The sequence below is a fragment of the Globicephala melas genome, chromosome 12, assembly GCF_963455315.2.
Source record: "Globicephala melas chromosome 12, mGloMel1.2, whole genome shotgun sequence".
In the NCBI taxonomy this organism is placed as follows: domain Eukaryota; kingdom Metazoa; phylum Chordata; class Mammalia; order Artiodactyla; family Delphinidae; genus Globicephala; species Globicephala melas.
In genome coordinates, this window is record NC_083325.1 from 25,704,465 (window position 1) to 25,848,643 (window position 144,179).

At 43.4% G+C, this 144,179-nt stretch overlaps 1 protein-coding gene across 2 annotated transcripts; it reads right to left on the reverse strand.

Moving 5' to 3' along the window:
• Window positions 1-2,638: 2,638 nt before the first annotated feature.
• On the reverse strand, window positions 2,639-64,095 carry HK2 (hexokinase 2). 2 transcript variants are annotated; one of them, XM_060309550.1, is made up of 19 exons: window positions 63,932-64,095; window positions 63,601-63,840; window positions 44,327-44,489; window positions 28,668-28,816; window positions 23,458-23,577; window positions 22,753-22,848; window positions 21,870-21,969; window positions 21,361-21,544; window positions 18,555-18,710; window positions 16,963-17,196; window positions 15,513-15,817; window positions 14,037-14,185; window positions 13,671-13,790; window positions 10,495-10,590; window positions 9,947-10,046; window positions 9,680-9,863; window positions 8,205-8,360; window positions 6,761-6,994; window positions 2,639-4,889 (listed from the first exon to the last, which is right to left on the reverse strand). In XM_060309550.1, the coding sequence occupies exons 2-19, from the start codon at window positions 63,661-63,663 to the stop codon at window positions 4,745-4,747; spliced, it is 2,754 nt and encodes a 917-aa protein (XP_060165533.1). In that variant the 5' UTR covers window positions 63,664-63,840; window positions 63,932-64,095; the 3' UTR covers window positions 2,639-4,744. The 2 variants fall into 2 exon arrangements, with proteins under 2 accessions (XP_060165533.1, XP_030733540.1); XM_030877680.2 differs by having other exon boundaries at window positions 63,601-64,095.
• Window positions 64,096-144,179: the final 80,084 nt, after the last annotated feature.

Here is a 144,179-nt window from a genome sequence, read left to right on the forward strand (position 1 = left end):
TGCAATAACTGCAAGTAAAGAGTCAGATATGCCCAAAGCGGCATCCATGAGTCTTTAAAAAAAAAAAGGCAAAAAGCAATTTTTAGCCATAGCATTTTGTAAATTTAAAAAAGCATCAACAGAGGAAAGGATAAAGAAGATGTGGTACATAATACAATGGAATATTACTCACACATAAAAAGGAACGAAGGGCTTCCCTGGTGGCACAGTGGTTGAGAGTCCGCCTCCCGATGCAGGGGACACGGGTTCGTGCCCCGGTCTGGGAAGATCCCACATGCCGCGGAGTGGCTGGGCCCATGAGCCATGGCCGCTGAGCCTGCGCGGCTGGAGCCTGTGCTCCGCAACGGGAGAGGCCACAACAGTGAGAGGCCCGCGTACCGCAAAAAAAAAAAAAAAAAAAAGGAAAGAAATTGGGTCATCTGTAGAGACGTGAGGAAAGGTGGGGGGGTGGGATGAATTGGGAGATTGGGATTGACATATACACTACTGATACTATGTATAAAATAGATAACTAATGAGAACCTACTGTATAACTCAGGGAACCCTACTCAGTGCTCTGTGGTGACCTAAAAGGGAAGGAAATCCAAAAGAGAGGGGATATATGTATACGTATAACTGATTCACTTTGCTGTACAGTAGAAATTAACACAACATTGTAAAGCAACTATACTCCAATAAAAATTAATTTTAAAAAAGCATGCACAAAAGACACACAAATAAACTGCACATCAATACAATAACATGGTTGCCACTTGTGAGTGGAGAATGGACAAGAGGATAAAAGGCAATAAGAAAATAAAAAAGTGAGAAAGCTCCTTGCAAAGACTAGAAAATGCCTTGAATTGAGGGGGGGCGGGGTGTGAGTAATCTAGCCTTCTGCCCCTGGTGCCCCCCAAAAATGAAAACAAAGCAACAAAGAAGGGAGTGAAAGGTAAGACAGGCTGGCAGAGGCTGGAAAAGCTATTTCCAAGCTGGAAGCAACCTGGGTGCAGGAAATAGATTTCCCAGTGGTGAGGAGCCCTACAGAGGAGGTGGGAGTTTGGTAGGGAGAAGACTGTGGGAAACCCATGAGTACGGGTGACCCAGAGGCTTTCAGGGTCTCTGAGCGCAGAAACCTGAGAAAACTCCCTTCTGAGCATCTTGTCCAGTATTATAATCTATGGGGAAGTAAGGGTCTATGTCCACCCAGGAGCCCCACTGGGAAAAGGGAGGGCTCTTCTCCGAGGCTCTGTGATGGAGCAGCAGCGACCTAAGGAGGGCGGTGCTGCCAAAGTTGCCCTGAGCAGCTGGCAGCTGAAGCTGGCAGGCCCAGCAGAGTGGCCTGCTCCAGAGCCCCACAGGGGTGCCCAAGTCGCAGAGGTGGGGAAATCTGACGGACGGCTGCTGAGGAATGGGGCTAAAGCCCCATAGTGTTTGAAACATACTTTCAGCATACTGTCAACATTTTCTATGATACCAAATATCCTTCAGTAACACGGTAATGGTTTTACAGGGTACATGCACCTCACTTATTATTTAGCTCCAGGTCCCACCCTCCCCTGCCTCACAGGTAGGGTCAGTCAACGGGAGACACTGCAGAAAACTAGAGGGTGGGAGGGAGAAGACAAGGTATTTCTAACCACCTCCCACTCCAGCTCTGTGGTTCCAGCTTTCGGAATCTGGCCCAGCCGTTGGGATAGAAGTGGGTTTTTTTGATGTTGCTAATCTCTGGGTTGCTCCTCTATACTGTGGGACTTCTCAGCTCTCCTATCACCTGCATAACCAAGTCCTTGTGTTAAAATCTGTTCGAAATAACTGGAGTCGATTGTCTTCCTGACCGGACCCTGGTACAAGGTAGGCAGACCCACGGTATGGAGTTCCCCTATTTTGTTATTTTAAGTTATACAGTCGCCAGTACTGTTAAAGCTAAATCTTGATCTCCAACTATGTGTACTTCCTCTGCACAAATGTCTAGAAAATTACACAAAACATGGATATTGACTATTTCCCTCCTAAATAATTATACCTTGCATTTCCACCAATAGTATATGAGAATGCTCCTATAATCTCAGCAATTTGAAGTCATAAAAATAGGGTCTAATTTAAATTTCTTTTCCTTTACCACTAGCTAGGTTGAATTTTGTGTTTTGGCTATCTCTAGCATTCTGTTAGCCTTGATCTGCCTCCCCCTTCAGTTGAAAGACTGTAAGGATAAGACAGAGGCAAGTGCTTTTTAGATGCTCATATAAGTAAGGGCTTTACATCCTGAATGTGAAACACATATGCCTATACGGAGACTACCCAGAGTCTCTGAGGGTTCTGCTACATCTCAGCCAGTAGACTGCTGGGCCAGTCGTGGTTCTTCAGTGGTGCTTGAGATCTAGGGGCTCAAAGACGGCCTAGGAAAAGTCACCTACCTTCCCGTTCCATTGGGACTGTGTTTCTGGAGTGAGAAATATCTGGGGTCAAGGCCAAGAGTTAGCTACATGCCTGTCAAGCACATATAGTCAAAATCAAAACACTCATCAACTACTCAGACGGGCCAGGAAGTACTAATATGCTCAAAAGATGACTGCACTCTTGAAAAATGCTCACGAATCACACACTGAATATTTTGAAAAATGTTAAAATTTATTAATAGTTAACATCACACAGTTAATTCAACTAGCTCTTTATTGTACATGACAACATCTTCACTAGACTGAGGGCTCAAGGATTTGAGATGATCTGCTATTGAGCACATCCCAGTCCAAGACTGAGAGTCAATGTATTTACACGGGCAAAGCAGCGTCAGCAAGGAACTGTCACCTAACTGTGGGAACACAAACATTCAAACTGCATTTTCCAGCTTTCCTTTTTGGAAACCAAGGACACATCTTAAATAGCCACACACACAGCTCTACCTTTTGGAAATGTGCAATTTCATAGATGGTGCCTAATTTTCAAGTTTAAAAGTTAAGGTTCATTTCTATTTCTTGGGCATCCTTTAATGATACACAAATCTAGACACTGTTCCAGTACAAGTTTGATAAATGTGCAAAAATTGGGTGCTGCTGAGTTGCGTCTTTCCATTTTTCTGTTTTGATCCTCGTATCCTACTCAACATTGTTAAAAGGCCATCCCCTCTTTATTATGAAGTATTCAGGTTTAACGTGTGGGGGTGTGATCATTTTAGGGCAGAAGTGGGCTTTCAGATTCAGAATTAACTGCACTCTAAACAGCAGGGTAAGGAAGGTTTTGTCTCCCCTCACCACCACCCCAACCCCGTACCAAGCAGTTTGAAATAAACACTTCTTGTAAAAACAGCTCAGTGTAAGGAAGTCTGTGGACAACACCTCTTGTAGAACATTTACAAAACAAATTGAAGGCGAACTTTGCTAGGAGGGCACAAATCCACCAAAAGTGTTGTCCCTGAAGTTTCGTTGGTTTGATTGTTTGTTTTGGTTCGGTTTGCTATCAACAATTAGACAATTTTTTCAATGTTTTTGGTGGCTTCCTTTGTATTGTTAGAGAGGTTTAAAATACTAATAACTGCCCTAAGGATGAAGATTTCTAAGCAGAGTCTATTTGAAATGATTCCTGTTTCCTTTGTTAGCATCTCATGTAATATGGCTCCAGGAAAGTCCCTAGACTGAGCAGCCAGTTAGCGTGGTTTCTTCAATCCATAGCCCCAGCCTCCTTCACTCTGTCCCCAGCCACCTTCCAAGTTTCTGAGTCTGCAGGGAAAGGAGCTGGCAAGGAGCTGCTTGGCCATTCGCTCACCCTAAAGAGGCTTTCCTTCTTTTCCTGAAGATGAATGAGGTATTTCTAGGAACCAATCAGTATCTTCATCTTCCATCCTTTAACTACACTGATCTACTAATGAGACCCTGTGTATTTACAGACATAACAAATTAACATATAAATACGTTACATACAACCGACCGTTACGTACAGTGTCAAAATGAAGGAGCAGATGTACTTCATGAACTAAATAAATTTCAAATATAAATTAAAATGAAAATACAGTGTTTCCACCTCTGCAGGAAAAAATTTTTAAACAGACCAAAAAGTCTTCCCTCCCCCAAAGGTCCACTGCTTATGGATGACTTGTGAACCCACAAGGAGATGTGACAACAAGCCCACTCACAGGACTCTTAGCTTTGGTTTTGCTTGCTCAGACTCAGGATGCTTTGATTCCAGGAACAGCATCCACTGGAACCCACTAGGCAAACGCTTAAAGATGAGGTTGAAGAGGGGCTGCCACATGGCTATCCATGGGTTTCCCCTACATTACCGCCCCTCCTCCCAGCCTATGGGAGAATCAGGCTCAAGTCAGTGGAGACCTCCCAGATCTCTGAGAGGAGAAATAGCATCAGCTTCCATGCTGGGGGATGCTCTCCACCTAGAAATGTCATGTTCAGGCTCCAAGGTGAAGCAACCGTATTTTTTCATTAGTGTCCCCACCCTGTAGGGTTATACAGGGACATGGAATTTGGCCAGGGGGATTACTAAAGGTTAAATTTTTTTTCAAGTTTTAAAAGAACCCATGGTAATGGTTGTGACAAGTGGGAACAAATCCTTACTTCAAACTGTATTTATCTCAGGAGGGCTAAGCCTTGGGTACCAAACTCTACAGTGAGTAGACAGAGACAAAACCCAGTCCAATAAGGTCCTCTCTGCCAAGGAAAAGCCAAGGGGTCTGTCTCTGACACAAGGGGATCAACTTATAATTTAAAGCAGGAAAGAAGGGAAACCAGAGGAAGTCCTTCCAATGTCAGGGGCTCTACCGCTGTCCAGCCTCTCGGATGCGGCAGGCCACAGCAGTGATGAGAGCCGCCCCCTTCCCGCTGCCATCCTCCGACTCCAGGAAGGACACATCACATTTTGGAGCCAAGTCCTTCACCGTCTCATGCATGACTTTGGCAAAGCTGGAAAAGTTGGGAAGAAGACAGAAAAAATACCTTAGTCACAATTGACTTGTGTCCTCAGAGATGGGACCCTAAGAAGTGATGCTGGAAACCCAGGAATAATTGAGATGGGAAAGAGGATGACAGCTACCATGTATGAAACATTATGTATGGTGTTTCAGAAAACTGAAACTTGGAGAGACCAGCAACATGCCCAAATTCTATGTCACAGTGGGCAAGTGGGAAGCTAAGATTCAACTCTAGGACAAAAGTCTGAGATTCTGGCAAGCTGTGTTCTTAAAACTAAGCAGTGAAAGAGAAGTTCAACAGTCGTGGACGCCACAAGCATACCTTGCAGAAGTGTATATATAACCTGTTCATCAACTCTGGAGGGAAGGATGAAGCGCCACATGTGTGATATTCTATTATTTTCCAGAGGTATTAACTCATATCAGATTCATATCTAACCCAAAATGTCATTAAAGGCAAAAGGAGCAGACTTAGGAGGGTGTGTTGAGAACAGAAATCACAGATTCTTTCTGATATGGGACTAGAGGAAGAAAACGTTCGTCATCATCTCCCCACCAGAGCAGGGACAAGTTGCTCCTCCCCATCTGCAGAGCTGAGAACAGAGGCTCCTAACACCAAGCCCCAGTGCTGGTGGCTAGACTTCTGTCCCCCTTCTGACCCTCACTTGGGACTGAGGTTCCTATTTTCACAATGACACTGATCATCAACAAGAGAAACTTGGAACTTTTCAAGGTCCAGTCTTTTCACTAACTGTGTAGACTCTGGGCAAGTTTCTCATCTCCCTGAAACAATCATGGTGACAGCAGGTGACAATTCAATCGATGAGTCTCTCCATCCTACCTCATGTCCAGGCAAGGGGCACAGCTCTATTCTTTTAACTTTTAGTTGAAGAGCTTCTAGGGGAGAGGGACTGAGGCACTTCCTAATTTTAAAACAATTTATTCAACATATGCAAGTGAGGGAAGAAAGGAGAAGAGAAATAGTGATGAGAGGAGAAAAGGGAGAAGAGATGGAGAAAGACAGGAAAAAGAGTAAAAAGAAAAGGGAATTCAGTACTTCCATACCACGGGTGAGGGTGGAAAACTTCTTCTACAGAGGGCCAGACGATAGGTATTTTGAGCTCTGTAGGTCATATGGTCTGCTGTTATAACCGAAAGCAGCCATAGACAGCACATAAACAAGTGGGTGTGGCTGTATTCCAGTAAAACTTTAGTTACAAAAACACTTGTGGCTATAATCTGCCAACCCCTACCCTAGACTGTAGAAAAAAATCTTGATCCAGAGTTCCGGCATACATTTACTAGAATGTTGACAGGAGCACTGCTTGTAATAGTCAAAACCTAGAAATAACCCAAATATCCACCATTAGAATAAATTATAGTATAGTCATTCAGAGGTATGCTATACAGCCTTGAAAATGAATTAACTATGATTGCAGACTTCAGTGTGGATGCATCTCAAAACCATAAATGTGGTGTGAGAAAAGCCAGTCAACAAAAGAAAAGATGTCATATGGTAAATTCAAAATTAAGTAAAACTAAACAATGTAGATGCATACATAGATATATGGAGGGGGAAAAGAAAGCAATAGACTTAATCACCCCGGCACTCACTCATGGTAGGGGGGAGTGAAGGGTGCAATTGGGAGGGGCTCACAGGGGGCTTCCTAGCTGGGTGGTAAAACACAGACCTACTTCTAGTTATTAATCTTTAAACTATAATATATATATATTATATACACTCTTTGGAACGTCTGATAATTTGCCATAAAATAAAGAGAGAGAGAGAGAAAGGAAAGCAAGGAAAGAATGGTGAGAAAGAGGGAGAAAGATGGGCAGGAAGAGTGGAGATCAGGCACTCACTGAGGATGTAGCTTGTAGAGGGTCCCATCCACGCCCACTGTCACTTTGAGGGTGTCCAGCCCACGGTTCTCTCGTATTTTGTCCACCACGGCGGCCATGCCTGCACCACAGAGTTGGGCTGCCCGCCGCGCCACCACAGTGCACACCTCCTTGACAATGATGCTGTCATCACAGGTGCTCTCAAGCCCTAAGTGGTGCAGGATGGCACGGACCTGCAGCAGGGCCAGGCAGTCACTGGGCCAGGAGGAGACAGTGAGTGGTCAGTCACATACCTAGAGGGCATGGTGGCCTGCCACTCCAGGGCCTGGCTCCTTCATCACAAGTGGTTCTGGGGGACCTGGCCTTCTGAGAGCTGGGGGTAAAAGCCACTGCCCCTGAGAGGTGGTTCCATTCTTAAACTCAGTTCAGGAACTAGTGCTCATCTCACTGACCCTCACAGAGAGAACACGAAGAAACAGCTCCTTATGCCACTTTGCCCAGGCAAGGTAGAGCGCTGCTGCTACAAAACTGACACTCAAAACAAAAGGAAATTCACTGTCCATGCTTTCCACTTATCTGGAAATATTGACAGTAAAGACAGTGATGATGCTCGTATGCGACAGTTTTCAGTTGCAAAGCCCTTTCCTGTCCAACCTCTCATTGTTCACAGGTCAGCAGAACAGGCATCACCCACCAACATTAAATGCCTGTTCTATTTCTACTCCCCCACTCCGGGTTGTCTGAAATCTACCTGTGCCCTATTTATGAAACAAAGATAAATAAAACTATATGGAGAAAATAAACAGACATGCAAACTAGAACAATATTCTATTCACTGGTGCAGATGCCCTAGGGCCCCACTCATGAACGCCAACCAGTTCCTGTTTTCCTATATGCATGAGAGTAATAATGACACAGCATTAATTTTTAAAAGGCTCTGAAATTCAGTATTCTAATTTGGAGCAGACTTCTCCACCATTAGACTGGAGGAAGAAGGCTTTGCTTTAATGAGCCGCCACAAGGCATGTTTCTGCATTGCCTGACATGCCAACCTCACTCAATCCTGGTTGCCTTATTACAGCAGCCAGCAGTTAAGAAGAACCCTTTTGCCAAGCATAAAGTGCTTTAGTGGGTTATCTTCCTCCGTGCGTTCCAATTTACATTCTATGAGCAGCTATATTTCTTTCTACCTTTGAAATTGGTCTAAAACCCAACAATACTTCTTTGCACAGGCTCATCCAGCTTACCATGATTTTTCTTGAGAATATTATATATTTTCCCTTAAAATGCCAACTGTTCATAACGTACTTTAAAACAACACTATATAGATACAAACATGTGAACTACTAAACTGACCTTTATGTAAGCCACACCCTGATCTTACTTGAACTGTGGAAATCCCAGCTTGTCTGTCCATGAAAAGGAGGATATACAGTCTATCCTATTCCAGGCCCTAAATTCTCACCTCTCAATCTGAGACAGGAACTTGGTTTCAAAGATTCCCCGTGTCTTGAGCCGCTCCGAGATGCGGCCACGGAAGAGCAGCCCATGTTTGGTGAAATCGATGAGGATGTTACGAACAATTTCGCCCAAGTACATGCCACTGATCATTTTCTCGAACCTGCAATGCAGGTAATGTTCATGGAGGTTAAGAAGGAAGGTGGTGGGATGTGCTGAGATACACCAGCTCCGTCACCCCCATCGCATTAGAAGGTAGAAGGCATACAAATTCCCCTTTGTGGGAAGGAAATGCTATTTGACTCACTGAGGCAGGATTCCTGGCATCCACACATACTGACTCATAGCCTTCAGTAAAACGTGTCCTGAGGCCCAAGGGGTTCCCTGAGATTGACCCCATTTTGTGGTTTCATTTCCCTTCCAAGGCTTATTCCCAACTCCTCAAGAAGGAACGCACACCCAAACCCCACCACACTTCCAGAAGGGTAAGATGCTGTCTTAATCCCCTGCGTTGCTGAGAATTTAGCACGCTTTCTCTTCAGCCTAATCACTTATTGCTCAAGTAACTAGTGCCAGCTGGAGACCCCTGTTCTGGCCACTAGAACGAAACATGACTACTCAATGGCATGAGGGTCTTCTGGCTCTACCTAGTGCCTTTAAAAAGTCAATGTTCTCAGTTTCAACCAAAACCCCATCATCATTCAATCTTGTCTTACTCCAGCCTGTTTCTTTCATTTATGTTGCCTGCCTGGCTCCTGGAGGCATTTTAGCCTGTGACCTCTACTATAAACAAATATTTTGCAAAGTATATTCTGCAGAAGTATGGTCCCTGATTAATCTAGTTAGGAAACACTACGTGCAACCTCTTCCTAATGAGATCCCACCATACCAGGGGCTTTGTGATGCTGGGGCTACCCCCTTGTCCAGTATGACAGTAAAGGGTGCTATATACTGGATGGATGGAGGAGAAAGAAGTTTGCTTCTATTGCTTCCTATTCCTATCTGCCTCACCCCAGCAATGCTTCTTCACCCTGATGGCAGCAGGTGGTTCAACTGTCTGTTTTTCCTCAAGTTCCAGATCTAGGTTTTAATACTCTCTCCCACCTGTTCTCCTAGTCCTCAGGGTAGGAGCTGATTGCTACATGTACTAACTGCTCCTCAAAAAGCATCCCCTTTTTGTCTTTTCATCCCTCTAAAACCTGTGTGACCAGTTCCCTATATGATATTCTCCTTGCAACATAACTGTTGTGATTTGTTTTCCCAATTGGACTTCAAGAGCATCACAGTCCAGCATGGGGAAAAGGACTTAACCCAGAACTTTCCAGATGTATTTGACAAGAAGCCCTTTCCAAAGAAATCTCTTCTATTAACATCTCAAGAGAATGAGTGTCCCGGGATTTGCTGTTGTGGAGGACCAGATCACTCATCACTGTTCAGCTCTGAGATGAACAGACCAGGGCCTACATGCAGTCGGGTACCTACCTCTGTTTGCCAGGGTTGAGGGAAAGTTCATCCACAGCTGCATCAAATTCTGTGCGGAAGTCATCTAGGCATCCATTGTCCCCGAAGGCCCCCCACTCCATGTTGACACACATCCGCCCCTCTTCCCCTTCCACCAGCTCAACATTCCGCATCTCCTCCATGTAGCAGGCATTGCTGCCCGTGCCTGCCAATCAAGAGATGTCAGTCAGGGCCTCACTCTGCACTTGCCATCCTCCCACCCTGGGTTGTGTGTCCCCGAGTCCTTACCAACAATGAGGCCAACTTCACAGTGAGGGTCTTCATAGCCACAGGTCATCATAGTCCCAACTGTGTCATTCACCACAGCAACCACATCCAGGTCAAACTCCTGAGAGCAACAGCAGATCCCAATCCACAAAGGAACCACAATATTCTCCCTTCAGACCCTTGCAAGGGAGATTTAAATGGATCTAAAGCTTATAAGGCAGGGCTCATTTTCTCTGCTCAAATATCACCTCTTCAGAGACCTTCCCTGGTTATGCTGTTTAAAAGACTGCCCTTCCCCAGCCCACTCACTCTGTCCTCACCCAACTTCATCTTCCTTCATAGCTCAAGAGCACCTGACATTAGCTCATGGGATTGTTTATATAACAAGAGCGTTCTGTGGGCGTTCCTGAATCCCCAGTTGCCAAGAGCAGGGCTTGACACACAGCGTACACTCACCAACTGCTGAAGAACTAGGTTAACTCTCCCTTTGACCAACACAACTGCACTTAACACTTCCCCCAGCTCTGAACACCCAGATCACTTCGGGCCTCATGTCACGCCTCTCCCACCTCTCGCCGGTGGATGGCTTCCTTCAGCAGTGTAACCACGTCCTCACCCTCGCAGCCAGATGCCTTGAAGCCTTTAGTCCACTTGAGGAGGATGCTCTAAAAATCACACATGGGCAGGGATGTGGATATCAGAGAAGGGCTCCTGGGTCATTTTCTAGTTCACAACCTCACAGGTTATACAGATGCCCTTTAAAAACCAATCATCTCACCCACAAATTATTCTAAACCTGTTTCACCTACTAGGAGTGCCTACTATGCAACAGGTACTGGGCTAGGCACAACCCATGTGTTACAACGTTTAATCCTCACAGCACTTTCGTGGAATGTTTATCATTATCATGCCCATTTTACAGGTAACGGTAGCTCTGGAGTAACTTGCCCAAGGCCCACAGCTTGCAAGAGAGGAGGACTCACCCCCAGGCCCAGCAATTCCAATGGATGGGCTCATAAGCACCATACGATGGCCCCTGCCAAGGAACTAAGTTCTAGATGCTTGTTTCTTTCACTGGGAAAAGCAGTCTGCCCTGTACATCGTACAGAGGGGCGGGTTTGTGTCTCTAAATTTTCAAACTCCAGTACGAAGTGAACAAGTACCCTTCGCTGTGTCAAAGGGCCCTCCAGGAGCAGATACATGGCGGCTTTGAATATGGAGGACTGTTTCCTATACTGTTCCCTCATTCCCTCTTTGCTGCCATAGCCTATCAGGGAACAAGCACCAAGGACCCCCAGGCCCCCTTCCTGAGAGATCAGAACCTATAAGTGGGCTGTGTGCTCACTATCCACCCCCTTGTATTGTTTCTCCATGACTTGCTTGGTTGTTTATACCAACCAGCTTGGCATTTCATGGCCCAGGAGTTTGGTCTTACAAGTCCCGCTGTGTTCAGATTCCAGGAAATTTGGAAAAACAAAGTACAATCTCAGCAGTGGCCTGGTTTACACACCCACATCCAAACAACTATGTGCTTCTCTCCACCTGATTTTCTTGTCTACAAATTAGCTTGACGTCTCCGATGAAATTTTGTATTTGGCACTTTCAAGCGTACAGAATGTTCGAATTACATTATTGCAGGTGGTCCTTAATAATAAGACATGGAGAGGCCCCAACAGCTGAGGAGAACTGCCCGTGGCCACCAGCTAACCCAGGCAGCTTGAGGCCTCTGGACCTCAGCACCTGCTGGTTTTCCCATCAACAGGGTGATCTCAGCAGAGCAGAATCCAGCTTACAGACAACAACAGACAAAACCCGGCTTCTGCTTCATTTGTTCTTAGTTTTCACAGTTCTAGACTGAATACATGCTCCTTACAGAAACTTAGAACCTATGGTATAAAGTCCAATACAATGACCTGGAATTTTACAATTCAAGCACTAACAGAAACAGTTAACATGCCTTGGGAGCCACTAGATAAATATATAAACATATATACATGTTGCTATACTTGAAAAGTAAGATAGTGCCTGTTAAAAATATTTCAGTAGGAAAAGTCTGGAAGCATATGCACTGGAATGTTATGTTTTTATCTTCCTATTAATCACGTTTTGTATATTTCTATATTATAGAGATTATACTTCGATTAAAAATATTTTTTTAGTCTTACCACGAGTGTTCTCCCAAATCATTGAAATTCCTTGAAAAAACTAGTTGCTGATATGAGGCAGTGAATGACTCATGATTTAACTATTTCCCACTGTTGGACAACTTGGTTTGTTTCTAATGACTTATAATAAGCAATGTTTCATTAAATATCACATAAATATTTATACACGTTTGATAAGTCCTTTTGGTAAATTGATGCAAATGTGAAGGCTTTAAAACCCAATGCACTGACACTGAAAAAATATATGTTGAGACAAAGAAGTTGGAAAAGCTAAAAGCAATTCTGGACTAGCTAACACTGGACAAATGTTAACAGCTGTTGGGAAATACTGGATTAGGCAGGGTTTTTATTGCGGGACTTCCTAAAACCTTAGGAAGTGCACGTGCTAGTGCACGTGGTGAATTTAACCCTCAGAAGGGAGGAGTAAGAGGCATTTACAAAACTCAGCTGAGCAACGTAAGGCCTCCTGTTCCAGGGACGCTGTTGGAAACGCAGGCCTTTTCCCGCCACTGGGCCAAGCCCACCGTACCTATGACTGTTCCCACCTACATGCCTTTCTCCATACTGCCAGGCCTGCCTGCCTTTCTTCCTCAGCAGCTCATTCTTCTGACCAAGTATTCCTCATGCCCTCCAGGTATGTGCTCAGATTAACATCATCCTCAGGGCTTCATCATTCCACTGCTGCCACATTCCAAAGAGCAGCTCTTGCTTTTCTGAGCTTGCTTCCTCAGTCCAGTTTGTTTGTAGGCACCTATAGCAGGAACCATGCCCTTTGTACCCTGGTAACTCCATCCACAGCATATGTCCACCTGTACCAAGCATGTAAGCTTCTAGAACACCGATCGAGACAGAGAGAAACAACTGCTTAAATAAGAGTATTCTGATATCTAACATACCAATTATCTGCCCTGAGTAAGCCTAGGCGTTGCCTACTCAGCTCTCCTAGGCTTCAACACACCCATGTCCAGAATATGTGGGAGCACCAGCTCTTCAACAACCTGCTTCATTCATCCGAGGCAAGGTGACAGGGAATGAAAAGCAAAGGTGACACTGGAGAAACACCAGGGCAACCAAGGGAGATGGAGTGAAATGTCCTGAGCCCAAAACAGGAGCCTCAGGAGCAGCTGAGCATAACTGACAGCATGGACTCAGCTGTCAGGAAACCGGAATGAAATCATGACTTAGCCACTCCCAAGCTATATGACCTGCAAGATAGTTGGCATCTCCGCAGACATTGTTCTCCTTTCTGCAAAACGGGTATACAAACACCTACCTTATATGGTTGCTCTAAGGGTTAAATGAGATTACGCACACAGGAAGCCTAGGAGTACCTCGCATAAAATGCTTTAAAAATGTCAGTTGTTGATATTATTAGCATCATCATCATTATCCCAAAGATTGTTACCTGCTTGACCTCTATCAGCTCTGACTTGCTCATTCCCATCAACAAGCCCTTCCCCATGATTGGTCACTCATGCCCTTGCTTTCTTCCTCTCAGCTCAGCATTCTCCCCTGCTCGAAACTCTGGCTGGTTGAGTCAGTACAGCCCATAGGAGAGTCCTCCAGGAAGGCACTATTACCTCGTCCAGGCTGTTCTGCTGGCAGGGGAAGGAGAAGGTGAAACCCAGAGGCAGGGACACGCCCTTCATGCCCATGTACTCAAGGAAGTCGGCAATGCACTGGACGATGTGGTCAAAGAGCTGCAAGCAGAAATTGGGCTCTGAGAGGAGGAACCCTGGCCCGGGCGTGCTGCCCCACCAGGGTCTGAGCACCAGCTCGAGGCCTCCACCCAGGAGAAATGCCAGCTCAGGCACGCACCTAAGCAAAGGCCAGCCCAGGGCCCTAGCCCTCCCCAGGACCACGGGTGAGCAGAGAAAGCACTGTCCTCCCAGGTGAGAAGTGGGTGTCTCCTGGGGTCCCCTCCCAGAGGTGCCACCCTGCCTCACCTCATCCCCTGTGCCATGCATGACCTCCCGCGGGATAGAGTAGATCTTGTTGTGCATCTCCACTCCACGTCGCTTCCCATTCCGCACGCGCACCAGCAGGACCCGGAAATTGGTACCCCCAAGGTCCAAGGCCAGGAAGTCACCTTTCTCTGGAAAATAAGCCCAGGAAGATGGTGGGTTGGGGCTGGAGAGAGTGACAGTCTAAACACCTTCCCCTAATGGGGAGCTCTCCCAGGAGGCCCTGGACAACCTCAGGGTGACGGACTGTGAGCTCCACCTAATGATAAAGAAAATAAGATCCCCGGGGCCAGAACCCTGCTGGCTCCTTAGTGGTTCTCAAATGAATTCAAGTTGTGGGGCCCCAGGAGTCACAATGAGCTCCAGAGCTCCAGAACACAGGAAAGAAATGGTGATACAGTATACTCCAGGATATCTAGACACGCCACTTGTACTAAATCAAAGGCCACCTCACGTAAGTCTCTAGAATACAGAAGGAACAACAGAGTCCAACTCTTTAAAGGAAACTGAAGGGAAATATTTCTAGAATGAGAAAACCCTCCTTTTTAGGACAGTCACAACGCACTACGTGTGTCACACACAGTTTCCATGCAACCCTCAGGCAGCCCTAAGAGGGAGGCATTGCATTCCCCTCTATGGAGGAGAGAGATCTGGCTGTGCTCAGGGCCACACAGCCTGAAGATGGTAGAGCTGGGACCGAGTCCCAGTCTCCATCTCTGGAACCTGTACCAGCTGTACCACACTGGACTGGTCAGTGATCATTTTTCTGAATTGGGAAAAGACCTTCATTTCTTAGATTGCAAGACCTAGAGCAGGGCTCAGCAATCTTTTTCTGTAAAGGGCTGAGCAGTAAACATTTTAGGCCTTATGAGCCACAGTCCCTGCTGCAACCATACAACTTGGCCATGATAGCGCAAAGCAGCCATAAACAGCATGTAGGCAAATGGGCATGGTTGTGTACTAATAAAACTTTATTTACAGAAATAGGCACTGGGTCAGATTTAGCCCATGGACCTCAGTTTGCCAACCCCTGGCCTCATAAGAGCTAACCCTGGAACCAAAATTCCCGATTTGAATCCCAGCTCTGCCATTTTTCTAGCTGTGTGAAGTTGGGCAGATTTCTTAATTTCTCTGTGCCTAGGTTTTGTGCAAAACGTAGTAGCTTGTTAACAAACAAAATGAACTACTAATCTCTGTTAACGGTTAAAAATTAAATGAATTAATATGTGTAGAATGCTTAGAGAAGCACTTGACACATAGTAAGCCTTCATTAAGTATTTACTATTATCACCATTCAGTTTTAGCAGAGGAATGCCTTGGTTGGGACCCCTGAACACTAGAATTTCCCAGTACTAGAGCTGAAGAAACATGGTCAACAGTCTGGCCTGAACACCCAATGCTAAGGCTAAGGGAGTCCTCCCACAGCGACTGAACCCTGTGGTGAGCTGGGTGGCATACCTGTGCCATCAGGGGTGGCACACACATAGGTGGGCAGCATCTTGACGGGGGCAATGGTGTGAGTCTCCTTGCTCAGACCTCGCTCCATTTCTACCTTCATCCTCCTCTTGACCTCCAGCAGCTGCTCACGGCTCAGCTTCAGAGACTCCAGGGTCTTCTGGCGGGCTCGGTGTTGATCGGCCAGCCGGTAGGCCACTGCTGTCACCATGGCTGCCCCCTTGCCACTGCCGTCCTCAGAGCGGAGGAACCGGATGTCGCAGTCGGGCACCAGGCGCCGCACGGTCTTGTGAAGACGCTTGGCGAAACTGCAGTCACAGACGTGGGGTAAGAGGTGGGTGTCCACAGTTAGAGTCAATGGTACAAATGGTGGGGGCAGTAGCTCACCACCTCAGCCCAAATGACACCCTAAACATCCTCTCCCTACTCTTTCCCAAGTTAAGGGTCACTGTATAAAAGCTCAGCTATTCAACTGCAACCACCCTGCTAAAAGGAAGGGTGGCCTTCTGGGAAGCCAGTGTCGCCTGCATGCACTCACAGAAGACTCCCTTCCCATAGGCCACAGTTCCTTTGCCCAACTTATCAGCCTCAGGTGATTCTGACACCAACTACTATTCATGTTTCATCCTTCATTTCATTAGATGCTGCTTATGAAAGACCCAAAAAGGAAAAAGTCAAAATGCTCTTCTGGACTTTGGCCTCTCTTTGGTCCATTTCTGCCAACAATCCTAGAGGTGTCTGAACAGCTAAAGATAATAGGTGTGTTCAGCAAGAAATTCTCGTGTGGTGGTTGCTTGGAGCCATGGTCCCCAGGGCCTACTCCAAGTGTGGCCTATAGGCCACCAGCATCTCTGGGGGCTGTTCGAGATACAGGATCTCAGGCTGAACACAGACCTTCTGAATCAGAATCTACCTCTTAACAAGATCCCCAAGTAATTCGTGTACAGCTTAAAGTTTTAGGAGCTTTGGACTAGGAGCCTAGGGAATGGAATGGCTGAGACCTTCCACATCTACCTTCAGTTAATGAAGGCCCACTGACCTGGCACTCATATTAGGTGAAAATGATGGGATAGTAAGTGGGCACAATTGAGAGAAATCCTTCAGGTCCCAACTGAAATTTGAGTATTTCAGCACTTATGACCAAGGGATCAAACCATGGAGGGCAGGGCAGGATCAAATCAATACCCAGGTGAGCCAGAGAAGCTGGAAATAAGAGGGTGCAGAAGAAGAGCCCCTAGAAGCCAGGAGAGCTCTGAGTAAAGCCCTAGTTGGCAGCCTTCAGAAATAGCCTCTACCCATGCCAAGGAAAACACACTCATAGCTCCCGCTTGCCCCACTGGGAGTTTTTATTCTACAAAGAACCTCAACTCTGTGGTCCATCTCCACCACCCCACAGTGCAAAACCGGGTTCCTGTGGAGTCAGGTCTATCAGAGGCCCCGAATGCTGGCTCACTGGGGATGCTTCTTGTAGACAGAACCGTCCACCCCGATGGTGGAGCGCAGCCGCTCCTCGCCCTTGTTCTCCTTGATGCGCCGCAGGACGGCTGCCAGCGTAGCCGCGCACAGGCTGGCTGAGCGTGTGGACACGATCTGGCAGACCCGGTGAGTGGCCACACAGTCCTCCTGTGTCGGGTCCAGGCCCAGCCGCACCAGGATCTCACGGGCCTTCCGGATGCCATCCTTCTCCCTGGGAAACAGAAACAGCGTGTGGGCAGGGGTCCACTCACTGTGGCCAGTGGGCGGGGTATGTGGGCCGACATAGAAAGCCCTCGGCTCCAGCAAACACTATGTCCCAGGGAGGGCAGACACCCACCTCACTGCTCTGTCCACCTATGGGGGCGGCGGTGAGCAGTGAATAAGGAGGAGAGGAAAGCACAAGCTGAGTTCCTCTCCCAGACACACACACACACACACACACACACACACACACACACAGTACTTCAGGTGCCCATTTTTCCCCCAGTGAGAACAATTAATTTTTCTCACACACATCCTACGGGAGGACGAGGCCCTGGTCTTGGGGCTTTACGCACCAAGTTGTGCGTGTGTGAGTTTGCCTTTCTCAGGTTAGTGGGAATGGTTTCCCTCTGACCACAGGAACCCAGCTGTGGAGCCCATCCTATTTTCTCTCTATAAGGCAGTCAGAGTCTATTGCACTTCACAATGGAGTCAGCACTGCTTTACCTTGCATCTAAAGATGGCGATAAAGGGTTGATGCTATGAGATTAGCCCTCTTCTTAGGGGAACTAAGAGCCACACAAATATGAAGACTGTCATCCCCTCCAACTTTAACAAGTAGGTACAGTTCCTTCAAGAATTCCACTTAAAACAAAGTCATTTGAACTGTCTCACTGCTCTCTTTAGCACCAAAATCACCTCCTCTCCACCATCTGGTCCCTGAGACAAGGCCTCATCAAGCGACAAGTGGAAGTCTCAAGGACGGGAAACCAGGCCCAACACTTTGGATATTGTTAACTGAAAAACAAAAATCAGGCCATCCTCACTCCCACTCCTGCCACTCTGTGAAGATGTAGGTAGGCCTCAGCCCTACCTTTTGGAAATAAATGGGTCCATCTCAGGGCCACCCAAGGACCTATTTTTCTGTTATGAAGCAGGGGTCAGGACAGAGCCCTTTTTGAAAATCACCAATAGGGAATGAAATGTCAGAGCTTCAGGAGAAGGGAAAGGAAGTAGATGCAAGTGAGTCATTAAAAGACCCACAGGGAGCCTCCAGCATTAAGCTTAGGTCCCTGGGCCAGGCAGGAACACAAGTGCAAAAGCACGAGTCCCTGCGTGGGGGCCAGCTGTCCCCAGCACCATGAGTCACTTTGGTAGTCAGCACGTTCAAAACAGACAAGAGTGGAGACTATCTGGCTGGTGACATCTAGCCACAGGCCTGCCATGTGAGGCCCAGGCCTCACCACTGGGTGAGACCCTCCTGCCGTCCACATTTGAAGGATCAAGGGTCCATGCGTCTTCCTCATTCCACGGCCACCTGTCCACCCTTCTGGGGTCCCAGTGAACAGAGAAGGACCCGAAGCTTACCCTTCAATATCTGAAACATCTTTGGTCTCAAAGTGGCCCGTGGCGAGGAGTTCAGGGCTGAGCTTCCCCCCGAAAAGCAGCTCCTCCTTGGCCATCTTCACTAGGATAAGCCTCACGAGCTCCCCCATGTACATTCCACTGATCATCTTCTCAAATCTGCAGGGAGAGACACACCAAAAAAATTAAGTCTCTGCTGCCAATGAACTCGCTACTCCCTTGTGAAAGCAACATGCACACACGTGAGGCTGATGCAGGACAAAGCGCTAACTTGTGTGGCACTGACTAGGAGTGAGAGATGTAGAGAAGTGATGGTATTTCCTTCTCTAGCAAGGAAATGCTCTTTTAAAATGAAATCTTATGTAGAACCTCAATATTTATTTACAAGAGGAAAAAAAAAAGGTCCGTCTGATTAAATTTGGGGCACAGGGCCAGCAACTCATCACCTCACACTGTCCCTCCCCTTGCAGGCCATTTGTGGATTCCTGAGAAAACTGTGAAAACAACCTGGGGTGGGAGGACGATGAAAAAGAGTAGAAGGACAGGTTGGGACAGGTGAGAAGGAGTACCAAGTGTCAGGTGGTCTTGGGAATCTGGGAGTGAGACATGTTGGAAGTTTCCGAGGAGGAAGGTGACTGGATAGCTGAGAGGGCAGTTGGGTAATTTATTTTTTCAACACTAGGTGACACTGTTTTCTTTACCAGGTTGTCTTTCTGGCTTAGATATGTGACAGGAGAAACCAAGCCCTTACAATTCTTTCTAGCAAAAAAAGGCCCTTTCTTGGTATCTTAGAAAGGATCTAGGTCCTAGAGAGAGGAGGCACGCAGGGCCTTGGGCCACTAATCTACGCAGGCCTTCAGAGGAGGCCCAGAGCAGGGGTGTGGATGGGATTCCGATGTCACCTGGTGCAAACCAAAGAGAGGAAGCCGGGCCCTCGGGAAGTGACTTGCTCAAGACCCAAAGCCAGGTATGGCAGAACCGGAGCTAAGCGGAGAGCTGGCAAAACTGCCTGAACAGAAGGTATGTTTAAAATGTTTAAGCACCAGCACAGGCACGCTGCCTGAGAGGTAGCCCGGCTTCAACAGTAAGGAACTCACAGGTCTGCTTCTGCACCTTCTCCAAAATAGCTGGTTCTACGACAGATAGGGGAGGGGGCCAGTGGGGCTCTGAAGTGTGAGTGGTAAAAGTTTTTATTTCAGTTTTTAAAAACACTTTGTTTCAGTCAATGTTTGGAAAATAGTTATTTAGAAACATATAAAGAGTGAAAAAAAGTTCCTCCTCAAGCCCAGTAATAACTTCAGGGACAGCTGACACGTTGGTACATGTCCTCCCAGCATTTCTTTTTTTCTTTTTGAGCAGTTTTTTCAGTCCACGAATTTCCCACCAGCCATGGCAGACACAGCCAGTCTATGAAATGGACTCATGTTTCAACATGTGAGAGAAGCTTGTGACTTAAATAGACTGTGCTTTGAGGAAGCAAGGACTCCCCCTGTAAAGAAAAGGACTCTCTTTTATAAAGCTGGTTTATAGGTTGGATTTTCCTCTCCAAGCAGGGATTGGTACTAGAAGATTTCCTACAACAGTCACAACACCAGTAAGACCAGAGTGGGCATGGGAATTCCCTGGTGGTCCAGTTGTTAGGACTCCACGCTTTCACTGCCGAGGGCCCTGTTCAGTCCCTGGTTGGGGAACTAAGATCCCGCAAGCCTCGAAAAAAGACCAGAGAGGGCCTGATTGCTCAAAACGTTTTGTAACTGCCTTCAGAGCTTGCAGCAATCCCTGTTTCAAGATCTTTAATAAGGACATTGGGCAAATGTTTGTGAGAGTGAAATAATGTTTTGTAAGAATCAAAAGTAACTAGAGGGCTTTCCCTGGTGGCGCAGTGGTTGAGAGTCTGCCTGCCGATGCAGGGGACACGGGTTCGTGCCCCGGTCTGGGAAGATCCCACATGCCATGGAGCGGCTAGGCCCATGAGCCATGGCCGCTGAGCCTGCGCGTCCGGAGCCTGTGCTCCACAACAGGAGAGGCCACAACAGTGAGAGGCCCGCGTAACGCAAAAAAAAGAAAAAAAAAAAAGAAAAGTAACTAAAACCCAAGTCTGACCAGGTTGGAGAGACTTCAGGGGTCCAAAATGCTAGAGCCCCTCCTCCAGGCCACTCCAGGATCCTGGCTGGACCACAGGTCCAGGGAAGGTGGCCGAATGGGCTCCTTAACCAACTTTTCTACATGCCTTGGGTCTGGCTACGGCTGGAGCAGGAGGCCCTGGGACTGCTGCGACCCAGCCTAGCTCATAATAGGCAACGCTGCAGGAGTCTGAGTCAGAACCTCAGCCAGTAATTAGGAGCCAACTCTCACAGCTTCATCCCCTGAGCAGTGACAGAGCTGCGAACTACAAAAGGAGCTTTCAGATCCCTAATCTTTGCCATCTCAACATGACTTTTCTTATGTGGTGCACAAACTGTTTCTATGGACAGCTTACAAACCGAAGGTGGAAAGAAAGAGCAGGGCCGCACACTTCGAATACGAAGAATACGACCTTCTAAAATGACTGCTCTGAGAGATCCAGTCAAATCATTACCCATAATCTGTTTTGTCCGCTTGCTCTATCTTTTTTAGAGCGCTCTCAGCAACTGATAGTCACAATGTATTAGGAAGCACAACATTCCCATCAAGCAGTGGGTGTCTTGGCAACTTTTGGGGGCTATGAGGTTGTAAAGTAAAAATGACAGCCACCCCCGGACCTGGCCAGCCCCCACCTCAGCTCTGGAGCCCACCCCCCGAGCCCACCGCACACAGGGCAGCCGCTTACAGTTGCTTCCCGGGGTTCAGAGAGCCCATGTCGATCTCCTGGTCAAACTCCGTGCGGATGTCATCAAGCACGCCATCATCCCCAAAGGCTCCCCACTCCATGTTGATACACATACGGCCCTCATCACCCTCCACCATGTCGATGTGGCGCATCTCTTCCATGTAGCAAGCATTGCTGCCCGTGCCTGGACAAAACAAGGGACTGCTCGGCACCCACCCGCACCATCCTCCCCCCAAACCCCACATCTCTCCTAAACCTCCGTCCTGAGACCACCCCAGGGTGGCTGGGATTCCTCGGTACAGACCCCCAACATCCCAACATGGTCCAACCCACTACCACCCACAACTCCACAAGTCCTGGCTCAGCCCTCCAAAGTGACCGCACCATTATCTTCCAATATGAAGTATTCAATACAAAGGAACATCCAGGCCATGGACCCCTCCTCTCTTTGCAGCCCACCCCCGCAATCCATCGGCCAGCACTGCTCCTCACACCCAGTGCTCACGCACCCACAATGAGACCAATCTCGCAGTTCTGGTCATCATAACCACAGGTCATCATGGTCCCAACTGTGTCATTCACCACTGCCACAATGTCAATATCAAAGTCCTGCAGGGATAAAAGGGGGGCTTCTGACTTTCACTGTCACAGAAAGGTTACAGATGTGAAGATGAAGAGAAAGAGCAGTAAGACCCACAGCTCAAGTGCAAGGCTAGAGCTGGAAACTGGGTCCAGATCCAGTCTAACAGCAGCATCTCACTTCCCACCCTGCTGGTCCTCATCTTGGAGGGCTTCGCTGACAGCAGCCCTGCAGTCTAGTTCACAGCCATCACTGCACTGAGAAGAGCCCATCTTATCATTTTCTTCTCATTCTCTTTTTTCTTTTCTTTCTCTCCCTCCCTCCCAGAAGGTCTTGCCCTTCTGTGACAAGACCTTTATCATGTCCTTTCTCTACCTTGTTCCACCCTGATATCAATATCATCCCAACTTTCTCATTTGAAAATGATATTCGAGTCTTCTTCAGATTAAGAACTAAAGGGTTTTTCTTGTACCAAGGCTAAGATTAGTTGTCCATCACGCTAATATGAAAACCCCAAAGGCATTTGATCATATATAAGATCACTGGCGTGCTAACTCTCTCAATATAGGTATGTCATTATGCAGCACACCTTAAACGTATACAGAGCTGTATCTCAATAAAACTGGAAAAAAATAAAGATTATTGAGTAACACAGCAGAGAAGAAGACAAGAAAACTTCTCATTAAGAACCACAAAAGATTCTCATGCTGATTTGAGGACAGACAGGGAAAGACTTCAGAGTGAACCCAAAAGAAAGTAAAGAGCCTCCAGACCCCAAGCTCCTGCCTCCCCATCTCTGCTGCCCTACTCACCCCTCTCCTCTGGATGGCTTTCCGGATCAGAGTAACCACATCTTTCCCTTCCACACCACTGGACTTGAACCCCTTGGTCCATGAGACCAGGAAACTCTGCAAAAGGACCAAGGAATATTGATTCCCCACAAAACTCAACCACACTCCTCATCATTAGGAGACCTCGTCCATGGGGCTAAACTAAAGTCATGACTGAATTTGTATATTTCTTCCTGACTAGTCTAGGAAGGAGAAACTCTGTCAATGACCAAGAAAGGAGACTAAATGAATGATTTATTGCCCCCAAGAAGTGGAAAGAGCAGGTTGTAGAAATGCCAAAATAAGACACTTGTATCCTAACGTCATTAACTTTCAACGATGTCTATCATAACACTTTAGAACAAAGGAGTCCCAGACTAATATCTCACTCCTGTTTCCCTAAGAGGGATAAGGATAATGTGCAATGTATATGGTCCTGCAAATTGCCATTTGACAGTGATAAAGACCCCCTCTTCTCCGATACCCCTTTACCATCGCTCTCACACACACCTACACAAACTCTCCCAGAAGGACAGAACTCCCAATACTCAAACATTGTCCACTCGATCCATCACAGCAACCTCCTTTACAACCTCCATTGTAAAGGTAGCAGGTGGCTCAGAGTTCTTCCCAGTCCTCCCAGTCCAAAGAATGAAGCAACAAAAGTGTCTGAAGAACTCATCTTACCTCGTCTAGTTTTGTTTGGAGACAGGGGAATGAGAAGGTAAAACCCAACGGGAGCTTCTTGTCTTTGATTTGTAGCTTATCCATGAAGTTGGCCAGGCATTCAGCAATGTGGTCAAACAGCTAAGGGCACACAACACAGGAAGATGAGCAGGGAGGCAGAATAGCTTAGAGATTAAGAGCATGGACTTTGGGCTCAGAAAGGAACTAGTTTAGCTGAATGTGTGCAAGATATGTATCCCCTCTGAAGTTTTAATTTGTTCATCTATAAAATGGGGGTGATAATTGTACCTGCCCATGAGTTACCAAAAGAATTAAGTGAGTCAATACATATAAGGATTTAACACTAGTTAGTGATTATTAAATACTGTCTTCCACTTACACCATTTATCCAAACCACCGTCAAAATAACTGCATTAGGCAGGGTAAATCATAGCCAAAGCTAATCAGAAAGTCATCGCGAGCCCTGGTAACGGAATATCATTTGGTGGCTCTGTCAGAACCTCCCTTGACATGGATGCACAGCTGATTGTCTTACCAGAAAGGGCAGCCCATCTCACTGCCAAGAAGTATTTTAGCATCCCTGTCTCTTGTGATTGGGGGAGGGGATGGGACATTCTCTGTTAGCATTCTATAAATGAACTTAACGAAAATAAGTAACTTTTATATTTTTCCTCCCTCTAGAAAACCAGTTTCCTGGGGGCAATTCCAAGAAGTTAGTTTTGTTTTCTAACTTCAGTATGGAACACCCAAGTGAGTCCACAAAGAGCACTGAAGAATAAATAGGGTTTTATGAGTGGGCAGCCTCACAACCGTGACTATTCTAAGGAGGACCCAAGGCCCCTAAGAAAAATCCTAAGCCTAAGAAATCATCCAGACTTTCAATCTGCCCCAAAGCTCGCAGCCCCATGGCTTCCTTTTTGCCCACTCAGCATCCCCGAAGAGAAATTGGTGACCATTCCAGACACTTAGAGACTGAGGCCAGGAACATTCTGACGCAAAAAGTAAGCAAAGGTCAAAAAGACTGAGGAGCAGACATAGAGAATGGACTTGAGGACATGGGGAGGGGGAAGGGTAAGCTGGGACAAAGTGAGAGAGTGACATGGACTTATATATACTACCAAATGTAAAATAGATAGCTAGTGGGAAGCAGCCGCATAGGACAGGGAGATCAGCTTGGTGCTTTGTGTCCACCTAGAGGGGTGGGATAGGGAGGGTGGGAGGGAGGGAGACACAAGAGGGAGGAGATATGGGGATATATGTATATGTATAGCTGACTCACTTTGTTATAAAGCAGAAACAAACACACCATTGTAAAGCAATTATACTCCAATAAAGATGTTAAAAAAAAAATAAAAAAAGACTGAGCAGAATCCAAGGGCCAGGTTGACCAGATGGCAAAATCTAAAAGCCAAGGGAGGTGAAAGTGGACAACATTCCTTTCCTTCTCCGGGCAGAAGCAAGGAAGATTCCACTAAACCTGGGGTCCCCAAAGTGTGGTCCACAGCAGCATCACCATCATGTTACAAATGCAAATTCTAGGGCCCAAAGCTAAACCTCCTGAATCAGAAGGTGTGGTAGAGCTCCAGGTGATCCTGAAGCAGTGGTTTGAGAACCACTGCACTAAACCAAAAGAGGGTTTGCATTTATAAAGGAACTGAGAGGCTCAGGGTGGCAGGGTAGATTGAGAGATGCACTGGCTCCCCAGATGTCTGGGGTATGCTCCGTAAGAGGCTAGAAAGACAAGCCCCTCCTAGAAGGGGGCCAGCTCTAACTGAACTTCCCACATCGATCCTGTCTCTCTGTCTGATCATGTGCAAAATTAACCTCAGGTGATGCTGAAACTCTCAATTTCCAAACCAAAACATTCTCAAGAGCAAATACTGGGCAATGATGGGGCTCTCTCACTAAGAGGATCCCCAATGCAAAGTGCCAGCTCCCTTGAGCAGAGATCAAGTATTTTAATGTGGAAATAGGGTTTCTAGACAGATACTCAGCGAGTTCTGTTCTGTTGGGAAGTTGATCAGAGACAAAGTTTACAATAGGGTTAAACAAATTCCCAGCACTTTCTTCCTGGTACTCTAGTCAAAATGATCTTTAGTACAATAGTTTTTATCTAAAAAAAGGAAGTTGCAGAAGCTGTGCAAAGAGATAAGGCCAATCATCAGAGATGGGGGAGGGGTTGGAAAAAGTAAAATGGTTTCCCCTCATCCAGCCCTGATTACTGCTCTCTTTCCAATTGCACTACCAACAGGGGAAGGCAGAAAAAAAAAAGAGAGAGACAGTGAAGAGGCATTAAATAATGTGTTGCCCAATACAGTAGCCACTAGTCATCTGTGGCTATTTCAATTAATCAGAATTTTAAAAAGTCCCTTCCTCAGTCACACTAGCCATATTTCAAGTGCTCAATACTACACGTAGCTAGTGGCTGCCTCACTAGACAGGGCAGATATCAAATGGTTCCATCACCATGAACAGTTCTATTGGACAGTTCTGAGTTAGAAGAACCTACAGCTCTTTAAAAGAGGGTAAAAGGAGACCATCTGCTTCCCTTAAAGGAAGACTATATCCTTTTCGGTTAGCTGATGATCTAAGGATAAGATACTGGGAGAAACAGCTAACATCTTCCTGCCATAAAAAGGCTCAAAGAGCATCATTTTATGAAGGTAGAAAGGTTTCCTCTTCCTTATTGGTCTGAGAATGTGTTCACTCCCTTTCCCCCAGGAAACACCTTAAAAAATCTAAAGTGGCTGCTATTACCATTTGTAATTCACTGCTATCATGTGGAAGTTCATGTGGCAGAAGACAGACTCTGTCCAGGGACCCACACTGCCCAGGTTCACAGATCTTCAAAAACTTTTGCAAGTTTTGAGTTTGGTTATTTGGTCTTGGTTTTAACTAAATTTTATTTTTTAAATCGATTTGTTTTCCTATAGTTAATTAAAAGATTGATACCTAATATTTTAAAAAAGAAAGAAAGAGAAAGGAAAAGATAGGAAAAAAAGCATCAGTAATTCCACCACTAAAATAGCAACAATGAATTTCCTTCCAATCTTTTTACCAAGTGTTTTCTGCTGCTTTTAGAACAATAACATTCTTTCCCTTTCTTAGGATGGAATAAGCACCTATATTTTCTAGCTTTCTTTGTTTCATTTTTATATAGCATTTTTTTCCATTTATTTGAAGGATTCTTAATATCACAGTAGATTCATAGTTTCTTCCAGATGGATCTGATAGATTCTTTTGGACTAACACATTTTGTTTCAGTATACTGGAGCCACGTGACAACCTCAGTGCAGCTCAAATCCCACTGTCCCAGAGACTCAGCCTCCCGTGTCCAACCCCAGCATTAAAAGAAGGAAAACAGTTTTACCCTCAGGGCCACCCCCAAGGACATAAAAGGGTCTAAAGATATCTCCCCCATATGTCCTACTCATGGTCCAAAATTCCTTTCCCAGGTGGCCTGCTGTGGTGGGAAGAACAGTGCACTGGAAGTGAGAAGGTTCCACCTCCTCCAAGCTCTAAGGCTCAAGAGATGACCATGCAGGAAGAGCATTTTACTTAGATTTCATTTTCTCCATTTGCTCTTTTATTGAGTACATATTAGGTATAATAAAATACAGCAGGAATAGCCAGCACTCAAGAGTGATCCCTATAGCTATGAATGTCTTTGGTGATTCCTCTCCATGGACTGAGAGCAGCTGTAGTAGGAGTAGAAAGAACATCCCAAGGAAGCTTTTTTAGAGCAGGTGAAAGGGGATACCCAAGAGCAGAGAACAATGGCTGGACCTGTGGCCATCACCCACCAACAAGCCAGATACTTCTGGTGTGGTAGCAATGAGTGCCCCCTCTGTAGGAAGGCTCTCCTGGGAGAACTTTTGAGAGGGAGAGCCCCAGAGGGCCTGCCCTGCAGGATCTCACATCTGCATGAGCACCAGCCCCTTTGGAGAGTGCTTCCTACTCTGGAAGCAGGGGCAGGTAGTAGGGACCCTGGACCACCATGTTGCCTAGTTCCAGGAAGCACCCATGGACTACATAATGTGGCCTAAAAAGTGGAGCCTCCTAGAGTTGGACAAACACAGACTCCTGTCACATGAATCTGACTTTGTGTCTTGCCTCTGGCCCCTCCCACCCCTGTAATCTAAGGCCAAGTCACTCAATCTTTCAAAGCCCAATTCCACATCTAGGAAATGGAGATAGTAGGAGCACCCAGCCTTAGGGCTAGTGTGAGGATAAGATGAGGAAATCTATACAAAGCGCTTTCACTCAGCCTGACTCCCGTCAGCTCTTCCTCTTGGTGGTTGCTCATCCACTTCAACACAACATGTATTACTTTCTGTGGGATGATATGTGTGTCTTGGTGGTCCAGTTGGACTTGAAGCCCTGGAGGGGAAGGACCAGGACTTTGATTCCCAGCAAGGATCAGTGGCCCAGTGTCTAGTAGATGCTCAAAACATGTTTGGACACTATCATGACAGCAGCTCCATCCTTGCTCGTTCTCTTCTAGGTATTACTGAAAGGACTCTTACTTGGATTTCACATTTCTTCTCCATCCACTCTTTTTATTGTATGTGCCGAGTACAAAATGTGATTCTAGAGGTCACAGAGATATGGGGATGACTAAGCATAATTTGGGGCCAGTGTGGAAGCACACGGAGCCCACTGCAGTGCCAGGTAGAACAGACTCCCAGAAGCTGTATTTTAGTGTTTTCTCAACAGGCTGAGAAAGCAAATAACCAAAAAGGCAAAGAGGCAGGTTCCATTTCATGCAATGCTATGCTAACAACTGTGAGTCAGAGGGCTACAGAATGACCACCGTGGCAGGTGGCAGTGTCAAACCACAACTGTGTATTCTTGACACTAACCATAGGTGTCCAGGTATACTGGCCCAGCCTCCTGGCAGCAGGCTTTCCTCAATAACCAGTGCATGCAAGCACACCTCAAATGAGATGGAAAATCAAAATCTCTCCCACTAAAGCACATCCAGACCCTGGGGCCTTGTGCACACACTCCCTGCCCTCTGGCCGTGTGCACCTCTCCTGATGGAGGTCCCCCACCTAGCCTCCAGGCATGGAGGGGGATCACCCAGCAAAGAGAGGACGGGGAATCTGAGCCTCAGTCAAGATCTCCTCCCTCCAGACCACAGAGAAGGAGCAGTATCTGCTCCTGTGGGGTCCAGAGCCCCAGTGGCCACCCCAAGAGATGGGTCATACCTGGGTGCCACTGCCTCGCATGATGTCCTCGGGAATGGCGTAGATCTGGTTCTCCATCTCAACCTTCTGGAGCCCATTGTCTGTTACTTTCACCCAAAGCACACGGAAGTTGGTCCCTCCAAGGTCCAGAGCCAGGAATTCTCCATGTTCTGCAGCGAGAAGGACCACTATTAGTTCGGGAAAGACAAGGTATAACTGTTTCACAGAGACCAAAACTTAAAACCCAAGAATCCTGCCATAAACACTGGTCATCTCTGGGTGATGAGGTGGCCAGCGGGTCTTTTTTCTACACACTTTTATGTATTGTCTGATTCTTTTTCTTAATGCTAAACACTTCTATATTACTTTCAGAATTCACGTAAAGAATCAGACAGTTTCACATCCAGTGATAGGGTGCCCACCCCCTCAGAGCTATTTCCCAAGGGCTTTCAGCCAAGTCCCCATCAAACTCACAGGGCCCATCAAGCCCTGTACCAGGAGAGCAGGTCTCAGGTTTTTGGGGGGGTTTTTTGGGGTTTTTTTAATTAATTAATTCATTTCTGGCTGTGTTGGGTCTTCGTTGCTGCGCACAGGCTTTCTCTAGTTGCATTGAGCGGGGGCTACTCTTTGTCGCGGTGTGCAGGCTTCTCATTGTGGTGGCCTCCCCTGTTGCGGAGCACGGGCTCTAGGCATGCAGGCTCAGTAGTTGTGGCTCTCGGGCTCTAGAGCGCAGGCTCAGTAGTCGTGGTGCACAATCTTAGCTGCTCCGTGATACGTGGGATCTCCCTGGACCAGAGCTCAAACCCACGTCCCCTGCATTGGCAGGTGGATTCTTAACCACTGCGCCACCAGGGAAGTCCCCCAGGCCTCAGTTTTGTTCTTCATAGCCCCAGGACACCCAGCACGCTGCTACAAGCTTGTGGCCCCCTGGGCCTTTTGCCAAATTGTAATCCCTGAACAAAATGTACTCTTTTATGTTTGTATACAGTGACAGCAACATCTCTCGGCAGGATGAGGGTCACATGATGGAGTGGAATGGGATCCAGCTGGCTATAAATTAAGAGGCCTAGCAAATAAGTCAAGTAGGTGTCCCCACCAATAAAAGATCCTAGGTGCTGACTTAAGAGTATATAAGACAAGAGTCAGGCCACTCAGAAAAGCCACAAGGCTGGGGCAGAGTGGGGAGAAGGAGACTCCACAGACACAAGGGGGTCAAGGTCTTCAGGTGTCACCAGGAAGGCACAGTCCAGTCTCCCCAGGAAATAAGCAGTGCAGAACAGGAAACGTCCAGATTCCAGATGATAATACTGGCTACAGGGACACGCGCCATTGTACAGCACAGAATGGAAGTGCTGAAGATGCTCGGAGGCCAGAGCCAGTGCTGGGGCCCAGCGGGGCAGGCAAGGACTGGGGAACAAGGCGGGCTCGTCCCCTCAGCAGCCTCTTCAACCAGTACTGCTCCACCAGTCTTCCAATGTCCTGCCGCACACCTTCTTGAAGGATACATGATTATTTCCGGGGGGATTCACTTGTTGGCATGTTTGTCAACACTCGGCCACTTTCCTGATGGGAGACTTGCCACTGAAGTAAGGGAGAATGGATCGGATGGTCAGGGAAGCGCTCTGACTAAATGAAACAAGGATTTATTCTGACCCACTTCTTCTCAGCGGCAATAACTGTTTGGCCCTGAGAAAAGCTACATCTGCCCAGCTCCTTGACGGCACTTACCCACACAGTCCCTACAGTCCAGAGGGGCAACTTGGGGCGGGCATCATTCACCCGACATTCCGTGGGGACTTGCCTCCACACAACAATGGCTTGCTGGTAACAATATACAGAGACTGGCTCTGGAGCCCACATTACCTGCATCAGAACCCCAGCCACATTTTGGCCGTGGCAAATTCCTGAGCCTCTGAGCCTCAGCTGCCTCATCTCTAGAGGAGGAACATCATACCTCATGTGGTTGAGGTGAGGGGAAGAGCAGATAATGTGCCTCAAGTAACCAGCACAGTGCCAAGAACTCAGGACACACTAAATAAGTACTAGAAACTTTCCATCCAGGCTCTCGGCAAACACTGCCTGACACCCACACTTAAAAGTCTCCCAGGGGGCTTCCCTGGTGGTGCAGTGGTTGAGAGTCCGCCTGCCGATGCAGGGGACACGGGTTCGTGCCCCGGTCTGGGAAGATCCCGCATGCCACGGAGCGGCTGGGCCCGTAAGCCATGGCCGCTGAGCCTGCACATCCGGAGCCTGTGCTCCGCAATGGGAGAGGCCACAACAGTGAGAGGCCCGCGTACCGCAAAAAAAAAAAAAAAAAAAAGTCTCCCAGGCCCAGTATTAGGACTGCCTCTCAGACTGAAAAAAGTAAAAGCAACATTCTGAGGCAAGACTGATGAAACCTGTCCAAGGAAAGCCATTGAAATCTTCTCCAGTGACTTTAGCATTCCTCCTCAGGGGTACTAATTTTCCGTCCCTTCCCTGGCATCTGGAGGTCCCCCCAGCCCTCTAGCTACAGTCGCTAGATAGCTTGGGTAACCTCAGCCCCATCTGGGGAGACTGCCCCTCTTGTGGCCATGGATGACTTTTCCAGGCACTCCAGTTCTGAGCCTCCCCTGGTAGTGGGACGTCAGCCAGTTCGTAGGGAAAACTATGTGTGGTTGTCATGGGGGATGAAAAGGAAAATCAGAGATGAACTGCCTGCATCAGCACTCTGCCCCAGGACACATGAATCTGCTGAATCGGCAACCGTGGGGGACTGAGGCTGCCGAGGCTGCCCCTGGTTGGTCACGATTTAAGGCCAGCCCAGCCGGATTCACTGGAGAGGACAGCTCCGTCAAGAATGGTGGTTTTGCAGTATTTGCTGATGGACTGAAGGGAAACCACAAATAATACAGTGCTGCTGATAATTCCATTCCCAGGAAGGAATGTCATTCTTTTCAGACTCCACCAGGTCAGACATTCCTCTGCATCCCTCCTCCCTGATGCTCCCTCCATAAACACACAGGATCACAACTACCAGAGCCAAAGACTTTATTCCTTCCAGAGTCCAATATCTCTGAGGCAGGCCCAGCATCATGACTCCTAGAGCTAAATCCTAAGGTGACCCCTGGGGACAGTGGATGGACCCCTACCCTAGTGCCTGCCTCTCCACCACCCATGAGAGGCCCTCACACAGAGAAGCAGCAAGCTTTGCTTTGAATTCCAGCTCAGCTGCTTCACTACCTGTGTGGCTTCTCTGAGCATATCACCTCAGCTGCAGAACAGGGCTCATAATGCTGACTTTCCCAGGGGTCATGAGCTTACATGAAATACAGAACACATTATGTGAATATATAGGTATACTGTAAGCCATCAATAAACAGCTGCTGCTGTCACTGTTATTACTCCTTTGATTACGTAGCTCCTCTCGTATCCCTACCTACTCCTATCCTACTCCTGGCCCAGGTCCTACTTACACTGTCAACCTTCCGGGACACCCCAGAAGCCCAGAGCAGAGAGTGTGTGATGTGGTGTGAAGGAGGATGGCATCTATGGGCCTGGGACAGTCAGACTGGATGGGCAGGAGTAAGGCTCTGGGGCAGGAGAACATGTCTACAGCAGGTTTCTTAAGTACACAGCCACAGGGCAGACAACCCAGTAAGGTCCAGCGAGATCATTCTGCTGAATGAGTATACTTGGTATTCGAGGCAATGTATTAAGAAAACATCTCATATTGCATCTGCTTATTGATGGTTCATTTATTAAACAAAATATTTGAGGAGACCATAAGACCAGAGGTAAGATTTCTTTTATTGTTAAGCATGCTGTTATGTCTAGAAAACATTTTTAATATCTGATTTTTAAAATGTTCAAACAGTACAAAAGTGGAAAAAATGAAAAGCAAACATCTCTTCTCTTCCCCATGCCCCAAAAGTAACCATTATTAACATTTCTTGAGTGTCCTTAGATACATTTATATTATAAAAACAGGGAAGACTGTTAACTGACACATTCTAAGAAAAGAGTTTGAATTGCTGGTTCTAAGGATTTATGTGTTTGATTACCAAAGATATTAGCAAATTAACTTCCTAAAAATTCTCTCCAAATTCCACATAAACCAACAGGTGGGTGTCACTGTCACCAGTGTCCTATGTTATGTACAATTAATCTTTGCCAACCTCATAGGTCAAAGTGGCAGCTCATTTTTTAAACTTGGTTTCTTTCCTTTGTGTAGGTTAGACATTTTGAATTATTGACTGGCATTGTGAATTCTTTCTTCTGTGAATTTACTGTTCAAATGTTTTGTCTTTTAAAAATATATATTTATTATTTTCTTAATAATGTAAAAGAGCTCTTTGCATATTAATGAAACTAGTTTTGTTGGTTGTATATCTGCAATTATTTTTCTCCAGTTGGATATTTGTCTTCACTGCCCTTTCTAAATCTCTCCAGTTACTTCTAAATGTTGTCACCAGCACTGCTAAAATAAAAGAAGCAAGATTTCACCATAGGTTTATTTAAAAGATCAAATTCATCTTATACTTTCTTATGTGACTTTTTGAAAAAAATGAAGCCCAGAACCCTGTCTTCATCTCTCTTGTCTCTGGGACACAGTTCAGACTTTTCCACTTGCATCTGGATTATTGTGGCAATAAAACAATGGAAAGACAGAGGCAGGTGTGGAGGAGGTTTAGTTAATTTAAGGCCCACCATGTAGATATTTTTAAAAGGAGAAAAATATGTTGTGTGATATTCATAAACATTATCTCATTAATCCTCAACAACCTTATTGGACATCATGATCCCAATTTCCAGATAAGAAAACTAAGGCTCAGGTCAAGTAACTGAAACCAAGATTTAAATCCAGGTCTAGCTCTCTAGCAAAGTTTTCTACTGCAGTGAGCAAGAAGGCTGCTCATGAGAAAGTTGTAAATCCTCAAATAAGGAATTCTTCATTATCGGGACTTCCCTGGTGGTCCAATGGTTAGGGCTCCGCGTTTTCACTGCTGAGGACCCGGGTTCAGAGCCTGGTTGGGGAACTAAAATCATGCAAGCTGCGTGGTGTGGCCAAAAAAAAAAAGGGGATTCTTCATTATCGATGCCAAGAGCATAAAACCCAAAGGTTGCCACAGGCTCTAAGCCGGCCTGCGTGGCAAAGGAAGTGGCACTGTGGTTCAGAAGCTGAGTCACTTAGTTAAGATCATACAAAGGTAAACAACTGCTGGATTTGACCCCAAGTTCATCTGACCCCAGCACCCGTGCCAGTCCCTATGCACCTCACCCATATCTCTCGTGGTGCTGGTTCCTGGAAGCTGAGGATTACCTGACGCAGAATCCAGGATGGAAGCAAATAAGCCATAAAGTGATGAAAAAGAAAGCAAAACTGCCCTAATCTTTATCAGTAACTTGGCCCATCCCTCTGGGCCAAGTGTTCTCAAACTTGAGTGGGAGGCGGCAGACACACATCCACTGGCAAGAGGTGACACTCCCTTCTCCCCAAAGGAACCCAGGACCTGCTAAGGCTTTTCGAGGCAGGTTTTTTCAGCAGCCGCAAATTGGTGCCGTCTCATACAATTATACCAAACCTCCGTTCGCACCTTACTGGACACTCCCCAATCTCTCTCTGATGAAGGTTCTCCTAATTAAGAACATCCCCCTCCAAAAGCAGACAAAAGAAGAGGTAACAACCCTCTATCGAAAGGTAAGGGGGCTTCCCTGGTGGCGCAGTGGTTAAGAATCCGCCTGCCAATGCTGGGGACACGGCTTCGAGCCCTGGTCCAGGAAGATCCCAAACGCCGCAGAGCAACTAAGCCTGTGCGCCACAACTACTGAGCCCACAAGCCACAACTACTGAAACCCATGCACCTCAACGAACAGTAGCACATGCTCACCCCAACTAGAGAAAGCCCGCACACAGCAACGAAGACCCAACACAGCCAAAAATAAAATAAATAAATTTAAAAAAAAAAAAGGAAATAAGGACTCATAGTTAAGAGGAACTGGCAATAGGAGTATTAGGTCTTGCCATCCTCCATCGAATTACCCAATGGTTAAGATTCAAGTTGCTGGGCTTCCCTGGTGGTGCAGTGGTTGAGAATCCGCGTGCCAGTGCAGGGGACACAGGTTCAAGCCCTGGTCCAGGAAGATCCCACATGCCGCAGAGCAACTAATCCTGTACACCACAACTACTGAGCCCGCACTCTAGAGCCCGCGAGCCACAACTACTGAGCCCGCGCACCACAACTACTGAGCCCGCGCACCACAACTACTGAAGCCCGCGTGCCCAGAGCCCGTGCTCCACAACAAGAGAAGCCACTGCAACGAGAAGCCCACACACCGCAATGAAGAGTAGCCCCCGCTCGCCACAACTAGAGAAAAGTCTGCGCACAGTAAAGAAGACCCAACTGGGGCCATAAATAAATAAATAAATTTATTTATTTTTAAAAAAAATGGATTCAAGTTTTTCCCTCTGGCAGAGTTTGTTTGCTGACTCATTTCCCATCCTGGACTACCACTCTCCCACTCTCAGTGAGGTTCTTATCAAATACATAAGGTCAGCGAGATAAAGGGGTTTCAATTTCTCCTGGGAACTCACCTGTCCCAGGGAAAGGCTAAAGAGGACTAAAATGGCATCTGAGTAAGTAACCACCTGAACATGATAGTCACTGTCATCTCGGTTGATGGGACATCAGTAATGTATTTGAGCAGGCCCTAACTCTAGCATTATTCAAGTCACTCACTCACAATGTCCAAGCAATTTGTGAGGGGTGAGGGCCAGACGAATTTCCCAACAGTCTATTTTCAATCACTAGGTATTTGCCACTAATTAAAATAGATCACCACCTGTTCCTCCCATCAGGAGCTCAGAGCAGTGTGTCAACCAGTGCACAAAGGACGACTTGTGAACAGAACAGGTCTGGTTTTGTTTTGCATTTTTAAGCAGCAGTGCCCTTTTGTCGAAGGCAACTGTGTTCAGAAGTGGCAGAGCACTGCCTTGTTAAGGCTAGAGCCAGAGCCCAGTCCCTCACCCTGGGCAGGGCTTCTTCAGGTGATCAAATGGACTTCTTCGGAAGCCTCCTTTAGACAAGTAGCTTTGATGCAGCGTTCCCAGAGCTCTGAGGATCCTTGAAGTTGCCATAGTGCCTGCTAGCACTCCGCGACAGATGGCTAAGAATGTACGGCATGGACTCCAATTGAGAGGACAACTAAAAGTCTCTAGGTCTTGAGTAGGTAATCCAGCAAAACTAACTTTGCCAGACACAGGTTTCAAGGCACATATTTCCCAAGTACCTGGAAACACCACAGTCACTACCACCTCTGGCAGCCTCTTTTTAAGTTCCAAGATTTCGGATACTCCATTATAGTACAACAAGACACTGAATGCCAAAATGTAGAAACAGAGAAACGTAAAGCTGCTTCAGTTGAAGGGAGGGGCCTGGAGCACATACCATTTGTAAGTGCCCCCCAAACCTCCCAAAACACCATCAGAAAGCACCACCCTGCTGCTTTTATACTCAGGAAATGTTTCTTAAGCTCAAAATACGTGCCACTCACAGAGAAATGTTATACTAGCTCCACAGATGTGAAACTACTCTTCAAAGGATTAAAATATGATTATCTTTCAATACTGTGTAGGCATTGAGTGTGTTAAGATTTTCAGGCAGGCCGACATGGGTTCAAATCCCATTTTAACATGTATTAGCCATATAAATACAGGTAAATTATTAGAAATCTGATACTCAGATTTCATCATCTGTTAAAAGGGGACAGTAATAACCTCCTGTCTAGCCAGCACCTCCCCATCACTCGCCAGGACACAGAGACACAGAGACACAGACACACAGTTTTTGGTCAAGAATCAATGCAATGAATGCGTAAGGTGTTTGGCACAATGCCTGGTGTATGTAAAATGTTTAATAAACTCCAGTTACCACTATATGGAGGCTACTTATCAATACAATCTTCATTTTATATTGTAGGCACCATATAAATCCACTTATTAGTTTGCATGTATGCAAGCTATTAATCTATGTCCCCACGACACAGCTGTTGATACAATGCTGAGCAACCCAGATAAGGGCTCCTTTCAGAGTAAAGGGCTCCTTTACCAGCCTCCATGCACCCTATCACCAGCCTAGTCTCTCTTTATCATGTCATGTACTTGCATTATATGACCTAGTATCATTTCCTTTATGATGATAAATGATATCCTTATGTCCCCAGGATAATGTGCACTCTTCAGAAGTGGGGCACAAGGCTGCTCAGCACATTGCTGCCCCACAGAGGACCAGCCTCAGAGGGGATTCTATTGAACGAACTGAACAGCTAGGCCTGAGTTACAAATAGAAGAATGAATGCATTGCGCTAGCAGTGTTGGGGGCCTCTAGTGATATGCCTAAGGGCCCAGGCTTTGGAACACAGGTGGCTGGGTTCAAATCCCAATGCTTCTACTTGCTCATTATGTGACTTTGGGCCAAGGTGCCTAATCTCTCTAAATCTAGTTTCTTTTTCTCTAAAACAGGGTTTATGGTGTCTACCATTGAATCACTGTGAGAATTAATGAGATAGTTCAAATATAGTGCTTAGCATAGTACCTGGCATTTATAAGCCTACATTTTAAAATTATCATCATCATCATCATCATCATTCCCTGCTCTCGAGGGAATTAAATCTAGCTAGAGGGTAGAGATACATTCACCTGCAAAAAATAATTCACAATTCATGGAAGTGGGGAAGTATCAAAAGATCAATACAGCAAAGGTTTCATCTTACTCTGCCTTAAGACATGCTTATATCTAAACAATTCTGCCAAGACAGTGAGGGCAATAAAGATACTACAAAGATAATTTATTTCTAAATTGGAACGCTGGAAAAAAAATTTGTTAAAAATGTAAATTATTTATTAAATAAATAAACCCATTGGAATGCTGGAATATTTGTAGATTTTTAGTTGGGTCTACTTGAGCTTCTTATTATAATGGTACAAAGTCAATCCATATTTATGGTCAATTTTAAAAGATAATAACCTGATTTGCTCCAGAAACTTTTGTTCAGCAACATGAGCCAATGTAAAGCATGAATCTTATGGCCTTGGAGTCAAGACTACCTATGCTTAAAGTCCAACTGTGCCACTAACTGTACACAGGTGACCTTGGCAATCTCTTTTAGCCTCAGTTGCCTTATTTTTAAATTGGAAATGTCTCCCTTGTAGAGTTTGCATGGAGAGTAAAACAGATTGTTTCCATAAACAGACATCATGGGTGCTCATTAAATGATATCAGCTATTCCTGCATTTCCTCTTAAGATGGAACTGTCCTCTGAAAGCCAGATGCCTTGTGATGTGTGTAATGGGCCCCCTGACAGGGCTGTGACTGGGGCTGGTACTGCAATCACATGCATAGTTCAGCTTAGGTTAGGGCTGCCTACAGAGAGGTCAAGATGGTGAGATTCCTGACAGATACAAATAAAGAATTTCTCTGTTCAACTCTGCATTGCCAAAAACAAAAAGGGTGGGGGGAGTCACAGACAATAATTATTGGGGCAAGTGGAACTCTCATACAGCATTGGTGGGAGTAGAAAATAGTTCAACCACTTTGGAAACCAAAGTTCAAACCACTTTGGTCTGGGAGTTTCTTATAAATTAAACACATCCCAAACCCTATGACCCAGAAATTCCACTCCTAGTTGTTTCCTCAAGAAAAGGAAGAAAACAAAAACATATGTCCACAAAGAAGCTTGTGCAAGAATGTTTATAGTAGCTTTCATCAAAAACTGGAAACAGCCCAGGTGGCCATTGAATTCATTGTAATATAGGATTCCAATCACACCACGGAATCAGCAACCAAAAGGAGCTACTGATATACACTACACGGATAAAGCCCACATTCTGATGGGTAAATGAAGTCTTGCATAAAGAGTAAATACTATATGATTGTATATACGGGAAGTTCTAGAACAGGCAAAACAAATACACGTGGAAAATTTAAAACAGTGATTACTTCTGGGGGTTGGGGACAGGGACTGCCTGGGAAGGTGCAGCAGGGAGCTTCCTGGGCTGATAATGTTTTCTATCTTGATAGGGGTTGTATTAAACAGGTATACGTACTTGTCAACTCATCAGATGATATTTAAGATTTGCATCTCGTACGAAATTTTACATCAAAAGAAAAAAGAGCAAATATTGAACTCTGGTTAATAATGGGCCTGCTGAAGTTCTGGGGTTGAAATGAACTGATTTCTGCAATTTACTTTGCAATGCCTCAAATAAAACAAGAGGGACTGATGGGAGGAAGGATAGAGGAGTGTGATAAAACAAATCTAGTTAAAATATCAGTGTAGACTCTAGGTAGTCTGTATACGGATGTTCATTATACAATTCTTTCAACTTTTTTAAACTGTCTTAGAGAAAAAAACAAATAAGGAGCATTTTTTATATACATACCAGCTGACACCAAATTCAGTTACCTAAGTAAGATATTCTTGAACCATTTACATTTTCATTTTTATCTGTGCCAACTATGTTTCTTTGCACTGCATGGTCCACACAGTCTACGAAGCACAGATATTTTAAAATCAGCCCCCACAGGGCTCTGACTGTTGACATTCTCTTCCTTCTCACAGAGAACTCAAACCATAATTTGGAAGTTCATATTTCATGTGTGTAATGGAAGCCTCCATCATAAACAAATGGCCTGAAACCTCCTGAAGTCTCTCCCACGTTCTCTACCAGGTCTTTGATTACCATTAAATAGCTGAGACCTGATTTATGAAAGCTGGAACCTGGTCCTTGCTCCAAAATGCAGGTAGGGCCTCCAACGATGGGGATGAACCCTCACACCTGCTCCCTCCAATCAAAAGGACCTGGGAGATTCACTCACCCTCTCTCAGTAAAATCGGTGCTGGCTGTGAGTCTTGCCATGGTGGCTGCATAGGACTGTGTTTACAACACACATGGGAAGGTAACATAACCGAGTCCCCCTTAATTCTCAGAGAGCCAACCCTCTGATGTTTCTTCTTTTTACAAATGAGAAAATGGAGGAATAGGGCATAAATGAACTGCTCTAAAGCACACAGCTTGAATTCAAACCCTTTTAAACCTAGAATTTTGATCTTCACTCCTCACCACACACTGCCCTGAAACCACCTCTCACCCCTGGCAAGAAATAGCCAATTTTACAAAGGTCTGACCAGGACAAAACTGGGTAAGAAGCATTTGACCGTGGCTTTCACACTACAAGCTGAAAAAGAAATTAGTGAGACCTGACTAGAGACAGTTTTAAAGTATAGAAGATAATAGATCTGGGGCTTCCCTGGTGGCGCAGTGGTTAAGAATCCGCCTGCCAATGCAGGGGACACAGGTTCAAGCCCTGGTCCGGGAAGATCCCACATGCTGCAGAGCAACTAATCCTGTACACCACAACTACTGAGCCTGAGCTCTGGAGCTCGCGAGCCACAACTACTGAGCCCACATGCCGCAACTACTGAAGCCCACACGCCTAGAGCCCGTGCTCCACAAGAGAAGCCACTGCAACGAGAAGCCCACACACCGCAACGAAGAGTAGCCCCCACTCACCGCAACTAGAGAAAGCCTGCGTGCAGCAACGAAGACCCAACGCAGCCAAGAATGAATGAATGAATTTTTTTTAAAAAAAGAAGATAATAGATCTGTCACATTCAAGAATAAACATTAGTTCCTGAAACTTGTTTTCGTTGTATATCAACATTCATATGTATGTGTTTCTTGCTGTGACTATGCAGTCCAAAAAAGTTAGAGAGCCACTGACTAAGTCCCTTTAGAGCAGAGGTTTAGATCTGAGGTTTAACTTCCCAGATATGAAAAAGTAACACTGGAAAGGGCTGAGCAACATTCTGAGGAAGGCTAGCCTGGAGCAGGTGCCACTTGAGCAAGGTCTCTAGCCTTCTGTAGAAGAGAAGCACAGTCACCAACAGCAGCAACAGTGCCGGGACTGCGGCCTTGGCCGGCAAGCAGATGCACCAGCCAAGCCTCACAGGCTGCGTGACCACGTCCAGGGGAAAGGCAGTGGTCCCTGCACACAACGGCTCTCTCGTTTCTCCTCTCAGCACTTTACTGGGGTGCCAATAAAAAGAAGAATGTTCATTTTTGACAGGCTTTATCTAGTGAAGAGGTACTGGTCCTCACTGCCACATTCCATAACACACAGCCCAACTAACGAAATATAAAACTCAAAACCTTGATGTTGAACACTTTCAATTATATTCCCTCATGTTCCCCTCCCAGTTCCATTTTCTTTCTCTCTCTCCAGAAGCAACCCCTATCATTTATCTGGTACACATTTTCTAGCTTATATCCTAACAATTTTAGGATGTGTGTGTGTCCATGAGCAACATATAGCATTACTCGGAGAAGTTTTTTTAAAATAACATTCAACTACTATGAGGTACATGTCCTTCTGCAATTTTTCACTCTTCGTTTTGTAAATGTATCCATATTTATACATGGTCATTTTTGTGACACGCTATATTGTATCCCTTCATATGCACAGTCTATAAACTGTTCCCAATATGCTGTCATTATAAGCGGCACTGCCATGAACATTCTTAGACATGTCTCCTCGAGTTCACATGGGAATCTGTTCAAGGTATAGTTGGAAGTAGAATTGCTAGTTGTCACATACATATATTTTCAACGTAACTAGTCACTGCCAACCTCACACTCCGGGCGAAACACTACCAATAGCTCGATACATATCCTTGAGACGTTACACACCTGTACACACATATATAGTTTTATGTGTGTATATATATTCTGTAAAATCACACACGTGATTTTACAGAATATGAATTTACATAAATCTATCTCATGCTTTATGAGGGGTTGCAGAGGACTGTTTTCTGCATTAATTGACCAGTGCCCAACTGATGGACATTAAAGGGGTTTTCCCTCATTACAGTAAGTCAAGGAACTTTGTGCGTAAATACACTGACACACTAGCTCCAGGACATGTGTAGAACAGACCAGGACTGCTGGATCCACCTCTTATTTTTACAAAGGAGAAAAGGCTGAGTCCCAGAGAACTGGGATGAGGAGCTGGCCCACAGACCCCCCAGCAAATGAGGAATGAAAGGGCTGGGGACCCCATTTCCTACAGTCTGGTCTCTAGTACTCTAGGGGGCACCTGTTCTGCTTAAGTAAATAAAACATCCCAATACACAGTATTCCTTTCACACACTGCCTCCGTTTACACTGTAGAATCTGAGGTTATAAAGAGGTACTCTGGGTATCACAAAAGTCATGTAAAATCTCCCTGCTTCTGTGTGGAAAGAAGGTCAGGCAGATAAGTCTTGCACCAGACCCCCCCACCCCAAGAAGCCTACAGGAGTCAGCCTCTGGCTCCTGTCCTCAGTCCAGGCAACTCAAATGCATAGAAGCCAAAATCATGCCTGCTGCTCCACTGTGGGTAGAGGTGGGACAAAGACAGGCTCCAAGGACTCTGGCCTGAGGTCAGAGAAAGAGACTTAATGACCACACAATACAGCAACGGATGCAAACTCTAAGAGGCAGTGGGAGGTCTCCATGCTCCAATCTCAGGAAAACGAGAATAGAAAAAGTTGGCCCCATACCTAGTTCTCCCCAACAAACTTACTCATCTGCCTATAATCCAGGCCAGACATCCACTCCCAACCCCATTTCAAAAAATTTCCACTGAGCATATGCGTCCTCTGGTGCTGAGTGTACAGGCTCACACGTGCACATACACACATAATGTATCAAGCTCAGTCTTGATGCCTGGCGTTTGGCATACATGAGTTTGAATCCTGACTCAGCCTCTCATTAGCTATATGACCTTAGGCAAGTTATCTGACCATCCAGGCTCCCAACTCCTCATCTTTAAAAAAAAAAAAAAAAAAGTACTCAAAATTTGTACCTACCCTATAGGGTTTTGTGAAAAGTAAATAAGTTACTACATGTAGATGCTCAGAAAAGCTGTTAGCCCATAATATATATTTCGAAAATGTTTAGGATACTTGCTTAGTGCTAGTGCCTTAAATAAAGACAAGGTCCCTGGTCTTAAGGAGCTAGTAAATTTATCAGAATGTCATAAAAACAGTACAAGCAGGTGTGGCTGCCAGTCAGAGGGAGTGGTAGGTATAGTAAATGTGCCATTCTAGAGGGCACACGAGGGATATCCGAGAATTGGAGGAGGCCCCTCACCTCAAGAAGCTCTTTGAAGGGCTAAGACACACACACTCAGAACAATCCTGAACAAGGTCACACCCTCAACGTTGGGTTCCAAGGCTTTAGCAAACACATACTTATTTTTAGAAATTGTAGAAAGGTACAAAATCTTGTTAGATGAACAGGTCCCCAAAGGCTCTCACGCAAGCAAGCCTCAGGGACACAGACGTGATGGAGACACTGAAGGCCTGTGGTACAAACGAACAAGCCCTGTCCTGTGCCTTGCCCCGCCCACCCCTCCCCAGGGTTTCTCTGCAGATGCAGATGCTTCACCAGCAACCAGCCAGCATTTTGGACTTCTGTCCTCCCTCCGGTTCTCAGACTCTGTGCTTCCTGGTTCCTCCATCACCCTGGCAGCTGCCCCCGGGCTCTTTCTCTCACCCTCTATATATAGGTAGCCATCCCACACCCTTCACCCCTCGTGGCCCCAGAGGTACCTCATCTCTAAAATGGAAGGTTGTCATGAGGATTAAATGAAACAAACTGTGTGAAAGTGCTGGCACAACTTAGTTCCGTTCCCTTCTCTGAGGATGTTGCCACCCCTGGGCAGCTGGGCTCAACACCCTGGCATCACCTTTGAATCCTCTCTGGTCTCTGCCCACTACATCCCACCAGGGCCATGCCCTATGCTCTACCATCCACCCATCACCACCCCCCCACCCGCTCTGCATAAACTGCTAATGATGTGCATTACCAATACAGTTCTGCTCACACCCCTCAAAAACTTTCAGTTACTCCCCAATGCCTATTACTGAAGAAAGACTCAGTGTTTCAGGTGTGCATGCAAGGCCTTCTGAATCTAGCCCCAACCCACCTTCCAACTTCAGTCTCCATCATGTCCCTTTTCTCCAGTTTAATTAAATCACTTGCTGGGCAGTGCATCATGAAATAGACTCTGTATCCAAATAAGGGGATAACACAAAGCTTGACAGGTTCTAATTGCACAGTTTCAGAGCCTTTAATACCTTAATATGTACCATGTCTCTTTCACATTCTTCCAAGCTTATTTGGACTTCTAGTAGTCTTTATTCATGGAGTTCAAAACACAGTCTAGAACAACCTATACCACACTGTTTCTCCAACAAGTCTGTGGAATGTGCCAGTTAGATGGGCCCGAGAGTGACTGACACGGCCTATGGCCGTGACCATATTAGGCACGTTTGTTATTCATCACTTTCATTGTGTGCAATCTCAGTGAAGCTGTAAAATCCCAAACTGAGCCAAACAGCCTTTCTCAGCACATGGATGGGAAACAAATGGCTGACAGCAGTACCCCAGCAGGGCTGACAGAGATTTACTTCTCCTTGACCGCCAGGACTTCCATTCAAATCCCTGCATGCTTAAGTTAACAAGGGTTGGCTTCTGAGGCTTGAAACCAAAGAACCTTCACTGTCGTATATAGTTCTTTGGGTCCCTAAGCAAAGTTACCCAAATCTCTCCCAGGCAATGGAGCACCCAGAGCCTTCTCCCAGGGGTATAATACCTGTCCCATCTGGAGTAGACCTCACAAAGGTAGGCAGCATTTTTACTGAAGCAGTGGGGTGGGTGGTAGCTCCAAGCCCTTTCTCCATCTCCTTGCGGAACCGCTTAGCAATCTCCAGGAGGGTCTCATCAGAAAGACGCATGTGGTAGAGATACTGGTCAACCTGAAAGAGAGGAAAATGAGAGTAGCAATTATATGTTAAATGAATTATGGCATGCATCTACATCATGGAACATCACTCAGCTCCTCAAAAGGATAAAATCTGTTATGTACGGAAGGTTATTATTAAAGACCATTTAACCAGACTCTATGACAGGACTTGTCTTTAAAAAAAAAAAAAAAAAACTAAACTACAAATTAAATTTTATTTCGGGAGAATGTTAAAGACCAGGGGAAAGGCCAATTAGGGAAGAGTTCTTTTCAGATAGGTTGAGTTTAAATGCCTATGACAACATCCCTGGAGCTGGGGTTCATTACTGGCCCTCATCTCTTGTCCTCCCCCACACTCATAAGGCCAGTCATGCCAACCCTATTAGCCCTCACCACAGGCCAAGCAGCCATAGCTTCTTGCCTGGACTAATAAAATCCCCGATTCTACAATACTATTCCCTCTTCCATCCATTTTCCATCCCCAGACAGACTACTATTCCCCTGCTTAAAGACTTTCAGTGACTTCCCATTGGCGCCAAACCCTAAATCCTTCCAAGGCCCTACCTATATAGCCAGGCCTCTCCCACTCCCCATCTTACTGTGTGCCTCTGCACTCCTTGTGCAGATCAGCCTTGGTTCAGTCCCCCAACTCACCCAACTTGCCCTTCCCTGCCTAGAAGACTGTTCATGCAGGTCCCATAGATCCTCACCTTGCTCTTCATCTGCGGATCCCTTACCAATCCTTCAGGCCTCTCTGCATGGAGGCCTTCTCTACTGTCCCTAATAAAACAATCAGGCTTCACTGTTTTTTCTGCAGACTCAGACTTTTCCCTTCACAACACCATCCCCAATTTGGAAATACATATTTATTAGGGTCCAGATCATAAGCACCAAGGGCAAGAAGAACCATGACTATTTGTTCACCCTTGCATTCCTGGAGCCTAGCACACTGCCTGACACATTAACAGAGGCTCGATACACATGGTAAAGCAACCTCCCCCATCCTCAGAGGCAGAGGCAGCTCTCCCTAGTCATTTCATTTATCTTGCTTCCAACATAAATTTACAAGAACTTTTCCCAGATTTAACACCAGGAGAAGGAAAAACAACAGGAGTCCCCCTCAGACAGTCTGCTTATTGAAAGCTCTCATCGGCCCCACCTACGGATATTCCCAGTTTTCTCCTATGAGGAAAAGGTCTGATAGAAATCCATCCAAGGAGGCGCACAAGTTTCCACAACATCCCTGTTCTCAGCAGCAGTGTCCAGGACGGGTAAGGCTGCTGGCCACAAAGGGTAGGAGTAGAATCAGGACCCTTGGGCCAGGTCATAGCTGTGCCCTCAAGGTATGAGGGTGGTGGTCCTGGCACTCCCAGCCTCATCAGCAGACTGGGGGACCAGAAGGGACCCTGGTCTTCCCAGCTCCAAAACTCCAGGATTCCCAAGGGCAAAGCGTGGCTGATGACCACTACTACTGCTTGTCATGCAGGGTTTTAAATTCGCAGAAATGAGGATTTCCCCCAATTCCCTTGCTGCCAGCTTTTATTAAAGAGCTACAGCAGACATCTAACTCCATTGGTCTAAACCAGGACGACGCCAACCATCAACTCTGTTTTCTGGTTTCAGGCTCCTGGCACCTCGATGGCCTTGAGCCCACTATCTGCCTCAGCCTCCTGGGGCTGTGGGGCACCAGCCCCCACCCCAAGCTGGGTCACTGATCTGGGCTTCCTACAATCCTGGGGAGCCAGGGTGCTCCTGAGGAGGCTGGCCTAACCCCATAATGATATTTGAGGCTCCCAGGAGGAAAAAGCATACAGCCTCAGACAAGTTCTCTCCCTGTTGGTGCAGTGGGAGACAAATTGCTGGAGACTCTGAGCCCAAGGCAACGTAAATCACCGCAGAGGCCTCCTGTTCCAAACCCAATGATGCCTGGGCTGGCCCAGGAACACTACATTATGGCTTACGCATCTCAGTGCTAGCATACAAAGTCCCAGCCACCAGACCAGAGGCTAACGCCAAGTCACGTCCAGGTACAGCCTGAGACGCCCTCAGAGGCAATAGTAATAACGGCAAACCCTTCAGCAAAACCTGTTTTCAAGGTTTTATACCCATTAACCCATTTAATCCTCATAACAGCCCTGTGAGGTAGGTAGTGTTATCTCCTCCATTCCACCAAAAGGGAAAGGCAACATGCCCAACATCACACAGGTGCAAAAGCTAAGCCAGGACTGGACAGGGCAGCCCAGCTCATCTGTGCTCTTCTCTGCTCTGCCTGATGAACGCCCCTCTCTGCTGAACAGCAGGGTCTATACAGGCCAAATGGCACTACAGCACATTCAGGCTGGCCATGTCCACTAAAAGGCCATCTTCTATTCCAGTCATCCCACCACACAGATAGGAAGGGCAAACAGTGGAGGGCATGGCCCATGGGGCTGCCCTGGCAGATGAGAAGGCAGCGGACATATCTCTGGACATTATCATGAGTTTGACACATGACTAAGTTGGAGCTCCCACGTTACTACTTTCCCAAAGAGAAAAGAGGTCCAGAGGCCTCACTGCCATCCACCCCCACCTCCATGGATGGCTCCGGATGTTGCAAAGGAAGCAAGAGAGTTCCTGTGTGGGAAAGCAAAGCCTGTACTGCCTTGTTAAGAGGCTGCACTGTCACTTCTTGGAGTGTGAGGTCACGAGCACAAAAGAGCAAATGTGGAATGGCCATAATTCTACAGCAGCCATGCTTAATTTAACTCTGATGTTTAAACTGCTACAAGCCTTGTTGGAAATCCAGTCTTAACTCTCAAAGAACCTAACAAGTTAAACAGTCAGACTTTACTCAAAGAGATTATAATCATATTTAAGTGTTCAGTGACAGATGAAAACGATGATGATCGGTACAGTAGCTAAACATTTACCCAGCATTTCTTACCTGCCAGAAACCATCCTATGGGTTTACTGACTTGACTTCCTTTGTTCTTTTGTAATACTTCTACAACCCTGTTTTACAGGTCACTTGGTGAGGGTCAGAACTAGGATTCAAACCGAGGTGTCTGGCTCTAAAGCCAGGCCCTTAGGACCACCACAGTCGCCTTTCCTGTGGACCCTCTTAGTGCGGGAGAGCACCCTCTGCCCTGTAGTTTCTTGGATAACCTCAGTGCCTTGATTTCCTCTCCATCAGATGAGACTAAGAGAAAGGATATGGGACAGCTATGAAAAATGCAACTATAGCACCTTGGCCCGAACTTCTTCTCTTTGGGCCATGATGACGGGCATGATGATGTATCCTCCCTGAGTTTCTTAGGGCCACTCAGGAAAGGCTGATTAATCACCTGATGTTACAGCTTCCTAAACACACCACTGAGGCCCACCTAGCCTTGGTCAGAACCGCTGTGTTGAGTGAAGGGTAGCCAAGGGAAGCAGAAGTTAGAAACAAGAAGCAGTCTCCATACGAAGACCTTTTTCCTGGATTGGGAAGGAAGAAAATGAACTTGGCATAATCCTTCCAACTTTCACTCACAGTGCAGCCAGAAGGAGGGAGCACAAGGAACGAGCAAAGTCATGGGAGAATGTCGCTCATGTTACCAAATGTAAACAGCATAGTAAGACTATGGCTAAAAAATACTAACTCTTAGAAGGGATCTTGGGGTAATGTGAGTTCAAAATCCCACTGAACATAGCATTTGAGTTTATCTAGTTTGTCCCTTTCACCCCAATAGTCATAAGGCCTAGGTTTGAATGCTTCCAAGCATGACAGGCTCACCACTTCTCAAAGTTGGTCAGCTTCTACTGTTGGTCAGCTCTAGTTATTAGAAAGCTTTTCCTCAATCTGACATAAATCTACTTTCTGATCATTTCCATCTATTCTCTATTCTGCCACTTGGGATAATAGTTCCCAAACTTGGCTGCACATAAGAATGACACACTAAGAATTCCAAAGATCTATTCCAGACTAATCAAACTGACACCTTTAGGTCTGTCTGGGTGCTCAAACATCTCCCCCTCTCCTTTGGCTGGTATCCACCATGTCAATAATGTAATAATGATGGGCTATGTTCTGGTCGACACTGCTCAAGGTCATTTTTACCACTTTCTGTCTGGGATCTTTGAAAGTCATTACTTAAGACATTAGGCTAAAGTGTGAAATAATCCTGTGTTGATCCTGGGTGCTGGGAGTTGGAGAGACAAACCCTGTACTTGTTGAAAACAAATTTCAGTTGTTGGAAACTATCAAAGTAGAAACATTCAAGCCAACCCTTATTTAGTAGCTGGTTGTGGTGAAGTACAGGCTGTGGCATCAGAAAAGTCAGTGTTCAAATCCTGGCTCTAGCATTTGTACAGGTGTCTGAGTCCCAGTTTCCTCCCTCTAAAATGGGAGGACTAGCACTCACAACAGAGTCACTGGCATAAATGAGGTGACATATGTAAAGCTCTCCATCTATCTAACCTTTTTTGCTACCCATTTTCCTCTTCTTCTCCCAGACTCATCTCTGACAAGTGGTACCCTCAGAGGATCAAGGACATTTCTTAACCCTATTTAGTCATATTGGGGTTAGCAAAACAGGGGCTGGTTCCCCAAATTGCTCCTTCTCTTTCTGCGGTGGGTGTGTGGCCTATCACGCTGGGCTGCTCCTCTTTAAATCTCTATCAGGAATAAAGAAGGAAAGGAGGGGGCATTCCAGGCTGGGGAAACAGAGGCAGGCCAGAAGCAAAGCCTGGCTGAGGTATGGGAAGGCCACTTGCCTACCCAGAAACAAGGGACTAAAGAGAGATAGTAGTTTTAGATACATCTATTTAGCAATCTCGAGATTAGAACTTCCTCATTGAGCAATTCTGGTCAATTTCTTTCTTCCCATAACATACCAGTCCATGCCTGCCTCCTCTACAGAACTGTGGGTACAGGCAGAAGTTCTAAAGAGAAACTGGAAACAAGCAGGACCCTTTAGGGCCTTCCCAGGTACAAAAGCCTTTCCGAGTCCTAGTTCATGTTTGTGGGAAAAAGGCTTCAGCCTCCTAGACTTTTGCAGAGTTCTAAAGGTCGGATTCAAACAGTTACTAACTAGGGAAGGGAGGGAATGCAGAAACAAAGGAGGAGCAGTCAAGAAACAATAGTGAAGCGATAAAGCAGAGTCCTGGTTCCTCCTCAAGGGATACACATAACAATTATCTCTGAGTACTTCTGCAAGAACTAAGGCCCCCATCCAGATAGAGGATGGGAACTTAAGGCTCAGCACAAGATTCCTGGAGCACCGCCCAGTTACCTCACCACCAACCAATCAGAAGAAAGTCACATACCTTGTAGCCCTCACCCCAAAATTTGCCTATAAAAACTCTTCCCTGAGAACAATCAAGGGAGTTCTAGTCTTTTAAGCACAAGCCCCCCGTTCTCCCTGCATGGCCCTTGCAACAAACCTTTCTCTGCTCCAAACTCCAACATTTCGGTGTATTTGGCCCCACTGTTTGTCGGGCATGTGAACTTATGTTCAACAACAAAATTAACCCCATACTATTTATGAAATAAGATAACACTCCAAATGGAAAGCCCATCTTCTTAAGTGCCCACAGTTTCCTCCAGACTAGCACTGAAGAGGGGAAACTGTGTCATAGCAATGATGCAAGGAATGGAGGAAGCAGAAGATCACCCTTGTAGAGGCTCCACCTCAAAGAGGGCAGTGGCTCAGGTGTGGCAGACACAGCCCCAGCCTGGTATGAGGAAGCCCAGAAAGGAAACCCTGGAGGTGAGAGCTAGAAAGGAACCTCAGAGAAACTGAGGCCAAGGTAACAGCCTTGACTAAGGTCACAGAGTTGACACTAGAATTTGGATCACCCAGATCCCTTACTCTATTGTCAGAAACAATAAATGATAATCCTACCCCCAATCATCCCCAAGGGCCTGTATCATCTTGCAGGCCAATTCCAGTTGAATGGCTAGTGACCTTCCCCGGGTTGTGAGGACACCCTATCTGGTCCCAGTGGGAAAATGGTCCTGATCAAACTACTTACATCCAGAAAAGAACAATATTCCAACGCTGAGACTTTGTTATATAAACTGCCATAAATCCTACCTTGAATACCTTAAGAGGTCTCAAAGGAAAGTATAGAAGAAACCTTAAATTTCAACATCTAAATCTGTAAGATTCCTATCATACAACCCCTGAATCGCTGACCCCAGATTCTCTCACTTTACAGTCTGTGTTGAAAACCAATTACATGCAAAGCACTATAGTATACAGGAACATAATTTAAAAAGAAATCAGCTGTGGAGATGGATAGTGGTGATAGTTGTATGTGAATGTGCTTAATGCCACTGAATTGTACACTTTAAATATATATACAGTTGACCCTTGAACTACACAGGGGTTGGAGTGCCAACCCTCACACAGTGGAAAATCCACAGTCGGCACTCCTTATACATAGTTACGCATCCAACCAACCGCAAATCATGCAGTAATGTAGTACCATAGAATATATTTATTGAAAACAATCTACATATAAGTGGACCCATACAGCTCAAACCCATATTGTTCAAGGGTCAACTTTACACACACACACACACAAATGTTTTTTAAATTTTTTTAAGAAATCAGGATTCCTGTTCTCTAGGACTTTACGAGAGAGCACAGAACTCAACTCACTATAGACTCAATCAATGTCTCTGAAATGAATGGAGGGATGGGTCTTAGGAGTTAAGAAAGGCAAGAACAATGCAAAGCAGCCCATGGGAAGTGTCACATGTATGAGTAAGTGGCCTGTGAGACTGGCATTCAGGGGAGAGTTCTTCCAGGCTAAGAACATACATATCCAACATACATGTCACTGGATGTATGTTGACGTGGAGACAGTAGGGAGATCATGTGAAAAGGCTCAGAAGGTGTGGGCAAGCCCAAGATCCTAGAAGGAGGTTATGAACTTTAGAACCAGAAAGCCACTCACCTCACTACATTGCATTAGCTCCCTTTTGCAATGCCTTCATATTAGTATGATTTAATCCTATCACCTTTAATCATGGGAAGGAAGAATCATAAAGATCACCCCACTGTGTAAAGTTGCTGTGTTGTTCACTGATCAGTCAATTCTCTGTAGGGTTTAGTGTCAGGAGAAAGTCTGGCTGCCCAGAGTCACTGTGCTTCCTGCTACAGGCCAATGAAATTAAAACAACTGACTCAAGGAGAGCTGTCCTGGGCTTCCCTGGTGGCGCAGTGGTTGGGAATCCACCTGCCTAAGGCAGGGGTTGCAGGTTCGAGCCCTGGTCTGGGAAGATCCCACATGCCTCGGAGCAACTAAGCCCGTGCACCAGAACTGCTGAGCCTGCGCTCTAGAGTCAGAGAGCCATAACTGCTGGGCCCATGTGCCACAACTACTGAAGCCCACACACCGCAAAGAAGAGTGGCCCCCGCTTGCCGCAACTAAAGGAAAGCCTGCGCACAGCAATGAAGACCCAAAGCAGTCAAAAATAAATAAATAAATTTCTTTAAAAAAAGGAGAGCTGTCCTTTTTGCCTTGACTATCAGGAAGCTCAGGGCTCCGTACTCGACTTTAACGCACTAAGTTTTTTGATAATCATTTCTGTCTGTTCCATGACTCTTATTCTCGAAGTCCTTTCAGTGAAAGCTGAACCATATCACCCGTACCACCTAATTCTTTTAATAAGTAGGCAGAAAATAAATAATACATAATCGAGCAAACGCTCATCAGTCATCCCTACAGAACCCACCCTCCTGGTAGAAGGGTGAATTCAAGTGACCAAACTGGATAAGACAGCAATCCCATAAGCATAGTCAGAGCCAAGGACACAGGAACACCCTGAGGCACTATTGCACTGCTGGACTTCTTTCTCCAGTCTTTGGGTACTTCTTTTTTTTTCTTTTTTTTTTTTTTTGCAGTACGCGGGCCTCTCACTGCTGTGGCCTCTCCCGTTGCGGAGCACAGGCTCCGGACGCGCAGGCTCAGCGGCCATGGCTCACGGGTGCAGCCGCTCCGTGGCATGTGGGATCTTCCCGGACCGGGGCACGAACCCGCGTCCCCTGCATCGGCAGGCGGACTCTCAACCACTGCACCACCAGGGAAGCCCGTCTTTGGGTATTTCTGATTTAGTACCTAGAACCTTCTCTCCAGGAGGTGCTGAATGAACTCTAGCTAATTCCTACATTTTAGCTGCTTCTGGACCTCAAGCAGACCAACTGACTGAATTTTAGCTTTCCTAGCACTCGTGTTTTTGTCCTAAAGATACAATCAGGTGTATATATATATTATATATATAGTGTATATATATAATATATATGTATATTATATATATATATATGTGTGTGTGTGTGTGTGTATATATATATATATATATATATTAGACCAGACTCCAAGGATCCAACCTAGCCTCCTAGAAAGAAATTTAGGAAGAACCACACCCTCTTGAAGTGAAGGGCTTTGACTAATCTCATCTGCTTTAATTCAACTATAGTCAAAACAGGGTTAGAGAGGCAGGGGCAGGGTACTATACAGCAATGAGAAGGCAGTACTTACCGTCACATCCAACTACATATATAGATGAATCTCACAATATAAAGTTGGGTAAAAAAAGCCAGATACAGAAAGGAACAGATCATATGAGTCCATTTATAGTAAGTACAGAAACAGATCTAGGCCGGTAGAAGTCAGGATAGTGATTATACTTAGTGGGGGGTATACCTGCTATTGTTGGTAATAATTTGTTACTGGATCTGGGTGGTAGTTACCTGGTGTGTTCAGTTCTCTATATAAATTATACTTCAATTTAAAAACATAGGAAGGAAAAAGGACAAGGCACTGATTAGGCCCTAGTCTACCTACTCACATGGTCTGGCCAAAGAGGTCAAATCAGAGGGGAAAGCCATAACCTAAATGCAGCCGTACATAGCCTTCCAGTGACTCTATGTGCTGACACATGCTTGCAACTTAGTTTCAAAAGAATTTCATATCTTCCATTATTCCTTTGCCAGTGTTTCACTGCGAATCTTTGCCAAGGAAACCAAGGTTTGAAGAAGCTTCCCCAAACCGCAGGCCAAAGTCCCTGACAGGACCCATAACACCCAGTGGCCAGATGAGTGCCCTAACCCGGGGCATAGGTGTGCCCACACAGGGAAAGCTAGGTAACTACCATCAGTGGCCTCATTAATAATAGTGTCTTCACAGACTCCTCCTGGGAGGACCGAGACTGTGCAAAGAGCAGCAAGTTTATCCTGTAATGTTGCCAAGCCAAGGCCAGATGTTTCCGATAAGATTTAAAAAAAAAAGGATGAGTTGGGGAGGAAAAGACAGAGCAGATCCTGGATTCTTTAAGCCTCCTGTCCTCTGAAACACAGCTAACGAAGTGACAGATCTGCCTCGACACTTTTTTCAGATGGGACAAGGCGGACCCCCACTAGGGCGGCGCGCCACCTCAGGGAGATTCCAGCTGACGCACTGCGTACTCACATGGCTGGAGCAGCGCAGGGTGAGTGTGGAGCTCACTGAGGAGGCTTACAGGCCACTCCTCCAGGATTCTGTTGCACCGTGAGTCACAGGGTTTCCTGTTCTTCCAGTTCTTGGGCTGCATCAAGTTACAGCCAGACAGACCTCAGGCAGTAGCACCTGTCTGGGGTCCAGGAGACAGGCATTTGGGACGCCTGTCCCAGGACCCTCCTATCCTCAGACTACGGGGCAGCAGTGCAAAGGAATAATATGTCCCCATTCGCCTGCACATAATGATTGAGCACTAAATTGAGTGTGCCAGCGCCAGGCGCTGAGGATGCCGGGATAAAGAAGACCCTTCTGCCTGCAAGTGTCCAGTCTATTGGTGGGAGGCAAATAGGTCAACAAGTTATTATAAACTGAAGGAGTAAGGCAGAGAGTAAGCAGTTTCTTTCACTATAATAAAAGACAGATTTACAATCACTTAAATCACATACATCAGTACAATTCTGAGGAGTTTTTGTCTTGAAAAGGTTAAACATATGTGTTGACCCCATGCCTAGAATGTTCTCCTGCTCTGGCCTAACAAACTCCCACTTGTCCTTCACCCCAAATACATTCCCCAAGTTCCCAGCTGGTTATACTAACACACTTTTGACACTTGTGTCTCTTGCTCTCACTGGTCCCAGAGGACTAAAAGGCACTGACTACATGTTCCCAACTTCATATTTGTGATGCCAGAGCTCTCTCAGTACTGAGATACAGTAGATGCTCAAGACATATTTGTTATGGTGACATCAAGGGGTGACAGGAATGCCGAGGAGAGGAGTGAGAGAGTAACTTGGGTAAAGGGGAAGAGCTGGCTACTGCAGACTGCCCAGGTGCTCAGAGCCTGGCCTTGTTCTTCAGGCCTGGGCCCACACTGCATGTGATCCTGGCAGCAGCAGAGTTTCCTCTCCATCTACCTAGCTGCCCTGGCCAGTACCCCAGATCCCCTAGGGGTCAAACTCTGCCTCCCCTGGCCAGCCCCATGTCAGGGACCAGAGTCTGCCCCTGAGCCCATATGCCCACAGGGGCATCTGAACTCCCCACTCTTGTCTGCTGCCAACTGTCCACCTGCTGGACCAAATCACTTTGGGTCTGTCTCTTTATAACATGTCCAGCCCCAGAACTTCCCAGTCTGCTCTACCCACCCCAGACACACCCACCATAAGCAGGGCAACCATATATCCCAGTTTGCCCAGGACAATGTTTACAGTGTGGTAGCAGCATAACTGTTAACAGTGTCTCCTTTTACTCTCAAAAGTGGCCCAGTTTGAACAATAAATTATAGGGTCACCTTAGGTACAGGCCACAAATCAAATCCTGCTCATGGTTCTTAGGGAGCCCACACCTGAATGATGAGAAGAGCCCATTATATGCCAATGGCGCTGAAAGGAATCTGGGTTTCCTTTCAGGAAATGGTGGAGAAACTGGGTTCTTGGCTGGTCCCTTAGTACATGGCACCCGGTTTCCTCAACTGCAAAATAAAGGTTTGGACGAGATGATCTCAAAGGTCCCTTCCCAACTGACCCCGGACTGATAACCCCATGAAACTGAAAGACAACTGGCTATCTCCAGTTGTCCCAGGCAGCCCCACACTGGGGCTAAGTGCCTGGGCTCTGGAATCATACTGCCTGGGTTTGAATTCTGGCTTGCCCTTGAGCAAGGTACTGTCCCTTTCTGTGCCTTGGTGTCTTCTTCTGAATAATAGGTAATAATAATGTCTACCCTGGAGGGCTGCCCGAGGACGACCTGAGTTGTAGTAGAGTTCACAGACAGAGCCCAGCACTTCGCGAGTGGTGTACATGTTTGTTAATTTAAGACCTTTGGGAATTGAGGGGAAAAGAGGACTGGTGGGACATGGCTGGAAGGCTTCATTAGAAGGGGTTGAGACAGGACAATATGGGAGGAAGCAGGAGGAACTTTTGTCCCTCAAATGGGAAAAAGGAAAAGCGACAGCTTCAAATGCCCTTACTCAGCCCAAATCAAAGCTGTCCAATGGCTTATCTGGTTTCACTCCTTTATCAGACAATACGGTGCTGCCAGAAGGAAGAGGTTGGGAACAAGGCCTTCCAAGAACATAGACCATCTCCAGGCCTCCAGGGCAGGGATGCTGAGCTGAAGGTGAGAAGAGGCAGGAAGGCTGGCTGAGGTGGATGGGCACCGAGGGTTCCCAGAACCAGGTTCTCAGGTCTGACTCACGCTCCAGGGAAGGACTCTTAAGGAATTGCTTAGAGATCCACAGACAACAGTGCAAAAAGCACGGTACTTCAAGGAAAAGGAGATTGTCTAGCTCCTGCTCCCATGGAAACAAGGCCAAGACTCCCAACCAAGTTTGGACAAGACAGAGGCTGTACAGGGATGAGTGTGGGTTCCACACTGAGGGTCCTCTCCGGCTTTGTCGAGAACCCCAAGCACCTCAGTGTCAGAAGGGGCCACACTAGACAGCCCAGAGTCTACATAGGAGGGGCAAAGAGCTCTCTGCTGAGAACCAAGATGGCCAGGGACTCTCCATTCAATGTGCCAGAAAATGTGAGAATGACTGTTCCCTTCATTGAAACTCCAGGGGTCAGTGGGACTGAAACCTACCATGACCCGGTCCTGTGACTCAACAGCACAGGGCACCCCAAGTGGTTCCCCCAGTGGGAAGCCAGAGTCTGGGGCAGATGTGAGGAAGTGTGAGCAAGCATCTCATTGGCCAATTTCAGCGTAAGTGGCCTCAGCAACTGCCATTGGAGCCTCTGTGATTCTGCCCTCTAGGGGAGGTACCGACAGGGAGTGGACTAGACTTCTACAGGGAAAAGGGGTTGAACAAATGCTGTGACTATTCAGTGTGCAGCTTTGTCTCTCATGACTTCCCAAGGAGGACGCTTCAAGCTGAGGTGTACCAAAATGCCCCAGGCAACCCAGAGACTCCCCCCTCCACCCAAGGGGAATGCTGTATCCCCAGAAGACCAGAAGGAAAGCAAGTTAGAGGAAGAGCTCAAAAACGGGTCTCCTATGCCCAGAAAAGAGAAGGTTTTAGAAGTTGGATGGGGCAGTGAGGAAGCTTCCTTATTTCTCAGCTTTGGGAACTTTCCATCCTTCTGTCCGCCCTGTCCTCTGCTCTAATCCAACATAAGACAGAGAATATAAATGGGCCAGAACCCATATGCCCTAAAAGTCCTTAGGAAAAAAGAAGCGGGGCCTCTTTTGCTTCTGCCCAGATGGATAGCGCAGTCAGGTATCTGAGAGTGTGTCTATCTCTATGTACTAATATTTGACACATAAAGTGTTGACTATGTAGCAGGCACAGCTCTAAGAACTTCACATATATTCACTCTCTCTTAAATCCTTACAAAGACCCTATTAAGGTGTTATCCACTCTCCATTTTATAAGCGGAAGAAACTGAGGCCTAGAGAGGTTAAATAACTGGCCCAAGTTCACACAGCTGGTTTGTGGTGAGCCAGGATTCCACCCCAGGGAGCCTGGCTCTACTTCTCAGCACACAGCCTCTCCCAGTGACTGCTGGACTGTCCCTCAGTGGGTACCAACGGCCCCTTCCCTCTGCTTCCTGAGATAGGAGTTCCACCAACTCACATGCCTGCCTTGTTCAGAAGCCTGGAAAATGCCTGGCTTTCAGGGAAACCCCAGCAACAGCCAGGGTGAGGTTCTCCTGGGGTCAGCTGAGCAAACTTCTCTCCCACTGGCTTCCTGGAGTGCTTACCTTGCCCACATTTTTCTGGCTGAAAACAGAAAACATTACTCAGGTAACCCACACTTCAGCCAGGGGTCATGGACATCTGCTAACTACTGTGGTCTGCAGACCTCACCTTAAATTCATCTTTTGTAAAAGGCCACTCCCCACCATGACTATCCCATGACATGGCACACTGAGAGCTAAGAACTATGGTCCTAGTTGCAGCTACTACTAAGTAGCTGTATGACCATTAGCGATGCACTATAATACTGGAATGGGGGATAGACCATGTTCTTCTGATGCAGTTTCTCAACCTATAGATATTTGGGGTCAGAAAAGTCTTTTTTTTTGGCAGGGGGGCTGTCCTGGGCATTGTAGGATGTTTAGCATTATCCCTTGCCTCTGCTTACTAGATGCAATGACACGTCTTCATCCACCTGCCTGTGAGGACCAAAAATGTCTTCAGACACCACCAAAGTCCACCTGGGGGATGAAATCACTAATAGTTGAAAACCACTGCTCTAAAGGAGTAGTTAAAAACAAACAAACAACAAAAAACCACAGGCTTCGCCCCTGTAAATTGGGGTAGGGTAAAAACTCTTGCTCTTTATGATAGGCTGGGTAGCCCCTCACAAGATTATCCAGCCCAAAATGTCAATAGCACCAAGATTGAGAGACCTGCTTTAGAGGTAAGCAGGAACAGCTACCTGTGATCTATGGTGTGAGATATTAAGTCGCAGCCAGCGAACTCCGCGATTTGATTTGCCACACCTCCACCCCCACTACTTTTGAAAGTCAAAGACAGACAGCACACAGTGTTGGAAAACAAACCAAACTTGCTGACTTCAAAACTCAACAGTGATAATGAGGAACCAGTTATCAAGAGCCACCTTTTAAACCGGAAGTATCTGAAAAAAGGAAGCCAGTTTTCTGGGGTTCCTGAGCTCTTTTAGTACATCAGATCTCCTTACTACGGCTGCCAGATTTTGAGAAAACTGTTGTGGTTTGTGTTGTTTTGAGTCTCCCTGGAAAAGGGTCCCTAGCTGCCCTCAAACTCCTCAGGGTGCTAGAAAAGTTCAACTTTGAAAAGTGATGTTAAAAAAAAAAAAATGTCGGCTTTGTCTGAGGAGCCTCAGAGAGAATTTTAATTCATTCAGCGGTAAAGAAAAAAGAGCTTCTTGGCCGCTCTCTGAAATAGAAATTTGACAATACAAAACAAATGGATGATTAGTAAAAGCTACAAAATATTCCTGCTACCATCAATTGTCTTCGGAGCAGGAAAGGGACTTGGTACTAAGATACTAAGTTGAACAAATGAGGCAAATTGTACCTGTCAATGTCAGTTAACTCAGCCAAAAATAATCTTACTAAGGTTTTAATCAGTACTTTACTCCCATACTTTCATCCCCTATCTGAAGATTAATGGCACATAGTAGGTGCTCAAAAAATATCAGTTGAGATTCCCTTGAGGTCCCTAATTCCCCATCCCATGAGAATGACTGCCATGACCCTTTAGTGGATGTAAAGTACCTATTTCTAGAGCCTCATCTCACCAGACAGCTGAAAGGTTTCGTAGTCTCAATTTCCCACATAGTAACTATACCCACAGTAGGTTCTCAAAAAACATTAAACTCTTATCTCTTGGGGGTTCTGTTGAATCTTTCTGCTTCCAAGATATTCTCCCCTCTCATTAACTGCAGAGTTGAAAGCTACCCCTCACTAATGTAGTAAAGAGCCCAAGTGAACTATCTATATTCCAAGATTGTATGTCACCAGTCTGTGTGTGTTAAAATAATCGGTTAATGGCTAAAGGAAGGCATGTATACTTCATTTCACTTCCATGGTTAATCCTGATTATCAAGCTTAAGAGACAAAAATCCTGTATCTTGTATACTATTTATAGCTCAATTAATCAAAAGAATCCTCTAACTCTGCAGACAGGACAAAAACCCTTGATTGCTGGAGGACAGTAAACACCCTTTTTCTCTCTCCCCCTCTCTCCCTGCCTCCCTTTCCCCTCAGGATCAGTCTCACGCCAAGCCTCAGGCCTTGCTGAGGGAACAGCTCACTGTCTTTCCCTCCAAGGGTCCCTCCACCCTTGGATACCCACCCCTTCAACCCAGTACCAGCACCCCCCCAGCTGCCTCTCACCCTCTTCCACTTCCTGCAGCCCTTGCTCTGCTTCTTTTCCCAGGAAGGTCCACTCCTTTATTCTTGGACTCACTGAACACCTCACCAGTGGCCATAAACTGGCTATAAAGGTGAACAGCTAGGATTCTCCCTGCCCTGTAACTACCAACTCCAATGTATGATGGAATGGTGACCAGGTGTGACATTTAGAGGAATGGTGATTCAAGTCTTCGGGAATGCAGATAGAGAAGATGAGGCTGAGGTGAGGGGTGGGGTCAGGGAGCAATCAGTATGCAGTCTTTTTTTTTTGGAGGAATATTTGATTTACAATGTTGCCTTAGTTTCTGGTATACAGTAAAGTGATTCAGTTATACATACATATATACATATTCTTTTTCATATTCTTTTCCATTATGGTTTATTACAGGATGTTGAATATAGTCCCCTGTGCTATATAGTAGGACCTTATTGTTTATCTTTTTTTTTTTTTTTTGCGGTATGCGGGCCTCTCACTGTTGTGGCCTCTCCCGTTGCGGGTCACAGGCTCCGGACGCGCAGGCTCAGTGGCCATGGCTCACAGGCCCAGCCGCTCCGCGGCATGTGGGATCTTCCCGGACCGGGGCACGAACCCGTGTCCCCTGCATCGGCAGGCGGACTCTCAACCACTGTGCCACCAGGGAAGCCCCTGTTTATCTATTTTATATATAGTAGTTTGTATCTGCTAATCCCAAACTCCTAATGTATTCTTCCCCCACCCCCTTTCCCCTTTGGTAACCATTAGTTTGTTTTCTACGTCAGTGAGTCTGTTTCTGTTTCATAAATAAGTTCATTTGTGTCATATTAGATTCCACATATAAGTTATAATACACAGTCTTCTGAAATGATCCAGTCTGGCTCCAGAAAGAGACTGGAAACACACCCTAGGAGGCCTCTGAAGTAACCCAGAGACCAGCTGACCAAGGTAAAGCAATCAGAAAGGAAAGTCAGTGAAATGGGTCCAGGGCTCCCAGTCAGAATAATCAGAGGGTACTGGTGCCACTAATCTGACCAAGAGAAGAGCTACCTGCATTTCTGGACATGCTGGGTGAGGGTGCTGCCAGCATCCAAGAGTGAACACAGACACGGGCCAGGATGGGGTCTTCTGATGGTCCCAGAGGCAGGGGGTGTGGTCAAGAGCATGGGCCTCTGGAGCCCAAATGCATGGCTTCAATTTCCAGCCTTTACAAAAAAGCTAGTGACCTTGAACAAGTCACTCTGTGTCTCAGCTCCTTACCAGTAAAACAGGGATGCTGATAATAGTATCTACTTCATGGTGTTGTTATGAATGTTAATAAGCTAACATATGTAAAGAGCTTAAAACCACCTGGTACACAGTAAATGCTATATGTGTTTGCTCTTGAGTTTCAAAGTGTCAATCAGCACAAAACACTAGGCTTGTCTATCAGGGGACAAGTGATTCTGATGGGGCTAGTTTTGGGCAGGTGAACCTAAACTTTCCCTGCCTCAGACTACAACCCAGATTATGTAAAATAATAGGGATTTCAGAAGAGTTCAAATCAAGGCCTTTTCAAAAGACTGTAAAACTAAAGCTTCAACCTTCTCTCCTAATTCTTCCTTCTAGTAGCAACTTTAAAAGATCCTTCCATAATATTCTCTCTGATTCTCTCCCTATTTCCTAACTGCTGCTGGAAACAGGCAGCTTTGCTCACCTAAACTGGGAGGCCAAGTCCCAGCTTCCACACCTGCTGAGTTAAGGCCTGACTCAATTCTGCCCCCATTGGTAATTTGGAGGAAATACACCCAAGTGTCTCTGAGACACTTGACAGGCTGCAAATGTAGAGAAGACTACAAGAAAGACCTTTTCACATGGCTGTGCTTAATCATCACAACTCCCCAAAGTGAAGAAGGTTGCTGTTGTCATCCCTGTTTTACAAAAAGAAATTGGCGGTCCAAAGAAGCAAAGTGACTTGCTCAGAGTCCTGTGGTTAATAAACCACAAAACAGAGATTAGAACTCATTTCTACATACCCTGGTTAATTCTCTTTCCAGTTTGGGACTAAAGCTATGACCCCTCCCCATTCCAGGCCAGGAAGGTTCCAGTCCTAGCCTCCATCCTCTGGTTTCGGGGAGGGTAAATTTGTGGTCCTAGGTTCCTTCCTCTGGACAGGGGGTGAGTAAATTTAAATGTCCTGGGGCAATATTCAACCAACTGAGAAGACCTCTCCTGAATTAATGGTCCTCCAGCTTTGTATTCTAGGACTTGCCAAGAGATGACTGTCACAAGGGTTAACTCACTTCTTGAGCAAAGAAGTCCAACGAAGTTGCCAAGGTCCTGCCGGATCACAGACACGTTCTTAAATAAACTGAATTAAAGTGCAGAGCAGAGCCTTATCCCAGGATTGAGTTAGAAGGTAACAGCCACTTACAAGCAGACTAACACTCAACTAAACCAGCGGCCCTCTGCTCCCTACTCCAGTCTGAGGCTAAGTAATGTCACGGTATTTTGGGGTTCATCTACCACGGCTTTGAAAACACTGTGATGGCAACCCACCTTCCTCTCCTTTGCTCTCAGGATCCCCAGAATGGGAGTATGAGCAGGTCGCCCCACATAAAGATAACGTCAAAACATTTGCCCAAAAATGTGTTCCCATTGAGATACAGAAATTTCAAGTATGTAATTGAGCAACGCTCTGTCATTGACTCACAGATCTGGACACCCTCCACCCCCGCCCCAGCCCACTCTCTCGTCTCAAGTCCTAGCTGAGGCCCAGGGCCAGGAGCCAATCCCGAAATCCCGAGCGTTTCAGAAACTCAATTCTCCCCAGAGAGCGCCTGGGGCCCAGCCTAGCCCCACCCACTCTCCATACCCAGAGGCACAGAGAGCGAGGCTCCCCGGCGGGGCCAGAGGCTTTGTCTTACGTAAAAGACCTGGCCCGAGCAAGAGCTCGGACTTAGGCGGGGTGCTGCTGAGACAGAAGCGGGCAGACAGGTCAGGGCTCACGACAGGGAAAAGCTCGTTTTCAGAAGGACAAAAATCTCCAGGAAGACGGCAAAGAGGGGAAAGGGGGTGTTGGTCCTCTCGGAGAAACTTTTAGGTACACCAGAAGTAACATCCAAAGTCCACCCCCCATTTGGGGGGCGGGCCCGAAGATGGGGTACTCAAGGCAGGGCGGCCCCGAGGCAGGCGCTGGCAATGGGCGTTGGGGGGGCGTACGCCCCTCGCGGAGCCACAGTTCCGGGCGCCTCAGTTCCGGGAAAGGGGTGCGGCGGGCGGAGTTTCTCTGACCCTTTCCCAGCTTCTTCCCGCGTGGTCTTCTCCCCAAGCCCACCTCCGCAAGGCCGTGAGGAACGCTAGGGGGAATCGTAGGTCCCCAAAATGTGGTCCTTTAGCGCGGGAGGAACCCAGGCAACCCCGCGCGGCAGCGGAGCCTTCCCCCAACTCACCCCCCCGCCACGATTCTCCCCACGTGCTCTGGCCGGAACTCAGGCAGCGAAAGGGGGGCTCCTCCCACGTGGGCCCAGCAGTCAAAGACTACGTGCCGGGTGGCCCAACCCTCCAAAAAAAAAAAAAAGCGCGAGCGCGCGCAGGGCCGCAGAGAGGGAGAGCCGCGCGGTGCGCGAGCACCGGAGCCTCGCACGCGCGCACACGTCTGCCCGTGCCTAGCGGACGTGGCTCCTCCAGCCCAGGACTTTCCCCGCCGCGCTGATATTTTCCGCGTCCGCGGCCCGGAATGGGAAGGAAGCGGGTCCCCGCAGGGTCTAAGAGGAGAGTCCCAGCCGGCCGGGACCCCGGAGAGAGGGCCGGGGACAAAGCAATGTTGTCAGGCAAGCCAGCCGCCCCCGCCCGCGCTTACTTACCTTCTGCACTTGGTCATGGTTGAGCTCCGTAAAGAAGTAGGCGAGCAGATGCGAGGCGATCATCCTGCTGCGGCCCGACAGCGCCGAGATGGGAAACCGAGGCTGGAGCGCTTGCGGGGGAGGAGGGCGGCGCGGTCTGACCGCTTTGTCCGGGCTTGGAGGCCCGGTTGGGAGCGATGAGTCCGGGAGGTACACAAAGAAGGCACACGATGGCGCGCCCAGCTGGAGAGTTTCGGGACTCTAAAAACAGGTTTTGATAGTCACAACTGCTGAAGGACCTAGAATCACTCCCAGCGACGTGCTGGGATGCCCCCACTGTCAAGGTACTAACTTCAGCCACAGAATCACTAAGGCTTAACTTGAGACGAATAGCAGCTTGGCTCCACTAGGGCGACAGGACCTCTCCGGCTCACACGCGCGCTGCTCTCGCCAGCGGATCTTCTCGGCTCGGTGACACGCTGGTGCTAGCGGCGGTCCGGGACTACTGCGCTGGAGTTTCGTGCAACAATGTGGCTTATTGAGGGGTTGCCGGCTCGCGGGCCGCCGGGTCAGTGACGCGCGCACGCCCATTGGCTGCGCGGGGAGGGTGTGTGTGCCCACGGGCCGCCCGCCGCCGCGGTGCAGCCAGTCAGAGCGGACGGCCCGCGGGCGCGGCCGCTCAGACACCCGAGCCGGCAAGCTGGAGGGGCGCACCCGGGGCAGGGGGAGGGGCCAGGCAGCATGGATGAGACGTGTGGTCCGTGGCAACAGGCTGGGGCGGAAAGGCGCATGAGCCACCGCCGCGTCAGGCCCAGCTATGGGGGGGGGGGGGCGCATAATCACAGACCCGGAGTGTGGGGTGACTGGAAAGTCGGGTCACCGGACTTGCACACGCCCTGGGCGGGGAGAGAAACACTGTCTGGCATCTCGGGGTCATGTGAGGGGCCCCCGCTACTGGGTCACATTTCTGAAGCATCTTAGTTCTCACCTATTGTGGCTCCAGGCGTCCGCGCAATGCTGATGCAAAGTGAGCCGCCGCAACTGCTGCTCACTTTATGCCAGGCACCACAAAACTGAATGGATGTGAGTTTTACTAACCTTGTTTTACAGATGAGGAAACGGAGCCCTTAAGAGACTTGCCCAAGGTCACACAGTTAATGAGTGGCAGGTAAGGGAAGAAACCCACGTCCGTCTTTGAGGCCCTATTCTTTTCCCTATTATCCCATCCTGCCACTGTAAGAGCCGGGAAGTAAAAAGCAGGAAAAGAACTTTGTCTGCAGCTGATGCGTGGGTGAAACTGGGTGGGTGATAAGTGCGTAACCAAATGATCCTGGACGTGTGTGGGGTGGGGTGGCTTATGGATGCTGAGAGGAGTAGGAGTCACAGCCACAGCTAATGCCCGGCATCAAACGTTTTCTTTTTTTCCTTTTTTTTTTTTTTTCTAATTTTATTGAAGTATAGTTGATTTACAATGCTGTGTTCATTTCTGCTGTACAGCAAAGTGATGCAGTTATATATTCTTTTTCATATTCTTTTCCATTATGGTTCATCACAGGGTATTGAATCTAGTTCCCTGTGCTATACAGTAGGACCTTGTTGTTTATCCATCCTATATATAATAGTTTGCATCTGCTAACCCCAGACTCCCAATCCTTCCCCCCTCCCCCCCACCTGCAACCACAAGTCTGTTCTCTGTATCTGAGTCTGTTTCTGTTCCATAGATACGTTCATTTGTATCGTATTTTAGCTTACATACATAAGTGATATCATGTATTTGTCTTTCTCTTTCTGACATACTTCACTTAGCACGAGAATCTCTAGGTCTACCCATGTTGCTGCAAATGGCATTATTTCATTCATTTTTATGGCTGAGTAGTATTCCATTGTATATACATACCATATCTTCTTTATCCATTCATCTATAGATGGACATTTAGGTTTTTTCCATGTCTTGGCTATTGTAAATAGCGCTGCAATGAACATCGGGGTGCATGTATCTTTTCAAATTATAGTTTTGTCTGGGTATATGTCCAGGAGTGGGATTGCTGGATCATATGCTGGCGCCAGACTTTTATACATGGTGGAAGCCAGCAAGAGTGAGTGCAGCCTATGGGAGACTGGTGACTGTGGAGAATAGCAAGCCTGGGGTTGGAAAGGTCGCAGGGGAGGGAAGGTGAAGGTTTGCAGTGTCTCCTGAGGAGTTTCTCCTTCTCTCATAAACAGTGGGGTGCTATCTGCAATGTATAATAATAATAATAAAACACAATATTAAATGTTCATTGTTGGAAAATAAGAGTATACAAACAGAAAAAAACATAAACCTCCATGATCTAGCCTCCCAGCAAAACTTCTTGAAAGCTGTGTACCCTTGCCAACTACACATTCTCGCCCCTCCCTCCCTTACTCCAATCAGGCTTGGGTCCAAAACTGCTTTGGTCATAGTCACCGTAATGACCTACAAAGTGCCAAATCCTCTGTTCCTTTCTCTTTTCTTTTTTAATTTAACTTAATTTTTTATTTGATGTATAGTTGATTTACAATGTCATGTTAGTTTCAGGTGTATGGCACAGTGATTCAGTTTTGTGTGTGTGTGTGTATTCTTTTTCAGATTCTTTTCCCTTATAGGTTATTACAAAATATTGAGTATAGTCCCCTGTGCCACACAGCAGTAGGTCCTTGTTGGTTATCTATTCCTATCTCTTTTATACGCTTGTCTTACTCCACCTCTCAGGGATGTTGTGCACAGTTGACCAAATCCCTCATCTGAACACACCATCCTCTGCTAAGCCAGGGAAGCTCTACCCTCCTGGTTTCCCTCTAACCTCACTCTCCAGGTTCCTCAACCCCCATTTTCACTACTGGTAAATGCTGGCATATTCCAGGGCTGTCCTTCACCCTCTTCTCTGATCTAGTTACACTCTCTCCCTGGTGTTCCCTGCCAGCCCCATGACAGTTATATCATTTACACACTGATGACTCACAAATGTAAATCTACAGCGAGGACCTCTCCCAGAGTTCCAGACTTATTTGTCATCTCCCACTGAAGTGACTAGCATCTCCCACTTAACATGTCCAAAGCTGAACTCAACTTTTCTTCCCAAATCTATTCCTTTCCTGGTTGTCTCAGCAAATTGTATCACCATCCCCCCTAAATCATCCTTGATTCCTTCCTCCCACTCACCTTCATATCCAGTTAATCCATCAGCAGTCAGTTTGATCCCTAAAATAGATCCTATTAATTGACCTCTTCTCTCTGTGTCCTCGGACATCTCCTAGCCAAGCCACCAGCAACTCAGCCAGAGCCAATACCACATTGTCCTACCTTGCCCCCTGCTTCCATTCATGCCTACCTCCACCCTGACCCCTATAGTCAGTTCTTTACTCAGGGGCCAGAGTGACCTGTAAAATATAAACAATTCTGTATCTCTCCCGGGCTCAAGTTTAATGTCTTCCAAACTTAGAATAAAATTCAAACTTCTGACAATGGCCTCTAAGTCTTTATATGATATGGCCTCTGCCTCCCTGTCCACCCCACTCTACACTACTTTCCCCAGTACACTGCTTGGCACTCACACTAGTATGTTTTCCTCGAAAATGTCAAACTCTTTCCCACCCAAGGGCCTTAACTCTTCCTTTTTCTTCTTTCTGAAATATTCTTCTCCAGATCTGTGTCCAGCTGTCTCTTCCTCCATATTGAGGTTCAAGCAAAATATCACCTCCTCAGAGGACTTTCCCCTGACCAGTTTATCTCAAGGAGTTCCCCAAGTCACTATCACATAACTCTGATTTCCTATTGATTTTCCATATATTCTTTAGGGCAGGATCTGTACCTATGCTGTTTCCTCATATCCACAGGGTCTAAAATGGTGCCTGTCACCTGGCACCAATAAATATTTGTTGGATAAATGAATAGAAAAAATCTTAGAGATAACCATTTTTCACATTTTTTATAACAATTCATACACCCAACATCTCTCACCTGATTGCAACAGTCTCATAACTGGGCTTCCCCCTTTAGATATAGAAACACCATAGATATATAGGTTTAGCTATCCAACAGAGATTCTTAGGGAATTTATGTGATCTGATTTGCTTTTTTAGGGCAATAATTGCCCTCCATGTGGATACAGGGGAAGGAGATCAGAGACCAGAGGCAGAAAGAGGCTGAAGCTGAAAGATAGGACCAGGGCCTGAACGAAGGTAAGGGTGGGTAGGGAAGTCAGGCTATAGGTTTAGATGTTTCAAAGTCTGAGGTGGAATTGATGGCTTTGGCTAGGAGTGGGGGAGGAAAAAGAGGATACCTACTGCTTAGAAATACTTGGAAACCCAATAGTCCAGTGCTACAAAACCTGTTGACCCCAGGCGGATGGGACCAAACCCAGTGGGTCATGTTAGCTATGATCGCTTCTCCACACACTAATTTTAAAGCCTTTTCCACACTCCCCTCTTTGGTCCCATTTCATGAACCAGGTAATAATCACAAGGTAATTTAAGTGCATATTATCTCTTACAAAGCTCCCAATCCTGGGAGGTGGCTGGAGTAGGTATTGTTATAAGCCCCAACTTATACATGGGAAACTAAAAGGTATTACTCACTCAAGGGTGAGACTTACATCTTTGACTTTTCTGGCTCCAAACTCCATGCCTGGAATTTATTATTTATAGATCCTTAGATCTCTCTCTCTCTCTCTCTCTCTCTCTCTCTCTCTCACACACAGACACATACACACACACAGAGAGACACACACAAATGTTGAAGAGTAATAACACATCCATGTAATTTACATTCCACAACCCCAAGAGAGAAATCAATCAGCAAATATTTATTTACTTATTTTTTTTTTTTTTTTTTGTGGTACGCGGGCCTCTCACTGTTGTGGCCTCTCCCGTTGCAGAGCACAGGCTCGGACGCGCAGGCTCAGCAGCCATGGCTCAGAAGCCTAGCCGCTCCGCAGCATGTGGGATCCTCCCGGACCAGGGCACGAATCCGTGTCCCCTGCATCGGCAGGCGGACTCTCAACCACTGCGCCACCAGGGAAGCCCAGCAAATATTTATTAAACAAACCCTTGCTATGTTCAGGACAGTCTGTTTTTACACAAGGCTGGCTCTTGCCTCACATAGGACTGACCTGAGCCTGACTGTTAGGCTTCAGGGAGCTGCCCTGGGAAGAGGCCACTTTTCTAAGAGACCTCTACTTGCCAAATATTCCTTTTTCTAATTAGAATTTATCAAGTTTGCAACATGTTATAAGTAATGGGATTTCATGGAGAATTTTAAGACTGAGCGTGGGCCTGCCCTGAATATAAATATTAGGACTACTTGTATTGCATTGTCTTTAATGCTGGGCACTAATAATCTGCATAATCTCTTGTGTTTCACAGTTCAATTTATGAATTTGAGGGATTGGGAAAAAGAGGCATTTAGAAGCAATTAAAATTGAAAAATAGAAGCCACAGTGTACACAGCAATCTAATTTTATCTGTCACAGTTGCAAACTGAACCCATTCAAGCTAGTTTAAGCAGAAAAGGAGTTTACTGAAGAATCTATAGTCCCTTTCAGGGTCTTCAGCAGAGCCAGAGACTCAGACTCAGAGGCTAGCCATCCAAGCATGTTGTGCAAGTTATACCATCAAACTCCACTGGTAAAAATGCTATCGTGGTGGCCACTGGGCTCAGACATCTCTGCCCAGCTCCTGATTCTGGGCATAGGATTTTACATCCAGGATGTGCCATAGACACCTTTGACAGTTAGATGTCTGTCTCTCATCATCCTTGCTAGAAGGCGTTCTACACGGCACCCCTTTCTTTATGGTATTTGCTTCTGAACTGACATCTTACAGTTGGTTGCCAGAGCCTGGGCCACATGCCCAGGCTCGAGCTTCAAGGAAAGCTGGGGAAACAGGCCCATGGGGTCAGGAGACACAACATGGAGAAGTCCTAAATTAAGAGGGTGTTCAAAGGGGCTGGGCAGGCCCAAAGCTTGACAACACATCCACCATACCCAACAGTCACTGAATGTGCTGCATTGCAAAGTTTAAGACAATCCACAGATTCAATGCAATCCCTAGCAAATACCAATGGCATTTTTCACAAAATGAAAAATTCTAAAATTTGTAGGGAAACACAAATAGCCCAAATGATCCTGAGAAAGAAGAAAAAAACTGAAGGTATCATGTGCCCTGATTTAAAACTATACCACAAAGCTACAGTCATCAAAACAGTATGTACTGGCACAAAAATATACACATAGATCAATGGAACATAATAGAAAGCCCAGAAATAAACCCACACTTATATGGTCAATTAATCTATGACAAAGGAAGCAAGCATATCAAGTGGAGAAAAGACAGCCTCTTCAATAAATGATGTTAGGAAAACGGGACAGCTACATGCAAAAGAATCAGACTGGACCACTTTCTCACACTACATACAAAAACTCAAACTGGATTCAAGACTTAAGTGTAAGACCATAAAATTCCTAGAAGAAAACATAGGCAGTACTCTCTTTGACATCAGTCTTGGCAATATATTTTTGGCTATGGGTCCTTAGGCAAGGGAAACAAAAGCAAAAATAAACAAATGACACTACATCAAACTAAAAAGCTTTTGCACAGTGAAGGAAACTATCAACAGAACGAAAAGGCCATCTACTAAATGGGAGAATATATTTGCAAGCAATATATTTGATAAGGCGTTAATATCCAAAATATACAAAAACACACACAACTCAACAAACAATCCAATTTAAAAATGGGCAGAGGACCTAAATAGACATTTTTCTAAAGAAGACATACAGTAGGCTAACAGGCACATGACAAGATGATCAACATCACTGATCATCAGGGAAATGCAAATCAAATCCACAACGAGATATCACCTCACACCACCAGAATGGCTACCATCAAAAAGACAACAAATAGAGACGAGGGGAAGATGGCAGAAGAGTAAGACGCGGAGATCACCTTCCTCCCCACAGATACACAAGAAATATCTACAAGTGGAACAACTCCTACAGAACACCTACTGAACGCTGGCAGAAGACTTCAGACCTCCCAAAAGGCAAGACAGTCCCCACGTACCTGGGTAGGGTAAAAGAAAAAAGAATAAACAGAGACAAAAGGATAGGGACAGGACCTGCACCAGTGGGAGGGAGCCGTGAAGGAGGAAAGGTTTCCACACACTAGGAAGCCCCTTCGCGGGCAGAGACTGCGGGTGGCGGAGGGGGAAAGCTTCGGAGTCGCGGAGGAGAGCACAGCTACAGGGGTGCGGAGGGCAAAGCGGAGAGATTCCCACACAGAGGATCGGTGCCAACCAGAACTCATCAGCCCGAGAGACTTGTCTGCTCCTCCGCCGGGGCCGGCGGGGCTGGGAGCTGAGGCTTGGGCTTTGGTCGGAGTGCAGGGAGAGGACTGGGGTTGGCGGCGTGAACACAGCCTGAAGGGGGCTACTGCACCACGGCTAGCCGGGACGGAGTCCGGGGAAAAGTCTGGAGCTGCCGAAGAGGCAAGAGACTTTCTTCCCTCTTTGTTTCCTGGTGCGCAAGGAGAGGGGATTAAGAGCGCTCCTTAAAGGAGCTCCAGAGAAGGGCGCGAGCCGCAGCTAAAAGCGCGGACCCCAGAGACTGACATGAGACGCTAAGGCTGCTGCTGCCACCACCAAGAAGCCTGTGTGTGAGCACAGGTCACTATCCACACCCCCCTTCCGGGCAGCCTGTGCAGCCTGCCACTGCCAGGGTCCTGGGATCCAGGGACAACTTCCCCGGGAGAACGCACGGTGCGCCCCAGGCTGGTGAAACATCACGCCAGCCTCTGCCACCGCAGGCTCGCCCCGCACTCTGGACCCCTCCATCCCCCCGGCCTGAGTGAGCCAGAATCCCTGAAGCAGCTGCTCCTTTAACCCCGTCCTGTCTGAGCGAAGAACAGATGTCCTCCAGTGACCTACACGCAGAGGCAGGGCCAAATCCAAAGCTAAGCCCCAGGAGCTGTGAGAACAAAGAAGAGAAAGGGAAATCTCTCCCAACAGCCTCAGAAGCAGCGGATTAAAGCTCCACAATCAACCTGATGTACCCTGCCTCTGTGGAATACATGAATAGACAACGAATCATCCCAAATTGAGGAGGTGGACTTTGAGAACAAGATTTATGATTTCTTCCCCTTTTCCTCTTTTTGTGAGTGTGTATGTGTATGCTTCTGTGTGAGATTTTGTCTGTATAGCTTTGCTTCCACCATTTGTCCTAGGGTTCTATCTTTCCATTTTTGGGTTTTTTTTTCCTTAAAAAAATTTTTTTTCTTAATAATTATTTTTTATTTAAATAACTTTATTTTATTTTATCTTACTTTTATTTTATCTTCTTTCTTTCTTTCCTCCCTTCCCTCCTTCCTTCCTTCGTTCCTTCCTCCCTCCCTCCCTCCTTTCTTTCTTTCTTTCTACTTTTTCTCTCTTTCATTCTGAGCCATGTAGATGAAAGGCTCTTGGTGCTTCAGCCAGGATTCAGTGCTGTGCCTCTGAGGTGGGAGAGCCAACTTCAGGACACTGGTCCACAAGAGACCTCCCAGCTCCACAGAATATCAAATGGCGATAATCTCCCAGAGATCTCCATGTCAACACCAGCACCCAGCTTCACTCAACAACCAGCAAGCTACAGTGCTGGACACCCCATGCCAAACAACTAGCAAAACAGGAACACAACACCACCCATTAGCAGAGAGACTGTCTAAAATCATAATAAGTCCACAGACACCCCAAAACACACCACCAGACGTGGACCTGCCCACCAGAGAGACAAGATCCAGCCTCATCCACCAGAACACAGGCATTAGTCCCCTCCACAAGGAAGCCTACACAACCCACTGAACCAACTTTAGCCACTGGGGACAGACACCAAACACAACGGGAACTACGAACCTCCAGCCTGCAGAAAGGAGACCCCAAACACAGTAAGATAAACAAAATGAGAAGACAGAAAAACACACAGCACATAGAGGAGCAGGATAAAAACCCACCAGACCTAACAAATGAAGAGGAAATAGGCAGTCTACCTGGAAAAGAATTCAGAATAATGACAGTAAAGATGATTCAAAACCTTGGAAATAGAATAGAGAAAATGCAAGAAACATTTAACAAGGACCTAGAAGAACTAAAGATGAAACAAGCAATGATGAACAACACAATAAATGAAATTAAAAATACTCTAGATGGGATCAATAGCAGAATAAATGAGGCAGAATAACGGATAAGTGACCTGGAAGATAAAATAGTGGAAATAACTACTGCAGAGCAGAATAAAGAAAAAAGAATGAAAAGAACTGAGGACAGTCTCAGAGACCTCTGGGACAACATTAAATGCACCAACATTTGAATTATAGGGGTCCCAGAAGAAGAAGAGAAAAAGAAAGGGATGGAGAAAATATTTGAAGAGATTATAGTTGAAAACTTCCCTAATATGGGAAAGGAAATACTTAATCAAGTTCAGGAAGCACAGAGAGTCGCATACAGGATAAATCCAAGGGGAAATATGCCAAGACACATATTAATCAAATTGTCAAAAATTAAATACAAAGAAAACATATTAAAAACAGCAAGAGAAAAACAACAAATAACACACAAGCAAATCCCCATAAGGTTATCAGCTGATCTTTTAGCAGAAACTCTTCAAACCAGAAGGGACTGGCAGGACATATTTAAGGTGATGAAGAAGAAAAACCTGCAACCAAGATTACTCTACCCAGCAAGGATCTCATTCAGATTTGATGGAGAAATTAAAACCTTTACAGACAAGGAAAAGCTGAGAGAGTTCAGCACCACCAAACCAGCTTTACAACAAATGCTAAAGGAACTTTTCTAGGCAAGAAACACAAGAGAAAGAAAAGACCTACAATAACGAACCCAAAACAATTAAGAAAATGGGAATAGGAACATACATATCAATCATTACCTTAACTGTAAATGGACTAAATGCTCCCACCAAAAGACACAGATTGCCTGAATGGATACAAGAACAAGACCCATATATATGCTGTCTACAGGACACCAACTTCAGACATAGAGACACATACAGACTGAAAATAAGGAGATGGAAAAAGATATTCCATGCAAATGGAAACCAAAAGAAAGCTGGAGTAGCAATTCTCATATCAGACAAAATAGACTTTAAAGGAAAGACTATTAGAAGAGACAAAAAAGGACACTACATAACAATCAAGGGATCAATCCAAGAAGAAGATATAACAATTGTAAATATTTATGCACCCAACATAGGAGCACCTCAGTACATAAGGCAAATACTAACAGCAATAAAAGAGGAAATTGACAGTAACACATTCATAGTAGGGGATATTAAAACCCCACTTTCACCAATAGACAGATCATCCAAAATGAAAATAAATAAGGAAACACAAGCTTTAAATGATACATTAGACAAGATGGACTTAATTGATATTTATAGGACATTCCATCCAAAAACAACAGAATACACATTTTTCTCAAGTGCTCATGGAACATTCTCCAGGATAGATCATATCTTGGGTCACAAATCAAGCCTTGGTAAATTTAAGAGAATTGAAATTGTATCAAGTATCTTTTCCGACCACAACACTATGAGACTAGATATCAATTACAGGAAAAGATCTGTAAAAAATACAAACACATGGAGGTTAAACAATACACTACTTAATAACGAAGTGATCACTGAAGAAATCACAGAGGAAATCAAAAAATACCTAGAAACAAATGACAGTGGAAACACGACGACCCAAAACCTATGGGATGCAGTAAAAGCAGTTCTAAGAGGGAAGTTTATAGCAATACAATCCTACCTTAAGAAAGAGGAAACATCTCAAATAAACAACCTAACCTTCCACCTAAAGCAATTGGAGAAAGAAGAACAAAAAACCCCAAAGTTATCAGAAGGAAAGAAATCATAAAAATCAGATCAGAAATAAATGAAAAAGAAATGAAGGAAACGATAGCACAGATCAATAAAAGTAAAAGCGGTTCTTTGCGAAGATAAACAAAATTGATAAACCATTAGCCAGACTCATCAAGAAAAAAAGGGAGAAGACTCAAATCAATAGAATTAGAAATGAAAAAGAAGAAGTAACAACTGACACTGCAGAAATACAAAAGATCATGAGAGATTACTACAAGCAACTCTAGGCCAATAAAATGGACCACCTGGAAGAAATGGACAAATTCTTAGAAATGCACAACCTGCCAAGACTGAATCAGGAAGAAATAGAAAATATGAACAGACCAATCACAAGCACTGAAATTGAAACTGTGATTAAAAATCTTCCAACAAACAAAAGCCCAGGACCAGATGGCTTCACAGTCAAATTCTATCAAACATTTAGAGAAGAACTAACACCTATCCTTCACAAAGTCTTCCAAAATGTAGCACAGGGAGGAACACTCCCAAATTCCTTCTACGAGGCCACCATCACCTTGATACCAAAACCAGACAAGGATGTCACAAAGAAAGAAAATTAGAGGACAATTTCACTGATGAACATAGATGCAAAATCCTCAACAAAATACTAGCAAACAGAATCCAACAGCACATTGAAAGGATCATACACCATGATCAAGTGGGGTTTATTCCAGGAATGCAAGGATTCTTCAATATATGCAAATCAATCAACGTGATACCCCGTATTAACAAATTGAAGGAGAAAAACCATATGATCATCTCAATAGATGCAGAGAAAGCTTTTGACAAAATTCAACACCCATTTATGATAAAAAACCCTGCAGAAAGTAGGCATAGAGGAAACTTTCCTCAACATAATAAAGACTATATATGACAAACCCACAGCCAATATCGTCCTCAATGGTGAAAAACTAAAAGCATTTCCACTAAGATCAGGAACAAGACAAGGTTGCCCACTCTCACCACTCTTATTCAACATAGTTTTGGAAGTTTTAGCCACAGCAATCAGAGAAGAAAAGGAAATAAAAGTTTTCCAAATCAGAAAAGAAGAAGTAAAGATGTCACTGTTTGCAGACAACATGATACTATACATAGAGAATCCTAAAGATGCTACCAGAAAACTACTAGAGCTAATCAATGAATTTGGTAAAGTAGCAGGATACAAAATTAATGTACAGAAATCTCTGGCATTCCTAAACACTAATGATGAAAAATCTGAAAGTGAAATCAAGAAAACACTCCCATTTACCATTGCAACAAAAAGAATAAAATATCTAGGGATAAACCTACCTAAGGAGACAAAAGACCTGTATGCAGAATATTGTAAGACACTGATGAAAGAAATTAAAGATGATACAAATAGATGGAGAGATATACCATGTTCTTCGATTGGAAGTATCAACATTGTGAAAATGACTCTACTACCCAAAGCAATCTACAGATTCAATGCAATCCCTATCAAACTACCAATGGCATTTTTCACAGAACTAGAACAAAAAATTTCACAATTTGTATGGAAACACCAAAGACACTGAATAGCCAAAGCAATCTTGAGAATGAAAAACAGAGCTGGAGGAATCAGGCTCCCTGACTTCAGACTATACTACAAAGCTACAGTAATCAAGATAATATGGTACTGGCACAAAAACAAAAAGATAGATCAATGGAACAGGATAGAAAGCCCAGAGATAAACCCACGCACATATGGTCAACTTACCTTTGATAAAGGAGGCAGGAATGTAGAGTGGAGAAAGGACAGCCTCTTCAATAAGTGATGCTGGGAACACTGGACAGATACATGTAAAAGTATGAGATTAGATCACTCCCTAACACCATACACAAAAATAAGCTCAAAATGGATTAAAGACCTAAATGTAAGGCCAGAAACTATCAAACTCTTAGAGGAAAACATAGGCAGAACACTCTATGACATAAATCACAGCAAGATCCTTTTTGACCCACCTCCTAGAGAAATGGAGATGAAAACAAAAATAAACAAATGGGACCTAATGAAACTTCAAAGCTTTTGCACAGCAGAGGAAACCATAAACAAGACCAAAAGACAACCCTCAGAATGGGAGAAAATATTTGCAAATGAAGCAACTGACAAAGGATTAATCTCCAAAATTTATAAGCAGCTCATGCAGCCCAATAACAAAAAAACCAATCCAAAAGTGGGCAGAAGACCTAAATAGATATTTTTCCAAAGAAGATATACAGACTGCCAACAAACACATGAAAGAATGCTCAACATCATTAATCACTAGAGAAATGCAAATCAAAACTACAATGAGATATCATCTCACACCAGTCAGAATGGCCATCATCAAAAAATCTAGAAACAGTAAATGCTGGAGAGGGTTTGGAGAAAAGGGATCACTCTTGCACTGCTGGTGGGAATGTGAATTGGTACAGCCACTGTGGAGAACAGTATGGAGGTTCCTTAAAAAACTTCAAATAGAACTACCATATGACCCAGCAATCTTACTACTGGCCGTATACCCTGAGAAAACCATAATTCAAAAAGAGTCATGTACCAAAATGTTCACTGCAGCTCTATTTACAATAGCACAGAAATGGAAACAACCTAAGTGTCCATCATCGGATGAATGGATAAAGAAGATTTCACACATGTATACAATGGGATATTACTCAACCATAAAAAGAAACGAAATTGAGCTATTTGTAATGAGGTGGATGGACCTAGAGTCTGTCATACAGAGTGAAGTAAGTCAGAAAGAGAAAGACAAATACTGTATGCTGACACATATATATGGAATTTAGGGGGAAAAAATGGTTTTGAAGAACCTAGGGGTAAGACAGGAATAAAGACACAGACCTACTAGAGAATGGACTTGAGGATATGGGGAGGCGGAAGGGTAAGCTGTGACAAAGCAAGAGAGTGGCATGGACATATATACACTACCAAACGTAAAATAGATAGCTAGTGGGAAGCAGCCGCATAGCACAGGGAGATCAGCTCGGTGCTTTGTGACCACCTAGAGGGGTGGGATAGGGAGGGTGGTAGGAAGGGAGATGCAATAGGGAAGAGATAGAGGGATATATGTATATGTATAACTGATTCATTTGGTTATAAAGCAGAGACTAATACACCATTGTAAAGCAATTATACTCCAATGAAGATGTAAAAAAAAGAAGATAACAAGTAAATGTTGGTGAGGATGTAGAGAAAAGGGAACCGTCCTCACTGTTGATGGGAATGTTAATTGGTGCAGCCACTATGAAAAACAGTGTGGAGGTTCCTCAAAAAATTAGAAATAGAACTATAATATGATCCACTAATTCCACTTCTGGTTAGTTTTCCAAAGAAAACAAAAACATTAATTTGAAAAGATATGTGCATCCCTATATTCATTGCAGCATTATTTACAATAGCCAAGATATGGAAGCAACCTAAATGCCCATCCATAGATGAATGGATAAAGAAGATGTATATACATACAATGGGATATTACTCAGCCATTAAAAAGAATGAAATCTTGCATTTGTGACAACATGGATGGACCTAGAGGGTATTATGCTAAGTGAAATAAGTCAGACCTCTACCATATGATTTCACTTATATCTAAAAAACAAAGCAAATGAAAAAACGAACTTTAAAAATAGGGTATCTGTATTCAATAGGAAGGAGAAAATAGTCAGCAGGCTAAATGACACCAGGATAACTAACTATAAATGAATTGACCTGGCCGGATGATTCACCCTCTCCACACACATTCTGTAACCCAGTGCCTCTCCACAGATGTATTCAGTGTCACAGTAAATGAGGAAAAGGCCACTAGGAAATATTGCCATGAGTCCCCCCTGCAGTGCCATCCTAAACATGAGGGCTATCATGTCTGATCCCCTCATCCCGATGGCCACAGGATTATGTATCCCCCAAACAGTTTGCCTGAGAAGAGCATGGTGGCATGCTGAGGGTGACGTAGGAACACTGTGTGGTCTCAGGCCTTTCTGAGCCCTAGTTACCTCTCTGCAAAGTGGAAATCATGAGACAGAATATACAAAGACACTAGTTCAGAGCCTGGTACATGGTGGATCCTGAACACCAGTTACCTAAGCACATCACTCATAATATCAAGTTTCTATGCGGTAAGAACTCAGTGATTAAAGAAAACTCCAGATGTCAGAAACAGCAAATGCCCCGTCTTGGGGACATAGGAGAGATTGGTTTGTTCTGAATGACATGCAGTGCTCTGGCCTAGAGAGCAGATTTCAGTGGGGATTGGCAGGAGGGAGGCTGGGCAGGTAGGCAGGGAAGGCTCAACCAAAAGGGAATAGAATCCCATCAGCACTCAAAAGCACAGCACCTAGGCTGGAAACACTATGGAGGATAGACTGGTGGGAAGTGAGACTGAAGTCCTGGGGAAAGATGCTGAAGGCCACTACTAGGCTTATGACAGAAGGACAGAGATGTGAAATTAGTGAGAAAAGTATGAGATAGCCCAAACAGAACATAATAAAAGATTGAAAGTGAGGGGTGGAGATGGGAAAGACTCCAAGACAGTGGTTCTCACCGTTGGGCTGCTCTTTGGAAAAATGGTGTACCATATATAAGAAAAAGAAATTTTAAAACCCTTGAGTTGGACTTCCCTGGTGGCACAGTGGTTAAAAATCCGCCTGCCAATGCAGGGGACACAGGTTCAATCCCTGGTCCGGGAAGATCCCACGTGCCACAGAGCAACTAAGCCCGAGCACCACAACTACTGAGCCTGCGCTCTACAGCTCACGAGCCACAACTACTGAAGCCCGCATGCCTAGAGCCTGTGCTCCGCAACAAGAGAAGTCACCGCAATGAAAAGCCCACGCACCACAATGAAGAGTAGCCCCTGCTCTCCACAACTAGAGAAAGCCCGTGGGCAGCAACGAAGACCCAATGCAGCCAAAAATAAATAAATAAATAGATTTATTTTTAAAAAAAAAAAAAAAACTTGAGTAAAGGAGACAGAGAGTTCAAAGGAAAGGAACAAATGGCTATTTGATGTATGAAAAATGATTAACGTCACTCAGAATAGCGAAAATGCAAATTTAAAACATATTGATGTACCATTTTTCACCCATCAGCTTGGCAGAAATCAAATAATCATAACACACCCTACCACCTACCAGGGAAAGAGCTACTCTTTCTTCCAGCACATTGCTGACAGGAGAACACAGGCTCCATGAGGTCAGTTTGACACTGTCCATCAATTACAAGTACTCCTGCCCATTGATCCTGAGATCCCATTTTTCTTACAGGTATACCTACACATGTTGTGTAAGTTTATTCACTGGGGCATAATTTGTCATAATGAGGCCGGGACCAACCTAAATCCTATTATTTGTGGTCTTGTTAAATTAAATTAAAGCACATCCACACAATGGAATTACTTAGTCATCACATATTAAAGAACAAAGAGGCTAAGTATTAATATGGAATGATCAGTAAGATACAGTTAAGTCAAAAATACAAGATGTAGAACAGTGTGCATACAAAGTTATCATTAGTGTATAAAAAGGAACTGAAAATAAAATAAACATGTACCTGTGTAGTATAGTCATAAACTTTCTTCTGGATAGAGGAACTGGGTGATTGGTAGACAGGCATAGGAGAGAGGCTTTATTGTGTAATCTATTACACCAGGTGCAAGTATTATTTATTCACCAAAAAAAAGGGATTAAATTAATTACCTACTAGTGTGAAGGCAACATCATCGAGTGAAAAGGACTGGGGGTTAGACACCTGAATCCACCAAATGTGAAAAGTTTAAGTTAAAAAGAAACGATGCTCAGCCCACACACTGGTCCAATTACATCAGAATCTTGTGAGGAGGGTAGGGGGAAACCAGGCATCAATAGTTTTTAAAGTTCCCCAGGTGATTCCAATGTGCAGGCAATGGTTTTAAAAAAACAAACAAACAAAAACCCCATGACAGTGGCAACTCTGGTGTTTTGGCTTCAGTGCTTGCGGGGGATCAGCTGAGCCTGTGTCAGTCTCAGCACTGAAATCTGACTCCTCCACCCCATAAGCACAGCTTGATCCCTTTGCACTTCTCTGTATCTGTTTCTGGCCCAGCATCATCTGGTCCTTATCTTTGTAGCTTCCTCACTCCTGCCCCCTAGACAACAGGAGCTCAGTTTTCTTATGAACTTGCCAAAAAGCCACGTTAACTTCCTAACCTCCTGTCACTTCAGTGATGGGAAATGTATTACTTTTAATTAAGAAGGCAATTGTCCCAGCAGGAATGAGTGAGGGCCCTCTCACCCGATGACTTCAGTTTGGATGTTTTCAGATTCAAGGAACAGAACACTCTGACTCCAACAATAAAGATACTTGTTGTTTCAAATAAAAAGCTTCCTGGTGGTGGGCTGGGCTCCAGGCTGGGTGCATTAGGGCTCTGGCCCCACTTCTCTGAGAATGTCTTGGCCTTGTCTTGCTCCCTGAATTGGCTTCATCTTCATGCTGGTAGCAAGATAGCTGCAACGTGTCCAGATTTCATCCACAAACTACAAGATCCAGAGAAAGAGAAAGGACCTGCCTCCCCCTGGGTTTCTTTCTTATAAGGGAAAAAAAACATATCCTGAAACTCCCAGCAGCCTTCTTTCCCCTTAATCTCATTAGTCAAATTGTCACATAGCCATTCTAAACCTTCTAAATCTTGAAAGAGGAGTAAGTTTATCATGGTTGGTTTACACCAGTGGTTCTCTGCTGGGAGGGTGATTTTGCCTCCCAGGAGACATTTGAAAATAACTGAAGACATTTTGGGTTGTTTCAACTGGAGTTGGAGGTGTCACTAGCAAAGATGCTGCCCAACATTCTATAATCACACAAAAGCCCCAACAACAGAGAATTATCCAGTCCAAAATGTCAAGAGTACCAAGACTGAGACACCTGGCTTAGACCAACCAGGGGCCATCCCTGGAGCTGAGGACAGGGTTACCTTCCCCTAGCCATTTGGTGGACCCCAAACAATATCAGGTTTTTTTAGGGAAAAGAAGGGATGTGGTAGGCAGCCAACAATGTCCCCTATATTACTTCTTCAAAGATTTTGGGGTCCAGCACCTGCCTCCTGCAGAGTAATCCAGACACAGAATTTATAAACTGGTGGAGAAATCAAAACAGAGTACATGGAACTATAGCCCCAGAACCCAGTGAGGCTAACACTCGTGATTTAGTATTTATATTTTTGCAGAACTAGAAAGCTGGCACTCAAAATGACCACAGGACACTTGCTCATTGGTCAATCAAAGAACATTAAAACTTTGCTTCTCTAAACCTTATCAGAGGGGACAGTGTGGCATCACTGTCGGTAGGATTTTAGCCATCAGAGAAAATATGTGGTTGGCTGCTCCACTTGCAACACTGGTGTGTGTCTCAAAGAGACATAGAAGTTCAGGGAGTCAAGATTAAAGTATCGGGCTTCCCTGGTGGCGCAGTGGTTGAGAGTCCGCCTGCCGATGCAGGGGACACGGGTTCGTGCCCTGGTCCGGGAAGATCTCACATGCCGCAGAGCAGCTGGGCCCGTGAGCCATGGCCGCTGAGCCTGCGCGTCCGGAGCCTGTGCTCCGCAATGGGAGAGGCTGCAAAAGTGAGAGGCCCGCATACTGCAAAAAAAAAAAAAGATTAAAGTGTCAGCTAAAACATCCAGAACAATGTATCCCTGTTCTTATTTTTTAGCTGAGACAGTTATTTGTCCAGTATCTCTCTGGCCTAAAAACAAAACCATTAATTACAAAGACAAACTTTTTAGAGCAAAGAGCAGGGTTGACATGCCATCCTGGAAACTGTGTATGTCTGTATAGATTTCTGATTACTAAGCCTCTGGAAATATCTTGAGAACTAACTCATGCCTACAGAATGGGCACAAACTTCTGGTGTCATCAGGACTCAGCCACCCCCAGTGGACGGCAGCTGGTTTCCATGCCAACATGACTCTATCCCAGAATTCTGTTCTATAACTTAGTTTTATAAAACCTAAAACTTCATTCACCGCATGGTTCATATCCCCATAAGTTATAGTCACTACTGGTGGTAGTCATTAGCTCTAGTCACTAAATGTTTCTAGTTCTCCCTCTAAGTTCATGGTAGGATTGCATAACCCCATTCCTTTAAATTTAGATGTGATCATGTGACTTGCTTTGGTCAATGAAAACTTCAGCAAGTGCACACCAAAAACTGAGCTTTGGCTATATCATGGAAGCACAGAGACAGCCTCTATCAATCTGGATCCCTAAGTGAAGATGACATGGAGCAGATGTAGTGTCAACCTGTAATGTTGGTTTTAGGAAGTATAAACTACTTTATCCTGACTGATACCATCCCCAAAATGTTCACTCCCCTCCAGTTGTTTGTTTCCTCCTGCATCTTCTCCATGTATTGCTCCAAGTTTGCTGTCCTCCATCTAATTTCCTACCTCTCTTTTCACATCCCAATATCTACAGTGTGTCTTCTGGAGCCCCAGTTTTGTACCGGAGAAATTCTCCTGCATCCTTAGCTTCTCGGCAGAATGTGTCCTTTACCTCTGGACCTTACTTGAACCCTGGCTCTCCTCTAGAGGCTTCTCTTCCTGAGGGTTGGCAGGTGAGATCGGAATTCCCAGTGCCAATGCTGGCTCTATTCTTGAGTAAAAGTCCCACTCCTTTAAGACTCACAGCCTCCAGCTGGGTCACCCCAGGTCTTTCCTCATTTTACTGACATCCTGCCCTCTTGGGCACCTGGACCATAGTCTTCCTGTCTTCTCCAAGTCCTGCAGAATTCTGGGAGATTTCAACAGCCCCATGGACAACTACCAAGCACCCCAGCCTCATAGTTTCTGGACCTTTCCATATCCAGCGACCTCCACCCTCTTTGTATTCTGGTCATTCTCTCTGAGGCTACATCCTGAACCTTGTCACCACTCAGAATTGTTTCCCTTCTGCAGTCAAAGCTATGATGACCACTGTGGAGGTATGATGAAATGGCTCAGTAGGTTGAGTTGCACTGGATTCTAAGCAAACTTCCTCTTCCCAGACTATGTCCTAGAGCAGAGGTTCTCAAATTTTAATGATTTTTTCTTATCACCTGGGGACCTTGTTAAAAGGAAGACTCTGATTAATCAGGTCTGGAGTGAGACCTGAGATTCTGCATTTCTAACAAGCTCCTAGGTAATAGCCATGTCTCTGGTCCATGGACCTTACTTTGAGTCACAAGGAGCTAAGTGTCCATGAAACCTGGCTACCCTGTGCTTTCTCTTCTTCCTATGAGAAGAACTCACCACTACCTCTTTGAGTTCTAATCAATCCCTGTATAACCTGCCCCCAAAATAGAGACCTGCCTCAAGGAGTCCAGTGAACTGTGAGTTCTGCCTGGAGTTTTACATTTTGACTTTTAATTTTTAAAAGAATCTCAGATGTAAATGGTTCACTATTCTTCGATGCATAGCACACTCTCATCAGCCCATGATAGGTCCTGCTACTTGTAGTTTATTTCTTTTCATTTTCATTTTTTTAACTCTTCAACCCTGATAGCTGCACCTTTTTCCTCCCCAGCGCTTATCATAGGCCAGCACTCTAGTATGTTTGCTATAGGTCATTAAACATGCATGCATTCAACCTTGTAAGATGAGTTGTGTATGCTTATGTTTTTAAACTATATAAATGATGTGCAATTTACAAAGAAAAAAACATGAGACCTTCCTACGAGGTCTTGTTGTGGGCTTCTTCTGATGAGGTGGCTGAGATTCATGACCCCCTTATTTATATAGCAAGAGAATGAACCCTTATTATTTGAACCAACCCAAGAGAGTCTCTATTTCTTGCAACCAAAATAACTCAAGGAACACACTACATTATAGGGTGGTTGTGAGCTCAACTGAGAGCAAGATGTGGTGTCTAGACATCCCCGGCCCATTGCTCCTAAAGTGTCAGACCCTCTTTTGTTGTAGTTGGCAAAGGACTGGATGATGAGTGATTTAGGCCAGGATTAAGAATTCAGTCTCCATATGGCCCAGTTAGCTTTGCTAGATACCAACAGCGCCCCTAACACTAACCTAAAATACCGTTACCCTTTGACATAATGATAGACATTAAAGAGTTTAAATCATGATTAGACAGACCAGAGACAGACCCAGAAACAGACCCAGAGACATATAGGGGTTTAGCATATGCTAAAAGTGGTTTTTCAAGTCAGAGAAGAAAAGATGGATTAACTAATAAATAGTGTTGGAGCAGCAGGGTGATGATCAGTAAAGAAAAATTAATTTGGATTATTATCTTACTGCTTACAACAAAATAAATTCCAGATGAAACAAAGATTTATATGTTAAAAAATTAATTATTAGAAAAAATCATGGGGAAATTTTTGCAGTAACCTCCAATTAAAGCTTGTCTAAGCATCACACAAAAACCCAGATGCCTCAAAAGAAAGATGAATTTAGCTACATTAAAAAAAATTTAATTCCTCAAGACAAACCTACCATAAACAACCTTCCTTAAAATATAACACTTACAATTCAATAAGAAAAAGACATTATCCTATTTGAAAAAATGGGCAAGAATATGAAGAGTTCATAGAAAAGAAAATATAAATGCTCTAAACATGAAAATATACTTGAGTTCACTTATAATAGGGAAAATGCAAATTAGAGTTACAATAGTGATACATTTCTTCAGCTTACAGATTGACAACTTTGAAAGATTTTAGAAACTACACTGACAAAGATGTATGGGAATAGACACTCTTGTAAGTTACTCCAGAAAGCAATTTGACAATATATCAAATTAAAAATAAACATACCTTTTGACTTCTAGGAATGTATTCACAGATATACTTGAATATGTGTGAAATTACACATCATTTTATTAATGCAAATTATAAATTTGCCTAAATAATGGAATACTACATGCAGCTATAAAAAGTTGTAAAGCTTTTGGATTATTGAAGCAGAACATGTTCAAAGGAAAGAGAAGGCTGCAGAACAATGTAAGAGTGGGGGAAGGGGAAGGAGAGTGAAAATATATGCATGTTTGTAAGTACATAGAAGATCTCCAGAAGGTTATGCAAGAAAGTTACAGAGGGGAAGTGGGAGCAGTGTGGGCAGGGGAGAGAGACAACATTTCATGTTTACCTTTTCATACCTGCTGAATTTTATAGCATGTGCATCATTATAAAATATAATGAAATTTTAAACAACAATTAACAAATATACCTAAGGCAGTTTTTTCCAGCAGAACTCTGGTGTCCATTAAGTTATGCTTCTAATTTCTATTGACTGTAGATACAAACAAACAAAAAAGGAAGTAGAAAGAGACTATAGAGAGGGTCTGTTTTCATTCTGGGGTTTGGTTTCTCTAGGCATTTAGTGATGAAGTAATGCCTGCTTTCTTAAACCACAAGAGCATGAGGAATAGCTCTCACTCCCTCATGAGAGACAGCTACAGTGTAGCCTCAGAGAGTGGGTGTCAGGTCACAAAGCTAACCTACTGTTGGTGAGAGTGAGCGCTAGCTGGTGGGGGCAGGCAGGAGGTGGAGGCTCTCTAGCCAAGGCAGTCGGCAAGCCCAGAGGGAAGGACGCAAGCACCGTGTTGATTCAGCAGTCACCCCCAAGGCGAGGGCCAGAATGCCGGAGACCCCTCTGCAATGCAGGGCCCAAAAAGAGAGGGCAGCCTTCTGGACATGGAGCCTTCTGGGCATGGAGAATGGAGCACCAAAAAGATAAATAAGTAGCAGAGGCAGAACACAGCAGCTTGAAGGGGCAAAGAATATCAGGGTATGGAATGAGGGTGTAAGAGGAGGGAGAAAGGCAGAGGTTCAGCCTGGCTGAGGCAGAGAATACCCATCTGTCTCCATTTTGTGTCTGGTGAACATCCAAGAGATAAGGCCTAGTACTGTGCAGGCTGAGTTTGCATTCGGGGTAATAATGGTGTGTTAATATTTATTCCCACTTAGAGCACACAGTTCTATGAGCTTTGACAGATGGGACTCTCAGAGAAGCACCCAGCATGTCACACCCTCATGCTTCAAGTTCTCTCAGTATTGGTGCCATGCTGCTGCTTCATTCATCTTTACCCAACCTGTAAGACCCTGTTCCCCTTGCCCTGTAGGCTTTCATTCATTCATCCATTCATTCAACAGGAATTTATTGAGAACCTGTTATACCAAGCACTGTATTAAACTCGGACAGACAGTGGTTAACATAACAAATATGATTTTTACCTTCATGGAGCTTACAGCATTTTCAAGACAGTAAAAAAGTAAAAACCCAAATAAATATATAATACAAATTATGATACATGCTATGAGGGCAGAGTGTGGTGCACTGAGAGTGAGAAGCCGGCAGCCCATTTTGAATTGTGTGATCAGGAAAGAGGGCTGCCTTGATACATAGCCTCAGTGGACACTGCATGACGTACAGGTATCCCAGATGCCAGCCAGGCAGAGTGGGGCCAAAATGCCTTCCAGGAGAGGGAGCAATGTGCTCAAAGGCAACAGAATAGGAAACAGTTTGGCAAGGACAAGTCACTGAGGGAAGTACAGAGTAGGGGCAGCATGAAGTAAGGAGTGTGAGATGAGGCTCAGATTCATGGCGAATCTAGAGGGCTATGAGAGGAACTTTATGTTCTAAAGGGTACTAAACAGTGAGTGACACGATTCAATGTATAAATATTTTAAAGCCACTCTGACTACTGTCTGGATCATGGATTGGAAGAGAGTAGGTAACCAGTAAGAGGCCCTTGAGTCAGCTGACAAAAGGTGAAGGATGCAGCAAAGGGTGATGGCTGCAGAGAGGAAGAATAGCGCAGAGTCAAGACATGTTTGGAGATAGAACCAACAGCACTTGCTGGTAGATTGGATGGGAGAAGTGAAGAATGACTCCAGGTTTCTGGCTTAAGCAAATGGATAGTACCATTTTTTGAGGGGAATATGGGGAAGAATGGACTCAGCAGGTAGATCCAGGGTACCATCTTGGACATGCTAAGTTGAAATGCTTGTGTTAATCTAAGTGGAGATGACAAGTAGACAGCTGGTTCTATGACTTTTTTCATATCAGAGATCTGGCTGGAGATAAAACATGAGAGTTGTCCGCATAAGACTGTATTTAAAGTCATGGGAAAGGATGAGATCCCCTAGTGATGGAGTGTGGACAAAGAAGCTTTAGTTTCTAACGTGTTTGAAATTTTTGTCTCCCATTCATTGTCAACCATGCCACATAAACTTTTTCTGAAGCACCTAGAAGCAAGTCTCTACCTTTGTATTTAGCAGTATGGACAGGTGAAACTAATTTCTTTTCTTACCAGCAGATGTTTGACCAACTCAGTGTTTATGATGTCCTAGAGTCTCAGCTTTCTCTCTCATGTGAGAATCCTTGACTTATTCTCTACTTCTTTACCTCTGATTCTGGGTCTATTCACACTTTGATTAAAAGGTTTTTTGATCAGTTAGGACATAATAATATTACTCTATAAGATTTCAATGATGGGTTAGAAACAGAGGTGAGGATACAAGAGAATCAGTTTGTATGGGTTTCAATGGATCCAGAAGTTGGATGACCAGCAGGCCTCAAGGAGAACTCAAACACTGCAGCTTTGCTTACCAGGGGTCTGCCAATGTGTCTCTGTGGATCTAACATTTATTTTTTTGAATTAATTAATTTATTTTTTGGATCTAACATTTATATTCCTCAATAAGGAGTATTTGGTTGGACTTGTTTGGCCCATTCAATATAGGTCCCTTTTACTGAGCTAATTTTTTTTTTTTTTTTTTTGGCGGTACGCGGGCCTCTCACTGTTGTGGCCTCTCCCGTTGTGGAGCACAGGCTCCGGACGCGCAGGCTCAGCGGCCATGGCTCACGGGCCCAGCCGCTCCGTGGCATGTGGGATCTTCCCGGACCGGGGCACGAACCCGTGTCCCCTGCATCAGCAGGTGGACTCTCAACCACTGTGCCACCAGGGAAGCCCTGAGCTAAGTTTTTCTTCAAGCCACCTCACAATGGGTTGAGCTGCATGATGTTCAGTCTATACCTAGTTGCCTTTGGTATGGATAACAATCCCTGATTCTGTCAGTCATTATCCTGGAAACAAGGTTAGTTTCATTCAATGTACAGGCCTGGGTCACTGCAACAGATGCAGCTTCCACTTCAGCCCTCTAGCCTCAGAAGAGGCTGAGGATACACCCTCCTTTAGAGGGTGACCTTTAGTTGACCTGAAGGAACTACAGTTCCTAGTCCCATCTTTAGGGCTGTTGCTATAACTCATCCTCATCTGAAGGTGTCAGAAGGTGAATCTCCATTCCAGTGATATTATAAAGTAAGTAGACTGGTGGCTTAGGAGGACTTCCCAGGTGTGGAAGCTTACTCTCTTCAACTACCTCATAAAATCTTTCACCAGGGTGTATTACTGCTCTATTTTACAACTCTTATCTGCAAAGATCTGTATGCATTTTATTTCTCTCAAACTTGAGAAAATTCTTTAGGAGAGTTTTTGAACATTCCTTATACACCTCTTAATTATAAGCTCAGGATTTGGGTCCAAATAAATAACATTGATCAAGTTTTACAAAATTTCAAGCTAGAAAGGGACCTGAGAGATTTGAGGTAAAAAGAATCAAAGTAGCTTGAAGATCTGAACAATGAAGGATCATTAAACTGTGTATAGACAAGTGAAACTTCCCTTTAAGAGAGCACTTCAGATACATAGTGGTCAGATCTTTGAGACGTTTTAAAGAATGCCAGTGTAATAGAAGATTTGACCTTTTAGGTCAACTGGAAAATTCACCTGTGTATTATAGGTCCAATGGGAGAAAGAGATAGGAAGTGAAGGAAAGTAATCACCCAATTAGCTCATCATTATTAGAGCCTTGTCACATTAAGGGACAATTCTCCAGAGTTCTCTGGCATTTCTGCATATCTTGGGATCAGAGCTCTGCCTGCCTTTATTCCAGACTATGTTTTCAGGAATATATATACAGCAAACCACCTTGAAGACAGAGATGGTGTCTTCCTCCAAAGTATGAGACAAATTTGTTTACTGTCCAGTATGATAAAAATAGTGTTTCCCTAAAGGGAACCCTCGTACACTGTTGGTGGGAATGTAAATTGGTGCAGCCACTATGAAAAACAGTATGGAGGTTCCTTTAAAAAAACTAGAATTAGAGCTACCATTTGATCCAGCAATCCCACTACTGGGTATACATCTGGAAAAAAAGGAAAACTCTAATTTGAAAAGATTCGTGCACCCCAATATTCATGGAAGCACTATTTACAATAGCCAAGACATGGAAACAGCCCAAGTGACCATCAACAGAAAATTGGCTTAAGATGTGGTATAATATACACACACACACACACACACACATATATATATATACATGTGTGTGTACATATATATATATACACACACACATATATACACAAATATATACGTGTATATATATATATACACAAATATATACATATATATATATATAATGGAATATTACCCAGTCTTAAAAAAGAATGAAGTATTGACATTTGCAGCAACATGGATGGACCTAGAGAAGTAAGTGAAGTACTTCACTTAGTGAAGTAAACCAGACAGAGAAAGACAAATGATATCACTTATATGTAGGATCTAAAAATATACAAATGAATCTATATACAAAACAGAAACAGGCTCACAGACACAGAAAACAACTTATGGTTACCAAAGGGGAGAGGGAGGGAGGGACAAATTAGGAATACAGGATTAACAGATACAAAACTACTATACATAAAATAGATAAGCAACAAGGATTTACTGTATAGCATAGGGATTATATTCAATATCTTGCAATAACATATAATGGAATAATCCGAAAAAAATAACTGAATCACTTTGCTATGCACCTGAAACTAACACAACATTATAAATCAACTATATTTCTATAAATTTTTTTTTAATTTTAAAAATAAAAATGATAGTGTCTCCCTTCAGGACAAAGTTCAGGTAGGCTTACTATCCAGTATAAAAGATCTGAGTTCCCTAAAATTGGGGTTCCTCTCTTAAAATGTAACCCACTACATGTGCAGGCATTACTTGATTCTTTCATATCACCCTGTAGAAATTGGGGTTTGATGAAACAATGCAAAAATGATGTTACTCTAGCTACTACTATTGCTGTGAGTAATAACCTGTCCTTTGTCTCTGGCCCAGGAATCTTATGTCTTCTGCCAGCATCCATGAGGCAGTCTTGTAGCTTTCAAGTCAGATAAAATCTCAAACCCTTCACAATTCTTGACTGTTTGGCACCTGTGAAGGTAATTTTAGCACAGGACTTAACAGCAGTGTTAACGATATCAAGAACCATGTTGGATCTTTCAAATAAAACTTCCTTGACACCCAAATGGAGGAGTTCTTTTATTTCTTCAGACTGTCAGACTGCATGAACAAATACATAGTACTGCACTTTTTATGAGACTCTAAATTCGAAATCTTCTTTCAGAAGTTCTTCCAAAAAGTCTCAGCACTGAACGAAGTTTTGGGGACAAGAAATAATGATCATCTGTAACAGTGGCCACACAACTGGACCAGATGTTTTTAAGTTCTCCTCACTGATGGCAGCCAAGAACCTCACCCCTCCACCATACCAAGAGCTCTCCTTCCTCCCTCCTGACTAAAGCTGGACTCTGCTTCCTCACCACTCCCACTGCTTTTCCCTCTAAAATCCTTCAAATCCACCTGCTTCTTTCATCTCTGCTGCCTCCTCCAAAATCCAGACTCTCATCTCTTTCTAACCTTCCTCTCAGCTTTCACCCTCTCCCCTTCCAACCCAGATCCTACATGGCCATCAGAGTTAACAACTTCCTCTGATCCACATCACCTTCATCAGGGGCTTTCAAACCAGGAAAATCTGATAGACAGCTGTTTGTATCTGTTTGATATATTGGAATTCTGTTAAGATTATTTTGAGGAAAAAAAAAAAAGAGTTCCACTGCTTTAAAACTTTTTGAAAAATGTTAGCCTGAAAGATAAACTTCAAGCCTTTAGCTTATCATTCAAAGCCCTTCATAATATTGCCATGTCTCCTAACCCTCCCTCCATCCTCAGAAGCCCTACACTTTAGTAATTTTGTCTACATCCATATCACCTAAAGTTGTTTGGGTTTTGGGGTTTTCTTTTTGTTTTGTTTTGTTTTGTTTTTTTACCACACTGCTGCTTTGATCAAGCCTCACTGCACATGGTGTCAAGTCCAAACTACTTAAGTTTGTAATCATCACTCTCCCTGTCCTACTCTCCTCCCTGGCACAAACTCTCCCCTCTGGCAAGCTTGGTCTCTTCTCAGTGGAAAATGGGGTCTTATGAGCCTCCTTTGAACCTTTGTTTACATTATGGCTGCACCTTTTCTCTCTGCTGTCCTTCCCTTCCACCTAGGAGTGCCCCTCCTCCACCGCCCCAAATATAAGATATGTATAACTACAGTGGCCAAAGCCACCTCTGATCACTCCAGCCCATGGAGAACACATAGTGGTGTGTGTGTGTGTGTGTGTGTGTGTGTGTGTGTGTGTGTGTGTACCCAACCTATGCTTTAACTCCATGGAGGTAGAAACATCTCAACATACCCCACACTGCATCCTCTCTCCCCCAACCCTCATACACAAACTTGTATCTGGCAATAGCAGATTCCCAGTAAACAGATGTTGTTTCATGGAACTCAAGAATCTTTCCTTCTGCTTTCCCCACTTTTCCACTCGAGTAACACAAATTCCTGATGCACCATATTATCTCTGATTCTTGACTCAAGCTATGTGCTCCCTTATCGCCTTACTTTCCAACTTGAAATGCCCTGTCCTCTTCTACCTTCATTACCTACCCAATTCCTACTTATTCTCCAAGATGCTGTTCAGTCACCACCTTTTTATCTAGCCCAAGTTCTGTGTCATCCTATATGATAACTTCAACTATGAGGTTGATTCATTCTATGTCTGAATTCAAAGTTTCTTGATCTTACCATTGATTTAATAGATCCACATCAAATTTTGTATCCTACTAACAGATATTACCTCTAATACCTTTTTCATCATAGCACTTATCACCTTGTATCACAAATGTCTGCTTCTGTGTCTGCCTCATGCTAAGAGATGACAAATTCCTTGTGTCTTTTATCCATCTTTGTATTTACATCACACAGCATATTCTATGTGTTCAACAAATATTTGTTAAATGAAAATGTGAGTTTTTGCAGCTACTTAGCTGTGATAGTTAGCTTTATGTGTCAACTTGATTAGGCTCTGGTGCTCTGATGTTTGGTCAAACTATCTTTTAAATGTAATTACATTTAAATCAGTAGACTTTGAGTAAAGCAGATCACTCTCCATAGTCATCCAATTAATTGAAGTCCTTAAGAGAAAAATACTGACATACCCCAGAGGAAGAAGGAATTCTGCCTCTCTGGAGAACACTAATACATCAATTGTGGTTATAGAAGTGAAGGTAGCAGTTAGCTAGGATGATCCAAAGTTGGCAATTGGCAGGGCAGTTGGAGCAAAAGGACAAAGGTAAGGGAATTGAAAGTTTGGGCATAAGAGTGACTGAAATAATGGGTTGTGGAAGCTTAAGCTGGGTGGGAAAGACAAAGGAGTCAACCAGAAGAGGGTCAATGGATGGTGAGAAAGTAGAAGGATGGCAGGACCAGAGATCTCAATGAGACTGAAGAAACAGGTGTGTAGACACAGGTCTAAGAGTCAGAGAAGAGTGCCATCTGAAGTGCTAAATGGGTATAAGATTTCTGAGATGGTGCTGGTTCTGAACATGACACCATCCAGATGTGGTCATAGAAATGGAGAAGTGAAGAAGAGTGTAGAACCTTCTAGTAGTAAGGGTTCTACAGAGAAACAGAACCTATAGGATGTGTGTGGATAAAGAGAGGAATTTATTTTAAGGAATTGGCTTATGTGATTGGGGGGACTGGCAAATTTGAAATCTGCAGGACAGACCAGCAGGCTGGAGGCTCAGGGAAGAGTTTATGTTATATTCCATATACCTTATATTCCATAAACATCATTTCAAAATTTTACTATTATAAGAAGTATTGAAATAAACATCCTTGTATAAAATAGGGTGAATTTTTCTAAGTATTTCATGTATGTACAACTTTGTATCTTAATAAAACACACTGTCTTTTTCCAAAACATATATCTCTGGACTGTGGATCAACCAAATGAGTGTTGAAATTGCAGAACATGATGCCAGGTGGAGAGGAAGCATATGGGCCATGATCCTAAATCTATAAAGTTTTTTTTTCTTCCATGTTCTCTCTCTTGACTTGCCATGGTGTTGGGATTTTTAAATTTATTTATTTAATTTATTTATTTTTGGCTACATGGGGTCATCCTTGCTGCGTGTGGGCTTTCTCAGGTTGCAGTGAGAGGGGGCTACTCTTTGTTGTGGTTCACAGTCTTCTCAATGTGGTGGCTTCTCTTGTTGCGGATCACAAGCTCTAGGCATCCGGGCTTCAGTAGTTGTGGCACACGGGCTTAGTTGCTCTGCAGCACATGGGATCTTCCCGTACCAGGGCTAGAACCCGTGTCCCCTGCATTGGCGGGCAGATTCTTAACCACTGCGCCACCAGGGAAGCCCTGCCATGATGTTTTTTTTTTTTAATTATTATTTATTTTATTTTATTTTATTTATTTATTTATGGCTGTGTTGAGTCTTCATTGCTGTGCACAGGCTTTCTCTAGTTGTGGCGAGCAGGGGCTACTCTTCCTTGCGGTGCACGGGCTTCTCATTTTGGTGGCTTCTCTTGTTGTGGAGCACGGGCTCTAGGCACGTGGGCTTCAGTAGTTGTGGCATGTGGGCTCAGTAGTTGTGGCTCACAGGCTCTAGAGTGCAGGCTCAGTAGTTGTGGCACATGGACTTAGTTGTGCCGCAGCATGTGGGATCTTCCCGGACCAGGGCTCAAACCCATGTCCCCTGCATTGACAGGCAGATTCTTAACCACTGCACCACCAGGGAAGTCCCCGTGTTGTTTTACATTTGCTATTTAATGTCGTTCTGAGTACAGAAAAAATTAAAAATTTAAATTATTAATATAAGGTATACTGTTCATCTTTATGTGGAATGCCAGTTTTATATGAAAATGCAAGAGCATTTTAATCATATAACTCACATGCAGAATCACTAAAATTACAGAATCTGTATTTTTTAGTTGGTACATGCTACAAAATGAGTATTTCATTTTTATCAGAACAGAACCAACTCACCTGTTTTAACTTCCCTTCTTAATGTATACAATTCTACCTACCTTAGGCTTACTGATGAGTAAGGAAGGACTGAAAGGAGAAGGAACTTTGCTTTCTACATCATCATTTTCAGAGTAAGTGGTTGGCTGATGCAGTAAGAAAGGATATGATAGTGTTCCTCAATTGTTTCTGTTTCTTAAAATGCCTTCTTTTCTGCATGTGAAGCAAGTCCTAGTTGAAATGGAAAATGTGGCTTCTGGGGCTATAAAATAGAATTCTGTGCCCATGGGGCATCATGAATGCCATATGGATGGGCAGCAAGGACTAGCAGACACATGTTGTAAGTATCTCCTCTGTTCATGTTCATGCTCCATTGTCTCATTGGACTTCACTTACTAAACACAAGTTCAAAGATAAAATTATTAAGAATTTCAAGATGGCAACAGCGGATCATTAAGCCAAGTGTGGGGCCCTTCTGAGCATGGAGTCCTGATGTAGCTACCCAGGTCACATGCCCATGAACCATCAATGTCGGTGATGGAACAAAGTGACATGGTTCTCAAAAGATTGGTTTCTGAAGAACAAAGGAGACAGCAGAGGAGTGATGTGTTAGGAAAGACTTTTGAGAGCAGTGATAACCTTTGCTTCCTGCTAAATATCCCAGGAATGCTGGAAAATACTATATATTCTCTGCTTATAGGATACAAAGCTTTAATATAGATCTATTAAATAAATCATGAGATCAGGAAATTTTTAATCCAGATATAGGTGGATTGACCTCATGGTTAAAATTGCCCAAGATGGCACAGAATGTGAGCTGGGCAAAAACACAATAATCTAGGATCCTAGAACCTCAAGGACTAGGAAGAAAATCCACAAAACACACTGGTAAGACAGGCGGGTACTGTCCCAAAGGAGAAAGGGTTTTAGAGGAAGGTGAAGGAAAATGTTTCAGGAAGAGCAACAAAATGCTAGAAGAATTCTGACAACCTGCCCTCACTCCCTACATGGTAGCTGGTGAATGAACAGCCCAGTGCTTCCCAGAGAGAACCAGATTTCCAAAAGGCAGGGGAAGGTTTTGTTTGTTCATTTTCTTTTATTTTAAAGAGATTCAGCTACAAGGAGGTTTCTGGGGAGACCTTAAAGGTGGCCAAGGAATAAGACGTGGAGATCACCTTCCTCCCAATAAATACATCAGAAATACATCTACATGTCAAACAACTCCTACAGAACACCTACTTAATGCTGGCAGAAGACCGCAGACTTCTCAAAAGCCGTGTGGCTGACAGGGTCTTGGTGCTCCGGCTGGGTGTCAGGCCTGTGCCTCTGAGGTGGGGGACCCATGTTCAGGACATTGGCTCACCAAAGAACTCCCAGCTCCATGTAATATCAAATGGTGAAAGCTATCTCAGAGTTCTCCATCTCAACGCTAATACCCAGCACCACTCAACGATCAGCAACCTACAGTGCTCAACACCCCATGCCAAACAACTAGCAAGATAGGAACACAACCGCAATCATTAGAAAAGAGGCTGCCTAAAATTATATAAGGCAACAGACACCCCAAAACACACCACCAGACACGGTCCTGTTCACCAGAAAGACTAGATCCAGCCTCATCCACCAGAACAAAGGCACAAGTTCCCTCCATCAGGAAGCCTACACAACCCACTGAACCAACTTTAGCCACTGGGAGCAGACACCAAAAACAACGGGAACTACAAACCTGCATCCTGTGAAAAGGAGACACCAAACACAGTAAGTTAAGCAAAAGGAGAAGACAGAGAGACACATAGCAGATGAAGGAGCAAGGTAAAAACCCACCAGACCAAAAAAATGAAGAGGAAATAGGCAGTCTACCTGAAAAAGAATTCAGAGTAATGATAGTAAAGATGATCCAAAATCTTGGAAATAGAATGGAGAAAATATAAGAAACGTTTAAAAAGGAACTAGAAGAACTAAAGGGCAAACAAACAAAGATGAACAACACAATGAATGAAATAAAAGATTCTCTTGAAGGAATCAATAGCAGAATAACTGAGGCAGAAGAATGGATAAGTGACCTGGAAGGTAAAATAGTGGAAATAACTACTGCAGAGCAGAATAAAGAAAAAAGAATGAAAAGAGTTGAGGACAGTCTCAGAGACCTCTGGGACAACATTAAATGCACCAACATTTGAATTATAGGGGTCCCAGAAGAAGAAGAGAAAAAGAAAGGGACTGAGAAAATATTTGAAGAGATTATAGTTGAACACTTCCCTAATATGGAAAAGGAAAGAGTCAATCAAGTCCAGGAAGTGCAGAGAGTCCCATACAGGGTAAATCCAAGGAGAAACATGCAAAGACACATACTAATCAAACTATGAAACATTAAGTACAAAGAAAAAAATATTAAAAGCAGCAAGGGAAAAACAACAAATAACACACAAGCAAATCCCCATAAGGTTAACAGCTGATTCACAGCAGAAATTCTACAAGCCAGAAGCGAGTGGCACAATATATTTAAAGTGATGAAACGGAAAAAGCTACAACCAAGATTACTCTACTGGGCAAGGATCTCATTCAGATTTGACAGAGAAATAAAACCTTTACAGACAAGCAAAAGCTAAGAAAATTCAACACCACCAAACCAGCTCTACAACAAATGCTAAAAGAACTTCGCTAAGTGAGAAACACAAGAGAAGAAAAGGACCTACAAACTCAAAACAATTAAGAAAATGGTAATAGGAACATACATATTGATAACTACCATAAGTATAAATGAATTAAATTCTCCAATCAAAACACATAGACTGGCTGAATGCATACAAAAACAAGACCCATATATATGCTTTCTACAAGAGACCGACTTCAGAACTAGGGACACATACAGGCTGAAAGTGAAGGGATGGAAAAAGATATTCCATGCAAATGGAAATCAAAAGAAAGCTGGAGTAGCAATTCTCATATAAGACAAAATAGACTTTAAAATAAAGACTATCAAAGAGACAAAGAAGGACACTACATAATTATCAAGGGATCAACCAAAGAAGAAGATATAACAATTGTAAATATATATGCACCTAACATAGGAGCACCTCAATACATAAGGCAAATACTAACAGCCATAAAAGGGGAAATAAACAGTAACACAATCATAGTAAGGGACATTTTAAGACCTCACTTTCACCAGTGGACAGATCATCCAAAATAAAAATAAATAAGGAAACACAAGCTTTAAATGATACATTAGACAAGATGGACTTAATTGATATTTATAGGACATTCCATCCAAAAACAAAAGAATACACTTTCTTCTCAAGTGCTCATGGAACATTCTCCAGGATAGATCATATCTTGGGTCACAAATCAAGCCTTGGTAAATTTAAGAAAATTGAAATCATACCAAGTATCTTTTCTGACCACAACACTATGACACTAGATATCAATTACAGGGAAAAATCTGTAAAAAATACAAACACATGGAGGCTAAAAAATACACTACTAAGTAACCAAGAGATCACTGAATAAATCAAAAAACACTTAAAAACAAATGACAATGAAAACACGACGACCCAAAATCTATGGGATGCAGCAAAAGAAGTTCTAAGAGGGAAGTTTATAACAATACAATCCTACCTCAAGAAACAAGAAACATCTCAAATAAACAACCTACCCTTACAACTAAAGCAATTAGAGAAAGAACAAAACAAAACCCAAAGGAAAAGAAAAAGGAAAGAAATCATAAAGATCAGATCAGAAATAAATGGGAAAAAATGAAGAAAACAATAGCAAAGATCGACACAACTGAAAGCTGGTTCTTTGAGAAGATAAACAAAATTGGTAAACCATTAGCCAGACTCATCAAGAAAAAAAGAGAGAAGACTCAGACCAATAGAACTAGAAATGAAAAAGGAGAAATAAAAACTGACACTGCAGAAATACAAAGGATCATGAGAGATTACTACAAGTAACTCTATGCCAATAAAATGGATAACCTGGAAGAAATGGGAAAATTCTTAGAAAGGCACAACTTCTGAGACTGAACCAGGAAGAAATAGAAAATATAAACAGATCAATCACAAGCACTGAAATTGAGACTGTGATTAAAAATCTTCCAACAAACAAGATCCCAGGACCAGATGGCTTCAAGGAGAATTCCAACAAATATTTAGAGAAGAGCTAACACCTATCCTTCTCAAACTCTTCCAAAGTATAGCAGAGGAAGAATACTCCCAAACTCATTCTACGAGGCCACCATCACCCTGATACCAAAACCACACAAAGATGTCACAAATAAAGAAAACTACAAGCCAATTTCACTGATGAACATAGATGCAAAAATCCTCAACAATACACTAGCAAATAAAATCCAACAGCACATTAAAAGGATCATACACCATGATCAAGTGGGGTTTATCCCAGGATTGCAAGGATTCTTCACAAATCTATCAATGTGATAAAGCATATTAACAAATAGAAGAAGAGAAACCATATTATCATCTCAATAGATGCAGAAAAAGCTTTTGACAAAATTCAACCCCCATTTATGATAAAAATCCTCCAGAAGGAAGGCATAGAGGGAACTTACCTCAACATAATAAAGGCCATATATGACAAGCCCACAGCCAACATCATCCTCAATGGTGAAAAACTGAAAGCATTTCCACTACAATCAGGAACAAGACAAGTTTGCCCACTCTCACCACTCTTATTCCACATAGTTTTGGAAGTTTTAGCCACAGCAATCAGAGAAGAAAAGGAAATAAAAGGAATCCAAATCAGAAAAGAAGTAAAGCTGTCACTGTTTGCAGATGACATGATACTATACATAGAGAATCCTAAAGATGCTACCAGAAAACTACTAGAACTAATCAATGAATTTGGTAAAGTAGCAGGATACAAAATTAATACACATAAATCTCTTGCATTCCTCTCCACTTATGATGAAAAATCCGAAAGAGAAATTCAGGTAACACTCCCATTTACCATTGCAACAAAAAGAATGAAATACCTAGGAATAAACCTACCTAAGGAGACCAAACACCTGTATGCAGAAAACTATAAGACACTGATGAAAGAAATTAAACATGATACAAACAGATGGAGAGATATACCATGTTCTTCGATTGGAAGAATCAACATTGTGAAAATGACTATACTAGCCAAAGCAATCTACAGATTCAATGCAATCCCTATCAAACTACCACTGACATTTTTCACAGAAATAGAACAAAAAATTTCACAGTTTGTATGGAAACACAAAAGACCCCGAATAGCCAAAGCAATCTTGAGAAAGAATAATGGAGCTGGAGGAATCAGGCTCCTGGACTTCAGAATATACTACAAAGCTACAGTAATCAAGCCAGTATGGTACTGGCACAAAAACAAAAATACACATCAATTGAACATGATAGAAAGACCAGAGATAAACCCACGCACCTATGGTCACCTTATTTTGTATAAAGGAGGCAAGAATACGCAATTGAGAAAAGACAGCCTCTTCAATATGTGGTGTGGGAAAACTGGACAGCTACATGTAAAAGAATGAAATTAGAACACTCCCTAACACTGTATACAAAAATAAACTCAAAATGGATTAAAAACCGAAATGTGAGACCAGATACCATCAAACTCTTAGAGGAAAACATAGGCAGAACACTCTATGACATAAATCACAGCAAGATCCTTTTTGACCCACCTCCTAGAGAAATGGAAATAAAAATAAATAAATAAACAAATGGGACCTTACAAAACTTAAAAGCTTTTGCACAGCAAAGGAAACCATAAACAAGACCAAAAGACAACCCTCAGAATGGGAGAAAATATTTGCAAATGAAGCAACTGACAAAGGATTAATCTCCAAAATTTACAAGCAGCTCATGCAGCTCAGTAACAAAAAAACAAACAACCCAATCCAAAAATGGGCAGAAGACCTAAATAGACATTTCTCCAAAGAAGATATACAGGCTGCAAACACATGAAAGGATGCTCAACATCACTAATCATTAGAGAAATGCAAATCAAAACTGCAATGAGGTATCACCTCACACCAGTTAGAATGGCCATCATCAAAAAATCTACAAACAATGCTGTTGAGGGTGTGGAGAAAAGGGAACCCTCTTTTGCACAGCTGGTGGGAATGTAAATTGATAAAGCCACTCTGTAGAACAGTATGGAGGTTCCTTAAAGAACTGAAAATAGACCTACCATATGACCCAGCAATCCCACTACTGGGCATATACCCTGAGAAAACCATAAATCAAAAAGAGTCATGTACCAAAATGTTCATTGCAGCTCTATTTACAATAGCCAGGACATGGAAGCAACTTAAGTGTCCATCAACAGATGAATGGATAAAGAATATGTGGCACATATATACAATGGAATATTACTCAGCCATAAAAAGAAATGAAATTGAGTTATTTGTAGTGAGGTGGATGGACCTAGAGTCTGTCATACAGAGTGAAGTAAGTCAGAAAGAGATAAACAAATACTAACACATATACCTGGAATCTAAAGAAAAAAAATGGTTCTGAAGAACCTAGGGGCAGGACAGGAATAAAGATGCAGAGGTAGAGAATGGACTTGAGGACCCGGGGAGGGGGAAGAGTAAGCTGGAACGAAGTGAGAGAGTGGCATGGACATATATACACTACCAAATGTAAAACAGATAGCTAGTGGGAAGCAGCCGCATAGCACAGGGAGATCAACTCAGTGCTTTGTGACCACCTAGAGGGGTGGGATAGGGAAGGTTGGAGGGAGACGCAATAGGGAGGAGATATAGAGATATACGTATAGTTGATTCACTTTGTTATACAGCAGAAACTAACACACCATTGTAAAGCAACTATGCTCCAATAAAGACGTTTAAAATTTTTTTTAATAAATAAATAAAATAAGGAGGTTTGTTTATGATAACCAATGGTTCCAGAGATATGTTGGAATGAGACTTGAATTCTAAGTGTAAAAGACATTTGAAGCTAGGTGGGACTAGCTGGGCTGAAGTCCAGAAGGAAGTCTTACCTTTCTAAAGTTATTATCTTTCTAAAATTTAACTGCTAATCATTTTGCATGGCTCCCAAACTCCTCTCAATGCAGCCTCCCATCTTTCACTCCAGCCCTTAGTGCTTACCACTGCCCACCAATATAACAAGGTATTCATCAATATTAGCTCTAGGTGGCAGAAGCATGGATGATTTTATTCTTCTTCTTTTTACTGTCCCTGTAGTGAGTTGAATTATGTCCCCTCCCCCCACAATTCCTCCAATCCATGTCCAGTCAGAACCCCAGAATGTGACCTTATTTGTAAAAAGAATAATTAGTAAAGGATCTCAAGATGAAATAATCCTGGATTTAGGGTGGGTCCTAAATCCAATGCTTGGTATCCTTATAAGAAGAGGAAAAGACAAAGATAAAGAGTAGAAGGTAATGGGAAGAGGGAGGTGAAGACTGGATTGATGCATCTACAGGCCAAAGAATGCCTGGGATTGCTGGCAACCAGGAAACCAGGAAAATCTAGGAGAGGCATAGCTTTCCCCCTCATAGACTCCAGAAGGTATCAACCTGCCAAGATCTTGACTTTTGGACTTCTGGTTTCCTGAACTATGAAAGAAGAAACTTCTGTGGTTTTAGGCCACCCAATTTATGATAATTTGTTACAGCAGCCCTAGGAAACTAATACAGTCCCATATTTCAAATTTTTCATATTGATTATATATTACTATATCCTTTAACTTAAATCAAAGTTTTATGGCTCTACTTTTGACTGTTAAGTATTATGTTCTTGTCTGTCTTTCTAGCCTCCGCTCCTACGCCTTCTCACCTCAGAACTTACTCTTACTCTTTTCTTACAATGGACCATCTTGCAGTTTCACTATATGCCATGTCTTTACATATTCTGTCCCACAGAACCAGCTTCATGGACACATAACCAGGGCAGTCATACAGGGCTCCACACTTAGAGGGCTCTCTGGTTGGTTGGAGTCTTGAAATTCTTAATAATTATATCTTTGAATTTGTAAGTGAAGTCCAATGGGGTAATGGAGCATGCTCAAAGGCTCAGAGCCTCGGCTCATGTGTGATCCCACTTCCACCGCCTACTTGGGATGAGTTTTTGGCCATCTGCTCCTTGCCCCGGAGCCCACTATCCCCCTTCCCACTTCATAACAACTGCTGCCCTCTGCCTGTGTGATAACTGGGTCATTGCCCAGGTCATTGCCTCCATTGCCCTCCAGCCCCAGGGCAACGAGTGCATGAGTGAGGAGGGTCAAGGTGAGGTGTGCTTCCTGGAGGAGGTGGTGGTGACCATCCCTGCCCTGATCTGGCAGTGCTCTGGTGATGATTTTTGGCAGATGACTCAGTAACGGCCCCTTTCCCACCCCTGGCACAGGTTCTCAGCATGTCCCTGCACAGAGGTTGCAGTCTCTTGGGGGAAACCCATCAGACCTGAGTTGGGGCAGTGAGCCCATGGGAAAGGGAGAATGATTTCTCAACCCTCTGGCCAGGCCTCACTTTGTAATGGGCCCTACAAACCATACAGCCGACCCTGCTGTTTCCTCTTACTGAGATGCCCTCCACCCCTTCTCTCCCTGTTTAACACAAAATAATAATAACCATAGTATTAACTATTATTTATTGAACTCTTTACTATATACTAAACACTTTAGACTGTAAGGAAGGTAAGACCTACAGAGATGGTTGTATTTCTAAGTAGGGTTTCAGAGTAAAGTAAATGCAGGTAAAGCAGAGATGGTTTCCAGGTGAGAGATCTGAGAGTCCGAGGTGTTGGAGCTGTTGGCCCTGAGGGATTTATAGCAATTCAATGCACCCCTGGCCTCCTTGTTCTGTGGGGAGGCCCAGGTGGGAGGCTCTGTCCTTGGATAATGGGAACAAGCAGGAGCAACTGCAGAGTCTGGAGAACTAGCAAGGAGCACACTGTAACACCCTAAAACTAGATGACCCAGTGCCTTCTGAGGACCTCTTTTGTGTTACTTCCAGATCTTTTTTTTTTTTAATTTATGGCTGCATTGGGTCTTCATTGTTGCATGCGGGCTTTCTCTAGTTGCAGCGAGCGGGGGCTACTCTTCATTGCTGTGCGTGAGCTTCTCATTGGGTGGCTTCTCTTGTTGCAGAGCACGAGCCCTAGGCATGTGGGCTTCAGTAGTTGTGGCGTGTGGGCTCAGTAGTTGTGGCTCATGGGCGCTAGAGCACGGGCTCAGTAGTTATGGCACACGGGCCTTATAGCATGCATGCTTCAGTAGTTGTGGTACGTGGGCTCAGTAGTTGTGGCTCACAGGTTTAGTTGCTCCATGGTATGTAGAACCTTCCTGGACCAGGGATCGAACCCATGTCCCCTGCACTGGCAGGTATTCTTAACCACTGCGCCACCAGGGAAGTCCCAGATCTTTTTTAACCCAAAGTGAGAAGCAACTAAATTTGAGCAAGCACTGTGAAGTTTGTCCCTCCCAGATGCTTCTCTGACTGTAAATAAAATCCCAACTAATCATTCAACTGCAAGGCCTCACCTCGCTGCCATTATGTCAGAGAAGAGGACCTATCTAGGGCTTAGAGAACCAACCCAGGGGACCCCACACAAAAGGGTGGGCTAATAGATGATTGAGGCAACTGGTTATTTTTTGCCAGCTCACTAGGAGCAAGGAGCACTGTCCCAGCTTAGGCATGCTTTAAAGCAGTGGTTTTCAGGTTTCAACATGCAGGCTAATTAAAACAGAGCTGGGCTCTAGCCCCAGTTTCAGCTGCAATACATCTGGGGTGCGGCCTAAGAATTTGCATTTCTAACAAATTTCCAGGCAAGACCAGTGCTGCTGGTCTAGGGACCACATTTTGAGGGCTACAGCTTTAAACCCAGAGCAGAGTAGGCTAAGGGCCTTTGAAAAGAGGACTCCACAAGCACAGTCCCCAGCACGGCTGTCATCAAGCTCCCACACCATCTCCTCTCACAAATATTCCAACTTCCAAACGCACCTGACCTCTTGTAGTTATCCAAAACCTCCCCACTAATTCACATGTCCATGCCTTTGTTTTCTTAAATGCAGAACCATATAAAAATAAAATAAGAATCAACTCTAATTCTGCTACCCAAGAGATAACTGACACTGATATTCAGCTGTGCCTGGTTAGAAAGAATTGAGTGAGTTGCCAGCAAGTTACTTTGGAGCAAAGACTGCAAATAAACCTTTCAAGTGCTGGCTTTTAAATGCTCAAGTGTAAAGCAGCAGCACCGTTGCCTCAGGAAAGGTGGTACAAGACATTCTTTCATGTCACAAGGATTGCTCTTCTAATGAAGGTTTGCCAGTTTTTGAAATAATATGTCCTTCTTGTGTAGCATTTTACAAAACACATTGGAATATGTTGTGTTATTTGGGTTAAGCGTTTGCTGAAAGAGGGTTTGTGACTTGTTCAAGGTTTAGTAAACATAAGTCAAGACAGAAATCCTTATCTCTGGGCTCCGGGCTCTGCTCTTCCCATGTGGTGAGGTTTTCTACCAAGGTCTCATAGTTGTGACCACAGCATGTTGTCCACTTCCTGAGGTGGTCTCCTGACAATTATAGTTACATTGTTTGCCACTTCTAGCAGCTTTTTCTCTTATAGAGGTGTACCTTCCCCAACTCTGTCCCCCACTGTCCCCAGCCAAATACCCTGGGACAGAAAGTGTAGGGAGCTCAAAACCATCATCTCCTAGTCATTCTCTCCTGGTCACCTCTGTACCCTGTTGCCAGGCCCCCTCTCCCCACCACCCCATTTTCCTCCTCACTCTGATTGGTGGTCACAAAGGGAATATTCAGAATTAAACTCTTGGATGGCGAGGGGTAGTGGGAAATTATGGAAGCCATCTGGTCCAGGAGACCCTGGAGCTGGAAGCCTGAAAGCTGTCCACTTACTCACTGCGTGAACTGGGACAAGAAACTTTTTTCTTTGTAAAAGGTGGATGATAATAGGATGTAACACTGAGGAACTGAGGAACAGATTTAAGCAACTCTCATTAACAGCTGATGAAAACAATGGTAAGGTCCCTAAAGCTCAAGGAGAAGGGATGAGCCTCTGATGGGGGAGAGGCTTTGGAGTCACAGGGAAAAAGTGGTGGAGAAGGTAGTTGGAGCCAAAGATAATGGTTATCAACAGGCTCTTAGCTCTCCCAAAGTAGTTTGGGCCCAGATTATCTAAGGGTATTAAAATCTCATAGGTTGTCTTCCGCGTTCTACTTGCACTTATAAATGCTCCCTCTCGCCTCCTTCCTACAAACAGACAGACAGCTTCTCTCTCTCTCTCTCTCTCTCTCTCTCTCTCACACACACACACACACACACACACACACAGAGAGAGAGAGAGAGAGAGAGAGAGAGAGAGAGAGCGCCTCTTGTGTGCACACATACATTACTGCTAAAGACCCCTCTTTTAAACTAGTGGTTTTCAAACTTTAATATGCATTAAAATCACTTCCCTGCTCTTCAGCTACATCGTGGAAAAAGACATTGTCACAGCTGCCTGTGAGTGATCCCAAAGTTTCCTCCACTGACAAGGACAGCTGGGGGTTCAGTGCTCCACCACTGTGGTAGAGTGACCTGTATAGAAGTAGCCATCAGGACTCAATGCACAGGGACTGCGTCTATCCCGAGTCATAGCTTAGATATCCTCTCCACATGTCCAGGTAGTATGGGGTCTTATTGTTTTAAATCAGCTTTACAAGGTATGATTCACACACATTTAAATTTACCAATTTTAAATGTACAATTTAATGAATTTTGACAAATATATACAGTCATGTAAGGACCACCACAATTATATGGTATTATATATCACCCCTCCAAAATTCACCCGGGCAACTGGGTTGCCCCCAGCAACCACCAATCTATTTATATCCCTATAGTTTTGCCTTTTCAAAAAGTCATGGAACATGCAGTATGTAGCCTTTGTTTTCTGGTTTCTTTCAATAGCATAATGCTTTTGAGAGTCATCCATTTTCTTGCTTATATTGATAGTTCATTCCTTTTCATTTCTGAGTAGTATTCCATTGTGTGGATGTGACACAGTTTGTTCATCTGCTCACCAGTTGAGAGACATTGGGTTGTTTCCAGCTTGAGATAGTATGAATAAAGCTGCTATAAATATTCCCACACAGGTCTTTCAGTAAAACATTTTTATTTCTCTTGGTTTAATACTTAAGAGTAAGATTCCTGGGTCATATGGTAAGAGTATGTTTAAACCTTCTAAAAATCTACCAAACTGTTGTCCCAAGTGGCTGTATCATTTTGCATTCCCACCAGCAGTGTATGAGGTTTCTATTGCTCTGAATTCCTGTTAAAACTTGGTATTGTCAGTTTTTTTAAAGCCACTCTAGTAGGTAGGTACATAGTGATGGCTCATTATGGCTTTAATTTGCATACTCTTAGTTACTAATGATGTTGATCATCATTTTGTGTGATTGTCATCTGTACCTCGTCTAATGTGAAGTATCTGTTCAAATCTTTTGCCCGTGTCTTACTTAAGTGGTTTATGTATTCTGGATACAACCCTCTATCAGATATGTGTTTTTCAAATTGTTCCTCCCAGTCTGTGGCTTTTCTTTTCCTTTTTTAAACAGTGTCTTTTAAAGAGCAAAGATTGTTTTAAATGTTCACTCTTGGGATGTAGGTGAGGTGACTTCAGGAAGATCCTGCCAACTACTTTTCTGACAAGAATCATGAACTGAGGCATCAGGAAGAGAGTCTGCATCTGGATTCCAGAGAGATATTTTAAATTTGTATCAGTTTGCTAGGGCTGCCACAACTCAATACTATAGACTAGGTGGCTTAACAACAATTTATTTCTGAAAGTTCTGGAAGGTGGAAGTCCAAGATCAAGGTGTTGGCAGGGTTGGTTTCTCCTGAGGCCTCTCTCCTTGGGTTGCAGGTGGCTAACTTCTCACTGTGTATTCACATGGTCTTTTTTCTGTGTGCGTACATCCCTTGTGTCTCTTCATTTGTCCAAATTTCCTCTTCTTATAAAGACACCAGTCAGAATGGATTAGGGCCCACCCTAACAGGCTCATTTTAACTTAATCACCCTTTTAAAGGCCCTATATTCAAATATGGCCACATTCTGAGGTACTAGGGGTTATGGCTTCAACATAGGAATTTTAGGGGCCAAAATTCAGCCCATAACAGAATTATATGCTCACTTATGTGGGAACAGCCAACAAGGCCCTTAGAATTTAAAGACTCACTCTGATATAGTAACTAATTTTCCTATTTCCATTCTTGCCCCCACAAAACTATTTTCAAAACAGCAGCCGTAAGTACTCTTAAAATATATGTCAAATTTTGTCACTTCTCTAATGGCTTCCTGTAGTAGGGTGAATAGTGGGCCCCCAAAGATGTCACATCCTAATTCCCAGAACCTGCAAATATGTTACCTTACATGGTAAAAGGGATGTTGTAGATGTGCTTCAGTTCATAATCTTGAGATGGATAGAAGTCTTGGATTATCCAGGTAGACCTAATGTAATCACAAGTGTTATAAGAAGGAGGCAGGAGCGTCAGAGTCAGAGAAGGATATGACGACAATAGAAGCAAAGTTTGGAGTGATGTCGCCACGGGCCAAGGAATGCCAACCCAAAGTTTCTTTTTTTCTTCTTCTTTCTTTCTTTCTTTTTTTTTCTTTTTTTTTTTTTTTTTCCAGCTGTGCTGTGCTGCTTCGGGATCTTAGTTCCCTGACCAGGGATTGAACCCGGGCCCCGCAGTGGAAATAAAGAGTCCTAACCACTAGACTGCCAGGGAATTCCCACCCCCAAGTTTCTGATTCAGTAAGTCTGAGCAGGACCTGCGGTTCTGCATTGCTAAAAATCTCCCAGTAATACAGATGCTGCCAACCCCAAAACCACACTGTAAGTAGCAAGTGTCTAGAACAGGAAGCTAGAGGTTACAGAGCACCAGGGTCCTAAATCCCACTGTACTGTTACTACCTGACATCAGCCTGTTGCCAACTCAGGTCATCTTTCATCTCTCTCCCTCCAGAATTTGTTCACTCTGACCCAACTTAGATTTCTGCTTGAATTTTCCCTGATATGGCCTGGATAGACCAGGAGGGCATCGAGGAGGAATGATCAGGCCCTGCTTTTGTTCTAGCTGAGCTGGGCCCCAGACGTTCTGAGCACTGGATCTCTGCCACCAGCCTCTTCTACACCCTCAGCTACACTCCTAATTTATCCCTTTCTCCCTTCTTTCTTTTCTTCCCTCCCCTACCCACTGCTTTTTAGTCACTGGAGTCCTGCATTCAACATTTACATGAATTTGCCCATCAGGCTCTCTCTCTGAGTCCATGGCTAGTTCAAGTCCTAAAAACAAGTAAAATTCACTGGTTTCAAAGAGCAGCAGTGGGCTCCACCACAGCCCCACTAAAGAACCAGGAGGCTGGAGAAAGGCTGATGGGACAGTGCCTTCCCAGTGCCCAACATAAACAGAGTCTTGAAGGTTCTGGGGTAGAAGAAGCAAGGAGTAGATGGAAGCACACCCAAGGAGAGAACTGAATAAAGTGTTTGTGATGGGGACCAGTGGTATAAGAAGGTTATAGGAGAAACGAAGGGATCGTATACAGCAGAGGATTTGAAAGCAGTTAGAACACTACCTAGCACCATACACAAAAATAAACTCCAAATGGATTAAAGTCTTAAATATAAGACCAGACACTATAAAACTCTTAGAGAAAAACACTCTTTGACATAAACCACACTAAGACCTTTTTTGACCCACCTCCTAGAGTAATGGAAATAAAAACAAAAATAAACAAATGGGACTTAATTAAACTTCAAAACTTTTGCACAGCAAAGGAAGCCATAAACAAGACAAAAAGACAACCCTCAGAATGGGAGTAAATATTTGCAAATGAAACAACAGACAAAGGATTAATCTCCAAAATATACAAACAGTTCATGGAGCTCAGTATCAAAAAAACAAACAATCCACAGTTAAAAAATGAGCAGAAGACCTAAATAGACATTTCACCAAGGAAGACATACAGATGGTCAAGAGGAACATGAAAAATGCTTAACATCACTAATTATTAGAGAAATGCAAATCAAAACTACAATGAGGTAACACCTCACACTGGTCAGAATGGCCATTATCAAAAAATCTAGAAACAATAAATGCTGGAAAGGGTGTGGTGAAAAGGGAACCCTCCTGCACTATTGGTGGGAATGTAAATTGATACAACCACTATGGAAAACAGTATGGAGGTTCCTTAAAAAACTACAAATAGAACTACCATATGACCCAGCAATCCCACTACTGGGCATATACCCTGAGAAAACCATAATTCAAAAAGAGACATGTAACACAATGTTCACTGCAGCACTATTTACAATAACCAGGACATGGAACCAACCTAAATGTCCATCAGCAGATGAATGGATAAAGAAGATGTGGCACATATATACAATGGAATATTACTCAGCCATAAAAAGAAATGAAATTATTTGTAGTGAGGTGGATGGACCTAAAGACTGTCATACAGAGTGAAGTAAGTCAGAAAGAGAAAAACAAATACCATATGCTAACGGATATATATGGAATCTAAAAAAAAAAAAATGGTACTGATGAACCTAGTTGCAGGGCAAGAATAAAGAGGTAGACATAGAGAATAGACTTGAGGACGTGAGGGTGCGAGGGAGAAGCTGGGGCAAAGTGAGGGTAGCATCAACATATACACACCACCAGTTGGCTGGTGGGAAGCAGCATCATAGCACAGGGAGATGACCTAGAGAGGTAGGATAGGGAGGATGGGAGGGAGGCTCAAGAGGGAGGGGATATGGGGACATGTGTATGCATATGGCTGAATTGCTTTGTTGTGCAACAGAAACTAACACAGTGTTGTGAAGCAATTATACTCCAATAAAGATCTATTTAAAAAAAAAGAAAAGAAAGGTATTATCAACTAAAAAAGACTAGCAATCAAGATCTCTAAATCTTGCCAATTACAAATGATCTTGTGAGGGACACCAAATGTTCAGGGCCAAGAATAGAGATTATCTATTCCAGACCCATTCCTGGTACCTTCTTATCTTGACCTCTCCAACTGCTTGGTTCAGAGAGGCAGCCCCCTCTCTTGAATTCCTGCACAGCTGACATACATACACAAGATTCAGGTCTTATTACAGAATTTACACTGGCTGCCCTTTGACATTTGTGGTTTGGTGACTGTAACCTTTAATTCTGCACAATCTTATTTTATATCCATTGTTTGTTTTTTCAGGTAGAGTGTAAAGTTTTTGAAGGTTGGACCACCTATCACATGGAATGAGAAACAAATACTAATTTAGAAACTGAGCTGACTTTTGAACCTAATAATAGCAATAATAATGACAAACCTAACTTATCTCGTTAATCCTTACAGCAGCAAATGAATCCTTTAATGAGATTTAAGCTATGAAAACTTAATGTTAGAATAGGAAAATTGACGTGTTTATGGATGAACTGTAAATATGTCTGTGATATGCTTTAAAACACAGAAAGAAAGAAAGAAAGAAAGAAAGAAAGAAAGAAAGAAAGAAAGAAAGAAAGAAAGAAAGAAAGAGAAAAAAGAAAGAAAGGGAGAAAGAAAGAAAGGAAAGTTAGAGGGCTATATAAACAAGAACAGCAAAAGTTGACGGTTGTTAAAGCTGGGTCCTGGATTCAAAGGGGGTTCATTTTTCAATTCTCTCCACTTTTTGAGTGTACTTTTAAATTTTCATAATAAAAAGTTCAATAAGAGAAAGGTCAGAATGTAATAAATCCTGCAGACAAGCAAGAACTCTTTGAAATTGACCACCTATCCTCCTTTTGGAGGTTAAAGGGAATTATTTAAATGTCCCACATCCACCTATACATAGATTTGCCTTTTATCACAACCTCTAGTCCAGCTCAGTGGTTCTTTTTTGGGAGAGGCGGGAGGTGGTAAAATGTATATAACATAAAATTTATCATTTTTGAGTGTACAATTCAGGGGCGTTCATTACATCTACAAGGTTGTACCACCATCACTAGTGGCTCTTAAGTGTTAAATGTCAGTGTGCAAATGAATTCCTAAGCAGAGTAGGATATGCTTATCCTGAACATTGGACTTCATGGCAGATGCAGGCCATTGAAGGGAATTTTGACAATAGGAAAGTTTTACTTTAGGCACCAAAGTCACTCACACTCCCCCTCCAAGAGACTCCACTCCTCCCCCAGAGTGTCTAGCTCTAAGCTGAGGCCTTGAGGTCACCACCCCCCAACACACATACACACACACACACACACACACACACACACACACACACACACACACACACACACACATACCCCTCACACTTAGAAGAAGGTCCTGAAGTGGAAATTGCATTATTCATTTTGCCTACTAGGATCTGCCCTCCTGGGGCTTGTCCCCTCTGCCCCCTCACTTTCAGCAAGTTCAGTCTCAGCCCACATTGCCACTAAAACAACAGCCTCCCCATCCCTATATAGGAAGTCCTTGGTTCATAGAGCCCCTGTTTTTTACTTCATTTGGCAACTGTCTGGCTTTGGAGCTGGCTGAGGTTTAAGCCATGCACAACTTGTAGCCACAACTTGCAAATCTGTCAGCCCATCAGAACCGGTGGGAGACTGTAAAACAGTACCCGTTCCTGGACCTACTGAAGCCAAATCTCCAGAGGTGAGAGGAATGTTTAAAAGCCAAAGTTTGGTGAGCCGGGGGAAGAGTGGGGCGAGATGAGCTTAGCTTTAGTTAGGGGCTAGATCACTCAGGGTCTTGAAGGCCATGTTAAAGAGTCTGGGCTGTATTCTGCTCTGATTTCCTCTTTAATGAACTACAAGGTAGGGAGATATTCTGTACTACAAGCTTGCATAGCTTTAATGCAAGCCACTCTGCAAATGCCTGTTGTTATACAGTAGTAATAATAATAGCAATAATAATGACAAAGCTAACAATTTGTTGTTTGTTTCAGCCATGAGGCTAAGTGCATTCTCCATCACACTGTAGAGCATGTGTTCAGAAACAGATTCAGTTTTCAGACTTTATTGATTATATCTTGGCCTTGGAGACTGCAGCCAGACAATAGTAAAGGTCAGGGGTTCTGAGCAGTATTCGTGTATTTGAAACCTGTAATTTAGAGCCACCTCCAGGGCTAAGGTTGGTAAGAACAACCTGGCATGTCAGAGAATAGTTTTTAAACTAAAAGTTAATTAAGTTAATTCTGGCACATTTTAGCAGCAATCCCGTATCCTTACATGAAACCACTTTGGGATATGTAGCTAAATGCCCTCCTAATACTGAGAACTGAAAGGAATGTGTTGAAGGCAGCTATTTTTGTCTACACTGCTGATCGAGTGTCATCTTTTACCAAGAGAGGACTTAGTCCAATTCCTAATCATTGTCAGAAAGCCCGACCCAAGACAAAACTCTAGAATCAACATTGTCATTTATATTCACACCTGCAACATTAAGTTGACTCATTTTCAACAATTTTATTCACTAACTTCTATCATTTAGTCACACAGTGGTTCTCAACTCAGGGCAGTTTTGCCCCCCAGGGACACTTGACAATGTCCAGGGACATTTTTGGTTGTCACAACCAAGGAAGGGTGGCAAAGGATGCCACTGGCATCCAGTGTGTAGAGATCAGGGAAGCTACTAATACCCTATAATGCACAGGTCACCCCCCACAACAAAGAAGTATCCTACCCAGAAGGTAAAGAGTGCCAAAGCTGAGAATCCTTAAGTTACCTGGAAATATATTTTAAGATAACTGTATTTTGGAAGGTTCAACAGGAGATTATATCGCTTAATCTTATAGGTTCCCTGAGTTCTTTGTTGATGATTTTTTATGGCCATATTGGATAATTGGTTACAACTCTTTGAAGCTTTTCCAGATGAAATATGTTATAGTCATGTTTTTGTGTGAAGAATGTTGAGACTTCCACCATCTACATATTAGAGTTTGTATTGAGCACACCCAGTATGGTTTTCAGAGGGAAGTCTTGGCCCTCCATGTACTTCAGGCATGTGGTGTGTTCAGTAGTTTTAACTTTCATAGAAGAATGTCCTCTTTACACTCAGCTTGGTTCACAGAACCATGCTTAATCAGCATCACTATCAACCCTCAAGTTCTTGTCCAAGAATGTCACTGTAGCAGGGCAGCTAGCAACCCGGCAGATATACATTCTCTTCCACAGGGGAGCATCATTACCAGACATGGCCAGCTGCTGTCTTTCTCAGCATGCCCTCCGCCCAACCCTTTGCATCTAAACCTGGCCCAGTTGTATGTGCCACTTTTGGGCTGATATGGTTGAGAAGCAGCCCCACCATCACCTTGTCTCCCCCCACGTCTGCTAACTGGGAGTGGAGCCAGAAGGTAGATGGAGCCCACGTTGCTGAGCCACACATTGGAGGAAAGCTGCCCACCCATTAGGAACACCTGACATAAGCAGAAATACATTCATGGTTTTGTATGTAGCAACTGAGATTTTGAGGTTTGTCTGTAAAAGTAGCTAATGTTACCCAAACGCTTCACCTCCTGATTTCTTAATCAGTTATAAAAATTACTCATTATGGAGGAACATCTGAAGCAGAGGTCAGCAAACCATGGCACATGGACCAAATCAGCCTGCTGCCTGTTTTTGAATAGCTACAGTCCACAAGCTAAGAATGGTTTTTACACATTTAAATGGTTGGAGAAAAAAAACCCTCCAAAAAGCATTTTGTGACATATGGAAATTATAAGAAATGCAAATTTTAGTATCCCAAAATAAAGTCTTATTAGAACTCAGCCACACTCATTTGTTTACAGATTCTCTATGGCTGCCTTTACCCTACAACAGTATTGAATAGTTGTAACAGAGACCTAATGGCCCTAAAGTCTAAAATATTTATTATCTGGCCCTTTACAGAAAAAGTTTGTCAGCCCCTGGCTTGAAGGATATGCAAGTCACCCATTCATCTAGATATAATGCTTAGAAGTTGTCTTCTGTCCCTATTCTGGCAGGAGAGTCTGGATAGGACCAAGAGAACCTGGAGTTCATGGTAGGTCTACTTTGTTTTAACCCCTCTTAGTACAGCTTTCATTGAATAGTTCCAAGGCATATTACAGGACTATTTCTGAGAACCCCAGGAGATATTTCTCTTAGGTCTTGAGACCAGGAAAATCTGTGCCACTTCCTTTGTGACAGTCCATGTCTGTATTCATGCCTGATGCCCTGTTCAGTCTCCCAGTTTCCCTGGACAAAGCATCACCCTAGTCATGCCCTAGAACCCTGAGGCTGAGTCCACATGACCACTGATGGAGTCGTGGAATATATATCTACCTGTCTAGTTTTTACCTGCCTATCGGGATATTCATCTCTTTCAAGCTCTTTGGACTTTCTGGATACTGATTGACCTTCAATCTGAACTTCTCATCACCAGCTCTGAGATTTTTCCTGCCAGGGCCACCTTCTTTTCCTCAGTCTATCCAGGGTGCTGGTCATGGCCAACCTGTTCTGCTCCATCCTTCTGCCAATAAATGCCATTTTATGTCTGTATAAAACTGAGCTTTGAAGAATGCCCGTACTTAGAGGCAGAGAGGGCAAGAAGATATTTGGGGTCAGCCTGGGTTGAGAACCCCTCTAGGTCCTATAACACCTTCATAGCATTCATGACATCATATTATATTTGATCCTGTCCTTCATTGTCTCCCCAGTGCCCGGCACAGAGTTTAGTTGCACATATGCATTCAATCAATATTTGCTGAATAAATAAACGAAAAATGTCTTTCCCTTAGGAAAGACTCAGAGGGAACTGACTTACTAAAGCGAAGGAAGGAAAGTTTCAGGAAAGTATTAGGAGTTCTATTCTTTGCCCCTCACCTTTGCAGCACTGGCGTGGCAGTTGGTGGATGACAGTCACCCAGGAGAGGCTGGTTGAGTGCCCATCCATTTCTGATGCTAAAGTACACACTTGAAGTTATGCCTTCCTAAGAGGGTTTCAGTGATGGTTATTTTTTCTTGTACTAAAAGACACTACAGAATGAGGTAATTGGCATCACTGCCATAAAGGCCTGGGACTAGTCAGATAACATTCTCTTAGTGTACTCTCTGCAATTATCTGAGTACCCTTGACATTTACCTCTGTGATTCAAAGTCCTGGTTGTGACTGTTCTCAAGGTGTCTCTATCTCAAGTATATCACAGACTCTGCAAGTGATTTGAATTTGCATTCATCTTAATACAGATTCCCAGGGCCCACCCCAGACATATTTAATAGGAATTCCTGGAGCTGAGCCTAGAAATCTGCATCTCTTAATAAAGATTCTCAGACGGATCTGATACCACACTTTGGAATCATTGCTCTACTCCAGTCCTCTCATTTTTCAAATGAGCAAACAGCCAGGTAGGATGGAAATGACTTAACATTGTCACACTATGCCAGGATTAGGGCCAGAGTGCAGGCCTCCTGACTCCCAATTCCAGTGCTCTCTCAACTATACTGCTCTGCCTTAGAGGCCCCAGACCCTTGTGCTTGGCTTCTGGGAAACTGAGTGAGAATTAATCATAGCAATCCTGCTCTGCCTGGCCTTGCTCCTAAATGCCATGCAGCCTGTGGGGGCAGGGAGAGGGGCGGGCAGTGGGTGTGATGTAATGTGATCAGCTCTGAGGGGCTTCTCCAGCCACAGTGGCAGAGCTGTAAACCTGGTGCGAGCCACTGCCCCCACCCCGCAGCTGTTTTCCTACCCAGGCTCCACTCATCCTCTCCCCATGCCACTTGCCGACAACTCCTCCTCAATCGTGTAGCTTCCCAGAGATGAGAAAAAGGAGGAGAGACAGCTGTGCACGTGTCTCCCTGCAATAAATGGCTACAAAGAAAGGAACCTAGAGGTTGCGAGAGGAAAGGCTGCTCGGGCAGTTTCCATAGCAACGCCTCCATTCTGCCCTAGCAGCTACGTGCTGCCTGGCACGTGTACTTTGCCGGGTCCCTAGAGGGCACTGCTGTCTCTCACTCGCTGATGGTTCAGGAGTGAATTTCTAATAGTGGTATTCAAATAATACAAATAATAATATCTAAAGGCATTTGTGGGCCCTTGAACCATCTGGAGCACGTGTCTGCAGGCCACCTCGGGAGTGTCCAGGATTTGGGCGGCTCTGCCTTTCTACTCCTACCACAGGGCTGGCATGCAGCAGCTGCTTAAAGACTGTTGGATGAATGGCTGAACAAATGAGAGTTTCTCTGAGGCTACAGTAAGCTCTTCTGCTCGTGGAGGTGAGAGAAAACCAGAGTCTGGAAGAGAGGAAGCTTGGCCCTCTGCAATTACAGAAGACACATATTGATCTCCAAATCACTTCTAAGAGCCTCCCCTCTTCACTCCTCACAAACTGAGTGCTTGCTGGCCCCTCTGAGCTGCAAGCCACCTACACTAAGGAGTCAGTACCAAAGTGTCTCCCCGTCACAGGGGCAAGTGCTCCCCTCCTTCTGCAGAACTCTCCTCCCATACCACCCCCCCCAAACACACACACACGCACACACACACACACTTTGGGAGAGAGGTAGGAGCAGTGAATCATTAAAGAGGGGAATATTAAGTACAGTGATGAAAATGTTTTTAGCAAAGACGAGGGGATGCCTGGAATCCTGCAAATCATTTGTCATTGTAATCATAGCCTGGAGCATATTTAAAAACATAGATCTTCAATATCTTTGAGAGTGGTTTTCATATTTGTTTTTTCCTTTTTAATTTTTATTCTTTTTTTAAAAAATTTTTTTGGCTGCATTGGGTCTTCGTTGCTGCGTGCAGGCTTTCTCTAGTTGCGGCAAGCGGGGGCTACTCTTCATTGCAATGCGCAGGCTTCTTGTTGCGGTTGCGTCTCTTGTTGTGGAGCACTGGCTCTAGGTGTGCAGGCTTCAGTAGTTGTGGCTCACGGGGGCTCAATAGTTGTGCCTCGCAGGCTGTAGAGTGCAGGCTCAGTAGTTGTGGTGCCTGGGCTTATTTGCTCCGCCACATGTGGGATATTCCTGGACCAAGGCTCAAACCCGTGTCTCCTGCCTTGGCAGGGGGATTCTTAACCACTGTGCCACCAGGGAAGTTCCGGTTTTCACATTTGAAAATAGCAAACAACTCTGGTGAACAAATTAGGTAAATAAGCTGGATAATGCCAGCTTATTTTAATGTGATAAAAGACTCCTTACAACGGGAATTAAAGACACAGACCTACTAGAAAATGGACTTGAGGATATGGGGAGGGGGAAGGGTAAGCTGGGACGAAGTGAGAGAGTGGCATGGACATATATATACTACCAAATGTAAAATAGGTAGCTAGTGGGAAGCAGCCGCATAGCACAGGGAGATCAGCTTGGTGCTTTGTGACCACCTAGAGGGGTAGGATAGGGAGGGTGGGAGGGAGGGAGACGCAAGAGGGAAGAGATATGGGAACATATGTATATGTATAACTGATTCACTTTGTTATAAAGCAGAAACTAACACACCATTGTAAAGCTATTATACTCCAATAAGATGTTAAAAAAAAAAGACTCCTTACAGCTTTAATAAAGTCAAAGACTTGGATTTTGTTTGTTTTTACTTTTGCAAGGTCAATGAATAATTCAGAAAACATTCCGTGGGTGTGTCCCATGATTAGACACCCCATCAGACCCTGGGGACCCTGAAAAGTGGGCCTGGGATGGGATGGGGCTCCCTGCCCTGAGGGTAAATAGTGGTCCCAGTCCACTGGGGAGACAAACAGGACAAACAACTCACCTGCTCGCCACTTGGCCTCAGACCTCATCCACTCTGACACTTCATATCTGCCTATCCCCTTGCTCTTCACTCTCTGCTGGCCCTCTGCCCCAGTGACCCAGGTTGCTGAAAACTGCTGGAGAAAACACAGCCTCACAGACTGCCATCACTGAAGGTTTATGAGGCCCTCAAAGCTGTCCAATATTACTTTCTGAGTCTCCTTAATGCTTGCTTGCTTTACAAGCTGCTTTAAATTTTAACCACTCTTCTCATGCCCCTGGGCCACCAACTCCTCTCTCACTAGCAGGAGATAACTTATCTCATATTTTCCAGAGAAAATAGAGACTTTGAGTCTGGAGTTCCTTCAACCCCACCCCACGCACCCAGTTTCATCTGTTTAGGGACCAATCCTCCCCTTATCTCACCCAGGCCAGGGAAGGAGGTGTGTCTGCTCCTGCCCAAAGCTAAGGCCTCCTGCCTAATCCTGATTTCACTCCCCAGATAACCGGCTCGGGAGCCTTTCCTTTCTACTGATGTTATCCCTGCATCACATGAACATACCCAAGTCTTCCCCAGCTGTTTAAAAACAAACGGGCAGACAATGACAAATCCTAGATCATTTTAGATGCTATTTTATATTGCTCTTTCCTTTCCCCAGTGAAGCTTTATTTAAAGAAAAAAAGTTAAATATTCATAGCGGTCTTTTTTAATCAATATTTTTAAAAGCACACAACGTCTTCTTTATATCCCAGTCCTCTTCCCAGAGGCTACTATTCTTTTTAACCATTTTCTTACATACATAGAATTATGTCTATCTTTACCCTTTCTCTTGCTGTTTTCACATAATGGCAATCATTCCATATTAGCATGTAAAGATCTACCTTATTTTTCTAACATCCCACAGAGTACTCCAAAGTACACAAAATAGACTTACCAAAATTTATTTGACAAGTCTTCTATTGATAGGTGTTTGGATTTATCCTTTGCTATTTCAAATAATTTTGCAGTTAATAACCTTATACTTACGTCATTTTGTATATGAATATTTTTGTAGTATAAATTCCTAGATGTGAAATTATGGGATCAAATTGTATGCACATTGGGGATTTCAATAGATGTTGCCAAATAGGCCCACCATAGAAAATATACAAATTTATACTCTCACCAGCAAGGAATAAGAATGACTGTTTCCTAAGGCCCTTATGAACAATTGAGTTATCCAGCTTTTTTATCTTTCTCAGTCTAAGTGAAAATGATATTTTAGTGTAGTTTTAATTTTATTTTCTCTTACAATTAGTGAGAATGGTCTTTTCTCATGTGTTTAAGAATCTTTTGTATTTTCTTTTCTGTAAACTGTCTGTTGTGCCTATTATGTCTTTTTCTCTTTTTTTATAAATTTATTTTATTTATTTTGGCTGCATTGGGTATTCGTTGCTTGCGCCCGGGCTTTCTATAGTTGCGGTGAGCTAGGGCTACTCTTCGTTGTGCGGGCGTCTCATTGCGGTGGCTTCTCTTGTTGCGGAGCATGGGCTCTAGGCGCGCGGGCTTCAGTAGTTGTGGCTCACGGGCTCTAGAACACAGGCTCAGTAGTTGTGGCACATGCCCTTAGTTGCTCCACGGCATGTGGGATCTTCCCAGACCAGGGCTCGAACCCATGCCCCCAGCATTGGCAGGCAGATTATTAAACACCGTGCCACCAGGGAAGTCCTATGATTTTTTTCCTAATGCAATTTTTTATTATGGAAATGTTTATACAACATGAAATTTATCATTTCAACTATGTTTAAGTGTACAGTTCAATGGCATTAAGTGCATTCACATTGCTGTGCAACTGTCATCATCATTCACCTCCAGAACTTTGCATCTTACCAAACTGAAACTCCATACCCATTAAACAGTAACTCCTCACTACTGAATTTATCACCTTTTTCTTCTGAACTTTATATAATGCATAGAAACGCTTTCTCTTTTCCCAGACTTTGTTTTTAATCTACAGTTTTTCTTTTGGTCAAGGCTTCTCAGTCCTGGCTGCATACCAATTACCAGGGGAGCTTTAAAAAATATGAATGCCTAGGCCTTACCTCTAGACTGGTACTGGTCCTTGTCCTGTTAGAACAGGGCTGCACAGCAGGAAGTGAGCGGCAGGCCAGCAAGCGAAGCTTCATCTGTATTTACAGCTGTTCCCCATCGCTTGCATTACCGCCTGAGCTCTGCCTCCTGTCAGATCAGCAGGGGCATTAGATTCTCATAGGAGCTCAAACTCTACTGTGAACTGCACATGCGAGGGATCTAGGTTGCACGCTCCTGATGAGAATCTAATGCCTAATGATCTGAAATGGAGTTGAGGCGGTGATGCTAGCACTGGGGAGCGGCTGCAAATACAAATCATCATTAGCAGAGAGGTTTGACTGCACAGTGAGCATAATAAGTCAATTGCTTGCAGACTCATATCAAAACCCTATCAGTGAGTGGCAAGTGACAATTAAGCTGCATCTGGTGGAAGGTTTTATAGTGGCAAATGAGTTGATGTACTTCAGTTGTACAGCTGTATCTGGTGGTAGCCTTTAAGTCAGAATCTGACACTTATTTTAGTCTGCGCATGGCCCGCCCATTATTTTATTTACCACTTCCATCTGCCCCTCTTTCCTGAACTGCACACTTGAATCAGTAAGTTTTGGTAAGCCCACAAACTAACTCTAGCCAAAATGAGTAAAAAACAAACGTCAGTGGAGAGCTTCTGTGAAAAGGGTGAAAGACCCAATGATGAGACCGCAGAAGACTCTAAGACTGCCAACAACAAAAAAGCTGCATTTGAAAGAAAATACCAAGGGTCTTACTTAAATTAGGGGTTCCTTTGCAACAGGTGATTCATATTCTCCAAGACCACTTTGTATAATATGTGGTGACTGGCCACACATACCACATGTGTGGTTGAAACCACACATGGTTTCAACGAAGCCATGAAACCTTCGAAACTGCTTTGCCACATGGAGCTCAAGCACCCTGCATTAAAAGACAAGCCTTTGGAGTTCTTCAAAAGAAAAAAATGTGAACATGAAGAACAGAAGCAATTATTGAAGGCCACCACTTTGTCAAATATGTCTGTACTGAGAGCATCATTCTTAGTGGCTAACCACATTGCTAGAGCTAAGAAGCCCTTTACTATTGTGAAGAGTTGATCCTGCCTGCTGCTAAGGACATTTGTCATGAGAGGCCGCAGTTCAAAATGTGGCATGTGTTCCTCTTTTGTCTAGCGCCATATCTAACTAGACGAATTGATGAAATAGCAGAGGATACTGAGGCACAATTGTTAGAGAAGATTAATGTGTCACCGTGGTACACAATCCAGGTTGACAAGTCTACCGATGTTGACAACAAGACAACAATGCTTGTTTTTGTGCGATATATTTTTCAGGAGGATGTGCATGAGAATATGTTACGTGCACTTTTGTTGTCAACCAGCACCACAGCTGCAGAACTATTCAAGTCTTTGATTGGTTACATATTAGGAAACCTGAATTGTTCATTTGTGTCGGTATATGCACGGACTGAGTGGCTGCCATGACTGGATGGCTTTCTGGTTTCATTACTCTGGTCAAAGAGGTCGCTTCTGAATGTAAGTCTACGCACTGTGTCATCCATAGAGAAATGCTGGCTAGCCGAAAATGTCAGCTGAACTTAACGTTTTTCAGGATGTGATTAAAATTATCAACAACATTAAAGTACACACCCTTAACTCATGTCTGTTCACGCAGCTCTGTGAGGAGACGGACGCAGAACACACACGTCTTCTCTCATACACGGAAGTGAGGTGGCTTTCTAAAGGTAGATCACTGGCCTGAGTTTTTGAGTTACGAGAGCCACTCTAGAGATTTCTTTTAGAAAAAGTCACCACTGGCAGCACATTTCAGTGACACACAATGGGTCATAAAACTTGCTTACTTGTGTGACACATGCAACCTGCTCAAGGAACTCAATCTGTCACTTCAGGGGAGAATGACAACTGTGTTCAAGTCGGCAGATAAAGTGGCTGCATTCAAAGCCAAACTGGAACTATGGGGGCGATGAGTGAACATTGGGATTTTTGACATGTTTCAAACATTAGCAGAGATTTTGAAAGAGGCTGAGCCAAGGCCTTCTTTCTCCCAGCTGGTGTATGATCACCTATCTCATCTTTCAAAAGAGTTTGGACATTACTTCCCAATCACAAAAGACCCCTGACCTAGGAAGGAATGGATCCGTGACCCCTTCATGAGTAAGCCAGGTGAATCGACTTTGTCCCTGCTAGAAGAGGATCAACTGCTTGAGATCGCATATGATGGTGGCCTTAGAAGTATGTTTGAGATAACTTCAAATCTCCATACGTTCTGGAGTAAAGTCAAGGGGGAATATCCTGAGATTGCCACAGAAGCACTGAAAAGCCTGCTTCCATTTCCAACATCCCATCCTTGTGAAGCAGGGTTTTCTGTAGTGACAGCAACCAAAACGAGATCACGGAGGAGACTGAACATAAGCAACACACTTCAAGTGACACTGTCTCCCATCACCCCCAGATGGGGCCATCTAGTTGCAGGAAAACAAGTTCAGGGCTCCCACTGATTCTGCATTATGGTGAGTTGCATAATTATTTCATTATATATTATAATGTAATAATAATAGAAATAAAGTGCATGATAAATGTAATGGGCTTGAATCATCCCAAAACCATCCCCACCCCAGTCTGTGGAAAAATTGTCTTCCACGAAACCTTTCCCTGGTGCCAAAAATGTTGGGGACCCCTGCTGTATAATATATCCTTGTAGCATATTTTATACCTGATAGTTTGTATCTCTTACTTCCCTACCCCTTTCTTGCTCCTCCCCTACCCTTCTCTCCACTGGTAACCACAATTTGTTCTCTGTATCCATGAGTCTGTTTCTTTTTTGTTGTTTTCACTAGTTTGTTGTATTTTTAAGATTGCACCTATTAGTGATATCATACAGTATTTTTCTTTCTCTGTCTGACTTACTTCATTTAGCATAATGCCCTCCAAGTTCATCCATTTTGCAAATGGCAAAATTGTGTCCTTTTTTTATGGTAATTCTTAAATTCCTGAGTTGGTTCTAAAGCTCAGCCAGCATTGAGAACTACTGTTTTTGCATGTTTACAATTTCATCTACTATATTTAAATCTTTGGTTCATATGGAATTTATACTAAGATAAAGTGTGATGTGAAAGCCAACCTAATTTTTTTCTAGATGGTTATTCAGTTATTCCAATACCATTTAATAATTGTGGACTATCAAATCTTCAGAACTTCAGAAGAAAGAGAAATTCCTGCCTCTGCCACTTAGTATTTAGTTGATTTGGGGCAAGTGAAACTCTCTATGCCTCACTTTCTTCAGCTGTAAAATGGGGATAATAATACCTCATAGAGTTGCTTTGAAGATTTAAAAAGTTCATAAATTTAAAGCACTTAGAACAGAATCTGGGCCTTAGTAAATTACCATACTAATATGGTACTATTAACATTGCTATTATTTGTTTCAATTCAACAAATGAACACATGGAGAGCCAACACAAATATAATGTAGTGTTACATAATCATTACAAATTATACCTTAAAAGAGTTTAGTTTAAGTGAAAAGAGGTTATAAAATTAACTTATCTAGCTAAAAATGCATATACATTAAGTTCTGCAAAGAAATACAGCAACATATTAGCCATGGTTATGTTACCTGAAAACTGGATTCCCCTCTAAGCCAAAGATCAGGAGAATTTATTACTTGCAGCAAATAAGGAGAACACCAGGGATCTTTCCCAAAGCAGCATCTCCCTGCACAGCAAATTTGGGGACGTTATTTTGTTTGTTTTTTTTTGTTTTTAATTTCTTTTTTTTTTTCCTTTGGGGGAAGTTTATGGGGACATGCATATTCATGAAGGGGCTTGGGCAGGACAGAGTCTAAGCTTTAGCTGATGGAAGTCACAAGGGTCAGAGAAGGTCAACATCATCTTCCGTTAGGTTCCAGTTGCTCTGGTGGTTGAGCACTTCAGGCTAATCTTTATCATTGAAACAGAACTGGGAGTCTTTACACCTGATATATTATCTTTGCTATTGTTACTTCTCTTGCCATAGTTTCTGCGTTCTTTTGTTCCCTTAAGATCTTTAATTACTGAGACCTGTTCAAGGGCAAGCATTGTGGCCAGGCTTAGATCACAAAATGGCTTAGGCCAAAAGTGGCTTCTCTTATGTCAAGAAGGCCATGCCTGGTTCTCTTTCTCTGGGAACCCCCTACCTTATCTGCTTACAGTTATATTTGAGTGAGAGGAGATCATGAATTCTTTTTATTTTCTTCCTTAGTCTTTCCTATATTTCTCAGACTGCCTACAATAAGCAGGTATTGCTTATATGGGGAGAGCAGGGGGAGGTTTTAAAGATTGATAAGAAAGGTCTGTCGATCTGGATTCCATCCTTCAGCACATATGTTGCCCTGCCCAATGCAGTTCAAAGAGCCTATTCTCTATATTGCATCCACGTCATGGAGAGCTTTCTGGGGGGTTGTGGCCCAGCATCAGGACTCTGCCTCCAGACTGGTATGAATGACATATTCTGGGCTATTCTAACCCAACTAGTTGCCCTTGCATCCAGCCCGCATTGTGCTTTATCAACTAGGTCGTAAGAGACTTTATCAAAAACCTCCATTTGTTCAATCAACAAATATGGATTGAGTCTCTATTCTGCTCCAGGCTTTGTGTATATTTCCTTAATAGATGAGCCTAGAAACAATATTAAAGAAAGAAAAAGTTCAGACTGACATATTCTGTTTTTAAAAATCTCAAGCTGAGCGCCAGTGATTGTCACTTTCCCATAAGTCTCATGAACTTTTATTATTATTGTTATTACTATTATTATTATTATGATAAATAATGTAGCCTAGAATCTTGTCTGGGACTGAAGCCAAACACAGCCAGTGGTAGTTGAGCAAGCCATGTTCTCTCCCTTGGCCATGCAAATGACTTTGATTTAGCTCTTTTCTTCTAGGCCTTCTGTCATTGCCCTTAAATGGCTCAAAGAGCACCACTGGAGCCATTCCTCTATCCTGAAAACCTTCCAGGAACTGGGATATAATTTGTTTGCACCCAGAGTCTAGAACTCAGCAAAACCAGCAAAATCCTGGAAACTCCTACTTTATCTTGGCATTAGTGTCTCAGAAGCCCAAGGGGACTCCAGAGACTTTTAAAGTGCTAGAGAAAACTTCTCCAATTTCACTCAAATTCTTTGCAAGCTTCCCAACACCATTGAAAATACTTATTTTTAAAATAAAACCTAAAAATAAAAGCAGATCTGTTCTTTCCTAATGCATAAAAGATTGCTCTAAACTGATAGATGATAAATCAACACTTCAAAGAGCTGAATGGTGATTAATTGAATGAATGGTAAATGAATAAATGAGTGAGTACTCTATAGTAACGCAGAGTAGGTCTATCTAACACAAACTCCATATGATAGGTGCCAACGATGGGAAAGTACCTTCCACTTTCCAATTTAGAAGGGAATTAGATATATGAACCAAAGTTCTTTTTTAAAGTGCTAGATCCCTGCTCAGGGAACTAGATCCCACATGCATGCCACAACTAAAAGTTCGCATGCCACAACTAAGGAGCCCACGTGCTGCAACTAAGGAGTTGGTGAGCTGCAACTAAGGAGCCTGCGGCCCATATCTAAGACCTGGTGCAACCAGATAAATAAGTAAATAAATATTTAAAAATTAATAAACTTAAAATGAAGTGCTACAGTAACATTTAAAATAATGCTGTCTTCAATATGGTGTCTCAGTGTAGCAAGTAGAAAATTTTTCTAGGTGTTCGTTATTTTTGGCATCATCTATTTTACATATATAACCCAGGACCTCTGAGAGCTTAGATAACAAGAGCTTCTTAAGCAAGTGATTCTAGAAGTTTGATCTCTAACAGGGGTTCTCAAATTTTAGCATGCCTCGGAATCCTCTGGAAGTCTTGTTAAAATACAGATTAAGTTGGGTCCCTACCCCAGACTTTCTGACTAAGCAGGTCTGGGCTGAAAAAAAAAATCTAGAGGCTAAGGAAAAGAAAGAAAAGGGTGAGAGACACTCTTGTTGGAGGACTTGATTCTTCTATCACTAGCTACAGAAAGAGCAAAGGGGGAAAGCATGACAATAAGAGCTAACATTTGTGAGCAATGCCAATGTGCTCTACTCTCCTATGCATAGACTCAGTTATTCTTCCATCAATCTGAGGAGATGTGTATCATTGTCATTGTCGTCATCATCGTCATCATCATCTGCTTTTAACAGATGAGGAAACTGATGCACAAACTAGTCATTGGAAAAGACAGATTTTAGACCCAAAAGTTTCAACTTCCATTTTACCATGCTTAACTGCACATTACAAACCTTTCTGAGGAATGTCTGACCACTTGGCCATCCTTCACTAGAGTAGATCTTGGGTGGTATCTTTCCCCCACACCTTCTCATATAAATGCCTTATGGATAGTTACAGGGTCACTGATAAATGTGACCCCTCCTGTCACTCACCACAGGCAGTGAGGATGGAGACCCTGACCCCATGAGCACAGGACAATTCAGAGAAAAACACTCCTAGGCTGAGTGAAACTTCTTGGCAGACTGAGGACGAGGTCATATAATCAACAAACATTTACTACAGGCCTCATTGCCACAGGCATTTTATGTACATTATCTCTAAGACACAACACCCTCCAAGGTAAGTTTTTATCATTTTCCCCATTTCATAGATGAAGAAAATGGAGCTCTGAAAGAGTTAAGTTCATTTAAAGCATTATCATGCTTTGGGTATGTAGTCAGTGGACTGAGGCCTTTATTTCAGGTGCTCGCTGGACTTCCTAGGTCCTACTAAGGTCCAACACTCATTTATGGCTGTGGCTTCAAATCTGAGCTTCTAGGAATCCCTAGGGAATCTCCTGGGGGTACAGTGGAGGAAAGGAGTGTAGAGGGCAAAGGAGGAAATGAGCTTCAAAGAACAATCTCTTTTGAAGAGAGTTTCATGAATTTTTTGTTTGTTTTTTTATTTTCAATTTGAAAATTACTGACTTGCAGCATCGTTTCTATGAGGGAAAATGTGCTTCAAGTTCCAGACTACATGCTTAGGACACAACGTGCTCCTACTGCAGGTAACAGAATGACATAACCAATGAGCCAGTGTCACAATGCTGCAAGAGGCAGTAAAAGAGAACCTGGCCTCTCAACCCAGATGTCAAAAGCATTCTAAGATCAAGAGTAGCTAATGTTATGGCTCCTTTCCTCCTCTTTTAACTAAACACATCTATTCATTCACCAATGATTTATCCAGCCCCCAATATAAGCCAGCAGCAGAGGCCAGCATTGAGGGTACTGAGATGAATGAACTCTGGGCCCAGCCTTCCATGAGTGGTTAGCCTCCTGGGGGAGATGGATGGGGAATACATGAACTCTCTCAAGTGGGGCAGGAGTGCAAAGAGACAAAGGGTGTTTCCAAGTGGAATGGTCAAGCTTCACAGGGAAGGTAAATCCAGATTGACATTTAAAAGATGAGTAGGTGTTGAGAGTGGGGTGAGTCTAAAACATGGAGCACAGCATGGAAAGGCAAGATACCAAGTCACAGGTACCATACAGGTCCACCACACACCTGCCACCCTAACTTCCTCTTCAGACTGAAAGCCATACCAACAGGTCCCTAAACTTGTAAACTATGATATGTTGGTTTTCAGCAAGAGTTGCTACAATTGGATGGATGTGCTCCTGACCCAAAGGCTCAAACTGGCTGGGGTGTCCTATGAGGTGTTCAATACAGGTGCTATTAAATAAATCAGTCAATCACCCTGGCTCCCGCTGGAATTTACACAGGAAGAATAGCAGAGTCAAATGCAGAGAAGCAAGACACCAGACTAGACTAGACACAACACACTAAAACTCCTCTGCCCCTTGCTCAAACTTTGAGTCCTACTTCAAGTCTGTTATGCATAACAAATCATCCCCAAACCTACTGGTTTATTATGATAATAATCATTTTATCTCTCACAATTTTCATGAGTCAGGAACTTGGGAAGAGCTCAGCTGGGTGGTGCTGGCTCAGGGTCTCTCAGACAGCTGTAGTCAGGTGGAGAAGAGCTAGAACATCAGGGAGCTGTAGCACCTAGGGACTTGCAGGACAGCTTTCTCTGTGTGTGTCACCTCAGAACATCTCCACGGTGTCTCTTCCCATGAGCTAATTTGGGCTCCAGTGAAGTCAGACTACTTACATGGCAGCCAAAGACTTCAAGAGGGAGAGTTCCTGCCAGCAAAGTGGAAGCTGCATTGCCTATCACAACCTAGACTCAGAGGTTATAGAGCATCACTCCCACCTATTCTCTTGGTTCAAATTGTCACAAAAGCCCAGCAAGTTTTCAAGCCCACTACCTAATGAAAGGAATGTAGGAAAAAAGTTATGAACACACCTTAAAATTTCACTCCGTCTCAGCTCAGCCTAAGTGAAACTCCATTTTCCTAAGAGTTTAAATTAAGGTGGAAGTTGACTCTTTGTTCTTTGCACATGAGACAAGCTACGGTTAGCTCAGCAGAGCTGAAGTGTAAACCATGAGGGGAGCATGGGAAAAGTAGTCAAGAGTCTTTCATGTCAGACTAGGGAGACTGGACATTTTCCTGTAGATGGCTACTCTTCCTTCTAGGAAAAGTGAGGACAAGTGCAGGTGATTTCCATGAGTAGATGGCCTCTAGAGGGCAGAGACTGGAAACTGGTGGTTCATGTCATGAAGCACCCATACAATATTCCTTAGATTGGGAAATTTCTTACAAAAGTCAGCATTTCTGCCTTCTCTTAAAAAATTAGAAAATTTGATCACAGTGGACTCCCACTCTTGGACAGATATAAAACTGGGGAGAAAATAGCAGCTGTCCTCTTTAAATGGGGTGTCTGCTCTCCAGTGAGCTGTAGCCTACACCATTTCCTATTGCATCACAGTTTATTTGTTCATTATTTATGTTGTCTTCCCAACAAACATGAGTTTGTTACCTCTGACCTCAGGCTCCCCATGGACAAGAGCTTTTGTGGACCCAGACTAACAAACCCCGTCTGGTTTAACAGTTGGCCGTGGAATGGAAATATTTTCTCTTCTGTCAAAAATGAAGTTTGCTTAAACTCTGTAAACACTATATGTATACATGTGTTTTCAATTGTTTTTAAAGAGAAACCTTGTTTCTCTTGTTCAAGACGACCTTGGAGAGGGCAGACAGCAGAAACAACTAGAACTACAATTCTGAAGCCTGTGGAAGGAAAACCACATTCACAGAAAGATAGACAAAATGAAAAGTCAGAGGACTTTGTACCAGATGAAGGAACAAGATAAAACCCCAGAAAAACAGCTAAATGAAGTGGAGATAGGCAAACTTCCAGAAAAAGAATTCAGAATAATGATAGTGGAGATGATCCAGGACCTTGGAAAAAGAATGGAGGCAAAGACCGAGAAGATGCAAAAAATTTTTAACAAAGACCTAGAAGAATTAAAGAACAAACACCTAGAAGAATTAAAGAACAAACAAACAGAGATGAACAATATAATAACTGAAATGAAAAATACGCTAGAGGAATAAATAGCAGAATAACTGAGGCAGAAAAACGGTTAAGTGACCTAGAAGACAGAATGGTGGAATTCACTGCTGCTGAACAGAATAAAGAAAAAACAATGAAAAGAAATGAAGAGAGCCTAAAAGACCTCTGAGACAACATTAAACATGACAACATTCACACTATAGGGGTCCCAGAAGGAGAAGAGAGAGATAAAGGACCCGAGAAAATATTTGAAGAGATTATAGTCAAAAATTTCCCTAACATGGGAAAGGAAATAGCCACCCAAGTCCAGGAAGCACAGAGAGTCCCAGGCAGGATAAACCCAAAGAGAAACATGTCAAGACACATAATAATCAAATTGACAAAAATTAAAGACAAAGAAAAATTATTGAAAGCAACAAGGGAAAAATGACAAATAAAACACAAGGGAACTCCCATAAGGTTAACAGCTGATTTCTCAGAAGAAACTCTACAAGCCAGAAGGGAGTGGCACAATATATTTAAAGTGATGAAAACAAAGAACCTACAACCAAGATTACTCTACCCAGCAAGGATCTCATTCAGATCCAATTGAGAAATCAAAAGTTTTACAAACAAGCAAAAGCTAAGAGAATTCAACACCACCAAACCAGCTCTACAACAAGTGCTAAAGGAACTTCTCTAAGTGGGAAACACAAAAGAAGAAAAGGACCGACAAAAACTAAACCCATAACAATTAAGAAAATGGTAATAGAAACATACATATCGATAATTACCTTAAATGTGAATGGATTAAATGTTCCAACCAAAAGACACAGGCTCGCTGAATGGATACAAAAACAAGACTCATATATATGCTGTCTACAAGAGACCCACTTCAGACTTAGGGACACTTACAGATAGAAAGTGAGGGGATGGAAAAGATATTCCATGCAAATGGAAATCAAAAGAAAACTGGAGTAACAATACTCATATCGGATAAAATAAACTTTAAAATAAAGAATGTTACAAGAGACAAGGAAGGACACTACATAATGATCAAGGGATCAATCCAAGAAGAAGATATAACAATTATAAATATATATGCACCCAACATAGGAGCACCTCAATACATAAGGCAACTGCTAACAGCTGTAAAAGAGGAAATCGACAATAACACAATAACAGTGGGGGACTTTAACACCTCACTTCCACCAACGGACAGATCATCCAGACAGAAAGTCAATAAGGAAAGACAAGCTTTAAATGATGCAATAGACCAGATAGACTTAATTGATATTTATAGGACATTCCATCCAAAAGCAGCAGATTACACTTTCTTCTCAAGTGCACACAGAACATTATCCAGGATAGATCACATCTTGGGTCACGAATCAAGCCTCAGTAAATTTAAGAAAATTGTAATCATATCAAGCATCTTTTATAACCACAACACTATGACTTTAGAAATCAATTAAAGGCAAAAAAACATAAAAAACACAAACACATGGAGGCTAAACGTTACTAAATAACCCAGAGATCACTGAAGAAATCAAAGAGGAAATCAAAAAATACCTAGAGACAAATTACAATGAAAACACAATGATCCAAAACCTATGGGATGTAGCAAAAGCAGTTTTAAGTGGGAAGTTTATAGCAATACAAGCCTACCTCAAGAAACAAGAAAAATTTCAAATAAACAATCTAACCTTACACCTAAAGGAACAAGAGAAAGAAGAACAAACAAAACACAAAGTTAATAGAAGGAAAGAAATCATAAAGATCAGAGCAGAAATAAATGAAATAGAAACAAAGAAAAGAGTAGCAAAGATCAATAAAACTGAAAGCTGATTCTTTGAGAAGATAACCAAAATTGATAAACTTTTAGCCAGACTCATCAAGAAAAAGAGGGAGAGGACTCAAATCAACAAAATTAGAAATGAAAAAGGAGACGTTACAATGGACACCACAGAAATACATTGTAAGAGACTACCACAAGCAACTCTATGCCAATAAAATGGACAACCTGGAAGAAATGGACAAATTCTTAGAAAGGTAGAACCTTCCAAGACTGAACTAGGAAGAAATAGAAAATATGAGCAGACTAATCCCAAGTAATGAAATTGAAACTGTGATTAAAAATCTTCCAACAAACAAAAGTCCAGGACCAGATGGCTTCACAGGTGAATTCTATCAAACATTTAGAGAACACCTAACACCCATCCTTCTCAAACTCTTCCAAAGAATTGCAGAGGAAGGAACACTCCCAAACTCATTCTATGAGGCCACCATCACTCTGATACCAAAACCAGACAAAGATACTACAAAAAAAGAAAATTACAGACCAATATCACTCATGAATATAGATGCAAATATCCTCAACAAAATATTAGCAAACAGAATCCAATAACACATTAAAAGGATCATACACAGTGATCAAGTGTGATTTATCCCAGGGATGCAAAGATTCTTCAATATACGCAAATCAATCAATGTCATAAACCATATTAACAAACTAAAGAATAAAAACCATATAATCATCTCGATAGATGCAGAAAAAGCTTTTGACAAAATTCAACACCCACTTATGATAAAAAACTCTCCAGAAAGTGAGCATAGAGGGGACCTACCTCAACATAATAAAGGCCATATATGACAAACCCAGAGCAAACATCATTCTCAATGGTGAAAAACTGAAAGCATTTCCTCTAAGATTGGGGACAAGACAAGGATGTCCACTCTCACCACTATTATTCAACATAGTTTTGGAAGTCCTAGTCATGGCAATCAGAGAATAAAAAGAATACAAATCGGAAAAGAAAAAGTAAAACTGTCACTGTTGGCAGATGACATGATACTATACATAGAGAATCCTAAAGATGCCTACTTTCTAGTAGTAGAAAACTACTAGAGCTAATCAATGAATCTGGTAAAGTTGCAAGATACAAAATTAATTCACAGAAATCTCTTGCATTCCTCTCCACTAATGATGAAAAATCTGAAAGAGAAATTTAGGAAACACTCCCATTTACCACTGCAACAAAAAGAATAAAATACCTAGGAATAAACCTACCTAGGGAGACAAAAGAACTGTACTCAGCAAACTATAAGACACTGATGAAAGAAAACAAAGATGACATAAACAGATGGAGATATATACCATGTTCTTAGATTGGAAGAATCAGTATTGTGAAAATGACTATACTACCCAAAGCAATCTACAGATTCAATGCAATCCCTATCAAATTACCAGTGGCAATTTTTACAGAACTAGAACAAAAAATCTTAAAATTTGTATGGAGACACAAAAGACCCCTAATAGCCAAAGCAGTCTTGAGGGAAAAAAACGGAGCTGGTGGAATCAGACTCCCTGACTTAAGACTATACTACAAAGCTACAGTAATCAAGAAAGAAATATAGATCAATGGAACAGGATTGAAAGCCCAGAGATAAACCTACACACCTATGGTCAACTAATCTATGACAACGGAGGCAAGGAAATACAAGGGAGAAAAGACAGTCTCTTCAATAAGTGGTGTTGAGAAAGCTGGACAGCTACATGTAAAAGAATGAAATTAGAACACTCCCTAATACCATACACAAAAATAAACTCAAAATGGATTAGAGACCTAAATGTAAGACCAGACACTATAAAACTCTTAGAGGAAAATGTTGGAAGAACACTCTTTGACATAAATCACAGCAAGATCTTTTTTGACCCACCTCCTAGAGTAATGGGAAAAAAAACAAAAATGAACAAATGGGACCTAATGAAACTTAAAAGCTTTTGCAAAACAAAAGAAACAACAAACAAGATGAAAAGACAACCTTCAGAATGGTAGAAAATATTTGCAAATGAATCAATGGAAAAGGATTAATCTCCAAAATAAATAAATAGCTCATGCAGCTCAATATTTAAAAAGCAAACAACCCAATCAAAAAATGGGCAGAAGACCTAAATAGACATTTCTCCAAAGAAGACATACAGTTGGCCAAGAAGCACATGAAAAGCTGCTGAACATCACTAATTATTAGAGAAATGCAAAACAAAACTACAATGAAATATCATCTCACACCATTTAGAATGGGCATCATCAGAAAATCTACAAACAATAAATGCTGTTGAGGGTGTGGAGAAAAGGGAACCCTCTTGCACTGTTGGTGGGAATGTAAATTGATACAGCCACTATGGAGAACAGTATGGAGGTTCCTTTAAAAACTAAAAATAGAATTACCATATGACCCAGCAATCCCACTACTGGGCATATACCCTAAGAAAACCATAATTCCAAAAGACACATGCACCCCAGTGTTCATTCCAGCACTATTTACAATAGGCAGGTCATGGAAGCAACCTAAATGCCCATCTACAGACGAATGGATAAAGAAGTTGTGGTATATATATACAATGGAGTATTACTCAGCCATAAAAAGGAATGAAATTGGGTCATTTGTAGAGACGTGGATGGACCTAGAGACTGTCATACAGAGTGAAGTAAGTGAGAAAGAGAAAAACAAATATCGTTTGCTAATGCATATATGTGGAACCTAGAAAAATAATACAGATGAACTGGTTTGCAGGGCAGAAATAGAGACACAGATGTAGAGAACAAACATATGGACACCAAGGGGGGAAAGTGGCGGGGGGGATGGTGGTGGTGGGTGAATAGGGAGATTGGGATTGACATATATACACTAATATGTATAAAATAGATAACTAATAAGAACCTGCTGTATAAAAAAGTAAATAAAATTAAATTTAAAATTTTTTTTAAAGATTACCTTGGAGTCAACTCCCTTGCTGAACTGGATTTGGTAAATTTGTTTCGAGCAAGTAGAAATAATTGTATACTCTGTAAAGTGTAAACCAGGTACAAGGTGACTTCCTGCAGAAGTTACCTCAGTTGCCCTGGTGAGCCAGCATCCTGGCCTGATGGCTGAACCCTTAGCCCACAGGTGATTTCAGCCAATCAGAACATGGAAGTACCCACTGAGTGATGTGTGTTCTCACTTCACAGGATGTAGCTTGTCATCCTCCTATTCAACTCTACAAGTCCTACCCTTTCTTCACACTCCAAATCCAGTCTCATCTCCTTCTAAAAGAAAGCCTTCCCAGACTACTCTATTTGTGTAGACTGGGCTTACTACCTAGGACAGTCTCTATGGCTGCTTTTATGCCTGTGTCTCCAAGTCCCTTCAACCCAATTCCTTCCTCGCTGTGCCTCATCAGACTCCCTTTTGGCCCACTGCTTGCCTGAACCTTGCCCCAATAGGCAGCAATTCTAGTTTTCCTGGCAATCTGATGCCCTGCTATAGCCTCTCTGGCTGGAAAACCTCTCCCAAGGCCTGTTCCTTCCCACTGGGTAGCTCTGGGGTCAGTATCACACCCCCTCCCCACCTGTTCTTCCAAAAATGCCTATTCCTATGTCTACCCAAAAATACTGAAACCAGTGAGAGGGTGAGAAAATGAAAAGACCAAAACCAACAGATTCTTGGAAGGCAGGCAAAGAAATGACCAGAGGAAACTCCAGCCATAAGCTGGCTGAAATGGACACTGGTGTCTTTACTTGGAATTGAAAATGAACCACTGAAGACATGTGGTTACATGAATGACCACCACTTGTCCATACCTGTTTTTCTGTTCAGATTGTATTTTTGTATTTGAGAAGAAGAGCTTTCCTGAAGGAAGAGGTCAACCCGAGAAGGCGGACAGTCCGGAGAAGCAAGTAGGGGAAGGACCACCGTTAGCAATAAAGAGAAAAGCAAGAGGACAGTGAGGTCTCAGAACTGTTTATGAAAGGGAATCAAAAGCAGTAGAGGGAGAGAGAGACTGGATTATTTTTGTTGCTTGCTAACTATCAATAGGTAGTATTGTATAATGTGGCCTGACCCAAATATTTCAAAAATGAAACAGTATTGTAATTTAAGGTATATGGCTGAAGCAACAAGAAGAACACACAAGATAGAAAACTTCACACTTGGATTAAAGTAGTCAGATGATTTCATTGCTGCAAGAAATGATCAAGATTTGATTCATATATCTCAAATATAATAAACATTAAATAATATCATAGGCATGCTGAGATTATATAGACCAGATATACAGCGAGATCAGATTAGATAACATCCTACATCATGGCTAAATGCTGCCCATCTATTAATCAGCACACATTTATGCATTAGGTGGCTTCCTGATGTCTACTAAAGGCCTACAATGAGCCAGATGCTAGGGATGCAATGATAAGTAAAAAGACACAGACCCTGACTTCATGGTAATTATAGCCTAGGATCAGTTATCCTCTACTGGAGGCAGTAACATTCATATTCCCAGGGAACACTTGGATATAGGGGAGCCTCTTAGTTGCAAATTGACTAATGACCCCTCTGACATTTAGCTGGCAGGGTCCAGGGATACAAAAAACATCATACAGTTTCTAACTCTAGGTCAACAGCATCCCCATCAGGAAATACTAGTAGTGTAAGATATGACACTATTTTTAGAGGCAGATTTTTTTTTCATGATAACGAGACAAAGTACATGGTGATGTGATGAATTGGGAGGTTGGGATTGACATGTATACACTGATGTGTATAAAATGGATGACTAATAAGAACCTGTTGTATAAAAATATAAATTAAATAAAATTCAAAAAAAAGTACACAATGTTTATTTTCAAAGCATAAAATTTTCAAATTCCTTTACAGCATTCCTATTTAAATCTCACTAGATACTTATCTTCTAAATGACATACTTCAGAAAACACAAGAAAGAGGTTAAGAGCAGACACTCCTAGGTTTGAATGCCAACTCTTATCACCTATTGGTTTGGACCATGAGAAAGTTAAACAGCTCTGAGCTTCCTAACATGAGGTAAATAATAGCTAGCTCATTGAGGTGTTGTTGGATTTTTGGGAGGACTAAATGCAGTGATGTCTATAAATTGCCTTGTACAGTGTCTGGAAATCTGGATGTTAAAAAGAGGTAGTCAGTGTAGACAATGTGGCCCAAGCAGTTTGGGTGTGGAAAAAGATGATGTGATGAATGTAGGATGAATTGGGGACAGAAAATTGCTTCTGGAAGAATAAGGACACCTGAAGTAATAAAGGGCACAGAGGAATGAGAAGTGGAGAAGAAGGCCCAGAAGGTGAGGGTGGAGGACAAGTGGGAAATGATCCAGGCAAGAAGACACACCTGGAAATTGTTATTCCTAGTCCATTGCACACCCAAGGTGTGATTTATTTCCCACATGGATTCCCCTGAGCAAACAGATCCCTCGTGATATCTCACCCTACTTCTACCTTCTTCTCTTTAGTGAATCCAGTGCCACTCCAGAGGAGACATACAAATCTATTCTCCTGGTGGTCCTACCTCAGATAATTCATCCACAGAGAGGCCCACTGGAGGGAGAGGGCAGAGTCTCAGCAAGGTCTAACCGAGCCCTTTGCCTAGCCTCTCTTGGAAGGTCATCTCAGGGCCCCATCACTGTATCGTGAGGTCAAGAGCAGGGACAAGAGGAGGGAATTAAGCAAATGGAGAGTTTGCTTCTATTCTCTATAATTTTTCTTGTTTGTTTGCTGGACATGTTAACTATCTTGAAAAGATTTCTTCAGTGTTCCTTCAGATCACTTCCGTTGGGCAGAATTCTGTCTCTTGGCCAAAGTGTTCCCCCCTGCTGGCCACGAGCAATGTTCTGTTCTGGAGGCACTCCAGTGCCAGTTGTGTAATATAGGGCAGTGCTTTGGGTATGTGGTGGGGGAGGAGACAGAACCATGGGAGGGACTCTCTGCTTCTTGACATTTACCCCCATGCAGGCCATTGAAGGCTTTAAATACTTGTTGGCCCTTTTTTGTTGCAGGAAGTCCCAGATTTACAATTTAAGTGTTGGGTCCACCTGCACTTTAATGAAAGGCAACAGCCCAGCTGCTGTCCCTACCCCATTTGCCTCCTTCCCCAAATAAAAACATTCAGAAACTGGCTAAGAGTTGCCCATTCTGAGTCTCACCCATGATTTCCTTTCATTCGTACTGTTCTATCCAGGCACTTCGCTGGAGCCAGCAGTTCTTCAAGTAGGTGAGTTACAGCTACCAGTCATAGCCAGTGGGGCCTACCTCTGTCCAGTGCTTTTGGATGTCACCAGGCAGGTTTTCTTGGCTTGGTTTTGGCATCTGCCCCTGGCTAAATGATGAGCTCTCTAATTGGTCCCTTTGATTAGTGTGTGTGGTGTGGTTGAACTGTGGTGTCATTTGGTTTGTTTAGGAAGGAAAAAAGCAAAGGCATGCAACTATTTCTTTCTTTTCCTTTTTCTCATTCTAGAGTTGATAATCAGGCAGCATTATTTATAGAAGGATTTTGGTCTTCCATATTAATAAGGTCTTCCCTCAACCCTGTTTTTCTAGGTGAAAATCTCATCCTTCCATTTGAACTATGGATTCATTAATCAGAGAGGCAGTAGACACTCCGTAAGAAAAAGAACTGTGATAGGTTAATGATATCTATCTTGAAATCAGAATGGGGAAGTGGCAAAATGTACACCACGTGTTTGCCATACTTGTTCTACAGCCAACTAGATTATGGAATTGCCTTTCCTATTATTCCTAGGGTTACAGTTCAGCCCATTGTCTCTGTCCTTGTAAAGTATTTTACCTTTGAAAGAAATCTATTTTTACCTTGGAAATTATATCCCATGTTTTCATGCCACTCAACTTCTTGTAGTCAGTAAATAAGCATTTATTGAGCCCTAGCTATGTGCCAAATACTATTATTCTAGGACTCTGATGAAAAAAACAGTGAACAAGAAAGACAAGATCCCTCCCTTCATGGAGCTTATTTCCTAGATTAGGAGAGCAAATAATAAAAACACAAATACATACATAAGACCATTCAGGTAATAAGTGCTTTAAAGAAACTGAACATACCAATGTGATAAAGAATGACTGGAAGAGGATTTTGTTTTCGTTTTTGTTTTTAACATGAAATATACACTATGGCATGCTTGTATGACATTGGGAGAATTGCTGTATAGAAAGAGAAACTGATGGTGCAGGAGAGAGAAGGAATAATTATAAGAACTATGTGGATGTTCCTTTCCCTTCTATATACACTTTGTTCACCAGAGCAGATCAATTTTTCTCTCTCCAATTGATCACTTTATAGCCTGTGATCATCAGCTTCTCTGTGCTTTCAGGGTTATTTTCCATCATATATGCCATGACCATCAGCTTCCCCAAAAAGTCATACATGAGAGCCTGAAGATGCCCATGTATCAAGTATCTTCATAGAGATTTAGGTATTTTTTTTACTATCTGGACTCACTTGTGTGTTCTTAAAGTCAATTCAGCTGTCTGGTATGCTGTCACCAAGTATTGGTTTCCCTCTGTCATATTTCTTCAAGAGGATCAATTTCTTGATCCTTTCCCTCAAGTAATCCTCTCTATCTTTTTTTTAACATATTTATTGGAGTATAATTGCCTTACAAGGGTGTGTTATTTTCTGCTTTATAACAAAGTGAATCAGTTATGCATATACATATATCCCCCTGTCTCTTCCCTCTTTCATCTCCCTCCCTCCCATCCTCCCTATCCCACCCCTCTAGGTGGTCACAAAGCACCGAGCTGATCTCCCTGTGCTATGCAGCTGCTTCCTACTAGCTATCTACCTTACGTTTGGTAGTGTTTATATGTCCATGCCTCTCTCTGACTTTGTCACAACTTACCCTTACCTTTCCCCATGTCCTCAAGTCCATTCTCTAGTAGGTCTGAGTCTTTATTTCCGTCCTGCCCTTAGGTTCTTCATGACCATTTTTTTTTCTTTTAGATTCCATATATATGTGTTAGCATACAGTATTTGTTCTTCTCTTTCTGACTTACTTCACTCTTTATGACAGACTCTAGGTCCATCCACCTCACTACAAATAACTCAATGTTGTTTCTTTTTATGGCTGAGTAATATTCCATTGTATATATGTGCCACATCTTCTTTATCAATTCATCTGTTGATGGACACTTAGGTTGCTTCCATGTCCTGGCTATTGTAAATAGAGCTGCAATGAATATTTTGGTACATGACTCTTTTTGAATTATGGTTTTCTCAGGGTATATGCCCAGTAGTGGGATCGCTGGGTCGTATGGTAGTTCTATTTTTAGTTTTTTAAGGAACCTCCATACAGTTCTCCACAGTAGCTGTGTCAATTTACGTTCTCACCAACAGTGCAAGAGGGTTCCCTTTTCTCCACACCCTCAACTGGGAAAGATTAACACTATATGACCAAAATAGTTTGCTGAAAGTTATCTTTGTTGCTGCTGCTAAAAATAGATGATATCTCATCTCTCTATCTTTCCCAGTAGAAAGTGAGAGAGAGATTCCTATAACACCAAATCTCCAAATGTATGGTCAGCTGCTCATCCTTCCATAAGTTTCTGAGAAAATAAACAAATATAATGTTTATCACCAGAGGATTTTGGCCCCTAATTCCCACATGGATTTCCTAAACTTTGTGAACTCAGTCAGGACATTCATAGCCATAAAAAAGCTTTGGAACCTCATAGTCCAAAGCCCAGACTAAATCCAGGGCAAAACTTAATCCTGACCCAGACTTAATCTTGACCAAGTAGTGTTTTTTTCTAACTTCCAGAACAGAGCCAGCCAAGGCCCACCCCAGGGCAGAGAGTCCATCATTAAACCAGCTGCTCTAAAGGAAGTGGACCAAGAGCCAAGAGGTCCCAAAAGAAAAAATCTAAAAAATAACAACAGGAAAAACGAACTAATGCAGAAAAACCTAAACCTTTACTGATACTACCATTGTGGCCCAATTGTTTCCTTGACTTTGACCCATATCAAAGCTCCTCTTTTCCTCCTCTTCTTCCTCTTCCTCCTGCTCTTCCTTTCTCCACTCCAATGTGTATGTGAAAGGTTTGGCAGAGAGGTTCGTTGGCCCTTACTATAGATTTGAGCATGCCATCAAGATAAAGCTGAAACCTTGCTATTAAGACAATCAAATTCCCAACTTTTGCATGTTACTTCTTTAGCAACTCCTTCCAAAAGCGTCTTTACATTTTCTTGCTCTTACATTCTAGATGTGAGATTATGATCTGGATCCCTGAGACCTGCACCTTATCACAAGGCACTTGTTTGTGATTCATTAATGGAGGAACAGTTCAGAAGAGTTCTTCAAGCAGCCAGGTACAAAGATGAGTTCATTTAGAGACTTTCCATTTGTTACGGGTCAAATTGTAACTGAAAATGTCTCCTTGTACAATGTTTAAATTCTCATACCCCAAAGCATAACTTCTATTTCTTCATTTCACATCCCAACCTTAACCCTAACCCATATTAATTAATCTTGTCAGGTAAAAGGGAGGAGCAAAATGGGGGAGGATTAAGAGTACAAACTACTAGGTATAATATAGATAAGTTACAAGGGTGCACTGTACAACACAGGGAATATAAGCAATATTTTTAAATAACTTTAAATGGAGTATAATCTATGAAAATATCAAATTACTATGTTGCACACCCGAAACTAATATCACAAGTTAACTATACTTCAATTTAACAAAACACATACACACATATTATAGGCTGTCTATTTTGTTCTACTAATCTGCTGGACTATTTCTACAACAGTATCATACTTTTTTAAAAAAAACTGTAGTTTTGGGCTTCCCTGGTGGCGCAGTGGTTGAGAGTCCACCTGCCGATGCAGGGGACACGGGTTCGTGCCCTGGTCCGGGAAGATCCCACGTGCCACAGAGCAGCTGGGCCCGTGAGCTATGGCCGCTGAGCCTGCGTGTCCGGAGCCTGTGCTCCACAACGGGAGAGGCCACAACAGTGAGAGGCCCGCGTACCGCAAAAACAAAACAAACAAAACAAACAAAACTGTAGTTTAAAAATATGTTTAAAATGCTAATAGTGAAAGTTCTTTCATTTTCACTTTGAAAATCACATTATCTTTAAATCTATTCTTTTGAATGAAATATGGAATTATTTTGTCAAATTCCTATATCTGTTATAAGCATTCATATATAAGTCTTTATGTGGGCATATGTTTTCATTTATTCTGGTAAATATCTAGGAGTGGATGGAATTGCTGTATCATATGGTAAGTGTATATTTAACTTTATCAGAAACCACCTGTTTGACATAGAGAACAACCTAGTGGTTACCAGTGGGGAGAGAGAAGGGGGAGGGGTAATATAAGAGGTACAAACTATTATGTATAAAATAAGCTACAAGGATGGGATGTATTATAAAACACAGAGAATATAGTCAATATTTAAAATAACTATAAATGGAATATAACCTTTAAAAATTGTGAATCACCATATTTTACACCTGAAACTTGTATAATATTGTACATCAACTATACTTCAATTTAAAAAAAAGAAAATAGGGACTTCCCTGGTGGTCCAGTGGGTAAGACTCTGCACTCCCAATGCAGGAGGCCTGGGTTCGATCCCTGGGCAGGGAACTAGATCCCACATACCACAACTAAGAGTCCACATGCTGCAGCTAAAAGATCCCATATGCCACAACTAAAGATTTGCATGCTGCAATGAAGATCTGGCATGCGGCAACAAAGATCCCAAGTGCCCCAACTAAGACCTGGTGCAGCCAAATAAATATTTTTTTTAAATCCCATCTGATTAAAGTTCATTCTGTGAACACTAATTTAAAAAAAAAAGAAACCACCTGTTTTTCTTCTATTATATTTTAAATATTTTTTCTTTACCTTGTTTTGATTTTCTTTTTCAGGAAAACCAATTATGCCTATGTTGGATCTCCTTTGACTGTTTTCTACATCTACTATTTTCTCTTTACTTCTTTTTAACCTTTATTTCCATTTCACTGTATTAAATTTCCTCATTCCTATCTCATGCTGTACCACTGCCATCTCCTCTTCATTGTTTTCCAGGTCTTCTCTAGTTGCTTTCCTCTAATCTCAGGATTTCTAACTAAGCTTGGTTTGCAATGTAACCCTATTTCTAGTAACTTTTTCTCCAGCTACTGCACTTTAGTGTATAATTGAGTACTTATTTTGGAAAACTGTTGTCATTATTTACCAAAGTTGAAGGTATACCTACCCTATGATCCTATGAACCCAGGATCTTTATATGTATTGTTACATATCCTATGTATATTCAAAGTGATATAAGCCCTCTGTCAGTCATATGTGTTGCATATTCTCCTTCTATGGATTTCTTTTTTACTTTCTTAATGTCATTTTTGGTGAACATAAGTTTTTTATTTTAATGTATTAGTATATATGAACCTTCTCCTTTATGATTAGTGTTTTTTTATGTTCTGTTTAAGAAGTCTTTCCTTATTCTAAGATCATGAAGATATTCTTTTATACTGTCATTTTATTGTTTTGCCTTTCTTTAAAATGATAGTTTACCTGAATTTTATTTTTGTGTATTTGAGGCAGAAATTAATTTTCACCTTTTTCCTAATGGGTATTCCAATATCCCAAAACATTCACTGAAAAAACTTTCCTTTTCCAACTGCTCTACAGTGCCACCTTTGACATAATCAAGGGTCCATATATCTAACTCATTGATACATTTGTTCATCCTTGAGTCAATACCACAAAGTCTTAATTACTATAGTTTTTAATAAATCTTGATACTGCTAGCTAGAGTAGTTTCTACCATATTATTCTTGTTTACATATATGTAAGTTTGTATGTTAAATTAATCAATTTTATATTAATTATGTATGTGTTTATTGTATTTATTTACATTAAATATATAAATTTACATAAACATAATGTTATATTATAAATATCTGTATTTATATTATACATATTATCTATTATTTTAATATATTTATATGTAAATTTCCCTCTAGGCACAGCTTTATCTGCATTGCACAACATTGGATGTTCATATAATATTTTTATTATTATTCAACTCAAAATATTTTAAAATATTATTAGGTGCATACATATTTAGCATTGTAACATCTTCCTAGTGAATCGAACTTTTATATCTTTTCCTAGATTGAGTTTATGTTACTTTTGCCATGTGCCTAGAAGCACTAACAACCTGGGATCACCCAATTTCAGAGACTGAATACTTAAAGCTGAGTTGCAATCCCACTGAAGGCCTATTTATGCCTAGTTCAACCTTACTCATAGGGTGCAGACATCCCTTCGAGGTCTCAGGGAGGAGAGTTCATCAGGCTTCCCTTTTGGTGGGTCCTGGACTTCAGGCCTTGTGCTTTAGCCCCACAAGACTGTAAAAGATGTCAC

Bases quoted from the DNA above. Each gene is read 5' to 3' on its own strand.
- HK2 (XM_060309550.1), bottom strand. From the start codon at position 63,663: ATGATCGCCTCGCATCTGCTCGCCTACTTCTTTACGGAGCTCAACCAT. The intron at 44,490-63,600 runs GTAAGTAAGCGC...CCTCTCTTTCAG, and splicing joins ACCATGACCAAGTGCAGAAG to GTTGACCAGTATCTCTACCA. The intron at 18,711-21,360 runs GTAAGCGGCTGC...CTCTCCCTGCAG, and splicing joins CTGAACCCCGGGAAGCAACT to ATTTGAGAAGATGATCAGTG.